Source organism: Salvia hispanica, chromosome 4, assembly GCF_029641045.1.
Source record: "Salvia hispanica isolate PSC_SH4W2 chromosome 4, Shi_PSC_v1, whole genome shotgun sequence".
Classification (NCBI taxonomy): Eukaryota; Viridiplantae; Streptophyta; class Magnoliopsida; order Lamiales; family Lamiaceae; genus Salvia; species Salvia hispanica.
Window position 1 is genome coordinate 38507336 of NC_142695.1, and position 139644 is coordinate 38646979.

General features: G+C 36.0%; 16 protein-coding genes and 2 pseudogenes across 34 annotated transcripts; 10 read left to right on the top strand and 8 right to left on the bottom strand.

Moving 5' to 3' along the window:
- The first annotated feature begins 7971 nt into the window (after positions 1-7971).
- LOC125193001 (uncharacterized) lies at positions 7972-12495 on the top strand. Of its 2 annotated transcripts, XM_048090699.2 has the most exons (8): positions 7972-8079; positions 8168-8470; positions 9261-9392; positions 9983-10063; positions 10439-10579; positions 11185-11241; positions 11957-12052; positions 12141-12495. In XM_048090699.2, exons 2-8 carry the CDS (start codon positions 8264-8266, stop codon positions 12342-12344), a joined length of 918 nt encoding a protein of 305 aa, XP_047946656.1. In that variant the 5' UTR covers positions 7972-8079; positions 8168-8263; the 3' UTR covers positions 12345-12495. The 2 variants fall into 2 exon arrangements, with proteins under 2 accessions (XP_047946656.1, XP_047946657.1); XM_048090700.2 differs by lacking the exon at positions 9983-10063.
- Positions 12496-12632: 137 nt separating this feature from the next.
- On the bottom strand, positions 12633-17817 carry LOC125192999 (casein kinase 1-like protein 2). Of its 2 annotated transcripts, none has more exons than XM_048090698.2 (14): positions 17489-17817; positions 17370-17410; positions 16456-16525; positions 16207-16355; positions 15987-16082; positions 15831-15901; positions 14942-15003; positions 14777-14840; positions 14619-14703; positions 14416-14542; positions 14218-14300; positions 14079-14142; positions 13803-13936; positions 12633-13361 (listed from the first exon to the last, which is right to left on the bottom strand). In XM_048090698.2, exons 1-14 carry the CDS (start codon positions 17562-17564, stop codon positions 13062-13064), a joined length of 1422 nt encoding a protein of 473 aa, XP_047946655.1. In that variant the 5' UTR covers positions 17565-17817; the 3' UTR covers positions 12633-13061. The 2 variants fall into 2 exon arrangements, with proteins under 2 accessions (XP_047946655.1, XP_047946654.1); XM_048090697.2 differs by having other exon boundaries at positions 13803-13939; positions 17489-17816.
- A 1129-nt stretch (positions 17818-18946) lies between these two features.
- On the bottom strand, positions 18947-25381 carry LOC125196291 (IQ domain-containing protein IQM4-like). Of its 3 annotated transcripts, none has more exons than XM_089070008.1 (7): positions 25301-25381; positions 20879-21226; positions 20606-20786; positions 20303-20391; positions 20128-20215; positions 19634-19966; positions 18947-19381 (listed from the first exon to the last, which is right to left on the bottom strand). In XM_089070008.1, exons 2-7 carry the CDS (start codon positions 21169-21171, stop codon positions 19070-19072), a joined length of 1296 nt encoding a protein of 431 aa, XP_088926134.1. In that variant the 5' UTR covers positions 21172-21226; positions 25301-25381; the 3' UTR covers positions 18947-19069. The 3 variants fall into 3 exon arrangements, with proteins under 3 accessions (XP_088926134.1, XP_047950703.1, XP_047950702.1); XM_048094746.2 differs by lacking the exon at positions 25301-25381 and adding an exon at positions 21370-21519; XM_048094745.2 differs by lacking the exon at positions 25301-25381 and adding an exon at positions 21313-21454.
- Positions 25382-26020: 639 nt separating this feature from the next.
- LOC125196290 (G-type lectin S-receptor-like serine/threonine-protein kinase At1g11300) lies at positions 26021-28494 on the bottom strand. The gene is made up of 8 exons (XM_048094744.2): positions 28303-28494; positions 27845-28206; positions 27655-27765; positions 27397-27569; positions 27116-27326; positions 26799-27033; positions 26556-26703; positions 26021-26470 (listed from the first exon to the last, which is right to left on the bottom strand). The coding sequence occupies exons 1-8, from the start codon at positions 28404-28406 to the stop codon at positions 26153-26155; spliced, it is 1662 nt and encodes a 553-aa protein (XP_047950701.1). The 5' UTR covers positions 28407-28494; the 3' UTR covers positions 26021-26152.
- Positions 28495-28855: 361 nt separating this feature from the next.
- LOC125196289 (G-type lectin S-receptor-like serine/threonine-protein kinase At1g11330) lies at positions 28856-31962 on the top strand. 3 transcript variants are annotated; one of them, XM_048094742.2, is made up of 7 exons: positions 28856-30210; positions 30295-30396; positions 30465-30634; positions 30711-30921; positions 31000-31243; positions 31310-31460; positions 31533-31962. In XM_048094742.2, the coding sequence occupies exons 1-7, from the start codon at positions 28962-28964 to the stop codon at positions 31842-31844; spliced, it is 2439 nt and encodes an 812-aa protein (XP_047950699.1). In that variant the 5' UTR covers positions 28856-28961; the 3' UTR covers positions 31845-31962. The 3 variants fall into 3 exon arrangements, with proteins under 3 accessions (XP_047950699.1, XP_047950700.1, XP_088926135.1); XM_048094743.2 differs by having other exon boundaries at positions 28857-30210; positions 30468-30634; XM_089070009.1 differs by having other exon boundaries at positions 30162-30210; positions 30305-30396; positions 30468-30634.
- A 1540-nt stretch (positions 31963-33502) lies between these two features.
- LOC125196546 (BTB/POZ domain and ankyrin repeat-containing protein NPR1-like) lies at positions 33503-37736 on the top strand. Its single transcript, XM_048095109.2, has 4 exons — positions 33503-34273; positions 35004-35751; positions 36686-36886; positions 37204-37736. Exons 1-4 carry the CDS (start codon positions 33737-33739, stop codon positions 37476-37478), a joined length of 1761 nt encoding a protein of 586 aa, XP_047951066.1. The 5' UTR covers positions 33503-33736; the 3' UTR covers positions 37479-37736.
- A 263-nt stretch (positions 37737-37999) lies between these two features.
- LOC125197169 (ABC transporter E family member 2-like) lies at positions 38000-40781 on the bottom strand (annotated as a pseudogene). Its single transcript, XR_016128925.1, has 8 exons — positions 40653-40781; positions 40487-40576; positions 40064-40417; positions 39794-39989; positions 39522-39707; positions 39167-39436; positions 38837-39082; positions 38000-38755 (listed from the first exon to the last, which is right to left on the bottom strand). The product of XR_016128925.1 is annotated as an ABC transporter E family member 2-like (transcript).
- Positions 40782-45645: 4864 nt separating this feature from the next.
- LOC125195103 (putative transcription factor bHLH041) lies at positions 45646-49730 on the bottom strand. Its single transcript, XM_089056722.1, has 8 exons — positions 49612-49730; positions 49410-49517; positions 49206-49323; positions 48941-48955; positions 47453-47515; positions 46719-47087; positions 46263-46634; positions 45646-45864 (listed from the first exon to the last, which is right to left on the bottom strand). Exons 1-8 carry the CDS (start codon positions 49728-49730, stop codon positions 45754-45756), a joined length of 1275 nt encoding a protein of 424 aa, XP_088912848.1. The 3' UTR covers positions 45646-45753.
- Positions 49731-56697: 6967 nt separating this feature from the next.
- LOC148928599 (uncharacterized) lies at positions 56698-57524 on the bottom strand. Its single transcript, XM_089056252.1, has 2 exons — positions 57236-57524; positions 56698-56735 (listed from the first exon to the last, which is right to left on the bottom strand). Exons 1-2 carry the CDS (start codon positions 57522-57524, stop codon positions 56698-56700), a joined length of 327 nt encoding a protein of 108 aa, XP_088912378.1.
- Positions 57525-61445: 3921 nt separating this feature from the next.
- LOC125193103 (putative uncharacterized protein YDL057W) lies at positions 61446-64202 on the top strand. 4 transcript variants are annotated; one of them, XM_089069930.1, is made up of 7 exons: positions 61450-61631; positions 62329-62504; positions 62605-62687; positions 62766-62887; positions 63327-63491; positions 63556-63649; positions 63738-64202. In XM_089069930.1, the coding sequence occupies exons 2-7, from the start codon at positions 62499-62501 to the stop codon at positions 63931-63933; spliced, it is 666 nt and encodes a 221-aa protein (XP_088926056.1). In that variant the 5' UTR covers positions 61450-61631; positions 62329-62498; the 3' UTR covers positions 63934-64202. The 4 variants fall into 4 exon arrangements, with proteins under 4 accessions (XP_088926057.1, XP_088926054.1, XP_088926056.1 ...); XM_089069931.1 differs by having other exon boundaries at positions 61446-62444; positions 63438-63491; XM_089069928.1 differs by having other exon boundaries at positions 61449-62444.
- Positions 64203-69828: 5626 nt separating this feature from the next.
- LOC125197440 (cytokinin dehydrogenase 3-like) lies at positions 69829-72163 on the bottom strand. Its single transcript, XM_048096179.2, has 4 exons — positions 71464-72163; positions 71137-71264; positions 70352-70908; positions 69829-70279 (listed from the first exon to the last, which is right to left on the bottom strand). The coding sequence occupies exons 1-4, from the start codon at positions 72053-72055 to the stop codon at positions 69967-69969; spliced, it is 1590 nt and encodes a 529-aa protein (XP_047952136.1). The 5' UTR covers positions 72056-72163; the 3' UTR covers positions 69829-69966.
- Positions 72164-85896: 13733 nt separating this feature from the next.
- On the bottom strand, positions 85897-89128 carry LOC125193843 (translation machinery-associated protein 22-like). 2 transcript variants are annotated; one of them, XM_048091759.2, is made up of 7 exons: positions 88839-89128; positions 88665-88721; positions 88475-88533; positions 87916-87997; positions 87743-87810; positions 87575-87658; positions 85897-86237 (listed from the first exon to the last, which is right to left on the bottom strand). In XM_048091759.2, the coding sequence occupies exons 1-7, from the start codon at positions 88984-88986 to the stop codon at positions 86181-86183; spliced, it is 555 nt and encodes a 184-aa protein (XP_047947716.1). In that variant the 5' UTR covers positions 88987-89128; the 3' UTR covers positions 85897-86180. The 2 variants fall into 2 exon arrangements, with proteins under 2 accessions (XP_047947716.1, XP_047947715.1); XM_048091758.2 differs by having other exon boundaries at positions 88475-88536.
- A 5-nt stretch (positions 89129-89133) lies between these two features.
- On the top strand, positions 89134-96751 carry LOC125193841 (CwfJ-like family protein / zinc finger (CCCH-type) family protein). Of its 2 annotated transcripts, none has more exons than XM_089056217.1 (11): positions 89134-89349; positions 89435-89708; positions 91921-92048; positions 92182-92300; positions 92862-92979; positions 93156-93604; positions 93735-94020; positions 94325-94418; positions 95499-95644; positions 96165-96298; positions 96385-96751. In XM_089056217.1, the coding sequence occupies exons 1-10, from the start codon at positions 89272-89274 to the stop codon at positions 96291-96293; spliced, it is 1821 nt and encodes a 606-aa protein (XP_088912343.1). In that variant the 5' UTR covers positions 89134-89271; the 3' UTR covers positions 96294-96298; positions 96385-96751. The 2 variants fall into 2 exon arrangements, with proteins under 2 accessions (XP_088912343.1, XP_088912342.1); XM_089056216.1 differs by having other exon boundaries at positions 96392-96751.
- Positions 96752-99122: 2371 nt separating this feature from the next.
- Positions 99123-105873, top strand: LOC125193916 (Protein kinase superfamily protein). Of its 5 annotated transcripts, none has more exons than XM_089056316.1 (14): positions 99123-99752; positions 100250-100981; positions 101065-101199; positions 101291-101380; positions 101491-101520; positions 101669-101773; positions 101863-102006; positions 102228-102323; positions 102404-102511; positions 102587-102958; positions 103434-103730; positions 103836-104216; positions 104388-104631; positions 104799-105873. In XM_089056316.1, the coding sequence occupies exons 1-14, from the start codon at positions 99662-99664 to the stop codon at positions 105490-105492; spliced, it is 3519 nt and encodes a 1172-aa protein (XP_088912442.1). In that variant the 5' UTR covers positions 99123-99661; the 3' UTR covers positions 105493-105873. The 5 variants fall into 5 exon arrangements, with proteins under 5 accessions (XP_088912442.1, XP_047947813.1, XP_088912443.1 ...); XM_048091856.2 differs by having other exon boundaries at positions 101306-101380; positions 103827-104216; XM_048091855.2 differs by having other exon boundaries at positions 99124-99752; positions 103827-104216.
- Positions 105874-112777: 6904 nt separating this feature from the next.
- Positions 112778-114987, top strand: LOC125191706 (F-box/kelch-repeat protein At5g15710 pseudogene; annotated as a pseudogene). 2 transcript variants are annotated; one of them, XR_016137707.1, is made up of 2 exons: positions 112778-112912; positions 113353-114987. The product of XR_016137707.1 is annotated as an F-box/kelch-repeat protein At5g15710 pseudogene, transcript variant X1 (transcript). The 2 variants fall into 2 exon arrangements; XR_016137708.1 differs by having other exon boundaries at positions 112780-112912; positions 113024-114987.
- A 2839-nt stretch (positions 114988-117826) lies between these two features.
- LOC125193506 (uncharacterized) lies at positions 117827-119803 on the top strand. Its single transcript, XM_048091315.2, has 4 exons — positions 117827-117977; positions 118096-118202; positions 119424-119502; positions 119588-119803. Exons 1-4 carry the CDS (start codon positions 117975-117977, stop codon positions 119633-119635), a joined length of 237 nt encoding a protein of 78 aa, XP_047947272.1. The 5' UTR covers positions 117827-117974; the 3' UTR covers positions 119636-119803.
- A 1355-nt stretch (positions 119804-121158) lies between these two features.
- Positions 121159-129053, top strand: LOC125193505 (WD-40 repeat-containing protein MSI4-like). Its single transcript, XM_048091314.2, has 15 exons — positions 121159-121466; positions 121808-121871; positions 122659-122745; positions 122847-122909; positions 123569-123634; positions 123717-123791; positions 124085-124160; positions 124229-124415; positions 124673-124754; positions 125989-126062; positions 126169-126280; positions 126367-126441; positions 126626-126702; positions 127714-127813; positions 128699-129053. Exons 1-15 carry the CDS (start codon positions 121219-121221, stop codon positions 128798-128800), a joined length of 1488 nt encoding a protein of 495 aa, XP_047947271.1. The 5' UTR covers positions 121159-121218; the 3' UTR covers positions 128801-129053.
- A 6248-nt stretch (positions 129054-135301) lies between these two features.
- On the top strand, positions 135302-135946 carry LOC125195106 (alpha-1,3-arabinosyltransferase XAT3-like). The gene has a single exon (XM_048093303.1). It carries the CDS (start codon positions 135302-135304, stop codon positions 135944-135946), a length of 645 nt encoding a protein of 214 aa, XP_047949260.1.
- Positions 135947-139644: the final 3698 nt, after the last annotated feature.

A 139644-nucleotide genomic window follows, 5' to 3' on the forward strand; every position in this document is an offset into this window, starting at 1 on the left:
AAAATGGAACATCTTCATGCTATATGGCTTTTTAAAGTCTTGATCATTTTTTGAAGCAATATGTAATCGTGTTGTTATCGTGCTTAGGTTGTTGTCGTGTTGTTATCGTGTCGGGTCAACCCAAAGTGGTTCGTGTTGGTATCGTGTTCAGGTTGATATCGTGTTCTTATCGTGTCCAGGTCGATATCGTGTTCTTATTGTGTCGGGTCAACCCAAAGTGGTTCGTGTCGTTATCGTGTTCGGGTCGTGTCTAGGTCGTGTCCGGGTTTGAAGGTGGCGGGTTGGGTTCGTGTTCGGGTTTGGGGTTTCCTTAACAGGTTGGGTTCGCGTTTGGCCTTATTGGGTTGGATCGTTATCGGGTTGACCCGATAACGACCCAATCCGCACGATTTGCCAGCCCTAGTTCAAACCACTGTTAGCTTTAGTGTCAACATTGGATGCAACAATCCCAACTTGAACAATATAGAGCTGATTATGAGAAATAAATAATTTGAGATTGAGCAATATAAATTAAAGATACATATAACAACTATATCAACGTCGAAATAATTAAAAAAATATTTTTTTAATAAAAACATAACTTTAAAACTAAATTTACTAATGATACGTACTAGTACATATTTTTATGGGCTAAATAATTATATTCTTAAATTATAAAAAATTCGTAAATGAGAAAATAACAAAAGTTATATTGAGTTATGAAGCCACGTTAAGGCTAGGGGGCCATGATCACCCCACCAATTTTAGTATTTAGTATATATTATATATAGATACTAAAATTACATAATAATAATAATAGTAAAGAGATAGCACAACTAGTCCTTGTGTGCATATAATGCCCTCTTTTCTTGGACAACCCGAGATCGAATCCACATGATTGGAGAATTGTCATTTTCGACTTGTTACTTTAAGTTTTTGTTTCTTCCATGAAATTACCGTATTCAATGCAATTTAATTGCAAAAAATAATTTTCAGATTTGTAAATGAGTAATATAGCATATAACTAAATTGTACTATTGAATTCTGCTCCTTATTTTTTTTTAAAATAAATTATTTAATTTATTTTGTTATCATATCACTAGTTTCTATTAATCATGCTTTAGTTATTTCACTTATATACTCATGCAACTTCTATCGACAACGCCATTAAAAATACCAATTATCGCTAATATTAATTTAGACCCTCCATATTAATTTTCTGGCTTCGCCACTAGTTATATTATTATAAAGTTGCTGATGTTAAAGAAAATAAACTAAATTTACAAAAAAACTACTAGTATGAGAAAATAAAAAGCATAAAAAAGTCCATATAATGCATAAATGTAAACGTATATCAATTAGAAAAAACTAATTTTGGAGTGGGAAAATTAAAAATCATAGCTGAAAATCCACAAACTAAAAATTGAAAAAGGAAATAAGAAAGAACCTGGAGTCACAGGGATACATGCCTGACTTGGAAACCAACTGCGCTGGACACTAATATGATAAATGGAGTATAAATATATATAGTCAAATCTTATTAGAAATGTTGGTATAAAATTCCCGAGCCGTGTAAATACGATATTCTAATTATTACAACTGAAGGAAAAATGCAACAATAAGTAGAATGAAAATTACAACAAAAATAACAAACCGAACTATAAGTTAAGTCGAGGAAAGTTCACTTTCCGCAAAACAAATTACGCCCCGGTTAGTGCTCACGGAATGACGTATTGTCTCCAAAGATAAGACGACTTCCTCCTAGCATGTAGAAGCACCTCAAACCTGCTAAGCACCGGCGAATTTGATGGAGAGAGCTTAAGAGAAGAGAAAATGTTTTTATTGTGGTGTGTCCTTCCACTCCAAGGTCAAGTCTATTTATAGGCTAGAGAAAGCACTTGAAAGGCCTTGCAATCAATTATCTCTTTTATGTATTTGGGGGTTACCTAAGATGAAGGCCATAGGTTTTGGCCACATAAAAGGTCTCCCACAATTTGCACATGTTATAACAATCCCCCACATTGGTTAGAGCTCTACAAGCTCAAACCAACACACGCTATGTATGCATGCATGCAGACTCTTTGCTCAATTCTCGAGAAATAAAATTGTATTTGGAACAACAGCTTGGGGCTTTGAACCTTCCATAGTCAACACCATCGGGCATACTGGCGGCCTGGTGGACGTGATGCCTTGAACTATTCCTCTTTGGTGTATGCCGAGATAATAATATTGACACAATATTATTTACAAACTCATCATTTCTCACGTTTTTGTCCTTTACTAGCCGTGGAACATCACTTTGGATTCATAAGTGATTCACATGTTGAAGTGGCCCACACTTTTCACTTACATATGTGATTCTTTTTCAAGTATCCTGTCATACCCACCTCCTCGAGGTTTTTGAGAATCATTAAAAGTCAAAACTTACCTCTTACCACATGCAGGTTACAACACTCAATACTTTTTACAGAATGGGCGAAGATTAAAAATCTTCGAGTGTTACTGCTAGATTCATATAGCTTTGTTTTCCCATTGAGCCAAGCCAATGGGATCTCCAATCGTATGGTTGGGTTACCACTATAATCATCTTTTAAGATATGGTGTTCAGTCTCATTCCTTTTAGCAATTTATGCATTTGATCACGATTTAAACCTTTTGTTAACGGATCTGCTAGGTCATCCACTAACCTTACATTGTCAACTGTGATAACACCACTTGTGATCAACTGCCTTACGGTATTATGTTGTCGACGAATATGTCGAGACTTACCATTGTATAAATCGTTATATGCTCTCCCTATAGCCGTTTGGTTATCACAATGTATCACTAGTGTCGGCACTGGCTTCTTCCAACATGAAATATCTTTTAGGAAGTTTCTGAGTCACTTGGCTTCTTCCCCTTCTTTGTCTAAAGCGATAAACTCGGATTTCATGGTGGATCGAGCAATACACGTCTGTTTCGTTGACTTCCACGAAACAACTCCACCCCCACACTGAACACTTACCCACTCGTCGAAAACGAGTCTTTTGAATTATAGATCCAATTTGCATCACAGTACCCTTCAAGTACTTGGTGATAATTCGTGTACTGCAACTCAAAGTTAAGAGTATACATCAAGTATCTCAAAATCCTATTCAGAGTTTTCCAATGTTCCTTGCTTGGGTTGCTCGTAAATCGGCTCAGCTTATTCACCGCACACGCAAGATCTAGTCGAGAGCAGTTTGCGGTTTGTGATAAACATCAAACTTCCTATGATATTTGCATATTCTTCTTGAGCTATGGGCTCGACCGTGTGCTTACTTAAATGCACGTTGGGTTCCAGTGTAGTCTTAGCTAGCTCACAATCAAACAAGTGAAACTTCTTAAGCACTTTCTCAGTGTAATGACACTGTATCAAAGTAATCCCCTCATGATTCATTTTAATCTTGATTCCGAGAATCTCATCAGTCAGATCCATATCTTTCATATCGAAATTTTTCTTCAACATATTTTTGGTCTCGTTGATAATGTGGCTATTTATACCCATTATCAACATATCATCTACATAAAGACACAAAATAATAAAACCGTTATATGAGACCTTAATGTAAACACATTTATCACACTCATTGATAGTGAACCCATTTGACAACATCACATTGTCAAACTATAAGTGACATTGCAAAGGTGCTTGTTTTAATCCATATAGAGACCTCACTAGTTTGCATACCTTCCTTTATTAGCCAGGTACTAAAAACCCTTCATGTTGCTCCATATAAATTTCTTCCTCCAATTCACCATTCAGAAAGGCTGTTTTCACATCAATTTGGTGAATCTCAAAATTTCTTCATCCAATTCACATCCAATTGCAAAGTAGCAATTGCAAGAAGTATCCGAATAAAAGTGATTCTAGTAACTGGTAAATATGTGTCGAAGAAGTCATATCCTTCTTGCTGCTTAAAGCCTTTTACAACTAGACGAGCTTTATACTTTTCAATAGTACCATCAGTTTTATATTTCCTTCTCAGGATCCACTTGCACCCCAAGGTCGTACAATATTCTGGCAAGTCTACTAACACAACCATTTGTTATTTCTCATAATTGATTCAATTTCACTAGTGATCGATTCTTGTCAGAATGACGCATCTGGGCCAGACAGTGCTTCCTCTAGCGACTTTGGTTCATTATCCAACATAAAAGTTAGGAAGTCGAGAACAAATGTCTTAGCAACTTTAACTCTTTTTCACGTCTTGGTTCTACATCTTCGGGACTTGACCTTGTCCTTTTTGGAGGATCAGAGCTAGTGGATTCATCAATTATTCTTTCACTAGAACGATCCTCATGTCTCTTTGCAAGGGTATACATTCTCAAATAATCTAACAGTCATTGACTCAATTGTTATTCCTTCAGCCAAGCCAGATACAAATGACCTATGGACTAGTAAACGATAGACACTACTATTAAGCGTATGACCAATAAAGATGCAATCGACTGTTTTAGGGCCTATTGCAATTTGTTTCGGATGTGGCACTTCTACCTTAGCTAAGCACCCCCATACATTGAGGTATGAATACAAAGGTCTCTTCCCCTTCCACAACTCATAAGGAGTCACATCCCTATTTTTAGTGAAATTTTATTCAAGATATAATTTGCGTTAACACAACATTCCCTCCACATGTTCTGGGGTAAACCCGAATTGATCAACAAAGCATTCATCTTCTCTTTTAGTGTTCGATTTTTGCATTCAACGACACCATTTGACTGGGGAGAATATTGAGTTGTGGTTTGGTGAATTATACCACTTGCATGACATAATTCTGCAAACGGCGCTACATACTCACCACCTCTATCACTTTGAACACACTTAATTCGACAATTAAGTTGATTTTCGCATTCATTTTTGAAGTCTTTAAACGCTTCAATTGCCTCATATTTACTTCTAAACAAATAGAATGAACTACGTAAATGGTCCACTAACTATGCGTTTTGCACGTAAACGGTCCCTGAACTTTAAAAATATCATAGGTAGTTCTGAACTTTAAAAAATATAAAAAGCACAGAGATTAAACAAGAACGAGTGCACAGAGGCTCCAATTGATTGATTAAACAAGTCAACAGTTACTTCCTAAGAGTTCATAAGTTGTCTTTAGCTACTATAAAGTCAAGACTAAAAAACCAACAGATCAGTCAGTTATGTTCTCAAAATGTTACTATCTATCTACATATTCATCTCTATCTACATATTCATCTTCATCTCCTCTCTACATCTTCTACATCACATGCCACTACCACTCTTCTCTTTTCCCTTTCCCCTTCCCATACGACCCCAGACTAGAGCAACCATCCCCAGCGCCACAGCTGCCATCATTCTCAACCCCCCACCGCACGACGACACAAAATTCTCCGAGCAACCTCATTCTCCTCCCCACCAAGAAAGAGATTGTCGATATCGATGTCAAACAAATCATCCTCATCTAAGTCTTCTTCATTGCAACCGCATCCACATCCGCAACCCCTATATCATCAGCAACAACCCCCATATCTTCATAAATGTACACACTCTTCCACTCGTTCGAGGACGAACCATTTATCAGAGGAGGGGGTGGAGTGGAGGAGGAGGACGACGAATAAGGTTCCGACGACGATGTGGACCAATTCATCGGTGGAGTGGGGTAGAGTGGAGTGGAGAAGCAGATTAAGAGTAGAGGTTAGGGCATAGAATAGCGGTGCTTTTGTGTATTAAAAGACCCTACCTCCTTTGTGTATAAAAAGCTCATCAAGGCCTACCTCTTTTTATTTCACTCTTAGTTGACTTTGTTAGAATTATAGGATCCATTTATTTCTTTTTCCACAGACTTTACACTTGTTGTACTTCATTGAGTAACTAATAATAATATTTATGAGGACGACAAGAGTTTTAATGTAAAATTGGAAGTGGGAGGGATGTAGAAAGAAAAAGAGATTGAACTATTGTCAGTGGAGCATAGAACACACTAAGCGATCAACATACGAAACAACGTACGCTTTTCACAACATTGTTGAATGTGTCAGCTTGTTTTTAAATCTCTCCCAAATTTCCTTGAAATTCCAAATGGGGGAAAATTAACTGCATTGCTGATGCAAATCAAATATTCAATTTTTATATCCTCAACTTTGTGTGGTTTTACAACAAATAATCCTTTTTGAAGCATTTCCTCAAACACATTCATGGCTAAAATTACTCCGATCAAATATTCGACGTTTTGGGATTGTGGCTGTCTTTGTGTTGGTTCTGGTGATAGGAACGCCAAGAGATTCATCTCTATCGAAGCTCATATCCAACAACGCATGTCCTCCACATTAAGAGAAGTCGGCTCAGCACCTAATCATCTAATTGGAGTTGATAAACTGCAGGGAAATACCTTTGTCTAAGAGCTCGTGAATCTGGTCTAGCAAACGGAGTCAGCGACCAGCTTATTTGGAGGCTAAGCGATGTCGTCGACCCGTCAACTTAGTATGCAAATTTCCCGAACTCGAGCAACGAGTCGCCAGATTGGGCAACCCTAACTCGACGACCCGCCAAGAATGTAAAGTTCTGCCAGTTTGCGGCAGTTATAGGAGTGTAAGTTTTTGGTGGTTTTGGGCAGTTATTGGTGTAGTCGTGGGGAGTATTTAATGTACAAATTTGGAGAGAAGAAGGTAGGACGGTTTTGAGAGAGAGAAACAAAGATAAGAAATTGGAAAGAGTAGAAAGAAAAGAGAAGAGGAAGGAACGATCCAAACTCCATCACTCCGGAGATCATCCATCATCTAGAGTTGGAGAACACCACAGTTCACGGTTCTTTTGGTGTAATTCATTTTAGTACGTTTGGCTAGATCTCCATCATTGCTCCAAATATGTTGTAGGGTGAATTGTTGGATACTTTGATGACTTTTATGGTTTAATTTATGTATGGTTTTTGTTTATGAATTGTTTAATTTTTCTACTAATCTTGAGACGTCATGATAGGTAGAAATTTGTTGTCATTTTTCTATTGCCTCTTTAGCATAAATTTTGGTCATTACTCATATGCAAGGAACTCGAGATTTGATACTTGTTCAGAGAGAAAGTCTCGAGTGAATCGATAGTTTTTATCTGTTAAAAATAGTTTTTATCTTTGTGTGTTTTAACATCTCTTTATCAAATTTTATTTATCAAGCTCAAATTAAATAACCTACGCCTCTCTGTGGTTCGACACTCTTTTACTACAACTGCATCTGTACTCTTGCAGAAAGGTTGTAATTTTGGAGCTATTTTATATACTTGTGTTATTAATTCATCAATACAAAAGCTCGAAAAACACACATCAACTGCATAAATTAACTACACTATACAAACTAGTTTTATGGCAAACCAATTCAGAAATAACCACATGCCCACAGTGTTCTAATGTGTTTATAAATTACTCCCTCCGTTCGTGATTAAGAGTCCCGTTTTTCCATTTTAGTCCGTCCGCGAACAGGAGTCCCGGTTCACTTTTACCATAAATGGTAATAGGGTCCCACCTTCCACTAACTCATTCCACTCACATTTCATTTAAAACTAATATATACAAAGTGGAACTCCTATTCCACTAACTTTTTTTTTCACCCACCTTTTCTTAACATTTCTTAAAATCCGTGCTGCCAAGGAATGAGACTCCTAATGGCGGACGGAGGGAGTATCATTGAAGATTGAACGATCACTAATTTAAGCTTATTTAAGCTTATTCGAGAGATCGTACCGTGCGTCATGTAGTTTCCAAAGAGCTATTCTCCCAAAAGAGCAGCCGTGGAATTAGACCTGCTCAATGTTAACCGAACCGAAGGTTAAAACTGAAACCGTGACCGCTGGCTACAATTCCGAACCGAAACCGTGAGAAATTACCCGAATTGAAACCGTCGATTTTTTAACCTTGGTTCGGTTTAGGTTAAAAAAAATTAATCCAGAACACGCCCTTTAATCCCGAGGATACAGAGCCTCCTCTGTGGAATCTGCATCATCAAAAATTAACAGTGCTATGCCTCAACCTCAAGAAAGAATGCAATGTGATTGTGATTAAAGAATTGTAGCAATAGAATGAAACAATTCATCACCAAAATCACGCAACAATGGCGGGAAAGGTACAATCCTACGCTTTATTTTCACCCGAAACTCCAAAATGATTACAGTTTCACCTTCATTTTTCCCATTTGATTCCATTTATTTTAGCCACAGGGAAAAGGATGAGTGGCTGAAACGATGTCGTTTGGGGCCGCTATATGAACCTCCACCTCCACCGCTCTGTAGTTTTTATCCACGTAATCGATGGAGGTGCATATTTTGACGGTGAAAGTGGTTTCAATTTCATCAACCAAGGAAGGACAGGCGACTATACGTCGTCGCAGAGCGTTGGTGAGGTTGGACAGAGAATTGGACAAGGGGAATTGCAAGGCCGCGTTATCTCTCATGAAGCACTTCAAGGCTCATCCTGCCGGCTTTATCCGGGGCTTCGGTGCCGCCGCTGCCCCAAAGGTGCGATTCGCGTTATTTCTTCCTCATTGCCTTCTGTTAAATTCATCTTGTTATCATGAATGATTCACGCTTAGATAAGGATTGATCATAATTTTCTCCTTGAGTTGGCTGTCTGTATCTATGTTAGATTTTCATTCTGCAAATTAGAGCCTAGAATACAATAAACCAACATTTTTCGTCTGCAATTACAGGCATACAACTCCATAAATTAATTCTGGGAAAAAAAATCCTTGGTTGCTGCTGAATACAACTGAAGAATTTACTAGTAGCATTTTGCATGAAGAGGTGATCACACACCTCCTTAGATTGCATGTTAATAGATATGGCTAGTCTTCTGCATTTTCATTTGTTGATATCCTGTGTTTGATCAAAGTTGCCTAGCAAGATGAACATCTTTTGACTTGCTAGTTTTTTATATCTAATAAAGTTGATCTTTCCTTGCAAAGAGTGTCTCTCGCAACTGGCAAGATATTCAATAGTTATGTTGTGATACTTTCTTAAAAAGAAACAAGAACGGCCTTACAATCGTGATAAATTGATTGTAAGTGTGTGTGATTTCCCTTGACTGCCATTCCATCAAAATCTAGTCACACCTAGAAAATCGATCTTTAACTTCCTGGTTTTGGCAGACTACATTGTGTTATTAATTTACTTGCTAGGATGAAAATGACAAGACAAAATGAAGTCTGGTACATTTATAACAGCTAATCAATGGAAAACTGAGACTACATTTACAAGCAATATTACATTTTTTAAAACTCTGATTTGTTTGCAGATTTCAATATTTTAGGTCTCTGGAAGAGTATCTTCTTCTGGGTTAGCTGGGAGGAGTGGAAAATCATCTCTGCAGTTAGTAATTGATGCAATCCTTCAATCCCTGAAGCGTAGTCTAGAATTTCAATTGGAGGAGCAAGAAGCAGAAGTATGCCGTTATCTTATTTTTTTTCTAGTGCTGCATATTCTTGGTAGTGCTTACAAATCATATGCAACATTGGTAGGAATTTTTAAAACTAGAAAGTTTACTATCACGAAAATGGAAAACAAATTCTACCAATGGTACTTGCCTGCTTTTATACATGCTATATGGATTATTTTCTTGAGAGTTCAAGTAACTTGGGAGGTGGTATCGATGAAAGTATTGAGCCACATCTGAAGTATCTTCCTGGTCCTAAACTTAAATAATGTTTATACGAGTTTTTCAGTTACAAATTGAAGTTTAATTTTCAGTGTTGTAAAGCAAGTACTGGATTTTTGTTACTTTAGTAGTAGATCGTAGAACTTGAGTTGTTATTTTATGCCAATATCTTCACACACAAGCTAAACATACATATTCCCTTTATCCATGCAACTTTAACTTGCTACAATGTTTATCATGATTATCATCCCTGATTTCTACATGCATACTGGTATTGAAGCTAAAATTGACGAAAAAAAGGTTGTTTTAAGATTCTTTATGTCACATTCAATTGCCTTATTTTTTTGCTAAGTTGTGCTTTAAATGAACTTGTGTAGATCTTGCCAAACGATATTAGAAAAATTACTGATGCAGAAAGTTGTGAATCTGTATATGAAGATCGTCTGATGTGCTTGCAAGTAAGTACAAAATCAATTATGTTCTATCCATCACCAATGCCATAAGTACAATATAATCGACTTTACACTGAGTTTTACATTGCTGAATGTAGATGTTTTCTTGTCTTGTTTTTTGGGTTATCTGCAGTTATTTACTGCAGTGAGTGATTCATACTGGCATAGCAATATAGTCATTAAGTCTGTTTGTTGCTTAAAGTTTTCAGTTCAAGACTGTGACTTATATTATGCACCAAGATCATTAACTTTCTTGATATAAGTTGTATATTAAGCTTTTTATATTAAGGTTAGCATACTTATCAACAATCTTAATTAAACCAGTGATTTGTAATAAGGATCTTCTTCGATATTCTTCAGCACTAGTATAATGTTTTTCAGCATGAAGCTGGTCACTTTCTAGTTGGATATATGCTTGGGGTCTTGCCTAGAAGATACAAGGTACCGAGCATGGAGGATCTATTGCAGGACAAGTTTGCTTGTGGGAAGGTGGAATTTATTGGCTTTGAATTTCTTAGGGAAGTAAGTGCAATCATCATTCATTACTTTTATTATGATAAATTTGCAGAGAATTTGTGGAAATAGTATTATGTGGTTTTATGTTTTACATGTAAAACATCTTATTTATTTGGAAGAATGTCTGAACTATGAATGATTTGCTTGTGTTATTCATAGAGATTAAATCTCAGCTGTTCACTACTATAACACATCTATCTGATACGTCCTCTCAAAAGTCATATCATATAATGTTTTAATTTATTAGAAGCTTTCCATCCTCACAATGGTTTCCCAAATATATTGGAAACTGAAAATAAGAAACAAATATTTCTCCTTGAAGCGCTAATTTGCCATTATTTTTCAGTCATCACAAATACATCTATCTAGCTTTTAAAATATGTTTTGGCATATTACTGTGACATGATATACCTTTGCCATTATAGCCTCTTAACAACTGAATTCCAGCATCCATCAGGAGCTAGTATTGATCTGTATGAATGGTCTTAAACATCTAAATTGAAACTTTAACATGCATAGATGGGAGTTGGAGGATGCACTCTTCTGGATTAAGTTCTATTTTTCAGACAGTTAAAAATCCTTGCTAACCAACTGTCTGTTAAATTTTGCAGGTTGGTATTGATCCCATGTCAAATAGAACCTTCTCCAAAGGGAAGCTTAATAAAGAGGTTGGACATTAACTTTTCTCCTTTCCTTGAGCAACATCACCAGACACTTTTGTTTTGGCACTGGGGTGGGATGGTTCATTATAAAACAAATGAAGTAGTACAATTTTTGCTTTATGTGGTGTAGAATATAGATATACGTCAAACACACATATTTTGGTGGGCTGGTCCAAATCCTTGAGATAAGCTCTATCATCTGCTAAGGTCTCATTCTTCCAATAATTCCGAGCCTAATCTTTTTTAAAAAGCACGTACAATACTTTTGTGTTTTTGCGCCAAAGTTCTAGCACAAGAGAGTCGAAGTATATACTTTATTCATGTAATGAACCTCTTTAGTTAACCCCAAAAGCGGAGTAGATCTGCGAGAAATCTATGTTTACCAGATGTACTATGGATACAAGATATTTAACGCCTGCGAGAGTTTTTTCTTTCAATCTCTATTGCCAATGATTTTAGTAGTAATGTATCGAGAACTTCCCTGTATTAGTGTTGCAGAGGGTATCAAATGAATAAATACTCTACAAATTTGACCCAGGACCATTAAAGTTTCATGTTCATCTAATCCTTTCTGAATAAGTTTGTGTTGTCGCTGATTAATGTTATTGGAGTTTTATTTGTTCTCTTCGATAACTTTTCCGAAATATTTTTCTGGGTCATAATGCTTGTTGCATCAGTCACTTGGCAGATTCCAACTTTCTAATGTTAAAATTTCAAACAGGCTCTCAAAGTATTTTCATGTGTGATACTTGGTGGCATGGCAGCAGAACACCTGCTATTTGGATACTCGGAGTTACTGCACTCGGATGTTGAGAAGGTCAGTTCAGTTGGCGCATCTGTTTATACAATGCTTGCGTTGTATTTGTATGTACAACTATAACATTAGATTGTCAACTGCAAGCCAGTTTGCTAGAGTGCATAGGTGGCTGGGTTTCACAGCGGATGAGGTTGATTTTGCACAAAGGCAGGCTGCAGAAGCTACGGTCATAATATTGTCTTCTCAAATGGAAGCTCTATCTAGGCTGGCTGAGGCCATGGCTTTGGGTGGATCAGTTGGTTTTTGCATCGAGACAATTGAGCATACATTAAGCTTGAACAATAACCTGTGAAACTTGGGATATTTTCAGTTAGCATCCCTTCCACATCGAGACTTCACGTAAATTATCTGTTCATTTTTTAGTTTTTGTCATTGGATTTTATGTGCAGAATTGTAGTGGTAAAATCTTCACTCCATATCAATTCACTAATGTTCATCATCAACCCCATACTATGCTCATTCAATCACATTCCTTTTCACCGCTGTGCTTCTCTTGCAGGACGACAGTAATACCCTTCTTCAAATAAAACAATTCAATAATTTGAAGCCCTCAAATTCGATAGATACATACAAACAGCAATAGCAGTCAAACTTGCAGTTATTTAAATATGTCAACATCAAGCATGATACAGAGATGCATAAGCAGCCAATATATTTTTTTTAAAAGGGTTACAATGAAAACTGCAATATTTGAAATTGGTAGTAATAACTTTGCGAAGACCACTGGTCAATTTTACACTCAGGACCAGGCAGACCTGAAGGAGAGAAGGGCACATGGAAAAAATAGACCCACACCACAACTCCCAACTCGCAACTCGAACGCACGCACCTACAACCCACTCAAGTTTTATCTATCCTGGTCACCAACAACTCATTTCTTGAGTTCGAATTCACATCTCCACCAGTGACAGTGAGTAGTTGAGTTTACCAACAAAGTTAAATCCCCTCAGGTGGTCGGTCAAATCACACAATTTTTTATGATTTACAGGCATGTGCTTACCGTTGTTTTTCAGTGAAACCTCTCTTCATCATCAAAATGCAAACTCTCGATACCCTTTATTGTAGAATCATAATTCTTAATGCCAGAATTATTCATCCCAGAAGAAGTATGCTTTGCATTGGAGGATCCACCAAGCGGAAAGCTTCTTTGTCCACTCGATGTTTTATTTGCAGTAGCTGGACTAGCCTCAGGGGTCCGAGAGCGACTAGGATCAGAATCATTTCCCAAAGTAAATGTTTCGCGGCTTCCAGAAACAGTCCCACGTCTCAGTGTTCCACTAGACCTTCCGAAGAAGGTGGAGTTTGAGAGCTGCAAAATTCAATTAGCTAAGCAATGCTATATAACAAAATAAATAAGACAAACAGTGAGCAGTAATCAGAAAGGGTAAGGCAAAAAAAGATCATAGCAGTAAATGCTTGAACCAAGTCTGGACTCCAAACTCGATAGCCTAATTTATACTCACTCCATCCCATTAAAAGTGACATGTTTTCCTTTTTGGGTTGACCCATAAAAAGTGACACATTTTTCTAAAACAGAAACATCATATCTATTTTATTCTCTCCACTTAATTCACAAAACAATACTACTAAATCCCGTGCCAAAAAGCAAATGCTTCCAATTTAGTGGGACGGAAACCGGTATGATTTTTAAGTTATCATGATGTATCCTTGTAATTTCATCAGTTCATCCACTATATATTCAAAGCCCCTTATTAAATATGGAACCAACAACAACAAATTAATATGTTACCAAAGCATCCTTGCTTGCTGAATCAGTTGCAGCTGGACTCTTCTCTCTGGATATTCTAGCATTTGTAATCTGTCCAGATCTTCTCCCTGAAGGATCTCCTGAAGATGTGCCAACTACCCTTCCTTCTTCATCACCTGCTGTGAAGTCAAACAGGGAAAGATCTCAAAATGGCAGATCAATATAAGTCACACCATGAGAGATAAAAAGCACAGATATGATATTTTTCAGTCAAGATGGGAAAAAAGGAAAACATTAGCAATAAAGTGCATAACATACCAGGCAGCCGTTCACCACTGGGAATCGCAGGGGGTAATGCTGAGCTGGTCCCAGCTCCTGGGCCCTGAAAGAAGCAAACAAATCCATAATTTTCAGCATTATTATGCTTTAAAAGCTTAAAAGGTTTTTAGCTAATTACCAGAGGACGTGAAGGAGGAGCAGCCATCTGGGACTGCTGATACTTCAAGATGGTCCAGTCAAAAACATAATCAAACTGGAAACCTGCAGGGAAAACATTTAAGGAATCACTTAGGCTTTTTATCATCCTTCTAAGTTCAATATATTGTGCCATAGATCGGTGTTTGCTAAATGGAAAAACTGGAAGAAATATCCAGACCTTCACGAATGAAGAGGTCACGGAATATCCTCTTAAGATAAGCATAATCTGGTTTATCTTCAAAGCGCAGTGAACGGCAATAATGAAAATATGATGCTACCTCGGTTGGATAACCCCTGCACAAAGCCTGGAAGGAATGCAAGACGGCTGTTATACTTACACCTAAAGCAAGCATGTCCAACCACAATAGTCCAGGTACTTACCTCAATAGAGGTTGAGACCTTTTTCTCACTTATTTTCTCATATTTTTGTTTCTTAGTTCCTGCTTTTAGTCCCTGCCAAGGAAGGCTATACAGAGAATATGTTAACTGGCAATTCAAAGTACATCAACAGAAACTGCATTATATGATGAATTAACTACCTTCCTCTTAAGAAATACATCAGCACAAATCCGAGAGATTCCAAATCATCTCTCCTGCTTTGTTCTATTGACAATATCAATAGCATCTCAGTAAAATAGTAAATTTTCCTGATATCAATGTAGTAATCAAGTATTAATAATGCATGGAAGGATAATGAAATATACCTATACCCAGGTGAGTATTCATACTGGCATATCGTGCGGTCCCAGTCAAGTTTTTGTTCTCCCTGCGGTGGTTGCAAATTTTAATAATGTATATCAAAATTAACCTTTTCTGATAGAGAAACTCTGATCCACGACTTAAAAGTTCAATGAAAAAAAGGGTTTCAAGAATTGGAGTTCGAAGACACAAGGAAAGAATTTACTCCAGAAGATCCCTCAATGTTTGCTTCGAGTGAGAATAGTCTAGTCTACATGTGTAAGTGATATGGAGCATACACTCAACACTTCACAACTTAAAAATTCAGTCTACAACTCTACAAGTGAAAACAAGATGGGACATAAATTTATATTCAATTTGGACATGCTAATGTACTTATATCTGTGAACTGGATTATCATACAAATAAAAACAGACATTAGGTAGATCAGAATTTTAGAAAAATAAATATTGCTACAGAGCTAATGTTTATAAAGACAATAATATCAACAAGGCTGAGTCATTTTCCTAATTCTTACAATAATGGTAACAGGCTTACTCAATAGAAATTAAAACAGTTTAAAATTATGGCCTCCCAATTTAACCAGGGCTTATAGTTGAAAAATAAAAAAAATGAAAGGCACACAAAAGTTTCTCACAACAAGTTGAAACTTACAAACCGGTTTTGGCAGCTTTTGTTTATAACTTTATATGAACATAAAATTCATTCAAGACAATAGGAAGTCTACATGGCCAAGGCTCTATACAGTATACATGACATGTGGCTGCAACCCTAATTCCTATACAACTTGAAACCATGCAATAAAACTCGATGCCCAGTGTAACTATACGAGAAATTGAGATTGAATAATGTCCCACATTTTGAATTATGTTGCAATACTGATGCTCATCTTACCTGTAAGGAATATGTTGATGATTAGAACTGTCTCTGTATTTCTTTGCCAGACCAAAATCAATGACGTAGACCTAATAAAATTGCCAGCCAAAACAAACTATATTCAGCAAACAAATTCCACTATTACAGAAAAAGTACAAATTGCAATAGAAGGACCTGATTGGCACGTCGTCCCAAGCCCATAAGGAAATTATCTGGTTTGATATCTCGATGTAAAAATGATTTTGAATGAACAAACTCAACACGATTAATCTGAAAGAACAATTAGGCAAACCTTATGAGTAAAGATATCAATGTAACTAACGCTATAAAAACAATTTTCTTTAGAAGTAATATCATTAGAAAAGAGATAAAGCTAAAATATAAAAACAATGACCATTTGATCAGCGAGCATGAGAACTGTCTTCAGAGAGAGTTTCCTACTGCAAAAATTGAAAAGATCTTCAAGACTGGGCCCGAGCAAGTCCATAACCAGAACATTGTAGTCTCCTTCCACGCCAAACCATCTTACATTTGGTACCCCAGCTGCAGAGTTGTTGCGAAAGTTAAGAGTTTGTGACATAATTGATATAAAAATTTGCTCAATGAGTAAACAACAAAGTGATTGTTCTGCTTGAAGAATTACTTCCGCCTTGTAAAATTCTGTACAATTTTGACTCATAGAGCAATTGAGGATGTTTTGTCTTCACATTTTCCTGAAAACAACAAATGTGGCATGAAAAACTATAGGGAAGAAAAAATTATCAACAATACTGCTGAATTTGCAAGCACAACATCCTCAGCACACATAAGTTTTCTTAAATATGAGGCCGCTTGTTAGTAGTGCGGCAAAATGATATGCAAAACAATTATTTGAACCATTGCAGTGCACAATTGAACAACAGGCAACTATGTGAAGGTTTGAAGACACAATGGTTTCCGTTTCTCTGAAACCACAAGGTAGGTTTCAATCAAGGTTAGACGTGGTCTAACTAAAAGTAGAGAGATATCGTATAATTTTGCAAATTTAAATAACACTATGGCAGAAATGTAGTTTCACATTATTAGTTTTACAAGCACCACCAAGTTCCATACAAGGTGAATAAGAAACATCTTTACAAGCAAGTAAAGCTGGGGTGAATAAAATATATTGAGTGAAGCTACAAAGTAGGGAAAGCTAGACACAACAAGACACCCAATCATGAAAAGCAATTAAAAACCCTTAATTCTGAGATGAAAGGAATAAGAACATTAGAGCTAAATGATACTGTAGCTACATTCCATCCAAATTGACGTCAAGTCTTTGTGTTACATGTTTCTAAACTAAACCACAGTCATAGCAACCAAAACTCATAATTTGCAACTGAATTAATCACATAGGAGCATACAAGTCAAACAAGTTGATTTCAAGCTAACACGACAAGAACACAAGTATAAGCAGATAAGTGAAAAACCTAAGTGAAGCAATATTCATAACTTCGAAAAGGAAGACACCTCACCATTCAACAAAGAAGATGCTATAAGAAACACATTTAAAAACAGAGAAACAGCAGAACTTACTAGCTTAATTGCCACTTCATCATTAGTCTGAATATTTGTCCCTGCATACACAAACAAACACTAAATCAATAAACCAGAAAGCAAAGACCAGAAATTCAACCAAAAAATCAAAAACCTACCAAGATAGATCTCTCCAAAAGATCCACTGCCAATCTTCCGACCCAATCGATACTTGTTTCCAACTCGCGGCTCCATCAACAAATACCCTCGGATTTCTAGATGAAAATTACCCACTCAGAACGCTAAATTAAGCGGCTAGCAAACCCTACATATGGATCTCGGCGGCTGCACAGTTACGGCTGGATCTAACAAGTGAAATGATTTGATCGAGATTAATTTCCAGCTCTAGCAGCAGCACTAGGGTTAGGAGTTAGAGAGAAGAAAGGGGATAAAATCCTTCTTCAGCAACTGTGTTGACAGATTAGTGTATGCGTGTGTTTCAGTGTTGAAGGTTTTTTCCCTTTGATTCGGTTCAGAAAAAAAACGTAGGGCGAGTGTAAGCACGCGCCTGGCTGGAGCGTGTAATTCTGATTCTCGATAAGAGTAGATATGAGTTCGGTCACGTGACTCACGTGATGCCTTTTCCATCCAACCTGGCATTGGCGTGTGTTTTGTATGTGTCGCGCGATTTTCTTTTTTTTGCAAAGCCAACTTCAACTTGGGTGGTGGTTGTCATTTACCAATTATTAATAACAATTTAAAGTTAGTTAGTAAGTCGTTTTTATTAATCAAGGATTGTTAATTTGTTATCTTATTAGGTCTTTTAGTTTAATTGTTTTTCTAATTTAAAATTAAGTTTATTGGTTGGAATTTCAATCACTCTAAAAAAAGAAAATGTTAGTCCAATTGAAAATGGTGTGATGGAGTAGTATTTTTTAAAATACATATAAAAATACTTCAACCAATAATATTACTACTCGATCCAATGTGTATATGTTTAAAATTGCTTCAAATATTGGTCTTTATTCGTCAAAACATATTCTCTCGATAGGGACTCAAATTCATTTTAGTTTCTTTCTTATTCATAAACTATAGTAGCTCCACACTAAAAAAAAAGTGCCTTTAAATTGAATAAATAGGACCTTTGATAGTACATTCTACAGTATTTGTTTGTTTCCAAGACTTTTAAATCATTTGAAATGAGAGTTATTAATTCCGAATCCATCTATTATCAATCAAGTGTACATGTGTTGGCCTAGTGATAAAATGATTAATACTCAATATTGAAAAGGTCATGTTTAAGTTCTGAGGTAACTGGAGATATTCGAAAATCTCCCTTGCTTGCCCCTCTTCAACTTCTAGTGCAATTGGAAGTACATCTAAGCCTATTTTTGTTCATGTGAGAAATCTTGTACTCCATTGCACTATGATTTAGGTTTGGACACCTTTCACTTGGAGCTCAGCTATTATTACATTATTATTATTATTGCAATTGTTTTTAGCACCCTTGTCGTAAATTTGAATTTTAGGTTCAAGTTATATGTCCTTTACTAGGCACAACTACGAGATTTGCACAATTAATTATAGCATCTGAACATTTGGTTAAAGCTCAACAAAGAGAAGAACAAAGATAATGATGATGAGAAACATATAGAACCCAAAAACAGCCCAAATGAATCAAAGAATGAATACTTGGATCGTTGTTAGTTTGTGATCCTTATAAGCTTAAGAGTGTTATTAATACAACGTGGAGTTGGAGCTCAGCTAGCTTTGGCTGCGGGCGTCCTCGGGCTAGGCATTCCCATATGCGAGACGCGAGGGGATAATCGAATCCTTGGACTGGGGCGTGGCGATGGGATTGGTCCGTAGTTGGTGATGAGGCCGAATGGCACCCTAGGCGATAGCCTTACATGCTCCATCGCCTGGGATTGTAGCTCCGTTGGGTACTCCCGTACGCAGCCAATACGCGGTCCGGCCCCAGTGCTCCATTTGCGCGACAAACGCTTAGCAAGGTTGGGAATGGGATTTTGTTTATTTATAGTAGGAGGAGCATCATCATCAGTCGCACACCTCTACAAAAAAAAACAATGAATTGTGAGAATAGATACTCGGCGAAGAAACTGCAATCGTGTGTGGAATGCATAATACTCCATCGATCCGTCCCCTAAAAATAGAGACTTAAACAAAAAGGGAAAAGTAATTGAAGTAGCGTTAGTAGTGTAACGTGTAGTGAAAAGTTCTAAAAAATAGAAAATGGACTAATTTTATGAGACGTATTAAAATAGCAAAAATGGACTATTTTTAGGGGACGAAGGGGGTAGTACCTTAACATTTGAAAGATCGACAGAATGGTCTTGAAGAAAGGTTATGAATTCTTGGAAGTTCTCTTCTGTTGGGAGATAGTGACCACTATAAGGCCAGATGGCCTCAAGAAGACCGTTTTGAGCGACCAATCTTCCTGCGGCCGTGATGGCCCCGCCTGCCAAGAAGCTCGAGTGCTGGAAGCGCCCTTTCTGCTTCCGGCCGATGTACAGAGTCCTCATGGTGCTCAGCACGAATATCCATTTTGACCCCTCCACGGTGCTAACCAAATCGCCACTCTCTTTGTACACTAGCTTCCCATCTACGATCACAACTTCGAACGATTCCCTCTCTTTCTGTTTGTTCACGAGTTGCATGTTGGCAAATCAAACAAAAATAAATATCGGGATAGAACGAAAACTGAAACTACTATAAAGTCTAATGACCCATTTCTCCCGTCAACAATTGGTTTTAGGATGGAACCCTTCAAAGAAGAAGAGACGGAAACAAGACTTACGGGTCCGAGATATTTGATGCATTGGCGTTGCAAGTTGATCCTGGGGCATTTATCCAAATTTAATTCTTTGCCATCTCCCACATCCAACCTTAAATAAACCAGCATGTGCATGTGAGTGAAAAACACAGCCACATGACTATAATTTCACATTTTTGAATCAACCAATTATATATACCAGTAAAAGAAGGGTTGTGTGCTTTCACTTATAAACCAGACATCGTAGTAGATGTGTAAATTGTGGCCATACCGATGCCGTGGATCAATCTGCACAAAATGTATATCACACATCATTTAAAATGAGAATCATATCAATTTGCAGATACATTAATATCAATTCCCGACTTAATATCAGTTTGCTGATTTATTAGTAGTATCAGTTTCTGACTCAATATCAAGAAATGACCTGTTTTGTGGATGTCAACTGATACTAATATATGAATTGATATGATTTTTATATGTAGAAGTATATTTGACTTACTGCTTCAAGCCAGTGTTGCAGAGCCAGTTTTTGAGCCTTTTCATCTTTGGACAAACCCTTCCCAACCTTGGCCGCTCTGGTTCTGGCTCGAGCCCACCGTGAAACTGCAGTTTCAGGCTTGGCATCGTTGAAGAATGAGACAGAGCTCCTCTTCAGAGCTGCAAAGTCCAAAGCCTTCCACCTGAAAACAAATTCATAATCACAAGGAGAAAGGGCTAATTAGTAATTAACATGCATGATTTGATTTGATTTGATGAGTGATGAGAAACAAACCACAGCTCCTCCACAACTACTGCACAATCTGCAAGGTTTCTTCGAGTTCGGTAACTCTTGTAGACCTTCTGCAGCTTCACTGCAGCCGCATCGAGCTCAGTAACAGGCCGCGGAGAGAAGAACGTAAAGTCGGGTTGAGTGGAAGAGGAAGGGTTTCCATTCGCATCATCATCCAATCCTGATTTTCTCAACTCTTCAACTACATTCTTGAATGAAAGCTGAGGTTCAAGAACTATGTTCATCGCATCGATATTTCGCACGTGCAACAAGTTCTTCTTGCACCCTTTTGCCATTGATCTGCAACTACTTTTCAAGGATTTTGATTTTTCTTCAATCAATCCTCAACACCTGCATGATGTTTTTGTCAGATTATTTCACTCTCAAAACAAATTACTTTCCAAAGTGTTAGCACAAATAACTAAAAAATGGCTAACCAGAACACAAAATCCCTTATTAGGAGGAACAATTATGTTTGTGAATATGATCATTACCTCCACTTTATATAATTCTTGAAAATAGAGGTGAAATTTTGGACCCCACGTGTTGTGGAGACCAGAGAATTTGAATTCTTTTGGTTGTCTTAGATTGCAGACACAGAGAAATTTCTTTACGAATGGGAATGCTTAAAAAATGGTGGATAGATTCAAACAGGTGGCTGTTGAGTGTTGATATAACTGCTACAATTGTTTTTTCAAAGCTCAATATTTCAAAAAGAATGATTATTCAAGCATCGTTTTTGTTGGACTTGGTATAAGTTCTTTTTTATACTATATAATATGGAGTAGTAATTTTTCCATCAGCACTCATTAAAAACACATGAAAAATATACACAGAGAGCAAGTCAGCAATGGGACTCTATGATACATTGAAATTTTTTTTTGTTCAGATTGTCAGATTTTTTATTTTGGTCCCCACTCACAAATGAGGTATGTATTGATATAAATATATAAGGTTATTTATTGGATGTAGAGAAAATAAAATATGTTCAATCAATGGTTGCATTATTGGCAGTTTTTAGTTTTGTAAAAGTCAGCTTCAAACATTTGTCTGCTTTTAGAACTCTGTAACGATCAGTCAGCACAAGAGATATTTGCGCTGAATATTTTTGTGTGAGGTAGTTGGATCATATTCAATGAATTGTTCATCAAATATGTTAACTGTTTTTTTTCTCTACAAAATCAAATACTTAAATGGTGTAATAGGTGAAGATAGGTGAAGATAAAAGTGGATTGGCGGGTTCGGGTAGTCGCCTTATAAGGACCGGAAAACGTCATTAAATTTGCCCTTCGGAGCTCTGTCGACCACATGGTGTGACAGTTCCATTCCATCTTTTTTGGTTGATGTTAACTTTCGTTCTCCGTCTTACTCTGTCTTCTAACTTCGAGGACAACATTCTTCACTACGAATTATATTTACTATATCCACCATAATTTAAGTCCAAATTTTGGGATAACATGTCTATATTTTGTTATGCATACTTATTTATTAACTTCTTCATAATATATTTTTTTTTTATACTGTATCCTCATTTTGCACGCTCATGTATAAAAGCATCTATCATTATTTACATTAATTAACACAAAAGAGCAATAAAATAAGATTATTTATTAAGTCACACACTACCTAATTTTTATTAAATCATATCATATGTCACACCAAATGAGCAGCACAATTGGTTCCGTAGGGGCATATTTGTATGATTGACCAAGGATCAAGTGTAATTGCAATACCTCGCGGACATAAATGTGAGACCTTGGGAGGTGGGTTTCTGACAGGCAGTGAGTTAGACCATCTCCATTAGTGGGTCACTGCGTACCCTGATTTAACACCCCTCACAATACTGTCGAAACGGAAAGTGTGGGGCCCTTAGGATGGGGTGTCAACCTTTTTTGTATGATGGGTTGGGTCAAGATATGAGTAGCGTATAGTTGATATTGGACCATCAAATATTCTAACAATGAGGGCTTAACAAATGTCCATATATTTTTTTAACGCGGTTTCATATTTAAATGGAACGACATAGAGTATGTCATTGCCACATTTAATTTTGTTTTAGCAAAGGGAACTATACTAATTGGGTTTAGGGTTTAGGTGAGAATTCACATTTTTCTTCTCTTCTAAACTATATACATATTCCAATAATATGAATATATATTGATCACTGATAATTTTTAAAGATTTTTCTAAACAATATTTCATCTTGCAGTATTCCAACAATATTTAATATATATTGATCACTGATTCACTGATAATTTTTTAAAGTTGTTGATCATTTCAAATTATTTTATGTAGGTGGCGTGTGCAAATGTCACATATGTGAAAAAAATGAATTACAACTCGTAATTATCCGGTACCATTTGTCCTAATCAAATCGTAATTACATGTTCCAAATGCTAATATTTATCGAATAAAAATCCTATACCGCTGCCCTCATAGATGTGACAGTTGATCTACTTTCTTATAGTATTGAAATCCCACCGGCTTTCATGCAAATGAATACTAATCCAACAAGTAATTGACCCTTAAGAAGCTCATGTGGGCATGACATAACGCTTGAATTATTTTAATTTTACAGCGTCAGTTTGCACCACCTGTTAATTCGTGTACTCTAGATCATGCGATTAGTTATGATAATCATTAGGTGAGTTATTTATTTATTTATTTTTAACTCTCAAATATACAATGTACTTACAAGAAGAGTGGGGTTAGGTGTGGCATGGGGGTTTAGGTATTTTATTAAACATAAGTAAATCACAATGAAAATCCATTGGCCTCAGGAAACAAATTTTTTTCATTATGCGCGTTAACGTTTTGTGTGGCCACGAATTACTTTTCATGACTCATGTAGTACATACCTATTAGCACGTTTTACTTCATTAATTTTAAGTTCTAGTGTCTAGATAAATTTGTTTATAAAATTAATGTTTTTTATTACAATATTTACTTATTCATATATTACTTTATTCGTACCTTAAAAATATGAACATACTTTACTATTTTCACTTATTATGAATTTTCTATTGATAATTATTTTTTCTAATAACCCATTTTCTACTTATAACATTTCAATCATTTTTATTATCTTTCTTTTACTTTATCAAGTGTGCATTATGAGACGGTGGAAGTATTATTTGAATTAACAATAAGAATAGTACTAAATTAGAAATTTCCATGAATCTTTTAAAAGTATATTTACATTTAAAAAGTAAGAAAAAATTTAGTTGGTCTATTTAGAGATTACATAATTATTGCCGAAAATAGACCATTGACTGATGTTTGGAACCATTGACCACGACTCCAGGCCGATTAAGTTTAAAGAAATTAATTTGGAACAAAAATGATTGATCCGTCGTCAGTTTAAGAGTATTAGAGTAGTATTATATAATTGAGCACTAGGGGTGTAAATTCGGGTACCCATGGGTACCCAAACCCGAAAATTCAGGTACCCGAACCCGAAATCTCAAAAATATCATACCCAATACCCGACCCGTATGTGAATTCGGGTATCCTAATACCCGATGCGGGTACCCGAACCCAACTAATCAGGTACCCATAAACCCGGAATTATTATATTTGGAATTTATTCTTTTATATAAATTAAATTGTGATGAGAATAGAGATTATTAAAATAACACAATACGGAGTACTATTTATTGACTATAATTCTACTCTTATATTATATAAAATAGACATTAGACAAATAGACAATTAATTTTAAAATAATTTTTTTTTTGGTATAAATTGAAACATAAAAGAGATTATTTTTTTAAGATATTAACTGAACATGTAAATAAAATGGAAAAAACATAACTAATAAACTATATATTTTCAAAAGATAACAAGTAAGAAAATAAATAATGCAACATGAACCGAACACGAATGTAAAGAAGTATTAAAGTCGAGATAATAGAACAATGAAATGTCAAAGCAACCAAACATATAATCTAAATAATGTCAAAGCAACCAAACATAATCCAAATAGTAAACTAAGAACTTTATAACCCAAAATATTTATCACAAATACATAATTAATCGGGTTTAATCGGGTATTAGTCGGGTATTCTAATACAGGTTTCGGGTACCCTAAACCCGAAGAATCCTAACATTAACTACCCAAACCCGTACCCGAACCCATAATTTCGGGTTTCGGGTACCCAAAACCCGTCGGGTATTGGGACTGGGTCGGAAATACCCGAATCCCGCGGATTAAATTTTCAGCCCTATTGAGCACCCATCCCTTCTCCAAATCAAATTGATAGAATATCTGAATCAATAATAATGTTTGGTGCAAGTTAAGTTGTATGATTTCTTTACAAATTGTCACAATGCACATACATCAAAACACGATAATTTAAGGAACACAATTAAATGACAAGTAGGAGTATAAATTTATAAGTAACTAGTCAGTTACATAGTATGTACCTTAGAAAATAGTGGTGCACATTGCCATTATTGACATGCATGTGCGCGACCTTTTCCTGGTAGCTGCAGAAGTGAAGATCCTACAAAAAGCAAGAGGGAATTCATTAGATAAATGTGATTTGGATTAACTGATTATATTCAGCAATGATAGATAAGTATTTAGTCACTCATTTAAGTAATTTACACCTGTATATGTTATGTCTTATTTAAACAATGCATCATGCATTTGTGAAATGAGAGATGAGATCATAAAATAGAACTTCATGGAATTGAATGTTGAGATTGCCTTATCATTTAATTTGGGTCTGGTAACTAATTGATTATCTTTGACAGGTCTCTAGTTAACACACATTCACATAGACCGTATCCAAAAGTTGATGTTCCGAATGATTTTGCATATGACCATTTACGAAAAATATAAAAGCTATGCTTGAAAATATAGAGAAACGAAGAATTCTACCACGAATATCCTCTTCCCTTTGGGTTTGTTCCTCTACATGGTGGTGGGGGCGTCAACCGCCTCAACTTTCTCCAATTTCCTTCTTATTCTGTTTTCATCAATTTTCTGTTACTTTCCGTCAACCCCCCGCAACCCACGCTCATTATTGCCTCTATTTTAAATTACTTTTTTGACCCCCACAAATCTCTTCCTTTTTTTTTCTTTTCAATACTATATTAAAATCAACCTTCAGTAGTAATAAGGTTATTTGAATAGCTCAGTGATAAAAGGCCCTTAATAAAACAAGAGAGACAACAGTTTTACAAATGTGTTGTGATCTGCTGCTGCAATAAATCATAAATAATGTGTATATGTGCTAAATCGTTGTAATATACAGTAAATAATGTATAGAATCAACGTCCGACAACTACGGTTAGAGAGACAGTATTGCGAGACAAATCAGGGTGACGGTTGTGCTGGGAAGAAGCCGTTCCCGTCTCAGAAAAGCTCGACTTGACAACAAATGCGGGTTGCTTTGGCTCGGGAAGCTTTACAATCTCAGTGCTTAGCATCGACTCCACAGCCGAAGTAGATGGCCTATCTTCAGGAAGCTCTTGAACGCACAACAAACCGATATGGATGCACCTCATCGCCTCCACCTTCTCTCTCACACCCCACACTCTCCTATCTACCAAACTCTCAATGCTGCCCACTTTCCACAACTTCCACACCTGATCAATTGTCAATATCATGGTTACAAATGGTGCAACTCTCAAATCCATTTAATTGACTGTTTTCAGTTATAGTTCGACTAACATGTCCCAGGAGGCTGAGGGAGCCTTCTTCTTCGAAGCTTATGTTCCGTGCACCTGTAGCAATCTCCAACAGCACCACTCCAAAGCTGAAAACATCTGATTTCTCTGAGAATCGTCCCTCTAATGCGTACTCAGGAGCCATGTATCCGCTGCAAGCAAACCAAGATGGATTTTTAATCACCAAGCTATATAAATATATAATTCAGACAAAATGTTGTGCCAAGATAAATAACACACCACTTACTATGTTCCTACCACTCTTACAGTCTGGACATGATCTTGTGTGCTTCCTAATATTCTTGCCATGCCAAAGTCTGATATCTTGGGGTTCCAATCATCATCCAACAATATGTTGCTGGGCTTGAGGTCTCGATGGATTATCTTCAGTCTCGAATCTCTGTGAAGATAGAGCATGCCTCGAGATACACCACATATGATGTTGAAACGCTTACTCCAATCAAGGATCTCTTGGGATGAATCTGGACATAAATCCACACTATTATTATTGTAGTGTCAGCAGCTAATGAATACACCATAGTATATATAAAAAGAAGAACTGACCAAATAGGAAAAAGTCCAAACTCTTATTAGGCATGTATTCATACACCAACATTGTATGATTGCTCTCCACACAGCACCCAAGTAGCCTAACAAGATTTCTGTGCTGAAGTTTGGAGATGAGCACCACTTCATTCACAAACTCTTTCATCCCCTGTCGAGATGCCTGTGACAGCATCTTCACCGCGATTTTTGTACCATCCGCCATCTCACCCTAGAGCATGTCATCATCAACGAGACAAGAATATATGGAGAACAAATAAGGCGTCAGTATGTGAGGCTACCTTATAAACCGGCCCAAAACCACCCCTCCCTAGCTTGTTAGCTTCGGAAAAACTGCTGGTGGCATTTGCTAGCATCTCCATCTTAAACAAAGATAACTCTTCAAGATTACCCTCACTTAATTCATCTTCAACACTCCTATTAATTGCTCCAAGTTGAATGCTTTCCCTTTTTCCTATGAACTCACACTCAACCAAGTTTTAATATAACAAAATAAACAATATATACAAAATCAAGATGCTAATTACATAACAAATTACCTCTTCCCTTGTTCATCCATTTCCAACAAAAATATGTGCAAATGCATATGACAACAAATCCAACAACAACAACGATTATTGCTATGATCTTCTTGGAGTCCTGTTTGCTCTCTAAAATTAAGGAAAACAATCAGAAAGTAAACAGGATATATAAAGTTAGTCCAGTAATCAACCAGCTTCTGCACATTACCTAGCACAGATTTAGAAACGCGAATATTGACATTGGAGCCGCTTGAGAATTTGACAAGGTCGATCAACGGGTGTGTATAGAACCTGCAGCCAGCCAGGCCGTAGAAGCCATAGGCGAGGCATGAGCAGTTGGTGAGGCAACGGAGCTCGCAGTCGGCCTGCGAGCCCAGCCACAGGTCTGATTGGCTCGACAAAGTCAATATCTGAAGAGTCAAAAATCCATCAGCCTTCCCCCCTTCACAATCCAAGGCGGCCCTCCTCGTGCAGCCACTGCTCTCGTTTCCAGCATCACGGGGCTGGAATCCTCTCGGACAAGTACACACTGGTGAGCCTCGTGAGTCGCAGACACCAAACTCCCCGCATCTGATCCATAACACACACACACACACAGACAAGTAGGATATTAAATTATGTTGTAAGTAACTTGTAACGCTATGCAATGTGACTAAGAAATTGAACCTGCCAGAAGTCTGGCATGGATCGGATTGCCCCTTGCAATATATCGGGTGTAGGAGGATGGCAACAACACTGAAGAAGATGACATGATAGTTCATCATCCTCATTCTTTCAAATTCATCAATGGTGCAAAAGATCAACTAAATGTTTTTCAATGTCTGATGGAGACGGAATTGACTGACTTCATTTTATTCAAGCAAGTGTTCCACTCACCAATTTTCTATTGACATTAGATGTCAGGCCAATCAAGTTTTATTTTGTATTTTAGTACGAGACTTAGCAAAAGCAAATTTGAATGGCATCTGAAGACTTGTCAATACAGTTAGTGTTGTTATTGTACATCAAAATCAGAGCATTCATTTATTTGACAAGGCTCTAATAGACAAATAAATATGAGGTCACAGAAGGAAAGAAGAAAATGTTTACAATATTAGCAGAAAGAAGTAAGAAGAAACCTATATGATGTGACAGCATGGAGAAGTAAACGCCGTGCTCATTAATAGTATTCCAAATTTTTGATTAATTAACAACTAAGAAGTGTCTGTTAGACTGTTACTCATGGCTTAATTACACGTATATACTAATTCATATTCAGATTACATTTGACATGTAATTTATGGTGTGAGATTAAATAAGACGTAATTCAAGACAACACAAAAGAAATGGCTGAATATTTCATGTATCACTTGATTTTGATCATCACTTACCTGTATTCTTGTCCATCATTGAGCTTAGAAACAGACAGAATCACATCCAACATCCTCCTCAAACACCCGGACACCATAACCTCTCCACGGAACGTCTTCAAATTCGGATTCTTCAGCCCAGCCGGCACCACCAACCGCTATGCCGCGGTCTTCTACACCGTCTCCCCTACAACCATCGCATGGATTGCCAACCGAGACCACCCCCTCCCTGACTCCTCCGGCGCCGCCACCATCTCCAAAGACGGCAACCTTATACTCATCGACGCCAACAACCAAACCATCTGGTCCACCAACGCCACCACATCCTCTCCCGCCAACACCACTCTCCGGATCGTGGACACCGGCAACCTGATCATAACAGACACTGCAACCGGTGCCACGATATGGGAGTCGTTCTCGCGGCCCTCGAACGTCCTGCTCCCAACCATGAAGATTATAGACAGCGTCAATGCAGAAAACAGAGTTACAGTGACGTCGTGGAGGAGCGCCTCCGACCCTGGAGTCGGAAACTTTTCATTCGGGATCAACAGGTGGAGAATCCTTCAGCAGTTCGTGTGGGAGGGAAGGCGGCCGGTGTGGCGGAGCGGGCCATGGAACGGACTGATATATCTAGGGATACAAGACATGTTCCGCTACTATGTGCCCGGATTCAGCACTTTGAGCAACGACAGCGCTGGAAACTTGGTTTATGTGATTCCTCAGCAGAAGGCGTTGATGATGTCAACGTTGAATGCTAATGGAAGCATTGCGCGGATGATTTGGGATGATCAGAGCAAGAGCTGGGGGAAGGTGTGGTCGGCTCCGGAGAAGGCGTGTGATGTGTATGGCAAGTGTGGGCCGTTTGGGAGCTGCGACGCCACTGGCTCTCCGGTTTGCTCTTGTATGAGAGGGTTCGAGCCAGCGAGTAGAGAAGAATGGAGTAGAGGGAACTGGAGCAGCGGCTGCTCCAGGAAGAATCAGTTGCATTGTGATGGAAATGGATTCTGGAAGATGCGGTTTATGAAGGTTCCGGATTTTGCTGAGCCGTTTCCAGCTGCAGGGGAGGGCGAGTGTCGAAGGAGATGCTTGGCGAATTGTTCGTGTCTGGCTTATGCTCATGAGTCCAACATTGGTTGTATGATCTGGACTGATGTTCTGATCGATGTTGAAAAATTCAATGGTGTTGGCGTCGATCTCTTTATTCGTCTCTCCGCTTCAGACTTGGGTACTTTTACCTTTCTCCCTTCAGTTTCTAAAATATAAAGCCTTACATAAAGATGTGACTTGTGAGTAATGTTGTTTTATTTAGACCACAACAGAGATAAGAAGCTTTACATCATCATTCCAGTAGTTGCAGCTTTAATTTTCATCTTGGTTGCTTGGTGGTGGATTGTGAAGAGCAAGAGAAAAGGTAAGAAGATTATATTATGAGACACTAGTATGTGTATGAGCATCAGTCTTATGTTGTTTTGTGAGAAGCAGGGCAGATATCTTCATCAGTTTGGAGTGCCATGGTGTTTGAATCAGAGTCCGATAAGGTTAACACCGGGGAGCTGCCACAGTTCACTTTTGAGATGCTGGCAACTGCAACCGATCAGTTCCGTGAGAGCAATCTTCTCGGGAGGGGCGGTTTTGGTCCTGTTTACAAGGTACTACTACAATCTAGGCATTTTCAGATTCTTGTAGTACTCAAATTGCAAGAGATGAGAGTGAGAGTGGTCTCAGGGAATTCTGCCAGATGGAAAAGAAATCGCTGTCAAGAGACTGTCAACGGAATCTGGACAAGGATATCAAGAATTCATCAACGAAGTCAAGCTGATGTTGAAGCTCCAGCATAGGAATCTAGTCAGATTGCTGGGAGCATGTATGGAGAAACAAGAGAAGATTCTGATTTATGAATACATGCCAAATAGAAGCTTGGACTTTTGTCTCTTGGGTTGGTTTCCTGTTCTTCTTATTAACAGTTAGTATATGAAGCAATGATCAATATTGTGTTATTTGTGTTGTATGGCAGATTCTAAACATCCTTTGCGAAAGGCCCTAGATTGGAAGAAGCGTTTCAGTATTATTGAGGGCGTTGCGCGAGGCCTTGTGTATCTTCACAGGGATTCTCGACTCAGGATAATTCATCGCGACCTCAAGCCGAGCAACGTGCTTCTTGATGCAGACTGGAACCCAAAAATCTCAGATTTTGGTATGGCACGAATATTCGGAGGCAACCAAAACCACCACGACACAGAAAAAGTCGTAGGAACATTGTGAGTAATTAGAAATTTAGAATCAAACCTCTAGGAAAATATGGTAGTCTAATGATGATTGTGCAGGAGATATATGGCACCAGAATATGCAATGGAAGGCAGATTCTCCGAAAAATCGGATGTCTACAGCCTGGGAGTCCTTATGTTAGAGATAGTAAAAGGGAAACGGAACTCGGACTATTACAATCATGAATGGTCTTTGAGCCTCTTAGGATGTGTAAGCAATCAATCACCATCATAAATCTCCATTTTTTGTCCATAAGGATGAATATTTGATAAAATATTTCAGGCATGGAAAATGTGGAGTGAAAACAATGGCTATAGTTTTGGTGATGAAAGCATAGCAAGTCCAGAGTTGGAAGAAGATATGGTGAGATGCATTCAGATTGGGTTATTGTGTGTCCAAGATTCTCCCAAAGATAGGCCTATTGCTCAAACAGTTGTGTCGATGCTCAGCCGAGAAATCGTGCATCTTCCAGCTCCGAAGCAGCCAATCTTGGCAGAGAAGTGGCATGCCTCCGCCACTGGTTTGACAGAACTAGCAAACCAAGTTAGATATTCAATGAATGACCTTACTCTCACTACTCTTCAAGGTCGATGATGTTTGCAAAGTATTCCCAACTTTGATCATGTGCCAGTATTTTACCTATCTTGTTCCTGTAATAATTCTTGCCAATCTTTTGGCCAGCTTAAACTGAAAAGTAAACAAAGTTTGTTGAGATCTCGAGTAAGAACCAGTGCAATTTCAAAAGGTCCAAGAAACTAGCCATAGATCCACAGTAGTTTTAGTTTTCATAGAACTAATTTAATTACTCTAATGATTTTTTAAACATAATAACGTAAAATATGATAGTTATATTTGTGTTAAAAATCACTAACAAAATAATTTATATATTTAAGTAATAAAACACACAACAAATTGTGTATCGCACTCGAATGCACTATTTTTTGGACTCATGCATACGAAGAAGTAATTCAAATTTAATTTTTCATTGTGTATTGGAATTTTTGGACATTTCTACTGTTTGCATATGAAGAAGTGATTCAAATGTTTGGACTCATTGTGTATTGGAAATTTTGGACACTCCTACTGTTTGCATATGACGAAGCGATTGAAATTTGAATTATTCAACCCATACAAAATTTTTGGACTCATTGTGTATTGGAATTGTTGGACACTACATAATTTACATATACAAAAATTGTGTATCGCACACGGATAGAGAAAGCATGGATGGTGGATTCTATTACTCCATAGTCCATATAATGTTTTACTCCCACTAGTTTATGGCCTCAATTTCAACTTATTTCCAGAACATCATAACTTTAAATTGTAATTTAATTTGGGCTCATATTATTAATTTGATGCTGAAAATTGGCCTATGGTACGAAACTACGTACAACATGTGACGCTTTTTTTGATAGATGTGTTGTGGTCACATATTTTGATACCAGAAATATTTTATGTGAATTTTTTTTAAAAATGCATAAATGTTAACTTTTTTCAACTATTTGATCTATTTTCAACCGAAAAATGCTTCCAAAGGCATAGATAATATTTTTGGACTTTCATAATATTGGGGTATCTGAGTATTGGCTATGATACTATCTCCAATCTTTATCACTTTTGTTTTACATTCTTTATTATTTATATATGATTATTTTTTATAATTAGTCTAGTATATATTTTACTTTTAACTATCTCACTTAGTAACAAATTATTTAAATAATTAATTTTATAATTTTTAATATTAAATAAATAACTGAACCACAATCAAAGTTAAATTTAGCTAATTTGTTTTAATAATTAAATTTATAATTTAAATTTTTATAACTAATACATTTAAGAATTTCATATAGTATTTTTTATTTTAATGTTTTACTTTCTAGAATTTTAAATAAAAAAGAGAGAAAGGAGATTTGACATAAATTAATTGAAAAAAGTGAAGTGAAAGATATCATTTCGGGTACCCAAATTATAAAAAAATATTATATCTAATATTATAAAGAGATAAAGGAAATTTTGTCCAAGTACTCACATAATTTAATTTTATGAAGTGTACAAATATTTTTTATGTCTTAAGGACATTTTCAATAAAAAAATAAAAAATACCATACACCAATTTATTTATAAATTTAGGGACTATCCATACTATTTTTAAAGGTTCACACTTAAATAAAAGATGTTAACTGGAAAAGTCAGCAAAACTGATGTAATCTCTTAACGTCAGAAGCTTACTTACCACATTTCATTGCAAAATATTATCACGTCACCTTCAGAAATTATGGTCATGCCACTCTCTCTCTTCTGACCAAACGTTTTCTCTCTCTACCCAAAACCCCCGTCTCTGGATCAAAGGTTTTATACATTTGCGTGCAATCCAATTGGTGCAATCGGTTGCTCAATATTGAGTTCCCGGCGAAATTATCCCTGAAGATCAGCGCCGCAATTTTGCGGATATACATGTTTTTTTGTGCAGCGACTCGGTCAAGATGGACGGCCGAACCGTTTTCTCCGACTCCAATGACTTCAGCGGAGGCAGCATCAGCATGTGCTGCGCCGGCGTCTCCAATGCATCGCCGCCGCTCTACCAATTTCCGCCGGACGTCGCCGCGCTCAAGCTCCTATCCGACACGCTCGAATCGATGCTATTCGACGCGTCGGCGCCGGACTTCGATTTCTTCGCCGACGCGCGGCTAGTTTCCGCCTCCGGTAGGGAGATTCCCATCCACCGGTGCTTATTGTCGGCGAGGAGCTCTTTTTTTAAGAATTTGTTTGTGAATCTGAAAAGAGATGCGAAATTGGAGATGAAGGATGTGTTGAAGGATTGCGATGTTGGCTACGAGGCGCTGGTGACGGTCCTTGCTTACATCTATAGTGGAAAAGTTAGGGTTTCACCCAAGGATGTTTGTGTTTGTGTTGACGATGAGTGCTCGCATTTGGCGTGTAGGCCTGCGGTTGCGTTCATGGTGGAAGTTATGTATGCCTCATTTGTCTTCCAGATCAATGAATTGGTTACCAGATTTCAGGTATTTTATCTTTTTTTTTTTAATTGTTAATTCATTGTTAAATTGGTTGTATTGCATAAAGCTTGCAATTGATCTATCAGGATGTTATGTACTGGATAAGAACAGTTTTGTCTAGAAATAATTGACCAAATCAAGTTAGCATTAATGAGCCTCGTACAAGTGTTTTCATTTTGTTTAAAACTAGAAGTGGTTGATACTCCACTAGCTGCAGGTTGTTCTTGTGTTCCTCTTGTTGATTGACTGAATATTGATGTAATCAATGCTCTCTCGTATCAGTAAGCAGCTTCATTCCATATTGAGCACGGATCTATTTACTTCATTCATGTTTATTTTTGCAAATAAAACATTTTCATTTGGCGGTGAGATGAGGGAGTATTTTGATTTCAGGAAGTCAGGTTAATATCAAATAAGGTGGCAAAGTACGAGTGCAATCTCAGTTTGAGCACGCATAACGGCTTCTAGTTTAAACCAGTAGTGTCTGATAAAGAACATTTTTGGCAGTTGGAAGTTGGAACTGCCCTAATAAATTGATTTAAAAACAGAATAAGTATTAAAAGTTGAAGGCAAAAAACAATTTTACATTATACTAAACTTGTTTAGGCATTGTTACATAAGTATGTACAACAAGAAAGCAAGGCTAGCTATTCTAAAGTTCAATGCAGGATGAATATCTAGAATTTCTTTTCCCTCTCTTGGTATCATATCTATTTAATCTTAAACTTCCTTACAGAGTAACCTGATGGACATTATTGACAAGGCTACAGCAGATGATGTATCGATGGTTTTATCAGTTGCAAATGTGTGTGGTCCATTGTGTGAAAGTTTGCTTAGGAGGTCCATTGAGATTATTGTCAAGTCAGATCTTGATATCATAACTCTTGATAAAACATTACCTCAGCACCTTGTGAAACGAATTAATGACTCTCGGACAGAACTTGGATTACAGTCACGTGTAAGCAACATTGTCCCAGATAAACATGTTAAGAGAATACACCGAGCTTTAGATTCTGATGATGTTGAGTTAGTCCGGATGCTACTTAAAGAAGAGCGCACTGATCTAGATGATGCATTTGCGTTGCATTATGCAGTTGCTTACTGCGACTCAAAAACCACAGCAGAGCTCCTTGACCTAGCAATTGCTGACATAAATCTCCGAAATCCGAGGGGATACACCGTGCTTCATGTTGCTGCAATGAGAAAAGACCCAAAAATAATTGTATCTCTGTTGACTAAGGGTGCTAGACCATCTGATCTCACTTCAGATGGCAGAAAAGCCCTTCAGATCTCTAAGAGGCTTACAAAGGCTATTGATTATTATGTAACTACGGAAGAGGGAAAAGCTACTCCAAAGGATCGGTTGTGCATAGAGATCTTGGACCAAGCTGAGAGACGAGATTCATTACTGGGAGAAGCTTCAATGTCTCTTGCTATGGCTGGTGATGATTTACGCAACAAGTTACTTTATCTTGAAAACAGAGGTAACTCTATTAGTTCGGATACATCCTTTTGAGTTAGAGTTCCTACTTTTGTTTGGGGGTTGAGTGGTTGGCAGTGGTTGAGTTGTACTGGTAGGGTTTGGAGAAGTAGAAGGTGATGAGAAAGTGAAGGGACGAAATAGAAAGAGAGGAAAGACGAAGAGAGGTAAACCGATAAGATAAACTAAAAAGAATAATAGATAAAATTACTAATAAGAATTTTGATACATGAACAGACTGAGTTTGACAGTCCTGTTTTTAATGATAGTAGGGAAGTAAACTTCTAAGTATAGGGATGATCGTTTTTGTAGCATCCATCTACTGCTCATGGAGTTAAATTGGAATTGTATATTTATAATTGTGATACATAGTTGCCTGAAGATTGTGTGAATTTTCTCTTTCTAACTAAATTGGTATATGGTGTTTCATTAAACTAGTTAATCAAACCAACTGATTCTTTATTTAACTTAATTCAGGTAAATATGTGAAAATATTCTGCAATGAAGAATAATATTGCTTTTGACTGCACTGTAATTGCTTACATTTCTAACCTAATATCTGAGTATACCCGAAGCACATTTCGGACCATGCTGTGTTATAATACTGCAGACTGAATGTAATGTAAGTAAGTAGCATCCACTTATTTTCTCCCCAATGTAAAGCAAGATTTATAACCATTGAAATCTAAATTTACATGGTTAGTACCTGCATTGCATTATTTTAAGAACAAAGAGACTATTGCTTATATCTTGGTATGTAGACAATATTGGCTGATAGGGTTTGTGTTGTCATTAGACTCATTAGTCAAAGAGATGCTTTGTGTTTTTCAGAAGTCTTGTAAATTCGAAGTTGTACATTGCGTGTTTATAGTTTGTGCATCTCTCATTAGCTTGTCGACTATGATGGTGGTAGTTAAAACTGATGGTTGATCTTTCAGTTGCATTGGCCAGCCTCCTTTTTCCCATGGAAGCTAAAGTTGCCATGGATATTGCTCAAGTTGATGAAACATCTGAATTCCATTTAAATGGAATAAAAACGAATACTGCTGGTTCTCCAAGGACGGAGGTTGACTTGAATGAAGCACCTTTTAAGATCAAAGAGGAACATTTGGATAGGCTGAGAGCCCTGTCCAAAACTGGTATATTGCTGCTTACTTATTTTCTTTTGGTAGACTTTAGGTTGACTAATCATGTTAACTGGAAAACAATTCAAATTTAGATAATGCAGAGACCTATATCTGTACTGCAATAATCTTTAGCATACAATTACATTTGGCATGTAAATAAGTCGTGAGCAAAGTTTCTTCAAGTAGAGGGAGTTTGATGTTGTAAATATAATTATGCATTGATAGAATAAATAGCAAATGTGTTTCTGTTTGCATTTTGAGCTAGGATACACTGGATTTTATGTGTTGACTAGCAAACTTGTGTATTTTATCATTCTGTATGTATGCAGTGGAACTCGGGAAACGATTCTTCCCCCGTTGTTCAGCTGTGCTAAATAAGATCATGGACAGAGATGATTACCCTGAGATAGCTAAGTTGGGGAATGGTGTCCCTGATGATTGCCCTTTGAAGAAGAAACGGCGAATGGAAATAGAAGAGGTTTTAAACAAGGCATATTCAGAAGACAAAGAAGAGTTCAACAGAACAATGAACATATCCTCGTCATCGTCTTCCCCATCTGCTGTAATTTTGGGACCAAATGGTACGCTCCCGTCCAAAAGCTAAAACTTATACGGGCCGTTTTTAAAAAGTATTCTTGGTCTTCCCCCGATTGTGCATCATATTTTTTGAAACCCTTATTAATTTACATGATAAGATTTAGATGATTTAGATAAGAGCGTTTTCTCTAGATTATTAGTGACCGCCTCTTAAATAGTGAGCATAGAAGAATGTCCATATCCTATAAATACTTTGTAACTGTTTACATTGTGTACAATAACACATTAATACTGTGTGACTAATGGGACACTGAATTACTACGAATTATTGTGCTTGTCTTGTTAAACGGTGATTATCACTTATCAGAATGCCTGTCGTTGTGGTTCTGTGATCGTTAGGAAACAAATGTTGGGTATGTCATATACTAGTAATTTGGATTTTTCTGTGACCGTAGCTCCTTTTATTTATTCATTTTAATTTTGGGTAACTCTATCTTGTTTATGCCATGTCACGTTTAGTTCACCATCTGCCAAGTCAAAATGAAATATTGAAAAAAAAACGATAATAGCGTAATAAACATGAGCTGCCATATAATAGTACTCCCTCCGTCCCACAAAAGATGTCACATTTGTGGAACGACACGGTATTTTAGGAGGTTTGGTTGGAGAGAGAAATATAATTTTTATATTCATGTGAGAGAGAACTTTTTCCAAAAAGGAAAATGTGACATTTTTTGTGGGACAAACTAAAAAGGAAAGTGTGACATCTTTTGTGGGACGGAGAGAGTAATAAGTTGAAAAAAAATAAATGGATCCTAACAAAAGTAAACGAAAACGTATCACGCAATTCAAGAGTGAAAAAAAGAGGTAGGGCCTGGATGGGGTTTTTAAGATCCTCTGGGCCTGAGTGTGTGCAATAAACGTTTATAGACAAAAGCACCGCCAACACATCGATCCTTCTAAACCCAAACCCCTCTAATCTGACTCTGCCACTCCACTCCACTCCAATGAGTTGGTCCACGTGGTCGGGCCTTTTTTCCTCGTCGTCTTCCTCTCTGCTCCCTCCTCCGATAAATGGTTCTTCCTCAGACGAGTGGGAGATGGTGTACTTTTATGAAGATATGACAGCTGTTGTTGACGATGTAGTGGATGTGGATGTGGATGTGAATGTGGTCCACGAAGAAGGTGGATGTATAGAGCCAAGAGGGAGCATATTGCCGCAAGTTAGTCATCCATATAATAGTGATATCCAGTGGACTGCTGCTCCAGATCCTCAGCCGACTCATGTTTGTTCATTCTAGGCCGGAAATTTGTGGGGTCCCTTCGGCATGTGATATCCAGGTGCTACATATCGGAAAAATGGGTTACTGGTTAACCATGCCATCATGGAAGAACGTCAGTAAAAATGGATGTGATATGGCTTACAGATAAGAAGAGGTTCATTCCAGTCAAAAGGGATTGAGGTGAAGTTGCAACACAATCAATCGATGGCTCTCCCTCGTACACAATCACTCTATCAGCAAGGTATGTTGCCATGATGAAATCATGCTCCACAACAAATGCAGGCTTCTTCGCTTGACGTATGAATCTCTTTATGACTTTTGAAGCAACAATACGCTGCTCTGAGTCAAGAAATGCACTTGGCTCGTCTATCAAGTATAAATCAGCTGGCTGCAGCCATGCCAAAAGAAAATAAGTGTAAAATGACAAGCAAAACACCAAAAAAACACACAAATTATTCACTAGGGACCTCACCTTTCCAAGACAAAGAGTAAGGCCAACCCTCTGTAATTCCCCACAAGAAAGATTCACCATCTTTTTATCCATCAATTTTTCAATCAATAGTGGTTTCATCACATTGGATACAAACTGAGGATCCATATATGAATCAGGAATGTTTGTATGCAACACACTTCTCTCGTTACACTCAAATTTAGTACGCATTTTTGGTGGCTTGTAAGAGAATTTGAAGTCTGGAATTTCCGAATCTGAGCCTTCTACTGAATCAGGCTTCATCAAGCCAGCCTAACATTTGAAAGGACTACATTTTCAGCATAATAAACAAAATTAACATGTTCATTACAAGTGAACAAACGACGCAACAATGTACCAGCATCTGTAGGAAGGTTGACTTTCCCGTCCCATTTTCTCCAAGCAGTACAATAATTTGAGAATCAGTGAATTCACCCTCTTCAACCTTGAGCCTGAAGTTTCCATTAGTCTTAGTCATGCTTGGATACTTATGTCTTGCACATGTTTCACTTTCCTCGGCACTTTCTTGTGGAGTTTCAGCAACCTGAGAGAAGTAGATTATACGGTTATTGACATCTCAGTTGCCCAAATACTAGTACGACATGTTAGCAGAAATAAAATAGGACTTACATCAAATGTTAGAGATTCACCTCTAAATGTAAAATTTTCATTTGGCACAAATCCAGCAAGGAAAATATTAATTCCTTGTCTGACAGAGAATGGAAGAGTAACAGCCCCATATTTACCAGGTCTCCCATATAGGCAGCATATGAAGTCCGACAAATAATCAAGCACACAAGGATCATGCTCTACCACAATCACATAGCTGAAAACAAAGATGACAAGTAAGATTCTCATACTTGGACAGTTAACAGGAAAAAATGAACATCGATCACCAACATATTAGGTTGACGCAAGGATCGGATGACTCGGGCAGCTTTTAATCTTTGTTTAACATCAAGATAGCCCGATGGTTCATCAAACAAATAGATATCTGCATTACGTAGAGTATTGCAAACTTCTGAAGCTCTCCACCCGATAAATTTCCCACATTACGGTCCATAACATGAATCAAGTCAAGGTCAGCTGCAAGTTCCTGTTCATATTTCTCTCATCTGCCTGAGTAAGAAATTGGCCAACGTTGCGGTAAAGTAGAATAACTTTAGCGCCAATTTTGCCTTGGATTACTTTAGGCTTGCGATTGCCTTGAAGAAGGTTAGGGATGCGATTGATGTGCTGGGGCTTGATGGATGCCTGAGAATAAATGCGATGAATGAGTATTAACAAGGGCAAAACATTGTAGCAACATGAGCTAGCTAAAACCTTCAATTTATCTTTAACAAAACTATTGAAGTAATTGTGCAGCTCAGATTCTTGAAAGAAATTTATAATTTCTTGCCATCCAGGAGGATCCTATAAAGAAGAAAAAAACTTTTTAAAAAAAGAACAAGAAGGAAGGGAAGGTGAATGAATAGGTGAAGAAAGTTACATCAAAGCGTCCCAAGTTAGGTTTGATCCTCCCAGATAAAAGTTGGATGGCAGTGGATTTCCCAATGCCATTTCGTCCCACGATGCCCAGAACTTGGCCAGGTCTCGGTATAGGTAATCTGTGAAAATGTTGGAGAAATTAGAAAGCAAGCAAGTTGCGTATGAAAGTGCAGTTGAACAGAAGAAACCTGAGCAATGACGATGGGTTGTATCCTTATGGGAGGCGATGGGGATGCGCGTATCTCTCTCTGTTCATCAATATTTAAACTTGAAATCAAAATCAAGAGAAATCGTAATTCAAAATCAAGAGAATTTCAATGGCCAGCCTCTGTGAATAACCGTTCAAAATATACTTAATCACCATTAATGAAATTTCCTTAACTATAGAAATATGATACGTTATAAAATAGACATGTAATAATAAAATACAAATTCTAATATTGTAATAGAGTCATTTTGCCAAAAACATTCCATATATAATAATAGAGTCATTTCCGTTTTTAGTAAAAGTCAACACATTTTGCCACACCTACTTTACACTCTCTTACTTTTTTTCTCTCTTCATCTCTCTACTTTTTTCATATTCCACTTTATTCTCTCTTTACTTAACTCACCTAATACAATTTTTCTTAATCTCCGTGTTCAAAAGAAACGCCCTCATTACTATGTAACGGAGGGAGTACAAACTTTAAATATTTTAACACAGTATCAACACAATGTAAAATTTCAAGATTTTGATCTCATCACAATGTCAACATGGTGTAAGATTCCAAAAAAAATTCCAAAATAAATTTATACTTTCTGCCTAGAGATATCTAAGATTTACTAGCTTATGAATCGCTTATTCACTGCTTTTATGCTTTTATGTAGTTGGTGTTTCTGTGCGTGCATTGCTGGTTCTAATGAGCTTAAAGCTTGCGTTTATTGACTGCCAACCGATGTTAATAGAGTGTACTTTTTGTTGGATATTTGACACAAAATATAGGACACTCAAGGATATAATATGGAGGATTAAGTGCAATTAAACTTCTCACAAAGGATGTATACAAAATACACACAAATGAGGTACTTCAGCACTACAAAGTTTATTTCTCTTTATCAATGAGCCGTAGCTCATTTCTTACTCACTCTTGATTCTAATATTTGATCAGTTACAAAGAGCACCAACTAAGCTACTTATAGGTAAATGAAGTTAAAAACAAAGTTAATATTTGCTAGCTAGATTACACACTTACATTACGTGTCCCACTCTTGATTTACATAGATGATGACATCCAATATTATCCCCAAAATTCACCGCCTAATGATGTAGATGGAGCGTGGCTTTCATTTAGTCACGAAGAGATAAACTTTCATCCACACAATAACATCAACAGAATATTTGGTTGATGCAGCTTCAACGTGACCTCCACCAAGCTACTTCTTAATTTTGAAGTAATTGAGTTTAACGTCCTTCCTTAGACTCAATTCTTCAAGTCTTCATTTCAAGCATAATCATAGATCTTTTAAACACGTCGTGATTTAGTAGTTCCGTAAATATATCCGTAACTTGATCTTGTGACTTGCAATACACCAACTCCATGTCATGTTTGTACACATGCTCCTGAATAAAATGATAGCGTGTATCAATATGCTTACTTCTTACATGGAACACTGGATTCTTCGCAAAGTGCTATGGCGGACTTGTTATCAACATATATCTCCGTCGAGCTGAAAGAAAAAGCACTATCAGCTACTGTTTTTATATTTTTATATTGGAGATGTTGTCTTACTCGATCTTTAAAGAAAAAAGCTATAGTGACACCCTCAACATGTGAAGCTGAGCATGTTGCAGCAAGTTCAACGGTGTGTCATTCCATTTGGTTGAGAAACTTACCCAATTTTTGGGATTTGCACAAAAAGGCCTGACGGAGATATATGTTGATAACAAGTCCGTCATAGCACTTTGCGAAGAATCCAGTGTTCCATAAAAGAAGAAAGCATATTGATACCCGCTATCATTTTATTCGGGAGTACGTGAACAAATATGATGTGAAGTTGGTGTATTGCAAGTCACAATATCAAATTGCAAATATATTGAGGCACGATATTTTTAGAAGATTGAAGATCGTATTTGAAATCACGATATTTTTAGAAGATTGAAGATCGTACATGAAATGAAGACCTTGGAGAATTGAGTTTAAGAGAGGATGTTGAGTTTATTAGACTCAATTACTTCAAAACTAAGAAATAGAAATAGCTGTTGGAGATTATATAGCAGCTGCATCATCCAAAGAAATTTGTGATGCTATTTTGTGGATGAAACTTTATCTTAAGCCACGGTCCATCTGCACATATTAGGTAATTAAGTAAATGATGGCGTCATCTATGTATGATCGAGAGTAGGACAAGTAGTGTAAGTGTGTAATCTAGCTAGCAAATATTGACTTTATTTTCAACTTTATTTACCTATAAATAGCTTAGTTGATGTTCTATTACCAGATTTGTTGAATATTTGACACAAAATATAAAACACTCAAGGATATAATAGGGAAGATAAGAGAAATTAAACTTCTCACAAAGAATGTATTCAAAATACACACAAAAGGAGATGCTTCAGCGCTACAAAGTTTCTTTCTCTTTATTTATGAGCTATGGCTCTCTTTTTACTCACTCTTGATTCTAATATTTGATGTGTTACAATGAGCACCAACTAAGCTATTTATAGGTAAATAAAGTTGAAAACAAAGTCAATATTTGCTAACTAGATGACACACTTACACTAAGTGTCCTACTTTTGATCATACATAGATAATGCCATCATTTACTTCATTAGATAGACATCCAATATTATCCTCAAAACTCACCGCCTAATGATGTAGATGGATCGTGGCTTCCATTTAGCCACGAAGAGATAAAGTTTCATCCACGAAATAGCACCACAAATTCTTTGGATGATGCTGCTGCTACATAACCTTCACCAAGCCATTTCTTAATTTTGAAAGTAATTGAGTTTAATGAACTCAACACTTTTAACATTTGAATATGATGGACTGAGATCAACGTTGTTGACACTGCTGTATTTTACTGAATCTTCACCATGAATGTTGTAACGCTGATTGCAATAGAAAGGATGCTTAGGACTATATATTTATGACTTTGACTTATAAATCTCCTAATATTTTTTCAAACAACACTTGTAATCTCCTGAATTTTGCAGAGGCATGCACCATGTGTATTACTATTCACATATATCTTCAATAAAGTTGAAATTCGGTGTTTGTTAAATCTTCTAAAGCACATTTAGTAATTAGTATTACTCGTCATTGTGATAGCTGCTTAGTTTAATTCATGCAAGAAATTTTGGCGATTAACAAACCTCAACGTTACAATCAATACATCACAGCACATTCTGCGTGTCTATCTTATTACAGTTAAACCTCCTCAAATTGTGGCCTTGCAATTAAAATACCTTGCGTCAGACTACCATATTTTACCCTTTTTTCTTCTTTTAAAAAGAAAAGCCATTCCTTCGTAATTTTAGTTGCTCAGCTGCATGTTGTACGTAAGATTTCTTTCGACTAGTTAGCCTACTGAAGTTCGAAATCTAAACTTAAATTGTACATCATCTCAACTTATACGTTAAGATCGTCATATATACAGGTTTATCACTTACATATAGCTAGGTTATAAAGATTCCAACACAAAGTGCGTTTCTTTCTCAAATAATATAAAATTGAAAGGGTTATATTCTAATGCTTATAGCATCCTAATCCAAAATCAATACCAAATCTCCACTTTTAGATTTTAAAATGAGTGGATGAGATTAAATCTTACGAATCTCAATAAATAGTAGACAAAATATCAACAAAAGGGTAATATCGTCATTATGTTATCATATGATAATTTTCGTGAATGTTTTTTTATATCAACATAGTGTATTACAACTATCAACAATATGACATAAGAATATCAACACTAGTACAAAAAAATATCAACACATATTTATTGAGATTTTTACATGATTTTATTGACATTTTTTGATGTATTTGTTGATAAAAATTTGGTTATCAACATTTACGAAAACTAAAATAAAAAATATCAAATTTCATCATCCGAACGTCGTCGGAACATATGCAATTGAGATCTCGTTGGAATCCTTATAAAATTATCTTTAATTTAATATATTTTTTGCGAAAAAATAATTTCAATCGAGAGAGTTACGTAAATTTAAAGTTTTAAGATGATTTTAATGAGAGGGAATTGCCATTAATACTCTCTAATTTTATTTATTAATTTTCTTAATTAAAAATATAATCCATGTGGCATTATTTCAACCACTAGATCTTCTAATCTAATGACTAAGATTTAATCTTAATTTGAGATTGCTAATTAGTTACCAATTCATCACTCATATATAAATTTACTTTTTAACATTCCCTGTCCATAAATAATTGTTTCACTCTGACTCGGTACAATATTTTAAAAATATATAAATTTTTTTCAAAAGAATATGGAAATAACGTCTATTTAGGCTTTAGGAATGACTTACGTACGTAATTTCATGAAATGGCATCGTGCCATGGGGAAGATTTACAGGGTGGAAATGATTTGCGGTCCAAAGTGAAACAACTAAACAATGAGAGAATAAAAAGAACAATAAATATATGTGACCAAATTTTGTACAATAAAAAATTGATTTATATGAAAAAAATCGATTTATTTATGCATTTAATTAAAATATATGGACGCATATGTAGTATATTGAATATGCATAATATTGTGGTCATATATTAATGATTTGTGTGTAAATTTTTTACTTTTTAACCATAAAATATTATTAATGCATACTTTAATTTAAATTTGAAAAGTAATATAGAGGCAATTCAAATATAAAAAAATAAAAAATAAAAATTGAAAATGAGGCTGAAGACTAATCAAGTCTTTTTATCTTGTCCACTAACTATATTTATTATTTTAATATATAATTAACACATCAAATTATTAATAGTATAATCTTTTTTGGTTGTTTATCGTTATTCTAAAGAATATCTTTTTTTACTTTAATAAATAAGGGACAACTAACTATAGTGGATCATGAGGGAAAATTAGGCTTTGCTGCCCTAAAAATCCATGATTGCATCGATGTGGTTGGAACTGCAGATGTGGGAATGGGTGTCATCAACAACTCTTCTCACTGCTTCTTGGAAACCAGACTCGTCAAATTCATCACCCTACACATAATCCAAATTCAAATTACAAATGATATAGTACTCCCTCCGTCCCTTGTTACTCGCACTTTTCATTTTAGGCAGTAAATTTGCGATTGATTTTTTCATGTAATAAAATTAGAATTTTAAGTATAATGAAACATCACTTAATAAAGGACCTCTTAACTTAAACTAACATATTAATTAAATGCATTAATTCTAACTTAACTATAAATAGTGTAAGGAGTTTGTTACGAGCCGAAAAGCAACAGTGCAAGTAACATGGGACAGAGAGAGTATTTATGTAGACTAACTCAATGTTAATGTTGATATCAGATAAATCAAACCAGAATTTGACTAAACTTCGTGATTTAATTGACTATTACCCCATTAAAAAATTATAGAAATGGGAAATACATTACCTCAACCTTGTATCTGAGGACTAGGCCATGAACCGGAAGTGATTCAACAAACCTGGTATTGGATTTTAGAGATACCAAGCTCACTTTTCTTCCCTGCTGTTTCAATAGTCCCAAAACCCGAGCAACCAAATCCGACAAGCTGCATTCTCTTGATCTCAAACTAATTCTCAAATCCAATAATCGCGCTCGTGACGTTGATGATGGAGCCATCATCTCCACACTCACCCTTTGACTACTTGACCCTAATTCTTCTCTTGGAGCTGAGGAGAGTTGCATTTCCAATATAGCATTTCTCGTTTCGAGCTCTCCCAATTGTGATCTCATTGACCTTAAATACTCAGCTGTTTCGCTAAGAAGCGACGCATTGTCCTTCTGTATTTGGAAAAAAAAAGTTGGATCCACAATTTAAAAATGAAGAAGAAAAAATTTAGGTCAAAGTTTCCAATATATATATACCTTAGAAACTTGAGGGACTAAATGTCTTAGAATATGGAAGCTATGGCTTTGCTTCTGTCGTCGTCTTCTTTCTGTGATTGCATGGTGCATCTGCAAGCTGTTCCTGGCATTTAGGTTTCTGAAGAAGGAAAGAGATCTGGCGAATAGGCTGTTGGAGTTGCGATGAGTAGAAGCAACTATAAGTGGTTCAGGTTGATAATATCTTGTAAAGGCAGAGGGAGGAGTAGTCATCACTTGCTGCTCTTCTTCTGTTTGGATTAAGGAGTGATGAGTGCTAATAAATGGAATGTCTACTGATGATGATGAAGAAGCTATTTGCTCCGGGGAATGAAGATGAAACCGGCTTTGAATCTCCGATTGCAGATTCACCTTAAAAATGGGATCATAATTATTGACTAAGAGAGAGAGAGAGAGAGGGAGAGGAAGTAAAGGGAAGGAAAAACTAAAAAAAAAAATACTCCCTCCGTTTCTTCGTAGTTGAGTCATTTTTTCATTTCTGAAAGTTTCTTCATATTTGAATCATTTCTATATATGGTAGTTTTTTTCTCTTTCTTACTTACTCTCTCTACTTTATTCACGTTATACTTTATTCTCTTTATCTTTCCCTCTCTCTTACTTTTTTATCTATTTATTTAACACACCTAACATTCTTTTCTAACACTTCGTGCCGAAAAGTTTCGCCTCAACTATGAAGAAACGGAGGGAGTAGTAGAAGTACATGTACATCACATTACCGGAGGCTTAGTTGAGAAGCCTAGTTCAATCTCTCCGGCGGCGCAGCCCATAAACACGACGGTCTGTAATAATTAAACATATGACCATGTTTATTGGAGACTCTCTACCCTCAATCTCAATGAAAAAAAGAAAAAGAAAAAATGCTCAATGATTACTCTCTCCGTACCCCTAGTCCTAGAGCGTGGTCGGCCGGCTGGCCAAATAAGACCAAATGGTCTTTCAATTCACTTTTTTATTAACTAATGAGGTCTTGTCATTTGTCATAATTTTATTGGTTAATATATATTTTATTTACTATTATTTAAATATCTTTTACTTATTATATCAAATTCATATAAAAAATATCTCTTATTCGTCCACCAAAAATATTCCTATACATGAACAATACGAATTTTTAATGAAAAATTAATAAAGTAAAAGAAAAAGGCAAAAAAGTACGTAAAATAAAAGAAAGAGTGAAAAAAAAAATTAATTAGAAGAGAGAAAAAAAAAGTTGATAAATTTTAAGTTTGAAACAAGTAGGAATATAAATAAGGATAATCACTTGAGAAAAAAGTTTTTGTTTTTTGATGAGACTAATTTTTGGATAAATCAAAATGGAAACATTTGATGATATTTTTTTGGATGGATGGAGTATCAAAATTCATAATTTTTCATCCCCTATATAAATAGAGACCTAATTTAATATAGTATTACACAAAAAAAAAACGCTTTTTTTTTTCTCCATATGTATTTACTTCTTCTATTCTACAATTTCTTACTCTAGTTCATTAGCATAAGTTGTTTACTCAACATCATGTGTCTGTCTTTAAAGATGTTGAACGAGCTTGTAAGCTCTTTTTGTTTTGATGAAATGTCCATGTTAAAATTTATAATTGCTCGCAAATCATGCATAATATGATAGTGAAAAATGAAAAAAATATGTATCTGAACTATTGTGATCTAACTGAATTTATACAAGATCGACGTGGACAAAATAATTGTCAAAGTGAAAATGGAGAAGAGAATGAAGATTTGGTATATATTCTACTAACAGAATTGCTAACTTTTTATATGAAAAATAATGTCCAGCAACTTCCTAGTAGAAAAGCTCTCAAACCATATGTTTTGAGCACTAATTCAGAAATCGCAATTGAATATTTAATTTTCAGCATATGCTTTTAGCATTAATTGCATATAATTAATTTTGTATTTCAACAGTTGTAATTTATAATTTTTTGTTTATTTATTTAGTTTTGTTTAGTTTATTATTTTTTTGTTATTTTATAACTTTTGCAATAATATCATGTTTTAATTAATTAATTATTAAAAATAAAATAAAAAGTATGGAATATAATGAAATGATTGGGAGTGATAAACTATCAAATAAATAATGTATAATGAATATTGATAATGTAGAAAAAATAAAAATTAATTAAATATTAAAAAAATGATTGGTTAGATTAGGTTGAGTGATTATAAATAAACATGATTTGAAGAAAGCTAACCTTAATCCCAGCTACCTGTTTGATCAACAACACAAACAAAACACATGATTATAAGCAGTACCAAAAAATAGATAAAAATCAGTGTGCGTGAGTTGGCCAAGCGGTAGATGCCTAGATGGATAATGCTTGAGGCCAAAGGTCTCAGGTTTGAGTCTTTTGTGGCGCGACCTTTAAGTTTATGTTAATTTAACCATTCCAAAAAAAAGAAGATAAAAATCGTAGTAGGAATATTTTAAAGCACGAGTAATGTAGTGTATATACATACCTGGTAGAATTGCAGCTGGGCTGCGTTTTCACTTGTAATTAGCATCGTCGTTAGGAGGTAATCAACGTCCACCTCCATGTAAGGGACGTTGTTTATGGAAGTTAATCCAGGCAACCACCTGATAAATTAATATGTATGCAAAACAATAATCTAAGAAAGGGATATATTTCTACTATAACTTTAATAATTTAGTTGCAAATATACTTGTTATCGACGTACTTAACTGATCCGCAATATGCACTGAAAAGCCTTGTAGAAGCAACGTTCCCAATTTTCTCTTCATCATAAAATCCATCAAGAAATAGCAAACAACTGCATGCATGTCCATACAATTTTGTCAATTATATATAAAATCAGCACATATATATGAAGGATGACGACGAAGATGAAGATATATTTATGCGACCTGGATGGGAGGAGTGAATAAGACCAGAGGCAAATGTAAGTAGTAGATGGAAAGGACTGCATTGTATGGCGGAGAAAGGCGGCGCGCTGAGCTTCACCGAGGAGAAAGATGGATTCCATAATGAAGCTTTTCACAAACCCTTCTCTTCCTATGAATAGTTTGTGTATTTAAATCACATTTTTTATGTGTATATATAGCTCTGAAAGATTTGAAAAGTATTCTTGTGCAGTTATACAATTAAGTAGGGTGTCATCAATTTGATTTTAGCCAGTGTGGGCCATTGAATGCAATAGGAAAGAAGGTATGAGCTGGAAACTGAAAAGTATAGCACGTGGGAAAAGTATGTATATGGAATTTTGGATGGTCAAAATTCCAATATTTTGAAAGATGGGGGTCCTTGATAGTACTAAATATATGAGTCATTAATAACGTGGATACTAGTACTACGATATACTAATAGCAATAATATTTTTCTGCGTGTTGTGATTTAGTGATTAAGGGCGTCCGCATCGCATACGCGATGCCGTCTCGGTCTCATCTCAACAAGACGAGACAACATCGAGACAGCGTTGCGACGCTCGTCTCGTCTCGTCGAGACGAGACGAGGCATCTCGTCGCGCGACGCGTGCCGACGAGGCCGGCCTCGAGCTGGCGAGACGACGCGCGCGCCGGAGTATGGCGTTACGCCCACTCGCCGGCCCGCGAGTGGGCGTCGGAATTATGACGTAATATATTTTTTTTTATATAAATTCAAAAAATTCGAATTTAATAAAAAAAAAATTTAAACGGTCAAATGACCGTTGTATTCAAACGGTCGATTTTTGTAATTTTTTTTTCTTTTATTATTCTATAAATATACTTCATACTGCATTCACCATTTACACACAAACACTACTCTCATTCCTCTTCCATTCACAACACTCATCTATTCATTTCTCTCAAATTGTTGAAAAAATGTCCGGCGATGGAAACTCCAGCGGCGGCTCCGGCTCCGGCAGGCGGCGCTCCGGCGGGTTCGACTTGAACTCGTTCGACGATTGGGCGAGCATGTACAACTTTTTGGGTACTCCCGGTTCGTTGCCGGGCACCCAAGCCTCGACCACTCCGCCGGCGTACCAAACACCACATTTTGATGTGGATGCATACATTGTCCCTACCCCCCAGAGGTAATCGCCGGGATTATCCCAAATTCCGGAGAATTTTTTGGCGCCTGAACGCACTTTGCCCGACTGGCCAATAGGTGGAGGCTCCGGCTTCGGCTCCGGCAGGATCGGCCTCAAGATCGGCGTCAATGCCGAGGAGGAAGAGGGCGACCACGAGGTTGTGGGGGACGGCACCCGTCATCCATACAGCCAAAAAGAGACGTTGGGTCTGTACGACGCTTGGATCAACGTCTCGTACGATCCTGTTGTTGGGAATCAACAAACCAACAAGTGTTTTTGAAAAAAAGTCACTGAAGTTTACAACGCACGAAGGCCGAAGAACACCTTTGCCCGCAACTTGAAGATGCTCCGCAGTCATTGGAACCGATGCGACAAAGATGTCAAAAAAATTTGCGTGATATATAGGGCAGAGGCGGCGAATTATCAAAGCGGAGCCAGTGGAGCCGACATTCTGAGAGCGGCGTTGCGGGTCTTCAAAGACGACGTCGGTAAAGATTTCAAGTTTGTCGATGTTTGGTCGCAAGTCCACCACCTTGAAAGGTGGGCTGACGGTGTCGAGTCGGGCTCGAAACGCACGAAGCACACGGCGCGTGGCCACTACTCGTCTAGTGATGGCAGGGAAGGCAACTCCTCACGTGAGGGCACGCCAACCGATGATGCAGGGGGGTCTTCTTCCGGTTCACGGCGTCGGCCGCAAGGGACCAAGGCGGCGAAGGCGGCGAGAGCGAGAGGGAGAGGGAGGGGCCGCGGCGAATCAAGCCAGGCGGGCTCGGGCTCGGGCTCCGGCACGGGCACGGGCTCGAACACCCTAATATCCATGTACCTGGTCGCCACGATGGCTGACCTTTCAAAAATGATTCCTGCCCAAGTTTCAGCCCATATGGACGGAATTGAGTGTATGAAAGCTCAACTTGGTATAGGGAATCGATCTAACTTGGGTGCACCGCCGACTTCGGGGGACGATGATTCGCCGGCGGAGTAGTTTTTATAGTTTAATTTAGAGTATTTTAATTATGTATTTTTTTTTTATTTTTTAGGATTTTAAATTATGTATTTTTTTTATTTTTTAGGCTTTTAAATTGTAATTTTTATTTTATTTAATGAAGTGTGTTTTATTAAATGAATTTGTTGGAATTAAAAATAAAAAATGAAATTGAATGAATAGTTAAGAGATGGTTAAGAGATGGAGGGATGCATATGCTGTCTTTTAGTTAAGAGATGAGCTGAAAAGTACAGTGGGGCCCATGAATAGTTAAGAGATGAGCCGGTTAAGAGACGGATAAGAGAGAGGGATGCGGATGGCCTAAGTATTAATTTGATGATGTACCAAAATAATGGATCACATAGATTTAGATGACATGCCCATCTTCCATTGCATATATAGAGTATCTAGAATATTGTGAAGTGTTAAGCCATTTAAATACTTCTTTCCAGAATTCAACATAATTACAAATCAATGTTTCCTTCGAAAAGCAACAATCTACAAGTAATTTAATTATAACTAATTAATTTAATACTACTGCAAGTTATCAGATTATAACTTGTCTATCTCGGAGTTATATGACCAAAAATAATCTAATATATATGTTCTTATCATGTTTTGTTTATTTATTTTCCATACCAAATTGCTCCAATATTAATTATCTTTTGTAATTTCTATCAAGTAAAATAATATTTATTTTGAAATTGTATTTCAAGTTGTTTATTAAGAATTCTTTATTAATTTTCTCTTAATAATGAGTTGTATTTAGAATGTTATATGCGTATTATAATGATTTATGAATGAGAAGATTTGCAATTCTCGGAACTGTACTATTATTTGATGAGAGAGAAAAAGTTGTTGAATATTTTCAATAGAAAAATTAATAAAGTAAAAAAGAAAAAAAATTGCTTAGTGTTTTAAAGTACTCTTCTGTTCGTTTCTTCATAGTTGAGTTATGTTTCATTTTGAGAAGTTCTCTCATAGTTAAGTCATTTCTATATGCAGTGGAATAATAATTAACACTTTTTTTGCTCTTTTACTTTATTCTCTCCACTTTATTCATTTTTTACTCTATTTTCTCTATTTAACTTTTTTATCTATCTACTTAACACACTAAACATCCTTTTCTTAACCTCCGTGCTGAAAAGTTCTGCCTCAATTATGATGGAACGGAGGGAGTAGGAAAGAAGAATAAAATAAAAGAGGGAAAATTGTTGAGTGATAGGAAAGAATAATAATAAAGTAAAATTTAGAAAAAATAAGTAAATTTTTTAATTATTTTCTAAATAAGTAAAGATTCTTATTTGTGACAAACAAAAAAAGAAAAATAGATCATGACGGAGAGAGTACTATTTAATACTCCCTTCGTCCCATAGAAATTGACTAATTTAGGATAACACGGGTTTTAATGTCTAATTACTAATTGGTAAGTAAAAGACAATAAGAAAAAATAATTGAAATAATATAGTGAATGGTGGGGTGCATGAATGATAAAGTAAAAGAGAGGAAAACAATGTTTATATAAATGTACGTACTATTTTTACGGAATGGACTGAAAAGGAAATTCAACCTATTTTTATGGGACGGAAGGAGTATGGGTTTTTATTAGTATTCAATGTGGAGAGATTGTTACTCCCTCCATCTCATAAAAATAAGGACTTTAGGGATAATACATGTTTAACCCAAAATTAATAAAATATGAGATAAATAAAAGAAAAAGATAATTAAAGTACTACAGGTGGAGAATGGTGCTTATCTGAGTAAAACTTACTAAATATGAAAAAGGAGTTAATTTTGTGGGACTAACTATTGGAATGAATAACTAAATTCATTAGATTGATTTGTTTGATACATCGTACATGAGTATATATAGGACTTTAGACATAAATGTTTTTAGGAACTATACTACACAATAAATGTTATTCTATTTTCCAACACTTCTAGGAACTCATGTATCCTCTTTCCGATACTCTTGGGACTCATGTTCACTCTTTTCAACACTCCCCCTCAAGTTGGTTAACGGGATTCCCGATATCCAACTTGCTAAGGACTTCTGCAAAATTCCTTGCTCCTACTGCTTTTGTCAGAATGTCTGCGAGTTGGTCTCCAGATCGAACAAATGAGAACTCAATAATTCCCTCTTCAATTTTCTCTTTGATGAAATGTCTGCCTATTTCAACATGCTTTGTCCGATCATGTTGGACTGGATTTTCTGCGATACTGATTGCAGCTTTATTATCACAGTAAATTTGACATGTCTTATGTGACAAAAAACCCAGTTCACCCATCAATCTCCTAAGCCATAGTACTTCAGTTAATCCATGTCTAATCCCTCTAAATTCTGCCTTTGCACTTGATAATGTCACGACCTTCTGCTTCTTGCTTTTCCATGTAACAAGGTTTCCTCCAACAAATGTGAAGTATCCTGAAGTGGATCTTCTGTCGACTGGGTTTCCAGCCCGATCGGCGTCTGTATACCCATGGATATCCAGATGTTCACTCCGTCTGAAAATTATTCCATGATCAAAGGTACATTTGAGATACCGAACAACTCGCAGTGCTGCTTCAAGATGGTTGCTTTGGGGTCGGTGCATGAATTGACTTATCACACTTACTGCATATGCTATATCTGGTCTGGTGTGTGAAAGATAAATCAATTTTCCGACTAAGCTTTGATACCTTTCTCTATCAACAAATTGAGCTCCTTCAGTGATTTGAAGTCCATGATTAACTACAATCGGTGTGTCTGCAGGTTTACAATCCATCATGCCAGTTTCTGCCAGAAGATCCAACGTGTATTTTTTCTGATGTATAAAGATTCCTTCCTTTGATCTCAAGACCTCAACTCCCAAAAAGTACTTAAGTGCCCCCAGATCTTTCATTTCGAATTCTGTAGTCAAATTCTTTTTGAGCGCTTCTATTTCTTCAGAGTCATCTCCTGTAATAATCATGTCATCAACATAGATTATCAGACATGTAAGCTTACCCCCCTTTTTCTTCATGAAGAGTGTGTGATCTGCATTGCTTTGTTGATAATCATACTTCTTCATTTGCTTCTGTGAATCTTCCAAACCATGCTCTAGGAGACTGTTTTAAGCCATACAGGGTTTTCTTCAAATGACATACTTCCCCATCTTTAAAGTCTTCTTCGAAACCTGGAGGGGCCTCCATTGTAAACTTCTTTCTTCAGTTCACCATGTAAGAAAGCATTAGTTACATCAAACTGGTGAAAAGGCTAATCTTTACTTGCTGCAATAGAAAGTAATACTCTGACAGTATTCATTTTTGCCACGGGCGAGAATGTTTCAGAATAATCCACTCCATATGTTTGGGTGTACCCTTTAGCCACAAGGCGAGCCTTATATCTCTCGATGGACCTGTCTGGTCTTGATTTAATAGTAAAAACCCATCTGCAACCTACAGTCCGTTTCCCATTTGGAAGTTGACACTTTTTCCATGTTTTATTCTTCTCCAGGGCTTTTAGCTCTACCATCATTGCGTCCCTCCAATGCTTGATTTTTAATACTTCCTTTACTGTCTGTGGAATTTTCTCTTCTCCATAGAGGGCTGCTTCAAATGCCCTAGCCAGTTTGGTTAAGTTTGCTCTTGCCACACTTCCTACAGGATATTTTGACCTTCTGCTCGTTCTTTTAGGTGAGTACCGTCTGGGTGGAATTCCACGAGTACTTCGGATAGGTCGAATGTACTGTCCGGTGTCTTCATCTATAATCTCTTTCTCTCTTCTCCTTCTGTAGCAACATTGTCAGTACCAATATTAATAGAGTTCTCAAGATTGGTTACCTTAGATATCGGAACAGATACTGTCGGGGTGTCACCTAGTTCCATAGGTTGGGTCGTGTTCGTGGCATGCTCGGCGACAGATGTAGTTGGCTCTGGTAGTCCTTCGGTAGAGGAGTGATTATTCGGCATAGGCAGCCAACTTATCAAGTCAATTGTATTTATTTCCTTCTCCTCCTGACTCGGAAGTTGGGTGGCGTAAAAGAATTCGGTTTCTAAGAAAGTGCAATTCATTGTGGTGATAACTTGGCGGGTTTTTGGATTATAGCACCTATAGCCTTTCTGATGAGCCCCATACCCAATGAAAACACACTTATCTGCACAAGGTGAGAATTTGGTACGCTCATGTTTGGGGATATGGACAAAGACCGAACAACTGAAGATGCGAGGTTCGAGGGACAGGGTAGGAGGTATTTTAGACATGGTGGATAATTTTTGGAGAGGGTTTTTAAGGTCAAGAATTTTGGTGGGAAAACGATTGGGGAGATATACAGATGTGGCTATGGCTTCGGGCCAGAAAAAATTTGGGACTTTGGAATCAAGGATAAGGGCTCGGGTTATGTTTAGGATTGCACGATTTTTTCTCTCAGCTACCCCGTTTTATTCCGGAGTGTAGGCACAGGATGTTTGATGGATAAGACCTTTTTCAACACAAAAATCTTTCATTTTAGTGTTGACATACTCTCCCCCATTATCGGATCTAAGGACCTTGATTTTGGTTTGAAATTGGTAAGCATCATAGTATAGAAATCAGAGAATTTTGAAAAAACATTTGATTTATTTTTAAGAAAATATACCCAAGACATGCGAGTGCAATCATCAATAAAAAGAATGAAATATCGAAATCCATTTCCCCCAACTACTGGCGAAGGGCCCCAAACATTAGAGTGTATTAAGGAAAAAACAGAATCAACTCTAGCATTACTAGATTTGAAAGATTGTCTGTGGCTTTCTGCCAAAAGGTATGTCTGACATTCAAAAGCAAAGTTTTTAGGAGAATTCGGAAATAAAATATTTACATAACTCAAGGACGGATGTCCTAACCACCTATGCCATAACCACATTTCTCGTTCTGTAGGTCTGTGAGCCAACATCCCTCTGCCAGTTTGAGCTACGTCGTCCACATAATATAACCCATGGTATTCAATGCCACGTCCAATCATCATCCTCGTCCGAATATCCTATAGAAAACAACATTCAGGCTGCATTAGGAGTCTGCAGTTGAGTTCTCGTGTTACATGAGAGACATACATCAATTTTTGTGACAATGTGGGAACATAGAGACAATTAGAAATTTTCAATGTTGGAGATATTTGAATAGTTCCTGTCCCTTCAACCGGAACAAGATCCCCTCCCGCTGTCTCAATATAAATTCTTTTTGACTTCGTTAATTCCCCAAAATCAGCCCTATCATATGACATAGTGTCCGTTGCTCCACAATCAAATATCCATCCCCTATCATCTCTAACTCCTGATTTATTGACTTGATAAGCCACATAAAAATCAGAATCATTATTTAGGACTGAAAAATGATTCCTACATTCTATTTGGGGTGTTTTTGGAATATAAGTACTAGTCATAGGCCTGTTTTGCAAATTTGGGACTTCATAGGGTTATTTTTCTAAAAAACTCATTTTTGGGGGTGATTTTTGAGAGAGGGAAGAAATAAAAGGGTTTGGACCTTCAATTGATCGAGTAAACGAAGCCCTCGCCGCATCTGCACCCTTCTCGCCTCCTTCACCATTTCCCCACCAGCTGCCTGCCGCCGAGCTCTCGATTGGTCGGCTGCTGTCTTTCCCAGCGCCGGCGGGCACCGGGCTGCCTGCAGGGATGGCGTTCCCCTCTACTCCTTCTCGCCCAACCGCGACTCTTCCTTTCCCAGTGTTGTTCTTGTTTGCTTTGTGACCATCTTCCCACCATTCCGAGAAGCCGACAAGTTTGAAGCACGTCTCCTTGGTGTGCTTGGTCATTCCACACTCTGTGCAATAAAGGTTTGATTTGTCTAACTCCCTTTCGATTGTTGTAATTCCCTCACGGTGGTAGTGCCGATGAGCTTTGGTGAGGCGGCTGGATTCCTCGGAATTGGAGTTGTGGTGGTGGTTGGGCTACTGTACGGTTTTTCTGAGATTGGATAGGGATGGTTTGTTGCCTGATCTTGGCTGATTAGTTTGGGAAGGATATGGAATAGTGATGAGGAAAATCTGAGTTCCAAAGAACTAATTTAGGATCAATTTTTTCCTGCTCTTCATACCATATTAGATTGAATAACTAAATACATTAGATTGATTTGTTTGATACATTGTACATGAGTATATATAGGACTCTAGACATAAATGTTTCTAGGAACTATACTACACAATAAATGTTATTCTATTTTTCAACCCTTCTAGGAACTCATGTATCCTCTTTCCAATACTCTTGGGACTCATATTCACTCTTTTCAACACTAACCAGGTGGAAAAATAAAACTATTTATAGGACGGAGTAAAAAATAAATTTGTTATTCAAGGATTTCATTTCATATATTGATTGACAAAGGGTTATTGTGTAAAAGTACATAAGTAGAGCTATTAGTTTATTTCTGTGCATTAAATACGGCAGCGTTTCTTTCCCAGTTCTCCTTCAATTTTATTTTTAGAGTGAACTGCACCAAATATTCCTAATTTTTTTACTTCTTGTACCAGTAATCCCTAAAAAAAAAAATTAGCACCAAATGACTCTAACATTAAATATAATCACGAATGAAGCTTTTTTTAGCCACTTTTTGGACGAAAATGCCCAAATAACTTGAAGGGCATTTTTGGCAATCCCTAAATTCGCTGACAGATGAATTCTGTCATATTTCTGTCAGCAGCTTCTTAAGTGATTTCCTAATAAGTTTTGGTACTTCATACGTGATTAAAATTTTGTCAATATTTGTACAAAAAAATTTCTTATGTCCCTCTATTTCTAGTCAGTGGTAACAATATAGTAGTACTAGGTCATGTAGGAAATTCATTGATAAACAGAAATATGAAAAAGTGAAGTTATTTATGCAATAAAATCCAAATCAATAATACATAAAATAAAAAATATTTCACATTTAATTAAATGATACAATAATTATTTTATTGAAAACATTGATATTTAAAATATTATTTCATTATATATCATCGAACTAAATTCTTACTCTAAGCTTAACTTTAAGACGATTTTTATGATTGATATTTTATTGAGAATTTTAATTTAGCTCAAACTGAATTTTTTAACATCATATGAACATTCAATTTTTAGATATAAATTTGCATATATAGTTTCTTGCCATTCATGATAAAATTGAAACATGAGTAATATTTTGAAAAAATTAAAGCATGTGATATTAGCTATTTAATCCTTCAAGATTTTTTTTATTAATAATAGTATTTGAAATAAGAAATTTAAACTTATAAATTAATACTGCAAAATTAGGATATTTTCTTTACAAATAAAATTGATCTATAAATGAAAAATAAATTAGGGAAAATAAACACGTAAAAATACTAAAAAATGAGTTTTATAAGGAAGAAATGGTCTTATTTTATTATGTTCATATTAATTAATGCAGACAATATGATAAATATGTATATTGTAAAAAAATTAGAAAGTGTAAATAATGGAAAATTTTTAATTACGTATGAAGTACAAAAACTTATTAGAAAATTACATAAGAAGTTGTTGACAGAAATGTGGCAGAAATCACATGTCAGTAATACAATAGAGTGATAAAAATACCCTTTTAGGGCCTAGTACAAAAAAACATGATCCGTGATTATATTTGAAGTTAGGTCATCTGGTGCTAATTTTTTTATTAGGAGTCACCGGTGCAAGAAGTAAAAAAGTTAGGGATATTTGGTGCAGTTCACTCTTATTTTTATTATATATACCTTTTCTCATTTGGATTCATTTTTTATTTTTAGTGTAAATTTCCTTTCATCACCTTTTCCCCATTATTATCATATTTATTTTTATTGTATAACATTTGCTTCTCAAATATACCTCAACTAACTTAAATAAGCTCTTATAACAATTTTTTCCATTAATTTCATTTTATTGCGCTTAGACTAAATTAATAAAGCTCAGATAGGTAACAAAATGCGCTTTCTTATTTTGTTTCTTTACTTATTTGCTCCCTCCTACAAGGTTATCATGTTGTGGGAATAAATTAGTTGTCACGCATAAAAATTAATCAAAGGTTCAAAATTCAAAATATTACAAGTTAATGAAATTAAAAAATAATTAAAAAATTAAATTATATAACTTATACACTAACTATTAAGTATTCCCTCCGTCCGATTAGAAGTTTCACTTATGGGCGGCACGAGTTTTAAGAAATGTTAAGAAAATTGGGTGGAAAAAAGTTAATGGAATAAGGTTTCCACTTGTAAATATTGGTTTTAAATGAAATGTGAGTTAGTGGAAGGTGAGACCATATTACCATTTATGGTAAAGGTGAACCGGGACTTCTATTCGCGGACAGACTAAAATGGAAAAACGGGACTTCTATTCAAGGACGGAGGGAGTATTAATTAAAATGTAGTTAAGAAATTAAATTACATTTAATTATAATAAAATATAATTTATTAAATTTAGAAAACAAATCGGATAATTCGGGTATACCCGATCGGATATCGGATCATCCGATACCCGATAATCTAAAATTCTCACTACCCGGTCCGATATCCGAAAAATCAGGTTTCAGGTAACCAATTATCCGACTTTTTCGGGTTTGGATACCCACCCCGATACCCGATAATCTAAAATTCTTACTACCCGATCCGATATCCGAAAAATCGGGTTTCGGGTATCCAATTATCCGCCTTTTTTGGGTTTGGATATCGGGTATCCAATACCCGACATCCATTTTGACAGACCGACCCATGGATACTCAAACCCGATTTTGCAAGTATTCGAGTCCGAAAAGTTCAATATTATACTCACATCCCAAGGAACACCCCTTCCTTGGGCGGTACGAGGGTTTTTCAACTTTGTTTTATGTGTTAAGTGGAAAGAATAAATAAAGAGAAGGAGAATAAAGTAGTAGTACTAGGGGTGGGTTGGTACGGTATACCTTACCGAAACCACCACACCGTATACCTTACCATAAATACGGTATGCGAAAAAGTCATACCTTTGCCTTACCAAAGATTTCGGTATATCGAACTTCGGTATACCTTATTTTCGGTATGACGAATTTCAATACCAATATCGTACCTCATTTTCGGTATACCATACCGAAGTTCGGTATATCTTACTTTTGCGGTATACCTGACTTTCAACATCAATTAAAATAGAAAATTAGAGTTTTTAGAATATTATTTATATTTTATAATTTTAAAAATAAATTAAATATAATTTATTCATAATTATATTTATATTTCACGATAGATTTTATAATTTAAAAATATATAAAATATATTTTATATATAATTGTGTTTGTATTTTTGTGGTATATACCTTAGTTTACGATATATATCTTAATTTACGGTATATACCGAATTTCGGTATGCAGCGGTATACCGTGGTATTTGAAAATTCATACCGTTACCTTACCGGAATCTTTCGGTAAGGATCATACCGTACCGAAAGTCATGATATACCGAAAATTCGGTATTTTTTGGTATTTTTTCGGTACGATAAGGCCGATATTTCGGTATTTCGGTATTTTTTTCTAGCCCTAAGTAGTACTAGTAATAAATATGATTTTATTTTTAATAATAGATCATTTTGAGACAAATCAAAGAAAAAAGTGTGTCATTTTCAATGGAACGAAAGGAGTGCCATCCAATCCCGACAAAAAGCAATTCATACACACAATAATAAACTAAAGTAAGGAAAATGGTAAATAGTTGACCAGCAGTATTTTTTATAAAACTGAAATTGAAGGAGAATTGGCAATGAAACGCTTCATATTGGTGCATGTCAACCTCTGCTGTGGTTGAGAGCTCTGCGGAGGATCCTTGCCCACTTGGTTGGATTCGCAACTGACAAGTCTTTGGTTGCAGCACCTCCTCTTCTGGCCACGAAATTCCTATAGAATTTCGTCGCAGCTCAATCCTCTGGTAAGAAATACTTAATCCGTACTTGTTTGGTTGATTGATTGCTGTTGACTTTGAACGAGTAAGATAGGGGATTTTCTTATCTATGCTTCTTTCTTATTAAGCCCTTGACATGTCTCAAAATTAAGCAGCAGTTCATCTCACCATCCCTTTTATTGGATGCTTTCCCTTTTCATGTCGTGGAGAATGAGGCCCACGAGAAAGAAGTTATCAAAAGTAGGAGGAGATATTCTTATAAGACATCCCAAAATGGAAAATGTCCTTATTTTTGTAGAACGGAGGGAGTATATGTTTATAAAGTAATGCAATTATGCAATAATCACAATTCTCTGTTGTCTAATCCATATCAATTGTGTTAGAAATGGGTCACTCACCTCCTTAAATTGTCTTGTAAGTGGAAGGCTATCCACTCATTTATAAAGGAGTCCGAGATCACCATTTTGTCGATGTGAGACAAGAAGAGGTTTGAAACATTTTATGTGTTATGATTTTAATGTTTTTTTATCCATATCTAACTTCTCCAGTGAAAATTTAATAATTTCAATTAAATTCTTTTTTGGAGCCTCTTTTCCGAATCTCATTACATTTCGATCTACTTGTGAAAAAGTTGCTTTTGATGATTCTTTGATAGTCCTATCTTGATTATGGTCAATTAGCTTGCTCGACAAAAGGTCCATTGTAAATTGCAATCTGTCAGCAGATATGCAGCAGAAAGTAACGATACCAAACAAGCATGGCAATAATCTTGTTGGTATATTGCATGACACGGGTTCACCACAGCTTGTAGTTCTGTGCCATGGTTTCCGGTCCACAAAGGTAGACCACCACCTCTTTCAGCTTTTTTCAAGACACGAATAACGACTGCTTATAATGCTCGTATGTGAAATACAACCCCATCCTGTTTTTGGATTTTTCATACTACCAAATTTGTGTATTAGAAACCTCAGTGTGGTCTATGTCATGCTTCCTTCTGCAGGAGTACAGAATCATGGTTAATCTTGCTGGAGCTTTAGAAAAAGAAGGAATCAGTGCTTTTCGCTTTGATTTCTGTGGAAATGGGTATGGCTTTACAACATGATATATTTATCACTTATTTTCTTTGTTATTAATTTTCGGTTTCATCTTGATCATTTGCAGTGAAAGTGAAGGTACATTTCAGATTTGTAACTACTCTGATGATGTTGATGACTTGAGATCTGTGGTTGACTACTTTGTTGGGTTAAAACGCTCAACGATTGCAGTTCTTGGTCATAGTAAAGGTATACCCAGTATTTTGTTCTAAATGTCTTTGCTTAAATCTTGTCCCACACTTACTTGGTGACGTGTCATGTTTTACACACTGTGTTGTGTCTCTGGATACACAAGAACAAATATTCTACAATGGATGTGTGAATTTCTGCCAGTAGAATTACTTTTCTTGTCCTGTATTTGTAATTGTTTTCTTTATCAAACAAATAATGTTAAAATCTTACTCTACTCTGCATTCAAAGATACTAAAGCTGATAATATCTTAAATGCGTTTAAACTTTATAATAATACTCCTTAATTTGCCTTGAGAATAGACTCTTGTGGATAGCACTCAGTGATAATTCTTTCTACTTAAAGTTTTGCCATTTTCAGAAGTTTATTCTGTGTGTTGTTCTTTCTGATATTCTACTTTGGACAATCTGGAACTAGATAGCGTTTTCCACTTTGCAGGAGGTGATGTTGCCCTTCTGTATGCATCGAAATATCACGATATACCTGCTGTGATAAATATTTCTGGCCGTTATGATCTTAAACAAGGAATTGACGAATGGTTTGGCATAGATATCTGGGAAAGGCTCAAGAAGGATGGATACATAGATGTCAAAACCAAGACAGGTAATTGTTTCGTTTTACAAATTGTGCATTTTTCCAGTAAATAAAGCATAATCTTTTTTAATAGGAGAAGTCGAATACCGAGTCACTGAAGAAAGCATGATGGAGCGGCGGAATACAGACATGCACCAAGCCTGCCTTTTAATTGATGCTAACTGCAGGTCAGTTTGATCTTAATTTCTGCTAATAATACATTTATTTCTTACTATTTCTTCATCAAAACAAATGTTCATCCAAGTGTATATAAAGGTCATTGACAGTGTATGGATCAGCTGATGATCTTGTCCCTATAGAAGATGCAACAGAGTTTGCCAAAATCTTACCAAACCACCAATTGAAAATCATACAAGGAGCTAATCATGGATACACTTTACATCAACATGAATTAGTCTCAGCTGTCTTGCCTTTCCTAAAGGAAATCTCTACAACACGATCAACAGGCTGAATCTACTCAACATGAAAACCTGTTACTGGTTCATCTGCCAACTACTCTTACCATTTGTGCTTAATATTTGCTTATCTTTCATTTGAAAGGCATTTTTATCAACGAATGATATATATGTATATATAGCTAATAAGTACACCAATATTGGGTGATTTGAGATTTCCAGAAAATCAAGTGCAACTTGGAATTTTTAATGTAATAAATGGGTGATAGCAACATTCAAGGTTGGCAAAGGAAGTGTTGCCGATATCTTAATCTCTATTTTGTATTGTGGCGTGGAATTGCTTAATTGTGATGAGTCATATTGTTCTCATTGTGGAAATATATTCCATTCACAAAAGCAGCACTCTTGCTCGATAATAGATTGATGAGAGTTATATATGTAGTAGGGGATAAATTTTAGGGTAAACTGTCTCTAAAATCATCAACTTTCACAAAAGGCTGGAATTTCCCGTGAACTTTAAAAGTTGCACGAAAAATCACAAACTTTGCTCCCGTGTGCAAATTTCCCGAGTCGGGTATTCCGGCTAAGTAGAGTGCTGACATGTGCAAGTGTCACTTGGATGCTGTTGTGGACGCTGATGTGTGCAATGACTCGGACAACGACTGTGACGGCGACGGCGACGGCGACGGCAACCGCAAGTTCCGCACTCCGTAACCTCCGCTGCTCATTTTTTTGTTGATTTTGTGTAGGATGAAGTTTGGTTTCATTAATTTATGTTATTTGTCATAGTTCTTAAAAGATAGTGGAGAGTTTAAATTCGAGGGTGTTTTATTATGAATTTTGGTAAATTTACGTTTATGAAATTGAAAAAAAGTAATCTTTGGTAAAAAAACTAAAAATGTGTGTAACTGAGATTCGGCTTCTGTAGTACTGTTCCTTCTTTTTTAGTTTTTTTTTCCTCCGGCGCGAGCGGGATGGAGCTTTTTGATGAAATCTGATTTCATGCAAAAGCGTGATTGACTATTTTTGATGAAATCTGTTTTCTTTTAATAATTTTTTTTTGGCAAAACACAAAACGACGTAGTTTTTGTGTTTCGGTTGCCTAGTTACGCTTCCAGCAGTCACATAAGATAAGTTTACGCCGAAAAACTACCGGGTCGGGTCGTTCGGGAAATTTGCACAACTCGGCAAAGTTTGTGATTTTTCGTGCAACTTTTAAAGTTCACGGGAAATTCCAGCCTTTTGTGAAAGTTGACGATTTTAGATGCAGTTTACCCTAAATTTTAAGGGATCACTTTCTCTTAATTGTTTGAAGAGATTAATGGATACTTGTTAGCTAGAGTAGGCAAGAGCATGGAAGTGGGTCCGGACCCACTTTTATTCATTTTTTACTCCATGCTCTTCCCCAAGAGCACAACATCCACATCCATGTTCTTCCATAAGGATATGCTCAAGGGTCCCACCATTCTATTATTCAATTTAAATAAATACATTTCCATAATATTAAAATGTATTAAAAATACTCGAAATAATATTACAAATTACTAAAAAATTAAAAAGTACATAATTAAAATCCTAAAAATTAAAAATTACATAATTAAAGTCCTAAAAATTAAAAATTATATAATTAAAATCCTAAAAAATAAAAACTACATAATTAAAATCTTACAAATTAAAAATTACATAATTAAAAATACCCCGTGGAAGACTAGTCCTCTGGCCTTATCCCCAATGTTTTTCGAAGACCCCGTATCATTGCCAAATGTGAATCAAGTTGCTTGGGAGTCATCCGAAACCTATCGGCCAAATTGAGTTGAGCCAAAAGGGTCCACAGCTAGTTGGTAGGGGGTTGAGGTGGCACAAAGGGAGCGGGATCGGGGGCGGGGGCGGATAGAGTCGCGGCCCGTCGGCGGTTGGTCCTCACCTTCTTCCTTGCTTGTGGCCGGCGTTGGGAACTGTTATGGCCGGCGTCAGGGCTACCCAAGTTAGTTCCGGAAAGCTGGCTAGCCACCTCGTCGGAGCCGCCATCGGATAGGAATAACGACCTCGACCGTTTGTCGGAGGAGCTGTAGGAGGATGATACGCCTCCCCTATACTTTGGATTTCTACGCACCTGCTGCCAAGCGCCGAGGTGCTTGAATGGTTTGCCATGCATGGAATGGTAGGTCGACATGGTGATCGTGATGATGTCGGCCTCGCTCATGCCGCTCCTCGCTGACCTCTATTCCTGGAGGTAATACCCCGGGAACTTTTGGATTTCTTCGTTAGCTCTGAAGATGGCATTGCGCACCATACTCTCGTTGCGCTCGATGGTTTCCCTCGGTCGGTTGTCATTGTACCGACGAGAGACGCGCCACCAAAATCTCTCCCCGGTTTGGTTCATGCTGGTTTCCGGATCTTCGGATATTTCCAAATAGGCATTGAACATCTTCTCCATCTCTGGCGATTGTGTGTGGTGCGGACGTGAACTTCACCGACATGACTATGAGTAGGAACACTACGAGGAAGAGGATGAGGAGGAGGAGGAGCGTTGGGTTGTCCTCCGGAGTTTGGAAGCCGTCGATCCCTCCCGATCCCGATCCTTGTTCGGGTGTCCACCCGTATTGCCCATCAGGTGCATCTTGCTCGTCCACCGGATAAGACCGGTAGCCACCCGAAATTTGAGAACCTTGGGTTTGAGGAGGGGGCGAGAATTCCGTATCCGGATGAGGGAATGGTGTTGGGTTTAACCATTGGTGGTTCCATCCGCGAGAGTCGGAGGGGTGATCGCCGGAGCTGGATATTTTTTTTGCAAGAGTGAAAGATTGAGAATTGATGAGAGAATTTATATGAGAATTGTATAGTGTGGTGTGAAACTTTTTGTGTGGAAATTGAGGTATTTATAGATGAAAAATGTGAATTTTGAGGAGAAAAATGAAAAATAAAGTAAAAGTGGAGAAAAAACAAATATAATTTATTGGGAAGAGGGAAAATATATATTTTTATTTAAAAACGATTTTTAAATTTCATTCGAATTTTAAAGAAAATATAGAAAAGCCAACAGCATTACCGTTGGCCAATAGAAGGCTGCCACGTCGACCTGCTCAGTGGCACGGACATGCTCGGTATATTCAGCAGCGCCGTACTGTTGACGCGAGCACAACAGCGAACAGGGGTGTATCGCCCCGCTGGCATGGACGTCGTCCGCCCCAAAGGGAAGCGATGGGGATGCTCTTAGTATCCAAGAACAAACCACACATGCCTAAATATTTATGGGCAAAATTGAAATTTCGGATGACTTTAGAATTAAAGTTCAGTGGACCTTTTTCTGCACAAATGGAAGACCTGGGTTTGGGTTTGAGTCTCGATGCCAACATTTATTGTTTTATTGTATTTTCTTTAACTATTCACTTTTAATAAGTAGAATAGTATATTAATTATTTATTTGCTTATATATTTTTAATTACTTATTTTGTTACAGCCCATATATTAACACTTTAATATTGACTACCCATTCAGTCTTTAATAGGTGTCTCATATTTCACTGGAGTAAATTTTTAAAAATTATTTGACTTTGTAAAAGGATATGAGTAGAAAACATTAGTGGAGTGCAAAACACTACTTTTATATTACTGTCTTCATCCATAGTAAGTGTTCCATTTTATTATTTTTGTTTGTCCACTAATAAATGTCCCATTTGTTTTTTCACTATTTTTGTTAATGGATTTCACATTCCACTAACTTTATTTCACTTGCATTTCATTATAAAACTAATTCATCTTTCACTAATATTTTCCACTCACTTTCCACTACATTTTTTAAAACCTATGCCGGTCAAAATTAGCCTTATATTGGTGGATGGAGGAAGTAGTTTTATCCTCCCTCCGTTCTATAGTAGTGGAGGCATTTTTTTTCGGCACGAATATTAAGAAAAATTGTGTTAAGTAGGTTAAGTAAAAGAAGAATAAAGTAGGAAATGAAAAAGATAGAGGGATTACGAGAGAAAAAAGTAAGTGAGAAGAAATGTATTGAGTTTTACTAAAAAGGGAAATGACTCCACTGCTATAGAACGTATCAAAATGACAAAATGATTTCACTACTATGGAACAGAGGGAGTAGTTATTATGAGTAGTATGAAAGTTAGTAAAATATAGGATCCATTTATTTAAAATAGTGAAAATAAAATGAAATATTTACTAGATTCTGGAAAGAGTTAAAAACAAAGAGGATCAAATATCAGGATGAAAGTCGGAAATGGATCAAATATCAGATTTTGGCTTGACAAGTAGACTGAAGATGACAGCCTCAAGAACTATTTCTCAAGATTATTCATGATCTCTACACAACAGAGTGACTTTATTGAGGACATGGGTTCATGGGATGATGGTAGATGGAGTTGGAAGTTTACTTGGAGAAGAAATCTTTTTGTTTGGGAGAAGGAATTTGTGGAGAGTCTTCACCTAGCCGTGGATCAAACTTCCTTGAGTGAGAGTGGGAGGGATGTGAGAGTTTGGACTTTTGACATTTCAAATGCTTTCTCTATTTCTGGTTTTCTTGCGCAGGTTAATCACTTCATGTGAGAAGATGATAGCCATTCTCGGAATGGAAGACTAGCATGGAATAAGGTTGCCCCACCTCGTGCCCAACTTTTGGTGTGGTTTGTCCTTCAAGGAAAACTCAACACCAGGGACAGACTTTTCAGATTTGGAGTTCCCGTAATTGCAGATGATCTATGCGTTTTTTGTAAGGTAGAGCGAGAGACTATCAACCACATCATGTTTGGATGTAAGTACTCTAGCAGCCTGTGGTACTTCTGCTGCAACCAATAAAATCTCGCCTTCAGCTTGCCCGAAGACCCGATCTTGTGTTTTCTCACTTGGATGGATGCACCTTTCTACAAGTTCGATAAGAAAATATGGACATCCCTTTTCTACGTGATTACATGGTCCATATGGTGGATTAGAAATAAAGTTGTTTTCCAAAACTTTGAACCAAATTGGGAGGTTGAAAGAAAACTAACTTTGTGGAGGCTCGGCTCATGGATAAAAGGGTGGTGCCCGAACTTCCCTTTCCTACCAGGAGAAATGTATGATGAGCTGGTCAAAGCTAGAAGATGGTCTGGAAGGTATCAAAGAACCATTTCCACTTACCAATTGATACAAAGGTGAACTTCATCTCGCCTCTTTTGCCTTTTGTTTGCTGCTGGGATTGTCTTGGTTTTTGGCAGTGGTACTGCTTATTCTTTGTTGCTTTCTTTGTTGGCGGGAGGTGTGTTGGTCGTGGCTTTGTTGCTCGTTTCTTTTGTGTCTTTGTTTTTGGCTTGTTGCTTGTTCTTGTTTGGCGCTCTTATTGTCCGTTTTTTGTTGGGGCGAAACATTTCTGCTCACTGCCGTTGGTGGTTTGAGCCTTTTATTCAATAAAAAAAAAGAGATTTAAAAAAACAACAAAAATATAAAATTGGGATTGGGATTCAAACTCTACTCTCCCCTCGTTAAAAACACGCTAAGCCAACTTAACTACATAGAATATTGATTCTCAGGGCAACATAGATAGTTATATATACATTTTTAAAATTTGCTAATTAACAGCATTTGCTTGTTCAAACACACCACATAATTAACATTTTTAAATACTCCAATGCCATTGGCACTCTCACCCTAAATTTGAAATTTTACAAATGTACTCAAAATAGTTTTATTGGTGGACAACACGTATTAATATAAAATTGATAAATTATGAAAAAGAAAGAGATAAAGTAGGTATAGTAGGAAAGAAAAAGGAAAAAATTGATAAAGTAGAACCAAGAGAGATAAAAAATTACGCAAGTAGAAGTAATAAATTGAAACTAACTTTCCACTTTTAGAGTGATTAATTTTCATCGACAAACGAAAATGAAATGGTGAGACTATATTTTATGGACACATGATTATTAAAAATACCTTCATCGAATTATATAAATCACGAATTAGACCTTTTAAAACGTAGAATTGAATAAGCATTAGTAAAAGTACCTACAAGGCAAGGCCGTTGTTCCATGATAAAAAAGTACTAGTACAAAATTCACATGTAGGAAAACTAAACTAATCTTAGATATATAGGCAATTAATAACTCAAAAATCAGATTCCATAACAGGAGTAAAGATTCTTTGGCCAGGAGACAAAATCATTCTAGGATCATACTTTTGTTTCCTTTCTTGAATAGTATTCCATTTTGACCCATAATGCTGAACCCAATCTTCCTTGGATTCATAATGAGGTAGATACTGCTTGATTCTTATTCCCTCCCTTTGACAAACTTCCAGAATCTGTTTGTTCACTTTCTCAAAAACATGCGACTCACTGAACTTGGTTGAGTGCAGCAGCCCTAGTGTGTAGAATATGTCTTCATCTTCCGGCACCACCGCCGACGTCCGATCATCCCATCTGCACACACCAAATACACGTTCAAAATTTAAAATTAATTCTCATTAATGGAGAGAGGGAGAGAGAGAATACTTTTGTCTATTGAGAGGGTAGAAAAGAATGGGGCCGGAAGTCTGGTTTTGTGTGTGAATGAGGTTGAGGATGACAGCAGCATGGAAGTCCATGATTTGGGACTTTGGCAAGAAGAGATTGAGCCATGGATGAGCTGCTTCTTCTTCTTCTTCTTCTTCTTCTTCTTTTTCTTCTTCATTATCTCCTTCCAATTCCAAGCTTCCAACCCTATTGAGGAAATCAAAGAGGGGTACATCTTTTTTGAAGGAAAATCCAGGAACAAACCTCAGATCTTTTAGCATCATTAATTCAACCTCCTCCTCATGAATATTGGTGTAGTATTTGACAAACTCGAGGGAGTAGAGTATGCCTCCGTTGGCCTTCAACAAAGATTGAATCTTGGTTTGGTGACAAGGTGAGTAGAAGGAAGTGGATCTCCAATTGTTTGGAGGGCTCTTGTCTGTGATAATCGAACCTTCCAGATAATTAGGTCCATTCCCAAACCCATTCATGATCAGATGCTCTTGGTCGCTCGTAAACTTGCTGAAGTCGTCGTAAATCAATCTCACCCATTTCGCCTACAAATTAAGCATCATTGTAGATCATAATTAATTAAGATTTAAGAACATATACATACTCCCCGTGCCAATTTATAGTACTAACATTTTACTATACTATTTTGGGTTGTCCAATATAAAAGTAGGTCCGCTAACTCGATTTCCCATTTTTCTTGATAAAGTTAAAGAATTTCTTAAAACTCGTGCAAGTTAAAACGACGGACAGAAAGAATATATAGCTACACTCACTGTGGTTGGTGCTTTGTGAAGGACGATTCTTGCTCTGGTTATGATGCCGAACTGCCCAAGCCCACCAAGAACTGCGAAAAATAGCTCCGAATTCATTTCCTCCGAACAACTCACCAGATCCCCTTTACCTGCATATGAAATAAACAAATAAATATTTAACTTGATGATTCGAGGAGTATTGTGTGGGGCCAGGCCAGCATCCAGAATTCTGAACAAAACTGTCATAGATTCTGTCCGGTATACCTAGTACCTTCACAAAATCTTCAATTTTATGTCAAAACACCAAAAAACAATATAGAAAAAGAAATAGAGATATTAAAACAAAACCTGTGATAACATCGAGTTGAAGAACATTGGAGATTTGGGGGCCATAGAAAGAAGACTGCCCACTAATCCCAGCATTAGAGAGCGTCCCTCCCACGGTGAGGTACAAATAATCGGTCCAAGAAACAGGCGCCAGCCCGTGCTCCAGCCCGGCCCGCAACACATCGATCCACAGCTGCTCTCCGCCCACGTCAGCATAATACCCTAACCCTTCCTCCCAAGAAACCCTAATCCGGCCCCCGTCTCTCCCCAGCGAAGCCATGTCCACCACCACGCCGCCGTGCGCCGCCGCCTGCCCCCTCACGGAGTGGCCGTGGCCTCTGGCCGCAATGCCGAACGGGGTGGGGCACTCGTTGGACAGCCTCACGAGCTCGACGACGTCGTTTTCGGAGGAAGGGTACAGGACTGCGCGAGGGCTTCGCTTCACCAGGTTTCCGTAGTCGGTCGAAGCTGCTGCGATCGCGTCGGGATCGGTTCGGAGGTCGAGATCGGGAGTGAGGAGGCAATTGGAGAGGGCGTTTGAAATTGGTGAGATGGAGAAGATGGTGATTGTTGTGAGGAAGAGGATGATCAGCTTTGGTGAAGAGTTTGCCATTTTTGTAATGATGCAGGGAATTTGAATTCAGGTGAGGGTGATGAGAATTGAGAAAGGAGGGCTATTATTTATAGCCAGAGGCTTGCATGCAGCTTGTTTCAACTTTAAATTTTTTTTTTATTGTTCAGAGACATTTCAAAGATTACTACGTTACGATTATGCTTGCTCATGTGAGATTTCAAGATATTGTAAACATTCACACTTGTTTTCAATGGATCATATCTAGTTATTAGTAAAGTGAGCATTTTAGTCTAAAATCACATATTTGAATTCCATTAATACATTTATTAGCTTTAAATTTGCCGGGTTGAATTTAAATACTCCCTCTTTTCCTCATTATATGTCACAATTTTTCCAATTTGGTCTCTCACTTATTAATGGTCTCACTTCACTTTCACTACTTCTGACAATATATCTCACATTCCACTATATCAATTTCGCTCACATTTTATTACTATAAAACTAGGATTCACATACTATTAAAGTGTCGGATTAAAGTGGGACACATTGGAGGACGGAGGGATTTAGACCAAAGTCCTAAACTGATCGCGTACATTTGTTAAAAAAAACTTTAGTCCTACGTATTAAGTGTGTTAACTCTGGTCTTAGACAATATGTTTTGGTCCATATTTAATAGTTCTATCAAAATTCTAAAGTAGTAACTAATAAGTTAAAATTAATTGATCAAAACATATTATATGAGATTAGAAGCTAACACATACTTAAAAAAAAATCATCAATTGTACTTGACATGATTAATATGGACCAAATAGGTTTTGGTGCAAATGTACAGAACTAATTTTAAATTTTAAACGTGATTGATTGTTAGTATTTTTTCACGTTGCCATTCAATATAGACGGAAACATATTATTTGAACCAAAAGCTGACACACCTAAATTATCCAAAAAATTATTTTAAGCAACTTCACAGTATAAAGTCTTTACAGCTTTACTCATCCTATGAATTGAAATTATGTTATACTCCCTTCGCCCCGCTTTAGCTGTCCCATTGACTTTTCTGTTCTCTTTTTATAAAAATGATAAAAAAAATAGTTAAAAGGAGAAATGGTAAATTAAGAGAGAGAATAATATAGAGAAGAGTCTTATCTACATTATTGTCTCTCTTACTTTCCCATTTCTCCACTTTAACTATTTTTTATCATTTTTACAAAAAGAGGGCAGAAAAGTTAATGGGACTGCTAAAGCGGGATGGAGGGAGTAACTTATACTCCCTCCGTCCACGAATAGGAGTCTTATTTCTATCTGGCACGGGTTTTAAGAAATGTTAAGAAAAATGGGTGCAAGAAAGTTAGTGGAATAGGGGTCTCACTTATATATATTAGTTTTAAATGATGTGTGAGTGGAATGTGGGGTCTCTTTACCATTTAAGGTAATTATGAACCGGGATTCCTATTCGTGGACGAACCAAAATAGAAAAATGGGACTCTTATTCGTGGACGGAGGGAGTACATGCGCTGTCCTAAATGGTTTGCGACATGACAACATCAAAGATCTGGAGTCTGGACTGCATATGGCCAAGAACTCAAAAAGAAAAAGGAAAAACCTTTACTAGTGGTTTAGTGGAGTAGTTTTTTTTTTAAAATATTACAGTGTAATGTTAATGGTTTTAGTAACATTCGTGGTGTTAGGCCGTCAACGCTGACTTGTCATGTCATCTCGTAATAATTATCTTTCGTGCTCTTTTATTTGGGTGAATCATCGTATCAATTTTTTTTACAACTCAGCTCACATATCATCGTGTCCAAATTACCATCTTTCATTGTATGTGCTAAGGAATTGAGACAAGCACATGTTCAACAATTAATCAATGTACAAATATTTATACAAAGTTATTTCAGTGGGTAGACAAATTAAATGGTGATCGGAGCTCTACAATCACATGCAAAATAATGATGTTGATATGTACAAAATTACAAATTAAAGAGTAAAATTGTAAATTTGCGATCACGCAGACTTGTATTGTTTGTGGGCCTTTGTGATCACATATTTCAATGGCTATTGTTTCAATTGATTCGATACGATTTGGGGTTTGATGAAAGATAATAGTCATAATTAGGTAGGTTTTCAAGAATCTTTGAATTAGAAGTAGTCTAGATTTGATTTATGAAAGGTGGTGCGTAAATGGGTAAAGAGATTCTCTGCAAAATGGTAGAAATGAGATGGAAACATCACACAAGATTTTGTGATGGATTGTGAGATCGCGTTTGTAGGTATATAGGAGACCAAGACATGCCAAAGTCAATTTCTAACTATAATTATTTTTGAACCGTTCGACACACCAATTAATGAATATGTTTGCATGTGTGTTGTGTGTGTGTTTTAATGTTCCTTGGAATTAAGCTGTGAGACAACATTTGAGAACTATTGAATAATCATTTATTTTCAGTTAGATATACGGTCTTAAAGATCAATACAATGCAATTTTAATTAAATAATGAGTCTAATCTTATTAGAGAGAAAGAAAAAGTAATTTAAATATTATTAGTGGAGAATAAGTCTCACCTTATTAAAGATAAATGAATTTTCAAAATTAGAAATTGCATATTCTCGTGGGATGAACTAATTAAGAAAAGAGTGCATATTCTTGTGAGAAGGAGAGATTATAATATAAGAGCATGTATATACACAGTATGTAACGATGAGTAATCCATTCAATGTGTGCTTCTTATACTGAAATTGGTATTTGAATCCAAACGCAAATAAAAAAAAATGAAATACTACTAGTTTGACAGTTTAGTTGAAGTTTATTTTAGCATATTCTTAAATCTTGATTCTTGATCATTTTCTTATATAAAAATTTTCCATCGTGCATAATAAGTAGTATTACTTTTCTTCATGAAAAGTAACCGCAGCCCTAAGATTTTAACTATTTTTTACTCCTTTCGTCTCACTCAAGATGTCCATATTCTTGAGTAACACGAAATTTTAGGAGTTATTAGATAGAGTAAATAGAGAGAAAGGTGTAGTTGAATATTTTAATAAGAAAGGAGAGAAGAATTTATTTCCGAATATCAAAAGTGGATATCTTAAATGAGAGAATTGAGTATTTTTGTGCATATTAATATGTTCCTAATTAAATTCATATTCAAATAATCAAAATATAAACTTCAACTATGAAATACTAAAAAATTATAGTCAACAATTTTTAAAAACCTGCATCGGTTTAGTATGGGATATCTAATATGGACTCATACTATGTTAATTTATTAGATTTTTTAAAAACCTGCATCGGTTTAGTATGGGATATCTAATATGGACTCATACTATGTTGATTTATTAGATTTTTAATAAAAATATGAGTAAAATGAGTTAGTAAAACATGTATTACATTACAAAAAGTAGTACTCCCTTCACTTCTCCATAGTAAAGACATTTCTTTTGAGTATAAAATTTAAGAAAATGTTTTAAATGGATTAAATGGAGAAAGAATAAAATAGGAAAGAGATAAAATAGAGAGATGAAAAGAGGATAAAACAAAAGCGAATAAAATAAGTGATATCATATATGTTTTTTTTTACAAAATAAACAATGACTCAACTATAATGAGATGATCCAAAGGAAGTAAAAGGTCAATGGACATGTAATGACGAACGAAACAAAAAGAAAATATGGGACAAATATTCATGAATTGGGAGTAATAACGACTTTATTTCAATTCAAATTTTTTAATATTCAAATATTAGAAGATTAAATTATCGTCATTCTTGCACCCAAAGCGTACGCCGCATGCGTCATGTTATTGTTCTAGCAATAAAATCATGGTATGGTTAATGTTTGTCCGATGTTCAAGTAAATCATGTTAAAGTTGCATGTAAAATCGTAGTGAATTATATGATCTAAATCACCATGTAGTTGAAGGATTGATAATTAATAATTTAATAAATAAAATGCTACTAAAAGTTTAATTACGTTAAATTGAGTTGAATCTGTATTTATTCCGGAAAAAAATTATTGTCGTTACCATGTCATCCTTTGTATATAGCCTATAACTGTGAATGCAAGAACAAGAAATGTTGCTAAAAAAGTCACCGTCAATAATCGGTATTCGGACTAGTAAAATTGGATCAGATATTGCTATAATAAAACCAAAAAGGAGAAGAAAATTAGTTTAGTTTTTCTAGAAATAGTTAGTTGAGAATCCACATATTCCCAAATCCCAAATGCTGGATTCGTTAAATCGGAATGTAAAATGCGATCAGATATTGATAGTGACATTTTTGAACATTTCTTGTTCATGCATTCACATTTGTATGCTATACAATGGATGACATGGTAACGACAACAAATTCTTCATTCAACTCATCATATTAAGTATACAATGGTATACCAAAATAAACATAAATAACATATACTCAGATATTTGGGGTGTTGAATTGTGCATCATGAGCTGCGGTCATGTCTGCTATGGGGAGTCAACTTAAAATATTTTACGAGATCATTGTGCCAATTGGGTCGATAGCATTAGTTCACATTATAACCATATAAAGTGAATTTGTATACGGTCCAATATATTGTACCATCAAATAAGAGTCTAATTACATAGTTGAATCAAATTAATTAACACAGGTTTTAGTAATTTTTATGTAACAAAGTACTATGCGTTTCATTTCCTTTGCGCTCGAAAACGATTGTTGACGTATTGCACAAATGAGTTTTACTTGAAAAATTTACGATTCTTTTTCACACCGCACGTATATTTAATTGATCGATCTTCTAGTCTAGGAAAAGGAAAGGTGTTAGTATATAATATATGATAAGACCAATTTCATGCATTGGTTATGGGGTTAGATTTATTGAATTTTTTAGTCTAACAAAACTTTTAAGCCAGATGTGTAGAGGAAATCGCCATATCCGGGAAGAAATGAAGGAAGTCACTGGGCGAAGGAGTTTGGCAAGAAAATGAGCAGAAAAGGAAGAAATTCCCAGACGGAGGAGATTACTAGATGGAGGGCAAAGAGGGGAATTCAAGAAGATTCTAGAAGATCACCTCCACGCCTATAAATAAGAGCACGCAACATACATGGATCATCATCTCACTCACTTTTAGCTCTTAGCTCATTTTCACACACTTCTACACACACTTGGGGGATATCAGAAATTCATGGGGTCGGGGTTCGTGTTTTGAGTTACCGTTGTGTACCACCGTCTCTACGGGAGGCGAAGAAACAATTTACTGCTTTAGTTTTAATTTCTGCTTTGGAATTCCCTGAGTCTTCGTTGTTCGAAGCTCGGCGTTGTTTTTATTGAATCGTTGTTGAATTCTTAATAGTTAGACTATGGAAGTTTATTCTCTGTTTTCGTTTTATGTTTGCTTCGATTGGCGCTTTACCTTGGATGCTTTTCGCACTTGATTTTGCTTTGTTGAAGTTGGATCCTGTTGGAATTGTAGTAGATCGGTTGAATTTGGTTAGATCGGAGTGATCGGAGATGGAAATTGTCGTGGTTTGTTGTGGATGGCTTGGATCCGAAACGGATGAAGCATTCGGTGTTAGATCTGTTGAATTCTGCATGGTTATGAGTTTTTAGTTACTGTTTTTTAGTTTACCTCGTCTAGCTACTGTAGATAGTATTTTCCGGTGATCTGTGTTTTTTCGACGATCAAATCGTCATGTTCTGTTTTAATCTGGGTTGTTGCTTTGTTCTCTTTGTGTCTATGCTTGAATCGTGTGAAGATATGAAGATGGATGTTAGTTAAATGCATTGTTAGTTATTTGCAGCTTTTCATTCGTGCCTTGCTGTTTTAGGAAATGGTCCCCACGGTCTGTTCTTCATCTGCCTAGGCATTTTAGGAAAGTTATTCTCTAGGTCGGGTAAATTTCGTTGCTGAAGTGTGTTCGGGTTTGTATACTAAAAGATGCTTCGAGCGTACATGCCTTTGTACAGTCAGCTTGTGCATGTATACGAGAAACGCCACGTCCACTTGTTTACCTATTTATGAGAATAAATAATATAATATAATGGTTTATTATTGAAATATAATAAACAAGTCTAAGGCTTTTTACTAAGAAGGTCAAGTAGGGAAATTCGATGAATCTCCTCATGAGTTTTCCAGTAGGGGACTTGGCCAGATCTAGTAAGAAGAAAAACGTATTCACAACCTAGATAGGCTTTGGCTACCTATTGGAACGGTTGCGGTGTTTGTGATAATTCTCTCTTACCTAAGAAGAGATTAGTAACACCGGTGTGGTAAAGCACTGAAAGGATCTAATCCGAAATGTATTCTTTATTGCTATCTACTGAAAGAATATATTTCAGAAAGTTTTGTATTTTCTAGTCTATGATATTACTATCAATATTGTTTATTCAATCAAACGCCACTTTGACTTATCAATATGTGAGAGTTTGTACGTAACTCAAGTTCATGATATCTTGGGTGGTAGTAATTGAATAACATGAAGGTATTGGAATATTATTTCATAGAATTCGCGTGCCCAGTGTGGTATGATTAAATCCCTAAGGGGTGATCCCCAAGAGGTGTTTGAAAAAGGAATTTATTATTCAGAAATCTGCGCAGTTGGAATTTATTCCACGAATAATAAATAAAGTTTCAAACTAGAAAAACTCTTTGGAGAATTAATTTAATTCTAGTCACATAGCAGACAAAAGAATTAAATTGACGGATCAAGATAATCTTAAACGCGGGAAATATTATAAAATAAAATGGACCCAAGTTATTTGTAATTTGGTGATTTAAGTGGGAGTGCAATATTATTCTTTAGTGGAATAAAATAATATTCCATCGATAATATATTAAATCATGGGTCATTTGATTTAATTAGTAATTTATCTAATGGGTGAGCCCAACACTTAAGTCATTCCATGGATCCCCATCCTAGCCCAACAAGTCCATTATAAATAGTGATGAGATGTGGAAACCCTAGCACACCACAAGTCACACCTCTCAACCCTAACCCTAGCCGCCACTAGCGTGGCTTCTCTCTCCCTCATTTTGGCTCGATTTTCGAGCCTCCAAGTAATAGGGAGCTAGGGTTTTTGGTTTGATCTTGTCTTGTTCATTCTAATCCATAGAATTGAATCGAGATAGATAGATTGGTGTAGTGTTCCTCCTAGATCTCATCAAGACTATTTTGGTTGTTCAAGATCCGCCCACACGGATGAATAGCCAAGGACTAGGGAATAGGTTGGAAGATTCACGGTCGATAAACCAAGGATCTCCGGGTGGTGCAGCTAGCAACTTCGATCCTATGATGGATCAAAATGAGGTAACAATCGAAACTACATCAAATTGCATGATTATGTGTTTATTTGATGTTATATCTATAGATCTATGTAAATTGCATGAAATTAGAGTCGAATGCATAATCACCTAAATAGATCCGTCTAGGACCTGTTTGTTTTCCGTGTCTTCCGCTGCGGTAGTCCCAACAAAGTGTTGATCTGTTTAAATCTCTGTCTTTGTCATGCATGTTTTCGTTATGTTTTCCTTTTCCTAGATCTAGCTGTTATAATAGATCATTTACATTTCCCGGGTCTAGTAGTTAAGTTCTCAACCCAAAGTTGCGTGGCAGCAGCCAAAACCAGTCCAAAGTCCTCTTAATTCTCACTCGCTCCTATCCGTCTCTGTGGGTTCGACCATTACCTCTCTATGCTAGTTACAGTGTAGTGGGTTGAGGTATTATTTTCTTTGACAGCGGGCTGAAGGTGAGTCCAACGACCGCGATCTTCCTGGTTATCGAGTTCCTAGACCTTGCAGTCTAGTTAATTTCCTTGACCTGAGGATTATGAATTAATTGATACGAACTGTGCTCTCAGCTCGAAACCTATCAATATACTTCCTTCATTCCATAGAATTAGGTCATTTGTGGTACACGCGGGTTTTAATGTGTAATTGGTAAAGTAACAGATAAAGAGAAAAAGTTGTTGAAATTATGTAGTGGATGGTGAGACACATAAATAATAAAGTAAAGAGAAGGAGAAAAAAACTGCTATAAATATATATGAACTATTTGTATGGGACGAACGTAAAAGGAAATATGCCTATTTTTATGGGACGGATGGAGTATAAATATGGAAGCTATAGTATTTTTTCAAATAGACGATAAAGATATGCATTTTGTGTGGCCTAATAAGAGCATCCACAATGGCTCCTGGACTAGAAACTGGACACCTCCTGCCACATATCAGGACTAGAAAATGTCTGTCACATCACTAGGACACCCAACTGCACAACAGTGGACTAGAAACTGGACTAGCCACAATAAACAAAATGAACAAATTCATATTAAAATTTACGACACAAATACGGAATTAAATTTATGACACAAATATGAAAAAAATGCAATCATTTTATGTAAATTAAAAAAAAGTACATCCTAAAAAAAATTACATGATTAAAAAAAATACATAAAAAAATTCTATCGCCGTGCAATCCTCCGCGCCTACAACTCTTCAATTAAATCCTTCTGGAGTTGAATATGAGCATCCACTTGGCGCATGTCGGCCTGTGCCCTGAGGCGCTGGGCTTCATCGTGAAGTACCCCCATTCGTACGTTGGAGGTGGCCACGCCGTGGCGTGGACCGGCTTCATTAGCATCGTCATTGGCCCAATTAGTCAGTTCTACACCTTCATCTTCGACTATCATGTTGTGCATGATAATACATGCGTACATTATAGCACCAATGCAGTCGACATGCCACAAACGCGTTGGACACTTAACTATCGCCCATCGAGCCTGGAGCACACCAAATGTTTGTTCCACGTCCTTGCGCGCCGACTCCTACCGTTCCGCAAAGTAGGCATTCCTTAGATTTGATGTGCATCTGACCGTCTTCACAAGACGGGCCACCTAGGGTATATCCCATCCGCCAAGTAGTAGCCCATATAGTGTTGTTGGCCGTTGGCGACGAAACTGATGGTCGGACCAACGCCCATGCACTACTCGTTGAAAAGGGGCGACGACTAGAGGACGTTGCGGTCGTTGTTCGACCCGGCTACCCCAAAATACGCATATCAAATCCACAGCCGGTAATCAGCTACGGCTTCGAGGATCATCGTGGGATTCTTTCTCTTGTAACCGGTCGTGTAGAACCCTTTCCAAGTGGTGGGACAATTCTTCCACTCCCAATGCATACAGTCTATGCTGCCCAACATCCCGTTGAACCCATGCACATCCTCGTGCATCTGCATCAGGTCCTCGCAGTCTTGGGGGGTAGGCTTCCGAAGATACTGCTCACCGAATATTTCAATGACGCCCTGACAGAAATGCTGCAAACAATCGCGGGCAGTCGTCTCGCCGATGTGGAGGTACTCATCCCACATGTCTGTCGCGCCTCCTTAGGCCAACTGCATGATTGTCTCAGTGCACTTTTGTATAGGAGTGTGGCCGGATCTGCCAGCCACATCGTGCCTGAACCGGAAGTACAAATATCGACGCTCTAAAGCATTAACGATACGCATAAACAGATCCCTACGCATCCTAAAACGCCGTCTGAAAAGGTTAGCCCCAAACCGCGGCTCCGGAGCGAAGTTGTCTTCATATAGCCGCTCGTGTGCACCGACGTGATCCCGATCAGCCAAACCTCGGTGAAAAATGGGTCGAGGTACCGCCGGCTGCTGCGGCTGCAAGGCCCTTTGTATCAGCCGATTTATCTCGGCGGACGTATAGGCCGCCAACCCTTCGTTAAATCGCCGGCTGAAATCATCAGCATCCCCACCACTACCAGCGACACCACTGCCACGTGCATCACCCATTTTGCGATATTGATCTTGTACAGAAATTAAGAGAGAGAGAAACTCGTAAGTGGTGCAAATGAAAACGAAGTGCAACTATCATTATATATAGAGCTTCGGAATTTAAAAAAAAAAAAAAAACAGTCGCTCGCCGAAATGTCGCCTGCAATGGCGGCTCGCGGATCAGCTAGCGCTCGCCGGAAGCAAGGTCGGCTAGCCGACCGGCTAGCCGCCATTGCGGATGCTCTAAACCGATGTTGCTAGCATGGATCATCGAGATAACTTATCTCGGAGACCAAACACAAGGTAGAGTTAGGATTATCTTAAGCTTACTACAAATTGGCCCTACGCAATACTTTCTCTGTTCACAAATTAATAACCCATTTTATCATTTTAAGATATTCACAATAAGATTATTTAAGTACAGTATTTAATATTTCTATAAAGTGGACTATACACAAATTATTAAAGTCATTTAAAATATTAGTTTAGTCAAATTTTGGATAGTTCCATAAAATTTAAAATTAGAATATTAAATCACGAAATTTTAATTTTTCTCAATTGTCAAATCTATATAAAAAAAATGTTCTCTTTTGACGATATTTAAAATGACGCATTTAATTAAAATATTTTTTCTTTTAATTTTTTTTCTTTTCTTAATTTAGTGAAAGAATTAAAAGACGACATTTTGTACTTATGTGGATTAGACAATTGAGAAAAATTGAAACTTCTTAATTTAACATTCTGATTTTACAAATTTATGATTTGAGTAGTTATTAACCCTAAAAGTAACTCCCTATGCCTCAAATTACTTGAACCGAATTACATTTTGGGTTTTAGCAAGTTACTTGAGTCATTTTTCTTTATGACTAGTAGTATTATATTATCTCACTTACTTTATTCTCTTTTTTAGAAGTGGTTCGGTACGGTATATACCTTTCCGAAAGCACCATATTGTATATCTTACCAAAAATTCGATATGAGAAAAAAAATCCCATAATTGTACTTTATCAAAATTTTGGTATAACATATTTTCGATATGGTGAATTCCAATACCGATATTGTACCGCATTTCGGTATACCGTACTTTTGTTGTATACTAGACTTTTATGGCATATCAGTTTACGGTACGACATACTGAAATCTCATTATTTTGAAATTAATGTTTCAAAATACTTAGCGAGCATCCAAATTAATAAATTAAATATATTTTATATATAATTATATTTTACGGTATATATATACTGCAAGTTTGATATATATCGTGTGTGGTATATACGTATTTCGGTATAACGCAGTATATGAAAATTTATGCTGCCACCTTAACAAATTCTTCTGGTTAGGTTTTATGCCGTATCGAAAATTAAGGTATACCAAAAATTTGATATTTTCGATATTTTTCCCCACGTCTATTTTTTCCTACTTTACTCTCTCTTACTTTAATCTATTGTCTATTTTATTTTATTATATTTAGCATACTAAATGCAATTTTTTAAAATTTTGCATCGAAGAGAAATATTTTAAATAACTTAAAACTGAGATGGTATATCAAACGGAGTAACTTTTTTCTTCATTGGTCAAATGATTTTAAAGTATTATCTGGTAATTAGATTCTATGGGGAGTGATCAATTGTTAACTTATCATTTAATTGCTAATTACAACTGAAGACCATGAGATTTTAGAATTCTTGTGGTCTACAATTTGTCATTTGTAATTTCGTTTTTCATTTTTAATATTAAAAAGATAATAACAACTGTCAAATTTAGGATTTAGAAACACAATGTCAATACAGTGTACGAAATACATCTACACAAAGACATGGCAATGTCAATACAATTTTGTGTCTTGTATTGATATAAAACTGTTAACGAAATTTATGAAAATTTTTGAATATTTTTTTCAAAATTTGAAATCGGAACATATGCAAGTGATATATCGTTAAAATCCTTATGAAATTATCTTTAATTTGATATATGTTGTGCGGAAAAATAATTTAAATCGAGAAAATTATATGCGTTTTAAAATTATGGGATATTTTTTAAAAGTTAGTTACAACTAATTTGTTGTTGTAAATTGACCTTAATACTCTTATTCACTTTTTGTTGATCGTATTGATATTTCAGAGCGGATAATCTTGGCCCTTGATTCGAATATCTAATGACTATTATTTAATTATAATTAGTAATTAAATATTGAGTTAATAATATAACACTCCCCTATTTTATACTAGGTAATTTGTACCGGACTGCGTAAGGAAAAAGGCGAAAAGTGCGTACTAATCTTCATTCCACATTGTACCAAGAAAATCTGGGCGACATCAAAAATAAATCATCCTACTAATTAAAGAGATCTTCGAAATTTCCCACAGATACGTTTCTCAATAAAAGATAATTTCTTTTTACCCTTTTAACACTTTTTGCTTGGAAATTTAAAGGATGTCAATTCAATTAATCATCATTACAACACCGTATCTTTTGTTTCTCTTTTCAGCTAATTGCTGTACCTGTACAGAACAATATACCTACCTACGCAAGTATACATACTCCCTCCGTCCTTGCAATATGGGTTGTATTTGTTTATGGCATGAATTTTAAAAATTATAAAAAAGAGTGAATTAATAAATTAATGGAATATGAGTTCTATTTATATATATATTAGTTTTATAATAAAATATAAGTGGAATAAGTTCGAAATGTGTGGCTTGCTTACCATTTATGATAAAAGTGAAATAAGACTCTTATTGTGGGACGAACTGAAATGACAAAATATGACTCTTATTATAGGACGAAGAGAGTAATTTTTTCTTTTTTCTGATTTTATAGATTTTTACATATTTAGATATTTAAGAATTATAATTTTATTACTATATAATTGACTATAATAGAATTATGTTATTACAGTAATAATTATAATTGTTACTGTTATTGTACCAATGATGAGTACTAATTTATTCAAAAAATATAATAGAATCATTTAAATTATGAATTGTATAATGATACTCAGTAAATAATAATTCGTCTATTGAAAATTAACTCATTGTTGGACAACACAATTACACAAATTTTAACATTCTCTTCGTCCATAAAAAAAGTTCCATAAAAAAAGGTGAATAAAGTATGAGAGAAATGAGAAAGAGGGTGATGAAAAAGTATGTAAAATATAATACTAATAGAAAGATTCATTCTCACAACTCAATCCTAAATGGATAATAATGAGATAATTATTCACAGCTAACCCCATCCAACTAAAATAATTTCACAACTCAATCCTAGATTATATTTTGATACTTCCTCCGTCCCATAAAAATATGTGCATTTTCCATTTTCGTCCGTCCCACAAAAATATGTGCATTCCATTTTTGGAAAGTTATACTCCATCCGTTTTTTAAAAATAGTAATTATTTCCATTTTGGGTCGTTCCTTAAAAATAGAAACTTTAAAATCTTTATATTTTAGGACATAGACCTCACAATTCACTAACTCTACTTTTACTACTTTTTCTTTTCATCTTTCTTACTTTACTCATTTTTCTTTTCCTCTCTCTTACTTTACCAATTATTCTCACTTACTTTATCATTTTTGTATTAAAACTCGTGTCGTTTCAAATATTTTCTATTTTTTTGAATACAAATTTAGTATCAATTAATAATGTAGGTCTCACTATCAATTAACACTACTTTAACTATCATTCTTATCATCTCTCTTACTTTACCATACCATTCTTCTCCTCTCTCTCTTACTTTACCAATTTTGTCTTAATTCTCTTGCCATGCATATTGCTCATATTTTTATGGGACGGAGGAAACCAAATACCGCCTAAATCTTTATCTAAAGTTAATATTATTTGCATGTCTATTTCTGTGCAGTAACACTCGCAGGTAAATAAAGGGAACACTGAAATTCGTGGAAAGGAAAAGATGAAAAATATTGGGAAAAGGATCTCAACTAACGAATCAACATGGTTTAAAAATATCTGTTAGGTAATGAGATTTTAGACAAATCAAAGATTTGAACTGTTGTTCAACGAAAAAAGATTTGATCCGATTTAGTGGTGTAATTAAGTATGACTAATGACTACAATAAGCTCGGAAATTGAATGAAAATTTGAAATAATATACTACTATTACAGTTTCAGAAACTCCATGTCTACTGCATATGAGAGTTATCTTAAATAATCAAGTACGATTGGACATACATTATCCATAAGTGTACGTATAATAAAAACGCATAGGTTCAAAGTTTCTTCTACCTCTATAGTCTATACAAAGCAAGGAAAATTGTCCAATGCAAATCCTCAACTACAAAACCAACTACTTATTTCACTAATACACAGTGCCAGAATTACAGTTTGCCACATCTCTTCAATAATTTTAAAGAGAAGCCATTCATCTCCTTCCTTTAGCCATTCCACATCTACGCAGCAGGAACCTTTTTCCCATCCTCAATAAAGAAAATTGCAGTCTCTGGGACCTAAAATTCCCCAAAAATTAGGAAGAGGCCTTATAAATTTAAAGATACGCACCACCAAAAATTAGGAAGAGGCCTTGTTCATGTGTTAATAACCAACTATACGATCACCATCACTAATTTTAAGAAAATCAGTATCAACGCAACAAGTGCACTACTCCCCTTGGAGGAAGGTTTAGGGATCTGAACCAACCGCCAAGGTTCAAGCAGACAATGAAGTAAATAATAACAAAACATATGCTGCACAACAAGCATATGACTCCAGGAGGACATGTCAACCAATTCACAGCAATTAGAAATTTCTTTCCACTCAAAATTCAACTTAAATTCATACTATAACACAAAAAACAGTGGACACAGGTAATGGTATTAGATTGTGCATTGAGATTATTTTATTTGTATTTTGAGTTTTTTAACTTACTCGCTAAGTGCATGTATGGTAGACATGTTAAATTAGCACAAGATAATTAATTAAGATGGGCTTTAAGATAAGGATATGCTATCTCACTCTTTTGGGCTGTTAAATAATTCACCTTTTTGAACTAATTCGCTCCAGGCCTCAGCGGGCCGAGATGGGCTTTGATGGCCTAACATGACCTTATTTTATCTACCAAACAGCCAAATAATCCATATCACTCATATATCTTGGTCTTTTCAGGCTACCAAACAAGCACTAAATATATGTTGTGTCTACATGAAGTGGCTATTAGCCTATTAGACAGAGGCATTTGCTTTCATTCGGATGATTTTTGAAAACCTCAACTGATAATTTTAGAACTTTGAGTGCTAAGTTGAATTCATGGTCTCTTAATATACCAATACCATTAAAAAGATAAGCCTTAAATTGACAAGTTTAGATCTTTTGGGTCCTCTCTCCTAAAATGATAGAATAATCCTTCAGGTTCTGAACCTATAGTGAACCTATCTTTCGGTTCTTATACTGATAAAGCTCTTATAAAATTCATATACCTCAAGAAACATATGTGACGTTCTACGGTTTTAGCAAATTTGGCTGAAGTTGACAAACATAAGACAGAGCCATATTTTTCAAATCATTGATTATGTACCCTAGATATGCAACATAAAGGCAGACAAAACTATTCAAAGATAAATCTTAGGCCATGCTTGGTATGATGGAATGGAATGGAGGGTGGAATGGAATGGAGGTTGGAATGAAATATCAATTTCCTTGGATTTCCTTTGCATTTTCATCCATTCACTCATTCATTCCATCACACCAAGCAAATGAATAGAATGGAAGTAGGAATCACATTCCATTCCATCAAACCAAGTAGCCCCTTAGAGCACACAAAATTATGATCAAGAAGAAATGAGATTACATCCGGCCAGGTGTCTGTTATGAATTCCACTATGTCGTAGGCTATATCTCCTTGAACGTCAATTTGCTCCTTTTCAGTAGGGCCCTGGTGGGAAATACGGAATGAAACGGAGCAAATTATTTCACAGTTGCTCAGTGTCAAAAGGATTTCAATTCCAAAAAAACCAACCTTAACTACAGAAGCTCCAGTAGCAAATTTTTTGCCAAGCTTCTTTGATGCATCATTTAGTTTAACACCTGAAAAGTGGCATCACAGAAGTGAGTAAAAATTCAAAAAGATGAGAGAGATATGATAGAAGCATGATAGCATGAAACATATAAATACAAGGAACATGTCCTTACCAAAAAGCTCTAGGCCTTTTACTGTAGTTATACATTTCCGCTTGTTACGAGTCATCTTTTCAATAATAACTTCTTGTTTCTCCTGTGAAATACAAATCAGTTATTTCACTCATTCAGTGGATACATGATGCTCTAAATCCTAATTTACCAACACAATACAAATAAGCTACTAGAAACAACTTTATGGTAATGAAACACATTCATTAGTCAAAATATGTATAAGAATCTGAGTAAAACAAAGTTTACAATTTTAACCAGTACTTTTATTGTAACTAGCACTAGCATTCACTAGATACAAAATGCAAAATCTTAAGCATCCACCAACAGGCATGCAATTATTGTTCCACGGATGCGTAAGATGCTATTTTCGATGGATCATATATGAACCTGTTATATTGATGTGAGTTCCAATCCAATGACATTTTTCAAGGTCTTTAGTTCTAGCTTTCAGAAGTGGAAAACGATTCTTTAATTGTATGGTTTTCAAAAGGAGCTGGCTTTTGCAAACCAATGACATTTTTCAAGGTCTGAGAAGGATGAATATTACTAAAAGGCATACCTTCTTTTTAATCTTCCCACCAGGGAGACGTTTGACTTCTTCCTTAGGTTTTGAAGAACCTGCTGCAACCAAGGCAAGAATTTTAACATACAATATAGTGCAGAACTTAATTTTTATCAATAAAGACAGCAAATACAGCTAACTTGCAGGAAATTGATAAAACGCACAAAAAGAGATAAGTATATTGTACCATCGGAAATTGAAGTCGACTGAAGCTGATCAGATAATCCGTCCTTCGCATCAGCATCTAAAAATTGGGGGGGGAAATTAACAGAAGAAAAAGGCATAATAAAGCCGCGAGATTAGAAGAAGCACATCCCTAAAACTAGGATTGCTAAATACGAAATAGGATTAGGGCGGAGACCTTTGACGAGATCCGGATAGAGTTGGGGCGCGTTCTGGATCAACCAGGGCTTGCATTTCTCGAAATCGGGTCCGAATTCGCAGAACTCAGCGGGCAACCCGCATACGCCGCAGTAGAGCACCTGAACTGGTTGGGGCTTCTCCGCCATTGCTGCTCGATTATGCTTTTACTGTGTGCGTGGGGGCGGTAAAATCACTTTTGAGATTGCAATTCTTATATGTAGATTGTAGGAGTTTTGGCGAAGAATAAAGGGGTACTTCCATAGCTTTGGCATAAATTCCTTTTGAGGGTGTTTCTGTAACTTTCTCTGCAATCCCTAAAAACCCAAATCTCGGTCTGTCTGTCCTAATTAAACTTTTATTTTTGATTAATAAATTGGGAGAAAATTCAAAATGTGAAATCAATTGAGCTCAACAGCAACAGCCCCCCTCTCATGGCAGCAGCTCCCCGCATTCTTCTCTGCGGCGATGCCCGCGGCCGCCTCGCCCAGCTCTTCAAACGCGTTTCCTCCGTAAACTTTGCACTCTCCTACTCTGATCCTCACTTCCGCCAACTCGATCACACGATTTACGCTTCTGTTTTCTGCAAATTTTCAGGTGAACAAATCGGCGGGGCCGTTCGACGCGCTTCTGTGTGTTGGCCAGTTCTTCCCCGACGCTCCGGAGCAGCTGGAGAAGTTTAATGACTACGTCGAAGGCCGCTCCAAAATCCCTATTCCCACTTACTTCATCGGCGATTACGGCATTGCCGCCCCCAAAACTCTGGGAGCTGCGGCCAAGGATTCCGCTAATCTAGGGTTTAAGATGGATGGGTTAAAAGTCTGCGAGAATTTGTACTGGTTGAGAGGCAGCGGGAAGTTTCTTCTCAACGGTACTTGTTTAATATCTCCCTATATTTTGCTTTTTCATATTGGGTAGAACTGTGTTAATTTCACTTTGATAACCGTGATATGTTTTCCTGTTTATTTGTTGTTTGAGACTTCGAGTTTTCAGCGTTATATATAGTTTTTCTCTTGAATGAATATTTATCTAGTCGTCCATTGATCACTGAATACTTGAGAAAGAGTAGTTGTGGTGGTGTTAGTTGGTTCGGACATCAGAACAGGTGCATCTTTCTTATTTTACCCGTAGTTAGTTGACAAATACTAATGAACTTCGATTATAAAGGGTATGAACAATGTATCTATTAGATTCAAGGACAACATGGAATCGATGAGCTTAAGGTATGAATCCAGTTTTAACTTGTCTCCTTGAGGAGTGTCACAGTAGTTGCAAAAGGAAGTTCTGAGAGAAAATCATTTTCAAGCTCTTTATTGTCTATTTTTTAATACTCCCTCCGTCCTAAGATAAGTGACCACAAACTTTTCGGCACGGGATTTAAAGAAATGGGGTTTTGTTAGATAAGTGGAAAGTGAATAAAGTAAGAGAGTTAATAAAGTAGAGAGAAAAAGTAAGAGAGAGAGTACCAAAAAAGGAAATGAGTCACTTACCTTGGGACGTCCCAAAAAGGAATATGAGTCACTTATCTTGGGACGGAGGGAGTACCAAATTTAGATATCTAACATCACAGTCTAATTAGTGAAGGTTGATTTTGCGCTTGTCTGACTTATATAACTGCTCTTCATTGGTTATTTCAGAACAAGACAAAACAATACTCTTGAAATCTTGTCAGTTTACTGAGGTTGAGTTTTTTAAAGCTCTTAGAATAGACATTTTCAAGAAAAAGGCTTAAGTATCTTATCTGTAGGTCCCCAATGTTCTGATTTGGGATATTGGTCTTAAAAACCATGAACTTTGGGCGGATTTTGGTATTTCTCATGAGTAGTCTAAAAATTACCATCTTCTAAAAGTGTATAGTTCTCCCAACCCGCCCAAATAGAAATTCTCAGGGAAAAACGCATCTTGCGTAGCACGCCGTGATATCTATGTAGCAATGACCGATTGTAAGCCTGAATGACGTTTCACGGGTCATTTAACTCAATATGAATCCCAATTGTGTAATTGATTCATTTTCTTGAAATAATTCTAAAGTTTTTTCATCTCTCTCAACTGCACAAGGACTCTCTCCAGTCTCTCCAGCTGGACTCTTCCTCTCCAGTCTGCACTGCCGCTCAAGCTACTACACCGCCTCATCTCTCTTCGCTTTTTTTCCAAATCTAAATTTTGATTGCCGCCAATGGTTAGATGCATCAATTCGTAGATTCTTGTTTTCCTCTAAATTGGTTGCAAGAACTGATTTTGCTTAAGAGGCTATTGCACTTCGTAGAGCTCCTCCCTCATTTCGGCGATTCAATGAAAATTGCAGACAATCGCGTTTGCGGTTGCTCATTTTGGTGTTCCTTTCATTTTCCGCAAATTGAGGAGCAATTATTACAGAACTTCATTTACAGAAGATGTACGCACGGGGATAGTGTTGAGGGCGTGGATTTGGTGGGAGTATGCAATGTTGTACGTAGGAGAGAGGATGCAGTTTCCCTATCTGATGTTAGTGGTTTAGCAATTGTTGATGGTCGAAGAATGTAGAGTAGGTAAAGGCCTTTAGAGTTATTGAGTGATTATGTGAGGGAGGTTTGTGGGAATTCGTCTCAGAGTGGGAGAGAAGCAGACCTCCTGGAGCGCATGCAGGTACCGAGAATATTTGATGGCCAACTATATCGTCAATTCAGAGTTCCGGTGGGGCCGGAGATATTTGAGGAAGATGGTTGAGAATTTATTGGTCGCAGAATTTAGACTTCAAATCCACGCCATATACATCACGTTGGCAGCGTATCGCCCCATAGGAATAAGTATCGTCGTGGGAAACTGGCACCGTTGAAAAGATGGTGATTTTTTAGAACAATTTGAAAGTTCATAGGAAATACTAGAATCCACTCAAAGATCATGGTTTTTAAGACCAATATCCCTTCTAATTTTATGGGTTCTTGATATTTATGTACCCATAGCATATGTGACCACTTGATTTTTTTTAAAGTTTTTTAACGGTTCAAGCATTTAGTTTGTGGGATTTTAAACTTAGCTGATATTCTGCATATCTGTTTACACGTATTTAAGTGCTGAACTGCTGATGAACTACTCTTCTTTAGGTTTATCTGTGGCATACTTATCTGGTAGGCAATCTGCAAACAGTCAACAATTTGGAACATACAGCCAAGACGACATTGATTCATTAAGGGCATTAATTGAGGAGCCAGGAATTGTTGATGTATTTTTGACATATCCTTTTCAGTTTTATCAGTTTAATATAGACCATGAGTAATGCCTTAATCTTTCTTGTCCTCCTTCTGACTCCATCTTTCTTGCTGTTTTTACAATTTACATTTTGTTCATTTCCTTTACTGGATTTTACTAATGAATGGCCAATTGGGGTCACAAATGGAGCTGCTTCATCTGGTATTCCTTCTGGGATGGATCTATCTATTGGTGATTCAAACATTTCAGAATTGGTAGCTGAAATTAAACCTCGGTAAGGATTTCTGATTTCTCTATGCAAACATAATATTGATGCCTTGTATGGTAAAAGATATCATAGTGAAACATATCGAGCCTTATTCCACACGTCCAGGCAAAACCGGCCCTAGGTATATGTAGATGAACTTGGAAATTGATAGTAATCGAGTGATTTCATAGGCTCTATAAAAGATAAGTGTGCAGTTGGTCTTCATTGGTATACTCTGAAATGATCAAGAATATCAAGAGTCAAAAGTGAACCTATTCAAAAATTTCTTAATTAAGACTGAAAAATGAACAAGACATGATGCTACATGAATTCTACTATTTTCTCAATTTTAAGAGTATCGAAAGTATTATAATTGATGCTTATTGGTAAAGACTCTATATTGAAGGCTATTTTATTGTAGCTGCAATATCTCAATTCTCAAAAGGTTCTTACATGATCTGGAAATACGGTTAAATGCCTTTCCTACTGAGTGATAAGCATCGCTTTCTTATGACTGCATCTCTTTTTTCAACAATTCTCAGTAGTTCATTGATAGATTTTCTCCTAATGAGATTCCTTCTGTCATAGCTACCATATTGCAGGAAGTGCTGGTGTCTACTATGATCGTGAACCTTATGCTAACATTGGTGCTGTTCATGTGACTCGTTTTATAGCCCTTGCTCCAGTTGGGAATAAAGATAAACAGGTTTAACTTTTTCTTCTATAAAGTGTACTCTGGTTGAGTTGGTTTTGTATGCCATGTAATTTCTGGACATTGGAGTTGAAGAAAATGTTATTTTGGTCACTGAAGTAAAACCTTCTGTTTCTCCGCGATCCTCTTTTCTATGCCATAGCTCATTTGTTATACTTTTTTTTCTACAGAAGTTCATCCATGCGCTTTCACCTACCCCAGCTTCCAAAATGTCTGCTTCTGAGCTTTGCACTAAACCACCAAATACTACTTTGTCTCCATATTCATTAGAAAAAGAAATTGGATCTGGCAACGGAGCCACAAAAAGATCTGGGGAAAGTGTTTCTGATTCCCAGTATTGGCGGTATGATGTCTCTAAAAGGCAAAAACATGGAGATGGTGCTGGTGATAGGTTATGCTTTAAATTTGTATCCTCAGGGTCTTGCCAAAGAGGCGATAAGTGCCATTTCAGGCATGATGAAGATGCGCGGGGACAATCTCTTAGGGGTGTTTGCTTTGAATTTTTAAATAAAGGAAAGTGTGAAAGAGGTCCAGATTGTACATATAAGCATGAATTACAGGAAGAAGGCAAAGCATTGTCTGGCAAGCGATCTGGTTCAGGAACTGGAGGCTCGAACAGGTTAAAGATAAATCCCTGTTTTGGTGTACCATTTAATGTTTGTTGTGGTGTTAGATCTAAAATTCATCTGACTGCATAAGTTTAAGAACATTGTTTATATGCTGAATTATATATGAAATTTGAATTTCAGGTCCAAGGAATGCTGGTTTTGTTTGTCAAGCCCCAATTTGGAGTCACATCTAATCACTAGCGTAGGAGAACACTGCTATTGTGCACTAGCTAAAGGACCACTAGTGCAAGATCATGTGCTGATAATACCCATTGAGCATTTGCCAAACACCCTATCTCTACCTCCAGAATGTGAAAAAGACTTATCTAAACTTCGGGGCAGCCTCCAAGCTTGCTTCAAGAAACAAGGAAAGGAAGTTGTTTTCTTTGAATGGATTTCAAAGCGTGGAACTCATGCTAATCTTCAGGTCCGAAAATTTTTACTCTGTTTATGAGCAAGCATGCTTTACGGGCATGCTATCTTACATTGGCTTTTTGTTCGTATGATGATAGACACTGCTTTCTTTCTGTTAGAAATTTCCTTATCTGGTTCCCTTATTTTATTGCATTCCATTTTCAAGTTTGCATGTTATCATCATCGTTCCACCTACATCTGACAAGTGTTTGATGGATGTGCAACAATCAGAATTCCTTTGTTTTCTTTTGTCTATTTTCTAATTTTCTGTATCTTTATGATTGTGAATGTTTTATTAACCTTTATCTCTTTTGCAGGTTGTTCCAATTCCAACATCGAAAGCATCTTCTGTTGAACAAATTTTCAATTTAGCAGCCAAGAAGTTGGGCTTTACATTTGCAACTCTTAAAAGTAAGTATCATTCCATTGCTCTTAAAGAGCTAGTATTTGCAACCTTAAACAAAAATGTCCAGACCTTGAATTATTTACATCTTAAGACCTGACCTCTATGAACATTTAAGGAAAATGTCATCAGGGTCATTTTCGGGTACTAACACACGTGGAACTCCATATGTATCTTTAGTCCAAATTTCTAAATATGACGACCTATTTCTTTGACAAACTATATATCAAAATCCACATCAGCTCAATCACATTTTCAATTAAATCACTAGTGTAAAAGAAAGAGGCATCTCAGTTATGCCATGTGATTTCATTTTTCGATAATTTGAATCATTATTAACTTCAACTATTCCATTATATTTAATTCAAGAAGATCCTCAGTTATATATAGATGATCTTTGGTGTCTGGATATTAAGCTTATGTACTACTATATGCTACCACGGGAGAAAGTAACATTATGAAAATCCTAAAACAAGTAGATGTAATTTATGCGTAATACAGGGTAAATATTAAGTGGACGTTCAATATATGTGTGCTGTGGATGTGCATTTGGATTTAATGATAGAAACAATTGTATGATTAATGTCGATTCTGAAATCGTCTAATGTAAAGAATAAAGCTACTCTTTTAGTCATCATGCCATTGCGTTTGTAATGATTTCCCTCTGCTTATGATGTGGCTCCATTTTGTAAGTAAGTTGATAGCCTTTTATAAATACATCTTTACTTGGTGGCTAGAAATGTTCCATTTCATGTAACTGCCAAGTGCCAACACGCCAAGTCCTTTGCTTTAGTAGTACAATTTTCTGGAATCGCACATCTTTGACATATGAATCTCTACTCATTGCAAACCTATTTTTTTAGTGGATACATTTCAGTTTCTACTAATTTAGACTTGTCCAATGTTGGCTTTCGATCTCAGTAAATTTAATAGATGTTTGGCATCAGCTGTGTGCCTGGCCTTAATAAGGGTGTTCATTTGCTTGTCCAATGCTGGTTTACTTGTTTTTTGATCAATTTTCTTTGCCTCTTTGACATAGCTTAAAGTGTTATTTTTCTCTTATGATTGTCATTGTCTGATGATTTCAGATGACAACTATATGGAAGCGCGGAAATCTCTGGGGATGCATCTAAATAGAAATCAGAGTTTATTTTATGTGGAAGTTCCTGGAGGAACAATTTTGTCACATGCTGTTGAGGAGAATGAAAACTTCCCTTTTCAATTTGGGCGTGAGGTAATACATGAAACTGAAATAGACCGCTAAAGTGGAACATATATGGGTAAATAATCATTCTTCAAATTACACTAATGTGTAAAAAACTTAACCAAGAACCTATGACTATGTTGTGCTACATAGAACTATAGATGCACCATCTAATATACGTGCTGATGCATGTTAAGATACCTATATTGGGACTCCGAAACCACTCTCTTCAAATGTTAAGTCATCATAAAGTTCAAGAATCTATTTTGAATCCAAATTTGTTACACCTAATGTATGATTGAATCCAATAGTTATGTTGAAATAAGTCTTGTTCTTTTCGGTTTAGGGTGCGATTGACAGGTTGATTTCCTGGACTAATCAGCATTCTATAGATAGTACTCCTAGTCAATACATTATACGCTACTTGACTTTAAAATATAAAAAAACTAGGTCTTTAGTGCTTTCTTTTCACCACTTGTTATTAGTTTTAAATTCTTCATGTGAACTCTATTAGTCGAAGTTGGTTAGCAGTGTGGCCTGTCTTGTATAGGTTCTTGCTGGATTGTTGAATATGGCTGACAAGGCTGACTGGAGGAATTGCCAGCTTAGTAAAGATGAGGAAGCTGAAATGGCGGAGAAGTTTAAGAGACAATTTAAGGAGTATGATCCAAACACCTGATTAAGGTATACCAGAACTTTGATTTCTCTTCTTGTTTTACTTGTAAGATTGTAGCTTGTCCAACAAGTGCATATGAATTTGACGAACATAGATTGCAGGAATGCAGCAGTTTATCACATACAAAAGGCCTTATAAATCGAAATCGCTTGGCTATCCAATGCCGAGTGTTTCTACAAGCGCGTGTTCCATACTCAATTCGGTGGTCGGTGGTCCTACGTCCAAAATAGATATGTGGAACACCCCTCAAAATCATTGATCTCAAACTTGTATGTATTCGAAACTATTTTTCTTCTTTTCGTTTTTGTAGACTTTTAGGTAGGCATGTACCAGAACACTTTGGCTTGAAGCTGTTGTTCCTATTCACAAACTTTATTTCAAAAATGATAGGGAATGAACAGCAAATGCCAGCCTTGAATTTCTTTTATCATCACTGATTAATCTCTACATTTTTTGAACTATATGCTTTGTTTTTGTTTGACATGCTTAAATTTCTTGGTGAATCAAATGTTGCCCCCTATAAATTTGTTTTTATGTGGTCCGTTGGTGATAGATATTCTAGTTATTTTAGTGCTGTAATTGGTATTCCTAAAGAGAGAATCTTTGTGCACATGCATAGGAGAGAAACAGGCCGACAACAATGGACTATGCGTTGGTTCAAGGCTCCTTATTTCCAAGTATATTAATTTGAATTTTGAAGGTTTATTATTATTATTACATAATAAGTTGATGCAATGTTAGCACATTGTATTTTCATACTGGAAGACACGAATGAGAGATCTGGGGAGCAAGGGACAGAGGGGGACTGACATTTGTTAGTTTTTTTTTCTGTGAATTGGATTAAGCCTGATGTGTTTCAAGCCACATGAAACGGGTACCAATTTTTTTCTGAAAAGTGGAAAGAATGCGAAATCACAATAATTTAGGGAAGAAGATTTTTTCGAGCAATAGGGGCCCAGAAAACTACGTGTGGCAATATACATAATTTGGCATATCTAAAAAATTTGAGAATAAATCTACGTTGAATAGGACGGGGTTAGATTGAAATCACACCCTAAATATGGTCTATTAGATTAAAAATATATGGTATAAAAATGTCGGAATGAGAGTTACTCCTATATTATAAACATATACTCACAATTTGAAAACAAATTAATCATTCCTCAAACTACACCACCGTGTAAAAAATTGTACCTCAACGTAACTTTGTAATCTAGTGGCATAATGCGTGTTTGTCTCAGTTATCGACCCGAGTTCAATCCCGTAAATTGTCATTACTTAAATCAGTATAATCATACCCAAATTACGACTAATGATTTTTTATTAAATCATTCATAAGATTGCAAAATTAGTAATTGGTGGTTAAATAAAGAAAAATTTATCATTTAAATTGTAATTTTTTATTTTTAAAAATAATAAATTAAATCATAGTACTACTAACTTTTACTACTATATATTCAATTATTACAAACAATTAAAATTTTAATGATATTTGTTATGATATTCAATCTTTTCAACTCGTATTTAAACACAAACTCAAAGATTTCTAATAAAATAACACTATAAATTTTATTTATGCCATATTGCTATGTTAGATTATCTGAACTCTTGGCCGAAATGAAAATATATTTAAAATGCAAATTTATTGATTTCATTTTTCAATTGAAAATGACCGGAGCTCTAACTCCTTGACTCACTTGGGACTATAAATTGAATTCTGCGCATCTATGAATAATATAACTCCGTATTAATATACGATGAAATGAGAACTTCTACAGTTCTACTAATGGAAAAGAATTACTACTACTAATAAACAATTACTACTACTATCGCTTGCATGGTAGGGGCCCAATATGTAGCTCGAATATTTGATGTTATTAAATAATTTAAAGTAGAAATTTGGTGGGTTGTCAAACTCCAGTGGACACGTGCGCAAGAGAGAGAAATAAGGAGAACTTCTCTGGTCAAGTAAGTAGTACTCCTATATTAATTAAGTACCATTATGCGTCAACACCAATATTTAATATAGTTCAATTATTTAAACAAGAGCCATCAATGCCATAATTGCCATTTTACCATTTACATCTAAAAGTAGTTCAATCCACTAATCAAACCACTTTTTCATTCTGGAATTGTAAGGGAAAATATATACTCCACTAACTCTGATTTTTTTTTTTCATTTTTACATTAAGAACTCAACTTAACGATTATAGTAAAAAATTTACATTGTGCCATCTTTAATAAATGGGCCTCATATGATCTTGATGATGAATTCTTGATTAATCGCTTGTCAACTTAAAAACTGATAAATATATTGAAATAACTCATTTTTTTATGATTGAAGAGACATGTGTGTATAGGGTATAATTGGCCATTCTAACATACTTATCCAAGGGAAATCGTGTAACAATTACATTATGATAATTCCATTTTTTATTTAATACGTATTATCTAAAGTGTGTACAACATTCTTTAAAAATGCATTGTTCATAAGATATTTTATTGTAAATAAAATATGAAGATGTGATTTGGACGGTCTGTGTTATTGAGAGTATGTATTTTAGTGCTACACTTTTTCTTGTGCTATTAAAAAGTACAAAGAGTACATGTCACGTTTCCAATGGGGTGCAATTTTAAGTGCGTAGCAAGTAGCAACATTGCTTTTCAAAGGTAGAACATTTGTTCAAATTAACAATTTTCGATAATTTGTATTGTTAAATTTGTCCCATTTAATAATTGCAAGTTAATTTGCACCAAAAATTTATGGACAGTATTCATTAATTAGAGAAAGTAGAGAAAAAGTAGTAATTAGAGTTGTCTGATTGTTTTTGGTTTTAGATTGAAATTGGGCAGAAGAAGTTGGGTTCTTAGCTTTGAATACACACAACAAGCCAATACTTAATTACTCACATGTTGTTAGAAACGGCTGTTTGTTGCAGCGAGAACATGCCAATCTCTTCCCTCACACCTCCAATTTTTCACACTAGCTGTTTTTTGGATTCCTCTCCCCTTCTCTCCTCAATCCCCTTTAATTTTATTCACAAGAAAAAGATTGAGTTTTTTCCTGCTTTGCACATGCTTCTTTTCAAGGACAGTTTTTGGGCTTTTGAAGAAACCAATGCTTCTTCTTCTTCTCTCTTGTTTCTTGCTTGCCTCTCACTCTTCCTGCTTGTGGGTCTCCAGCTTTAGCCTAACCCCTTTTCTTGTTTATTGCTTCAAGTCTCATGCCACCCATTTCTCTTGAATTAGAGAGGGAGTTTGGGATCTCTCTCTCTCTCCTCTTTCTCACTCTGCAATCTATGCAAACTCAACTTTGAGCTGAGGATTTGATTGGGGTTGTTGTATAGTACAATTGTTTGTGTGTGTATGGGATGGACATGGAGTTGGTGATGCTGCGAGATTTGGGTATGTTGCTTCAAGTTTGGGCCCTTGCTTGTTTGTTGGTGATTCAAGGATCTACTGGTAATTTCTTCTACTTTTTGTTGTTGTTTTCTGTGTATGATATTTATGTCCATTTAATGAGGAATGCTGTCAATTCTTATTTTGAAATTAATGTTTTGGTAGCTCTGGTAATGTAAGGCTGATTCATATTTCTCAATGAGGTTCATTCTCAAATTTTATCATGTGTGAATCATGAATTTAGTGGATTTCTTGAATCAATCTGCACTGCATGCAATATTATTTGAGGAAATTGGTTTCTTTTTGGTTTTCTGACATCCAACTCCAATTCCTAGGCTGGGAAATATCATGTTTAAATGTAAAACGTGAATGGATTTAAACTATAGATTGCAGTTCCTCGTGTTGAACAAGGAAAACCAGGCTTTCTGTATTATGTGAATGTGTTAATAAGCAAAGCAGCAACTCGGGTAGCTCAACCGATTGGGTAGTCTTCTGTGATCAGTCGAATCCGGTTGAGCATAATTCTCATGTTTCTAATCTCTCAATGATGATAATTTCAGGGATAGGTTTGCAACCTGCATTTGCAGTGCCTTCTTTCCAGTCTGCACCGTCACCTCAAACCACGCCCAGTCCATCAACACCAACTCCAATTCCGATTCCTTTTGTTCCCCCACCAGCTGCTACTCCGGACCCTGTCCTATCCACACCACCTATTCCTCCTTCTGCGAACCCCCCCACTCCAAATCCTTTGGTTCCACCACCAACGTTGTCTCCTGACCCTGTCCTATCCACGCCACCTATTCCTCCTTCCGAGAACCCCCCCACCCCAAATCCTTTCGTTCCACCACCAGCGTTGTCTCCTGACCCTGTCCCACTCACACCACCTATTCCTCCTGCAGACACTCCTTCAAAACCAACTCCAAATCCTTTCGTTCCACCACCATCATCGAGTCCAGACCTGGCCCCACTCGCCCCGCCTATTCCTCCTTCGTTACCAGTCCCAGATCCTTCCGTTCCACCACCATCTTCGAGCCCGGACCCTATCCCACTATCACCACCTTTTCCCCCTTCTGCAAGCCCTCCTTCAAAACCAACTCCAAGTCCTTTCATTCCGCCACCATCTTCGAGTCCAAACCCTGTCCCATTCACACCACCTATTCCTCCTTCAAAATCAACTCCAGCTCCTTTTGTTCCACCACCATCTTCGAGTCCACACCCCGTCCCATTCATAACACCTATTCCGCCTTCCCCTCAACACGCGGAACACCCTCCACTTATAGTGCACACTCCAGGTAGTTCTGATAGCTCCTTTTTATATAATGTCACCCTGTTGGCACATAAATGGTTTGGATTGATTTAAAATTGCTATATGCAGCACCCGTGATTTCACCTTCAAGCAGTTCACCACCAGACAAACAACCTCATCCATCAGTTTCAAAATCTGCACCTCCGACTTCTGACAAATCTCTAGCACCTGTTAGTGATAATCCTCCGTCTGCAATTGCTCCAGGTACTTGACAGCTCAGAACGTTTGGATGGTCTTGCTGGACTCTTCCCATTTATGTGATGTATATCTCTAGAATAAAATAATTTGAATGCAGTTTCAAACGTGCCAGCTCCTAGGGGAATGCCGGAATCCCCACCATCCTCACACTCTGTTTTGCCAAATGAACCACCTTCCCTTCCCCCAGGTTTGCCATTCGTTTGCTTTTCTGGTTTGAATTTAATACCAGATCATGAGCTGACTTCTTCTGTACCGTGCCATATGTCTCTCCACGAAATTCTCCACCTACCAAAACAGTTGTACACAGATCCCCATCTAGCCCCCCAGGTATAATGATAGTGCCTGGATAGAATATGACGATAGATCTTCATTGTGTATGGATGTTATTAATATTATCATTGAGTATATGTTTTTGGATAATGAGTCTCATGAGTACATGCCAAAATTTATGTTGGTTCATCCATTTTATTCTTAGCACCTCCTCCAATGATGAGCAAGAAATCAGCCTCTAGGCCAGTTGTAGCACCCAGAGATAAAATCGCCCCTATTCATGCACCATTAAGTCGCTCCCCGGCAGAAGGTTAGTTGTCAATTTTGTGCTAGTTTCCTGTAATTTCCATATAAAGAATAGGAGGCATGAGTAATAGTGTGGCGCTTCTTGTGGTTCAGCTCCTACTGCAAGAAACACTCAAGGACGATCTAGTAGTGCTTCGCCTCCGCATTTTTCCAAGTCTCATTCCCCAAGGCCACATCATTCGAACGCTTTAAATACTTCCAGTTCTCCACCTCCAAATGCCATGCCTCCATCTTCAGGTCATATCTCTTGAAAGTTCATTTATTTAATCTTGACATGATTCTTTGCTAGAAATATTCATTCCTTTAGTTACTTCGTTATTTGGAAGAAAAAGCTAAACCAAGATACAATTCAGAGCAATTTCATGAGTGTGTCTCTGTATCACTCGCATCTCTAGCTTGCTATTATGTCTCTTAGTTTTTGGTTCAAATGTCTACTAATTCATCGATCAACTTCACAGACTCTTCGGTGCCTTCATCCCCTCACCCTGAAGTAAATAGTAGCCATTCTCCTATTCCAGCTAGATCTCCAGCATCTCCATCTAACCGGCCTAAAAGTATGAGTAATTCTCAACTTCAAATGCTATACTTTCATTCGACATCTTATTCTGAAAGCTTTATATTCTCTGGTTCGTAGTTCCCTCTCTTCAGCCTAGTATGCCCCCCTCTGCTTCATCACGGCAAAGCCCAAATCTGCCTCTGCTGCCTCCTATGCGAGCGCTACCTCCTCCGCCTCCTAATACAGGTAAATGTACCTTTTGCCTTACTAAGTCATTTATAATGTGGTTCTTAAACTCAATTTTACTTGGTAATTGTATAGATTGTGCGCCACTAACATGCACCGAGCCATTAGCATATGGACCTCCTGAAGCTCCATGTGTCTGTGTGTTGCCAATACAAGTGGGGCTCCGTCTGTCTATAGCATTGTATACCTTCTTTCCTTTAGTCTCGGAATTAGCAGCTGAAGTTGCAGCTGGTGTTTTCATTGGGAAAAGCCAAGTTCGCATCATGGGAGCAAATGCAGCTGGAGACGATACAGAAAAAACCGTTGTCCTTATTGATTTGTTACCACTTGGAGAAAAGTTTGATGATACCACAGCATATATCACATTTGGAAGATTTTGGCACAAACAAGTTGTCATAAAAACATCGATTTTTGGTGAATACGATGTACTATATGTTAGATACCCAGGTAACCAAGCCAACCTTCTGTAGTTAAACCATACTTTAAAATTAGAGATGATTGTTAATTAAATCCCAAATTTTGGTCATTATTTCAAAATCGGCCTAAGCTTCAAACTGTTGCAATTAAACCCTACTAGCCTGCTTTACAATTTATTGATGATTAGACCTCTCCCAAATATTCAGATCACTGATTATAACTGATGTGGCACTACTCATTTACATGTGTATTATAGTGTCTCGGTTGGTGAAAAATGACATTGTGTATTACGGGCATTTAATAAATCGTGCCACGTCAATAATCAGTTACTGAAAATTTCAGAGAGAGTCTGATTTGCCACAAATTGTTAAGTTAGGTTTTAATTGCAACAGTTCAAATTTGGATCGAACTTGTAACAATGCCCAAAATTTGGGTTCTGATTAGCAATTATCTCCTTTTATTATAGCTTGGCCTATGTACTCAAGTTTGCATATTGAATTGATAGGACTCCCACCTTCTCCACCTCTGCCTCCTTCCACCATTAACATCATACCAAGGAAACCTTACCCCGGTCAGGGCAATAATGGAAGGACTATACAGCCTCTTGGAGTTGACGTTAGTCGAAATCAGCATAAGCGTGGGCTCAACAGAAGCATACTTGCAATAATAATCTTATCTTGCTTTGTAGCTTTAGTCTTAGTGTGTGCTGCTGCATGGGTTTTTCTCTTCAGAGATCGACAGTCTGCTTTTCGACTGGACCCCACTCCACCAACAACCATCTGTTCCCTCGCAAAGTCATCGGGTATTGAATTCCTTCAAGTATTGTTAGGTGCTACAAGTCAATTTTTTCTGGAATGTGAAACTTTCACTGACAAGAAAAGTATAAACTATGATGTAGGTGTCGCAGTGTCTAGAACTGGAAGTGCGCTGAGTTCTCCTTCGTTCTCGCTGGGTTCAAGCATGGCGGCTTATACTGGATCTGCGAAAACTTACAGTTCTAGTGAAATAGACAAGGCAACCGATTTTTTCAACGAGGCAAATGTACTGGGTGAAGGTGGCTTCGGACGTGTTTACAGTGGTGTGTTTGAGGATGGTGCAAAAGTTGCAATTAAAGTACTCAAAAGATATGATCAACATAGCGGCCGTGAATTCTTGGCTGAAGTCGAGATGCTGAGCCGGCTTCATCATAGGAACTTGGTCAAGCTGATTGGCATATGTGTCGAGGATCGCACCCGCTGTTTAGTTTACGAGTTAGTACCAAATGGCAGTGTGGAATCTCATTTACATGGTATGAATCATCTATTCAATCATTTACTTATTCTGTTTTTTGACAAAAACATATGTGCCTCCAGATGTACAGTGTGTCCACCTCAATTAGGGTACCAATTCCTAATTAGGGTGGACACCATTGAGTGCCTCTTTTCTTATGTGATTTCTAAAGATGATACTTTTCTCTTAGGCACTGACAAAGAAAGGTCTCCACTTGACTGGGGTGCTCGGCTAAAAATCGCCCTTGGAGCTGCCCGAGCTCTAGCTTATTTGCACGAAGATTCGAGCCCTCGTGTCATTCACAGGGATTTCAAGGCCAGCAACATCTTGTTGGAAGATGATTTCACACCAAAGGTATCCGATTTCGGTTTAGCACGTGCTGCGTTGGACGAGGACAACAAACACATTTCTACACGTGTCATGGGGACTTTTGGGTATGCCACTCTCATTTCTTTTAGATAACACATTTGATTTCATCATAAGCTTAAGAGGCACATGCCGATGCATCCGTTGTAATTAATTAACTCTAATTAATAAATCCTGGTCGAGGGTTGATGAATCATAAGCTTAAAATGATTTTCATTTCCTCGTATCGTGCAAGGTATGTGGCTCCAGAGTATGCTATGACAGGACATCTGCTGGTGAAGAGCGACGTCTACAGCTACGGTGTTGTCCTGCTAGAACTCCTAACCGGAAAGAAGCCGGTGGACATGTCTCAGCTACCCGGTCAGGAGAACTTAGTCGCTTGGGCACGGCCACTGCTAACAAGTAGAGAAGGTTTGGAGTTGATGATTGACCAATCCATGGCTCCTGATGTTCCTTTCGACAGTATTGCAAAAGTAGCTGCAATTGCTTCGATGTGCGTGGAACCAGAGGTGTCACACCGGCCTTTCATGGGCGAAGTCGTGCAGGCTCTGAAACTCATATGCAGCGAGTGTGACAGTATGAAAGAGATGCCTTCTAGAACCTCCAGCCAGGAGGATTTGTCCATGCTAATGGAAGCTAGAAACAGTACCAACTCGAACATGCTGCCGGCTCCTTTACTTTCACCTCACTCCACCGTCTCAGATTATGATTATCTGCTCGACCTTGAGAGAGATCTCTCGATGTCTGAGCTACTGAGTTCCTCTGCCATGCCCGGGAGAGAAGACTCTGAGTCGTTCAGGAGGCACTCAAGCTCGGGACCTTTACGAACAAGCAAGATGAAGCCACTGTGGAAGACGATGAGGCAGTTGTCTCGGGGCAGCGTGAGCGAGCATGGGGTGATGTTCAAGTTGTGGCATGGATCTCAATAAATAATCTTGCACTCTTGTCACCTTTGTAAAGCTCAGCTACTTCTGTTCTCCGATTGATATCAGGCGATATATCGAATGCGACGCAGGGGGAAGATCGGCAGTTATCGAAGATCGGAGCAACCGGCTTCTGCAAGCATGATTGAAGAAGCTGTGACTAGTGATGTTCATGGTGCATTTTTGTACATAAAATGTTGTACTATCAATTTTAATTAGTAGAGATCAGGAGCAGTTTTCTTTAGGGGGAGTATGATGAGTTTTTATAGATATGTTATCTTAGATTTTATTTGTGTCGATATTAGAATAATGAAAAATTTTAGAATAATGAAAAGAAAACATTTTGTTTGGTGAAATAAAAATGTCCACCGACATTTTTTGACAATATATCCATCACTTTATTACTCTATCCGTCACGAATAAGTGCACTGTCTTATTATATGCATGTGTATTTTATAAATGTGCATGTGTAATATTCTGTGAATGGAGAAATGACTTTATTTTGTCAGGTTGCATGTCAATGTGATGCGAATCTGAATAAATGCTGGACATAATATGTTGTAGTAAATGGTACTTATATGATTTTATCATGTTAGGTAGAGGTGTCGTGGCGAGTGAAAAATGGAATCTCTGTGAAAAATTTGTAAATGAGGTGAGGTGGGGAGAGGAGACAAGAGATAGAAGTACAATAATAAGGTTTTATTCTTTTATTAGATTCTATTAGACGGCTAATTACATCTTGAATTGATAATTACTAAGTACTCTACTTGCTATGTTATATAAAAGTAGAAATTCTTTTTATTTTTATCCCTCATAAAAGTACCAAACTTCCATTGGTTTACTCATTTCTCTACGCACATTTCATTCTCCACTAACAATACTTCAATCACTTTTTCTTTCTATCATGCTCTACCTTATCAATTATGCATTAAACTCACGCTGCCCCAAAAGTTTTTATTTTTATGGGACGAAGGGTGTATCGAATTTAGTCCATTTGATCCGAAAACAAACGGCCCATATCAATTTCTATGCAATATCGACCAGTTGTTCTAACAATGTCAATCACGATATATTGATGTCAACTTCGTGTGTAAATAATGTCAATCAAGGGTATTAATGGATATTGAATTTTATTAGTTATAACTAACTTTTAAAAATTATCTCAACACTTTGAACTTCGCGTGTAAATAATGTCAATCTAGATTTGAAACTATTTTTCACAAAACATATATATTAAATAAAAGGTAATTTCATAAGATTTATAACGATCCTAATATATGTTCGGATGATAAAATTTGATAATTTTATTTGAATTTTCAATATTTTCGACAATGATGTTAATATCAACACATACTACATATAATGTTAATCTAATGCAGGTACAATGTCAATAATATTTTTTGACATATTCAAGTCATTGAGTTGACATTTTTACAATATCGTGCTTCAAATTAATTAATACTAAATGAATTTTCACGTGGTACGGATCTTACTTTTATATACTGGTATTAGTTTTATAATATAATAATGTGAGAGGAAAATGAGTTAGTAGAATGTGGAGTTCATTGTCAAAAACAATAAAGTGAAGTGGAACAATTAATAAGAGACAGAACAAAATAGAAACTGAGACGCATAATGGAGAACGGAGGGAGTTCCTGGTTTACCATTTTAATCCATCCACCATTTGAAGTCCCAATTCACTTTTATTATAATGGTAGGCACACCTCACTTTTCACTAACTCATTTCACTTACTTTCTATTATAAAACTAATAAATATAAAAATGAATTTTATATTCCATTAATTTTTTCACCATTTTCCTTCATATTTCTTAAATTTCGTGTCGAATTCAAATAAGACTCTTAACGGCGAAATTTCAGGAGTCCAACTATTATAAGCAAATTTTGGATTTTCTCATGCAATATGACGTTGGTTGTGAACTAATGTGGACCAGGTTTGCGGTAAGGATCTCCTCATCCACTTTTCCTACTCCACTCCTCATCCATCCCTCACAATGCAATAAAATAATACATCTATCACTTATTAAAATTGGTTATAATTATAATATTATTTTATTGCATTGTGAGGGGTGGATGAGGAGTGGAGTAGAAAAAGTGGATGAGGAGATGCTTACCGCCGTGCTTGTGTGGCTTATGTAAAGCCCTACGCCTCTAAGGGCTAATCAGCGGCGAATACAGAAACAAAAAAAATATTAATAGAATTTGTGATTTTTAAATTTCATTTCAAAGTAATTTTTAGATAACTTAGAACATTTATAGGAGTGTTTATATGATAATTTACATTAAATTTAGTTTAATTTCAAAATTTTACTACTCCTTCCGTTCCATAGTAATGGAGGCGTTTCTTTTTGGCATGAAGATTAAGAAAAATTGTGTTAGGTAAGTTAAGTAAATGGAGGATAAAGTGGAAAATGAAAAAGACAGAGAAATGAAGAGAGAGAAAAATAAGAGAGAGTAAAGTAGGTGTGGAAAAATGTATTGACTTTTACTAAGAAGGGAAATGACTATTACTATGGAACGTACCAAAATGGAAAAATGACTCCATTACTATAGAACGGAGGGAGTATAAAATAAAAATGTCAAAAAATTGCACACGTGTCCTCCCTTGGACCAAACCCTTACTACCCCGGTTAATCTGTTCCAACATGAATTTGACCCGAGCCCCTCTTCTCACATTTTTGTCGAGCGTTCTGATTTTTAGTATATATATGCAACATAAATTAATACAAACAAGCAATAAATATCTAAAACTACTCCTGAACAACAAGATAGCCACATAAAAAATACTACTCACTCCTTTTTCAAATAGTATGAATAATAGGCTCAGCACGAGTTTTAATAAATAAAGAGAAAAGTAAGAAAGAGAGAGAAAGGATAGTGGAAATAATGTTACTGGATAGTGAGGTCCACACTATTATAATGATATAAGTTGTTAATGATAATAGTATAAGTTGTAAATAAAATGATGTGTAGACGTTATATGTTGTTTGAATATTCTAAAACTAGAAAATTCATATTTTTCAAGAACGGACGAAAAAGAAAATAGTTTATACTCATTAAAGACGGAGGGAGTACTAGTAATTAGGGGGCCAAACTCTCAAAGAAGTGGTTTGGATGAAAAACTCCTAAAAGTGACTAAAAAAAGATAGTCTAAAAAATTTAATAAAATAAAATAAAAGCAAGAAGAATACGACCTGGAATAAGCTGAACACGTCGCTTAGACTATACTCATTAACATATTGTCCCTACAAACACATAGTGGACTCTAGATTAACTATTATAGCAGTTAAATTCAATGATATATCCCTAAACTATCTTCTCAAAAATTTTAGCCCTATAATTTTTTTTTTCTCTATGTTAGGTCCTAATACCGAGGTAAAGAGATAACAATAATGAGGGTGTCCACTATAGTTGGCCGGGCCAAGCCACAAAGTGTGGTCAGGCCACAAAATCGTGGCCGGGCCACCAATGCCCATGTTTCCCACTATAGTGGACATGGCCAAGCCACCAAAAATTTTATTTTTTCCATTTTGTTTATATTTTAATTCTACTACGATAAAAGTTATTGGACTATAATAATAGAAAAAATGCATACGAACTAAAATTAAAACAAAATCTTCGTTGTATTATACAAAGGGGTAAAATTATACAACGAAAATTTTCGACTTCTAATAAACTACTTTCCCAACGCATATCACGCTCTACGCCCTCCTCCCCTACGATTCCAAACCTCTTCTACCATATCAGCCTGCAGTGTCGTATGTGATGTTTCCCTCCGCATATCGGCGAACCGTTGGATCAAGTATGCAACACCGTGACTCGTACTTGCACCCTCTTCCGGTGCCCAGTTCTCTGCAGAATATCCTTCGTCCTTTATTATCATATTGTGCAATATGATACATGCATACATGATGGAGGCGACATCATTTTTGTGCCATTGTCGAACCGGGCACCGAAGAATGGCCCATCGCGATTGGAGGACATCAAAAGCACGCTCAACGTCCTTCCTAGCACTCTCTTGTTTGGCCACAAAATAGGATTGTTTCGGCCCAACCGGCTGTCGGATCGTCTTGACAAACACGGGCCAACGAGGGTATATCCCATCGGCTAAGTAGTATGTCTTGTTGTACTGCGTCCCGTTGGCCATGAATCTGACCGTCGGACCCTCACCCTGGCACTCATCATTGAAGAGATGGGACGAATCCAGTACGTTGATGTCGTTGTTCGACCTTGCGACACCAAAATAGGCATGCCAGATTCGCATTCGGTAGTCAGCAACAGCTTCCAGTATCATTGTTGGGTGTCTTCCTTTGAATCCAGATGTGAACTGCCCCTTCCAAGCAACCGAGCAGTTCCTCCACTCCCAGCGCATGCAATCGATGCTGCCCAACATCCCCGGAAAATTATGCACTCGCCCGTGCATATCTATCAATCTCTGGCACTCATCGGCATTTGGCTTCCGTAGATACTCCGGACCGAAGATGGCCTGGATACAATTACAAAACTGCCTCAGCGTCGTCAGAGCAGTTGTTTCACCCAACTGTAGGTATTCGTCGAACATATCAGCGGGTCCGGCATAGGCAAGCTGCCTAATTGCAGTGGTACACTTCTGATATGTCGACAACCCGGGTCGGCCGCTAGCATCATTGCGCAATGTGAAGCACCTGTACTGCTGCGCCAATGTAGTCGCTATATGGATGAATAGCCGTTGCGACATTTTGAAGCGGCGACGGAAAATCTCTGCTGGGTAACGGGGGTTATCGCCAAAGTAGTCTTCTATCAACCGCTGGTGTGCCCCGACATGGTCACGCCAGATGGTCCGCCGATGATAGAACGGACGAACGAACGCCGCCGCCGCCGCCTCCTCTTCTGCTTCCCGTTGCACCTCTTGAACGAGTTCATCGAACTCCCTATCCACCAATTGTTGGAACTCATCGTCGGAACTCATTTTTCAAAAGTAGAATTGGTGATAAAATGAAAAGAGTGCAGATTGGTATGGTGTAAAAAATTGGAAAAAAATGGGTATATTTGTAGAAGTAATTAAAAAAAAAATCGGAAATAGGGGAGCCGCGGCCAGGCCACGATCGTGGGCGCCCCCCCTCACTATAGGGAGCCGCGGCTCGCGGCTCTCCCGTGGCCCGGCCGCGGCTCGCCTTTAGTGGACACTCTTAGCAAATCCTCCCTCTGTCTATTGAATATGACTGACTTTCCTTTTTAGCTTGTATTAATTAAAATGATCCATTACTAAAATTGAGAATACTTTTTATCTCTACTTTATTTCCTCTCTCTTACTTTATTCTCTCCATTTAACACATAAAATAAAGTTGCATAAAATCTCAGGAATCATCTTCTTTGAGACGGAGGGAATACTATATTATAAAGTTGCGGATTAAATAAAACATATATAAAAATTAGGCATATATAAGAATTAAATTGAAGGAAATGTTGGAAAAATAAAATTCTAGAGGGAAGAACCAAAACTTTTATATCCCAAAATGTACATAATCTTTATACTCCACAAGATAAATTTGAAGATCGTCACAGTAGTTAACTTTCCCTATTTGCTACTCTCTTAGTTTCATCACGTCGAGCTTGACATTTTTTTGGGGAATGAGATTAAGGATGTGTTGTTTATCGTAAGAGAAGTTGCAAATAAAGTAAATTCAATGATGTGATGTATTTTTTATTTTTGAATTAAAAATAAATAGAATAATTTTTTTTTATCTGATTGGCCCGCTGTTTATAAATAAATCTATGACAGCATATATTTATTAAATATTTAATATGCGACTGGTTAGATCTAATCAAATAAATAGACCTTCGACCATCTGAGTACTTAACGTTTGAGATTGAGGCATTTTTTTTTATCACCACAACAAAAAGAACACTTTTTATTCATGTTTAGTTACTCCTATCCAAATAATTAATAAAAATATGTTCCTGATCAATAGTTGGCCGCATCACGTTTACCAGTTGAGCCCATTATGCCAAAATTTAATGATTGCATGAAATTACAAAGCCTATGTGAGATCCATGACTATTAATTTTTATTTATCCATATCTTCCTAAATTTAATGAAAAAAAAGGAAAGATCAACTCATGGATTGTCAGAGAATATTCGACGATAAAATTTCATTTGGTAGGTGGACTTTTTAGTCAATTAATGTATTCAAAAAATATCTGAATTTATATATCAACACACATACTACTACCCCAATCTTGAGAGTATTAAGTTAATCATAATCGAATTCTTCCTTTTTTTTCTTCAAATCATATGCTAAATATTTTAAATTTATTTTTTAGATTATGATATTATAGTAATCATAATCGAATTCATTCTTCTTTTTTTTCTTAAAATCATATACCAAATCTTTTATACTATCTACGTTCCTCAAAATTTGTCCTATTTTGATCCGGCACAGGTTTTAAGAAATGTAATGAAAAGTGAGTTGAAAAAGTTAGTGGATTGTGGGTCTTACTTTTATATATTAATTTTATAATAAAATGTGAGTAGAAATGAGTTAGTGGAATATGAGGTCCACTATAAAAAATGGTAAAAGTAAAATGGGACAAGGGGGACGGACGGAAATGGAAAAATGAGACAAAGTTTCAGGGACGGAGGTAGTATTTTTAACTGAGTGTAGCTTATTTGAAGTGCACGTATTGTTCTCCTTATTATTAGCTACGAATATAAAATACTCCCTCCGTCCATAAAAAATAGATCATTTTTGCCATTTTGGAACGTCCAAAAAAATAGATCACTTTCTAAAAATGAAAAATTTATCTTTCATACTTTTCCCACTTTTTCTTCCATCTCTCATACTTTTTCCACTTTTTCTTCCATCTCTCATACTTTACTCACTTTTTCTCCCTATCTCTCTTACTTTGCCTACTTTTTCTCCTCCTCTCTCTTACTTTACCAATTCTACATTAAAACTCGTGCCGAACAACAATAGATCTATTGTTTGTGGATGGAGGGAGTATTGTAATTTTCATATATTGCTTAAACCATTTAAATATAATAAAAAATTGATTATAAAGCTACTATAAGTCTATAATGCTTCGTTTGGTCATGTTAATATTATAAACCTGAGGGCAACAAAGAAAAAATCAATAAGAATAAAATTGTTTTGTTAAGCAAGATTACCGAATTTAATTTAATTATAGATAATTAAACATTACAAAGTAGAATGGACAGACAATTTTTTTATTGAAGGTATTTTCCTGAAAAATTAAAAACCAAGCTTCGTGCATTAAAAACAAGAGACAAGTCAGACAGAAAGCGGTGGGAATGAAAAGACTGATTTCGTTTATAAATTAATACTAATGGGGTATTTCGAATTTTACAATTTGGGAAGAAATCTGCAAACCTTCAGTCGGAATCAGAGTTTTCAACTACCGCAAAAGGTAATTCATCATCCTCGACGCATTGGCATTTCCATTTCTAGTTTCTCGGTTCGGATTGCGTCGAAATTCAATCTACCTGCTGAACTGATTTCATTTTCCATTTCGCTTTAGATGATTCAATCTTTCTGCTCAGCTGATTTGATTTTCCACTTCAACGACTTGGGCTTGGATCTGATTGATTGATTAAGCATTTCCTTTGATTACTTGGGCTGTTTATATTCTGCGCATATCCCAATTTGTGTTAGGGATTTTCACATCGTTAGGTTAATGGGGCATGTTCATCGGATTGCCTACGTCTTCAGCAACTTTAGCTTTCTAAGCTGATTGCCTTTTTGTTTGATTCCGGTTATTGGACATGTTTGTTGAGAGGGCATTGTGATTATAATGAAATTCTTGGTTTTTTAATGTTTGAATAACTTGGTAATGTTTGATTATCTCAGCTGAATGGGAGCTAGTTAGGGTTCCAAGCTCTAGGAACAAGATTTTGGGCGTTGGGTTCAGTGGGAGGAGTAGTGTTTGAATGTTTATGCAATGATTGAATTGGGGGAGGCATCTGAGCCCGGGTCCAGAATGTTGACTTGCAGATTGGTGAGAAGTGGTTCGTTTGGTGAGGATGAGCGCTTTCTCCGGCAGGTGAGCTACGGGGCAACTGGAGCTAGGAATACTAGTCCTCTTGGCCGATTGGGGTCAAGGAATACAAGCCCTTCTAGGCAGAAAGTCGTTAAGACGAAACCTCGGGGTTTGGATGAAGAAACTGTGACAACGTTTTGTAAATCTGCTCAGCCAGATGTTCACATGGAGGATAACATATGGGCTATGCTGCCAGAGGATTTGTTGAATGAGATTTTGGCTAGAATTCCGCCCTTTATGATATTTAGGCTCCGCTCTGTTTGCAAAAGATGGAACTCGATTTTGCAGGATAATAGCTTTCTGATGTTTCACTCACAGGTGCCATCTCACGGGCCTTGCCTTCTGACTTATTGGAGGAATCCACAGACTCCTCAGTGCTCCGTGTTTAGCTTGCCGTTGAAGCAGTGGTTCAGGATTCCATTTAATTTTCTACCACCATGGGCGTTCTGGTTGGTTGGCTCTTCTGGGGGTTTGGTGTGTTTCTCGGGATTGGATGGTACGACTTTCAAGACGTTAGTTTGCAATCCATTAACTCAAACTTGGAGGACTTTGCCAAGTTTGCATTATAATCAGCAGAGACAGTTAATTATGGTTGTTGATAGGAAGAATCGATTGTTTAAAGTCATAGCCACTAGTGATATTTATGGGGACAAGTCATTGCCCACTGAAGTATACGACTCAAAGGTAGACAAATGGTCGCTTCACCAAACCATGCCTGCTGTAAACCTATGCTCCTCGAAGATGGCTTTCTGCGACTCAAGATTGTATCTGGAGACCCTTTCACCACTCGGTCTAATGATGTACAGGCTTGATACGGGGCACTGGGAGCACATACCTGCAAAGTTTCCGCGGTCTTTGTTGGATGGATATTTGGTGGCTGGGACTCAGAAACGCCTGTTTCTAGTTGGAAGAATCGGTTTGTATAGTACTCTACAGAGTATGAGGATTTGGGAGCTCGATCATACAAAATTTGTATGGGTTGAGGTCAGTAGGATGCCACCAAGGTTCTTTCGGGCTCTTTTGAGACTCTCAGCAGAGAGATTTGAATGCTTCGGACAGGATAACTTGATATGCTTCACATCTTGGAACCAAGGGAAAGGTCTTCTATATGACGTGGATAAGAAGGTGTGGTCTTGGATTGCTGGATGTGATCTTCAATCCTACAACAGCCAGGTCTGCTTCTACGAGCCCAGATTTGATTCAACGATTCACTGATGAGCAGATCCACATTCTATACATCCCCTTTTGATCTGCATCCCATGACCAAAAAAGACTTACTCTCATCAATTCTGACATGTTCATGATTGCTGAAACCAGCCGTCGATCATGTTCTTCAAGGAACCAGTTTTGGATTGAGTAGCTCCCTTGCACACAGATCGAAGTCAATTGTAAACTACTCATTCTCATATCTTTGTTGTATATCTATGCAATGAGCCATTTTTATAGTTGTGGAACTGTCTTCTTGTCGATATACTGCTTTGCTTTCCCTTTTTGGTATTGTGATAAATCTACACAGTTCACAAATAGTTTGTGTAACAGTCCGCTTTCCTAGGGTACAATAAATGCGGCGACTGCTACCAAAACGGACTTAAAGAATTCGATATAGGCTCGGGTTTTCATTTAAAGAGTTTTGACCAAAAATTTAATGGAACTATCAGAGCATTTAAAACAACAATTTAACCTAGAAGTTTAAATAAGAAAAATGAAGGTATCATAAATTACGATCAAAAATCTAAAGAGTAGGACATAATTTCCAAGATAAAAACCACACGATAGTCTAAGGCTTTTAAACCGAAAGGAGAGTGCAAAATATCCAAAATAATCATAAGTGTTTCAAAGTAATTTCAGCGGAAAACGACCAAGAGAAAAAGCAGCTATGTATGAAGACACAACTACGCTTGAAGTTCAAAACATCCATCTTAATTAGTTATCATGCTCAACACCCGCCACCGCTCGTCATCGTTCAACCTGCACATAAGGAAAAACATATGCAGGGCTGAGTATTTTGAAATACTCAGTGAACTCGTTGCCAAAACATTTTATAAGTTATGCCACCCTTACCATGTGAACTCGAGTTTTAAGCAGTTATAAGAGAATATCACGAGTATCACAAAATACATTTTCCAATAGACTGGCCAGTCAAATAACTCCCCACTTCTCTCATCAAATTCCACAATCACAATCTTTTCATGGTGCGACGAAAGTGTGGCCACACTTTTCGCCCATGAGACCGGCCGACTAGCAGGGACGGCTCCCGATCCCCTCGTGTACACAGCCTGGTAAGGTTTGCGGCCCATACTCAGATCCGAATTCGTCTAACATATCCATAGCCCTATAGCCCAATGGAGCGAACTCTCAAACTGGGCATCAGGCGCACAATATCACAACAAAACAGACATAGGCATGGCATAACAGTTAAACCACCCTTATTTCTCCACATTCATATATTTGCACATAAAAGAGTTTAAGAGTAAAGCCCACCTCGACTGCTTAGGCTTCAAGTATGTTCTTTCCTTTGTTATCCGGCTTCGCTACTGAGGTTTCACCTTTTTATTCACATAGGCACATATCACAAATCAGATTCAATACAAACTCTTAACTCATGCATGTCTCAACGTTTTTCCCTTTTCCCACCGATCTATTAATCAATCAAGGTCACGTTCATCGCATAAGTTCCATTCTCATCTCAAATCTAGATCTAACATCAACATATGTGATACAAGAGTATTTAGCCATCTAACACACACCACTCAAACACAACACACACACACACACACACACGACACGCACACACACACACACACACGCCACACACACACACACACCACACACATGTATACATATTTCCATATCCCCTTTATCCCACTTTCACTCAAACAAGATGCATGAGGGTCCAAGAATACCGATTAATCGGTCAGAAAGAAGAGGAATTGAGTAGAAACGAAGAAGATGAATATAAAATTTTTACCTTATGAGAAAAACGAACGGTAGGAATTAAGTATTAGACTTGGTTCTTCAAAATTCTTGGATCAAACTTCAATTCTTCTCAAAGGTTGAAGGATTATTGAAGAAAAGTAGAAGAAAATTGAGAGAGTGTGGAGAAGAGGGAGGGGGCGTGAGTATGGGTGGGGGCGAAAATTATGGGGCTTAGGGTTAGGGGTTTCTCTTATTTATAGTGCTCAAAAAGATCTTTAGAATATTTGGTAAGATTTTATTTCTGCGCAATTAAATAAATAAATATTGTGAAGTAGGGAAGAAGAATTAACAAAAATAGACTAGGGTATCAAGCATGGAAATTTCGAAATATATGGCTCTTCATTAGCCAAGATTTTATTTTGGTATATTTTACGGAGTAGAATAAAATATCGCGGAGCAAAATAAAAATAAAAATTCTCCCATTGGTGAAGTGATAATAGGCGTGTATTTTGCCTTTTAAATAAGGAAGGGATTTTGAATATTGACTAAAATAAGATAAGGCAAGATCTCTTGAGGTATGGAAAGATTTGGTAGAATATTAAATTATAGGTATGGAAGGAAATCAAATAAGGAATCAATTAAACAAGCAAAATAATATTTCCTTCCCTACATGGGTGATTTTCGAAAATCACCTAGGAAAATAAGGGGCTCGATTTTCTCAAATAAAAATAAGGAATAATTGGGGTTTGGATTTAATTTGGATAAATATCCCAAGAATTAAATTAAATCCGGAAAATAGAATTCCTCCTTCAAAAGTCCAAGGGTTCGAAAATCTCAATATTTAGGTGGCTAGTATTTATGGAAATTTTCTCTAATATTCTCACTCACCCTTAAAACAAATAATTCACCTCATAAATTAATAAATCACATGCCACATCATATAATCAACAAGTTTGAGTTTTCAAACTTCCAACGCAAACCCTAGACTCGACTCGGCCATAGCATCTCATGCAATAAATGCATTCATAAGTTAATTCACGTCTCCACGTCATCAATAATAAATTTTAGGGCTCTAAAATTAGGGTTCGGGAATTCGGGATGTTACAGTTTGTGACAGATTGTCCGGTGATAAAATTGCATTGCTTCATACAACAAGACATTATATATACAACAAGACATTGATATAATGGGTTTATTTCTTAAACTTGCGATATTGACCAAAAACACTGATTTTTTCCATAATTTGCCCTATTTTTTATTTAGATGCATCAATAATCTATTGTGTTTACAAAATGATTATTTTTGTACATAGTTTTAAATATCATTAGGCAACAAAAAAATGTGCATATAATTTAAATGAATATAGATCAATTTAGACCGAGAAAACGTAGTTGGGTGTAGAGCGTTTCTTCGTTTCAAAACGATAAAAAAGTCGTCCCCTATACTCAGTAAACCTAGAGCAACCCAGCAGGAGAAGCTGAAGATCTGCTCTCCAAATTCCAACTCACACAAGAAAATGGTATCGACAAATCACATTCCTCCTTACGTTATCTTTTTTTCCCGGTCGTATCGTGATCTAGTTGTGCTGGGATCGCCTTTTCGCTCACTTAATTTATTCATTTCAATTTGTTTATAAGGCGCCGTCAGGGAAACCGATCTCAAGCCCAGTTCCAGATGCCTGGTACCCCACTCTCGCCGTACTTCTGCTCGCCGTCGGCCTTGCCATCACCGCCTTTTTCTTCATGTAAGAACTGATTTCAGGATTTTTTGGGGGTTTTTATTTGATACTACTAATTTATAACCGCTATCGTTCCGAATTTTATGTATGTGCTAATTTTACACTGATTCTGGTACTATGGTTTTGTCGAGATTGGTTTTCCTCACCTGGCTTATTTGACACGAGCTTGATCTTGCTGAAATGCGAAGTATTTGTGTCCTGTACCTTTGGATATTTTAGATTTTTTTTCTGAATTTTGAAATGCTAAATCTAGTAATGTGTCCGTGAGAGAATTTCAATGGTGAAAGTTTCTGGATCAGTGGTTTATGGTGTGTGTGTGTGTGTGTTTATTTTTTCATTCAAAATTGTACTTTGATGATTGCATTGCTTTATTCATCGGTCATTAGTGAATTTTCGTCCTGTTTAATCAGCTAAATTTTTGCAATGACTTAGAAAAAAAGCCTTCTTTCTGCGTGGTGATACACACAATCATTTTCCAGATTATCCAGCTTCACGAGCCTTATGTGTCGGTGGTTTAATGTTTCTTCAATAATTTAGCACCTATAGAAAGAGCATAATTAAAAACCACAAAATATAGTGTACTATAAAGAAAATAAAGAGAACTTCCTGCAATAATATAATTTTGAAGATGTGCTTTCTTGAATCTCCCATTTTGTTGTTCTTCCTTAAATTATGACTGACATTTGACAATTATTAACTACCATCCCCCAATGCAGTTTGTTTTCATTCCCAGCCTTTCCTCTGATTTAGCAATATTTGTGTGCGGATGAAGAAAATTGGTATTTCAATTTCTACCATGTGGAATTGCGTCCATAACTAATTTTCCAAGCATGGTGGCATTCAAATGCTTCCTTCTGATGCTTCGGTCATTTTGCAAGTGTCCAGTTATTTGACTTCATCTTCTTATTTGGGTGAAATGGTTTCATGTTGCATGGGGGGGGGGGGGTTGGATATACTAAAGCTCAGGAAATGTTCAGCCAAATTGAAATGATATCATAAAGTATAACTTCATAGTTTTGATGACAAATGAGACAGTGTGATTACAATCAGCATTTTGACCAGGCCTAGTGGTGCTGCACTAAAAGAGAACCTATCTTTTACACTTGTTACTGTAAATTGTTTCCTCTTCATTAAATCTAAACAACAAAAAACCACCCAAAACCATTTCTTGGTGCCCTTTCATTTCTGAGCAGCATATGGTACTTATTTGTTCCTTTTATCTTGCAGTTATGAAGCTACTTCCTCTAGGAAAAATCGCAATCTTGCAAAGGAATTGACTACTGGTGCGTTTGCATCAGTTTTCCTGGTATGTTAACATAATTTTTGTAAAGATTTTGCTTTTACTTACTCTCTGTGATTGGTGTTGGTAACACTTCTGTGTAATTTTACAGGGTTTTGGATCTCTGTTCTTGCTGCTCTCTTCTGGTGTCTATGTTTGAGTCTTTAACATAAAAAGTAGACAACACATGAGGTTTCACATGCCTATGGCTTTTTCTCACATTCTGAACCTAAACTAAGCTTGGCTTCAAGTTTTGATGTCTAGCGATCGTTTATCATTTGTGGTACTCAATTCAGATGGTATTAAAACGTAGATCATTTGGTTCACAGTCATGCGTTTAAGTGTTGTGTGTTCTTGAAACATGAGTTCTCTTTTTTTGAAGAGGAATCACACAACGAGGAGTTTCAGACTTTTAAGGGATTCACTTTCATTCCCCCTCAAAATACCAAATTAATTGGGATATGAAACCACTTTTTCTTTTAACATGTTAGTCGCACCGCTTATGTGGAATAACCTGTAATCATAGGCCACTTTTGATAATTGAAGAAAGATTTTCTGTGTGCAAAGTCAGCTGTGCTAGTGGGACGTTGGAGGGTCGTCTCTGGCCTCTCGGTGCAACCCAGTTGGGTTGCCATGCCTGCAGCTCCAGCTCTAACTTTTGCACCTTGCACTCTTGACCTATTTTAAATCCATTTTTTCTATGCAAACTCAACCGAATAGTCAAATAACCCATTTATAGGAATATAGATAGATTATGATGAGCTAAAATCAAGCAATAACAATCAAATCATGCAAAGTCTAAATCTTAGAAACATGTAAAATTCATGTGGATGAGACCTCACCTTCTTTGTTGCTTGAACATTTTCTCATTCAGAAATCTATCCTAGGGTTTCCAGGGTCTCCAAGAATATCAACCTAACTAGCATCATAATGTATTTTATCCCTATCTTTTAGTCATCTATTTCATTAAACAACTTTATAAGTTAATGTTAAGAACATGGATTGTGAGCTTTGTAATCACAATTGAACTGAACTCATACGTAAAGGGATAGTTATAGTACTCCGTTTATAACCTAAACTCTTAATATTTGGAAGTTTGTAGCTTCTTACTTGATTTATTTTGGATATAATCCGAACTTCAACGTTTTCAGTCTATAAACTTTACTTTGGTCATTTATCATGAACATTTGATTTTGTTTTAGCTTTTATGCTCATCCTTGATTTATTTTTGTATGGCTGAACTTTCAAGAATTTTTTAAATCAAATCAAATTTTATAAAATCGCCGCAAAAAGTGTGATGAAGATGACAACTAACATATGCGTGTGAATGTTTGTGTGGAGTCATCCGATTTGACAGAAGAGGGCTAAGCCCAAAGCGAACAATAAGACATATGCCATGAATAGTGAATCATGTGCACTTAATGATTTCAAGGGTATTCATGAAAAACTTGAAATACACTATGTTTAGTTAAATTGAGATACTCCTATTTAAATATCTACGAAAAGAGAAAATAAGCAATGTTAATTAAGTAAATTTATTCTAAAAAAAAATTTGCAAATCTTTCACTTTTATTATCTTTGGTAGTAAAACCCGCACCGGATCATGGTAAAGCTGGCAACGGTAAAAACAAAGTAGTGGGAGTGGGCGTTGATGAAGATGCTTTAAATAGCAGTGACCAACTCCAAAAATCAAATAAGGGGGGAAACCCAAACACCAAACACACACAAAGCTCTCAACCAAAAATGGAAAGCACTCCGCCTCCAACCGAGCCCAGGAAGCGCGGCAGGCCGAAGGGATCCACCAAGGCCAAGGCCGAGAAGGACAAAGACGCCGCCTCCGCGGGCACTACTCCCTCTCGAATGAGAGGCTCTGCCGGTGACAAGAGGAACACCGCCGTTGACGAGGGTTACGCCCACTGGAAGCAACTCGTCCCCGTGCTTTATGACTGGCTCGCCTCTCACAATCTAGTCTGGCCCTCTCTCTCCTGCCGGTACGCCTCAAACATTCCCATTTTCTCCCCCTTTTTCTCTTTAGGGTTTTGGTTTTACTGGACCTGACGCTTAAATAATTCAACTTTTGGTGGCTTGTGTTTTCTCTGAGTGGATATGTCAAACAATGGTTAAAGATTTTTGGTGACCTTGTTTTTTTTTACCTTCCTCATGTTTCTGGGTTCAGTCAGTCTTACTTCAAATCCCTTTTTATTTTATGTTCTAGTGTTAATGCTTACAGTTTTCCAAAGGAGTTTTATGTAATCATGGTCGATCTCTGATTAAAGCATTTACTATTTTTTCTTTATTATTATAATAAAAATATGAACTTTCATGCTTGCAGCTGGGGTCCTGTTCTAGAGCGAGGAACTTACAAGACCAAACAACGTCTTTACCTGTCTGAACAGGTGAACTTTCTATCTTACACATTTTTGCTATTATTTATTGGATATATTCAGCTGTAGTTAATTCTATTAATGGGGTCAAAAGTGTACAAGCAGCACAGGAAGGTCTAAAAGTGTTGCTTGGGCTGAGCCTATGTTTTTTCTCTCCCCCACCCTTTTATTGTCTTCTCCATGTTACAGATGATTCTTTCAGTATATCTTTCTTCCTGGTGGTTATTGCTTGCTTTTTTTCTCCAGTAGTTTCTTATCAAATGTTTCTCTTTTAAGTTTGATGCAATTGCAATGAAATGGAAAATCAGTGAATATAGACGTTATAACGCTTTAAATATATTATTGCATTATCCTGTTTTTTTTTTTATTTTAAAACTACAACAACAAATTTACAAGTAATGTTTTTGTATAATTTCATGCTTAGTGTCAGTCAAGCACTCATTTCTTTGTGCCTTGTGCCTCTGGAATATGAGACCTCTTGCATCTTTCAGTTGTGATTTTAAAAACTTGGTTTAACATTAAGTCTATATCATATTTTTATATCTGTATTTCATGCTTCTGAATCTTTAGTATTGAACTTGCTTCTGTTGCTCTCTGTATTTGTATCTAGGCCTCTGCTCCAACCCTTAGCATATTGTTTCAGTGTGTTTGGGGGTTTGGTATTACCTTCTTGAAATATTTTTTGTGTCCTCTGTTGTTTAATATAACTGCAATAACCCTTCAATGTTTTTCCTCAATAGTAGTTTCTATCATATTCAGTGTACTGGATCTAATGCATGTCCTTCATGTTGTTAAACAGACCGACCATACGCAGCCGAACACCTTGATCATAGCAAATTGTGAGGTTGTCAGGCCACGTGTTGCTGCAGAAAGTCATATAGCCAATGTATATATATATACTCTACACACTTTCTGAATCTCAAATAATTATGGATTGCACTTAACTTTTTTCTATTGATCTTATTTCTTGTATTCTCTGGTTACTAGTTCAATGAAGATGCACGCTCGCCATATGTAAAGAAGTACAAAACTATATTGCATCCAGGAGAGGTATGCCTTAAGCTCAAAATACTGACATACTTGCTCATTTTTACTTTTCCATTCCCCTTTGTCGCTAAGCTAACTTTTTCTTACAATTAATATGTGAACATTAAAAGTTTCCCTTTTTCTTTTTGGCACATGTTTTCAGAAAGTGGATAAGTAACGAGAGAATAATTTTTTTAGTAGAGAAAATAGAGGGAGAGAGGGATTAAAAGAGTTGATTTTTGCTAAAAAAATGAAATGACTTTTTTTACTTGGGACGACCAAAAAAATGAATACAAATTGATTAATTTTGGACAGAGAGGGTATTTGATTTCCTATAGTTATAAGAAATTTTCTTATTCTCAAAGTAACTTGATAGAAGATGCATACAAAGAATTGCAGACTATATTTGGTGTTTTTTCAATTATATATACTGATCACTAGAGTTAGTATATGCGTTTTATTCCAATTTTTGTGTTAGCTGCAACTTCAGTATTTTGGTACAGTATGTCTTTTAGAATAAATTTCATCACTGTCTTTTGTTAATTGTAATTATCCTCATCTATTTTCATTGCTTTAGTTATTTGCATACAACATTGTTGTTAATACTGGTATTTTTGTTGGCTTCATTCATTGCTTTGCTGCTTGCTATAGCACTTGTATTCATTTTGTTGCTAATTTTGTAGGTGAACAGAATCAGGGAGCTGCCCCAGAACAAAAATATAATAGCTACACACACTGATTGTCCTGAAGTAAGTGTCATTTAAGGTTTAGCCTCTCTTTGGATGCACATTACATAGAAATTTATTTACCACTTGAATTTTTTTTTATTAGGTTCTCATTTGGGATGTTGAGGCGCAACCTAATCGGCATGCTGTTCTTGGGGCTGCAGATTCTCGTCCAGATCTGGTGCTTAATAAATTCTTTTACTAGTTTTCTCTTAATTTACTGTCATCATTTCTTTCTTGATTTACTTGTGCTTTATGATGTTTCCCAGTGAAATAGTTACTCTTGGCTTTGTAATGTGATGCTAGAATCTCTGTTAATAATTGGAACCATGTTACTTTTCCATGCTAGAACACAGAATTTCTATGTATTTTGTTTTAATTACTGGGGGAAACTATTCTCTCTTTACGAGAATCCTTTTATATTCTCTACATTTCATGATTTTGAGGTCATTGAAAATTTAACTTTATTATCAGGTCTTATCTGGACACCAAGACAATGCAGAATTTGCTCTTGCAATGTGCCCAGCCGAACCCTTTGTGCTCTCTGGAGGTACAAAGTGTTTCACTTATTTCCCGGGATTTTCTTTGTAGAGACTATAATTATGAGTTCTGTTACAGGGAAGGATAAATCTGTTGTGCTGTGGAGTATCCAGGATCATGTTTCGACACTTGCCAGCGATGGAACTCAGTCTGCTGAATCTGCTAGTTCAATTGTAAAGGCTGCTGATAATTCTACAGTTGGTCCACGTGGAATCTTCCAAGGACACACTGATACAGTTGAGGATGTCCAGTTTTGTCCCTCAAGGTAATACTCCTGATGTTGAAGAATATGATGTATATTGTATGTATACAAGTATTTATGTTTCTCTTTCCTTAGCAAATTTATTCATATAATTATATCTCATCTTTCTATTTTGTGCATATGTTTTAATAATTAATTTGAGATTCCTTTCCCTCAATTGCATTTGTTCCTGTTGTGTTACTGATTCTCCATATTATACTACAACAGTAATTTTATCTGATTTCTCATTACTGATGTGGTATATTCATTGCATTTTGTAGCTCTCAGCAATTTTGTAGTGTTGGAGATGATTCTTGTTTGATACTTTGGGACGCAAGGATTGGAAGCGATCCGGTCGTTAAGGTTGGGTGGTCATTTTCTCAATTTCCTTTAATCTGCGTACTTGTGTTTTCTTTTGCATAAGTAATATTTTTTGGGCAGCATTTAGTTAGATCGCGCGAGTCAGTGTCTTGATTGCATAATTAGTCTTTCAACACATAACCCATAAAGAGATTTGATTGATCTGAAGTAGATCAAATTTAAGTGGTGTAGATTGACTTGAGTGTAACTGGTTAGACTTACTTTCCATCAAAACCAGTTTTCTAGACTCTAGATGAGTTGTAAACATTTTTAACTAGGATGATCTGAGTAGATATTTCATGAACTTTCAGCATTTGTCATTTTTGTTTGACCTTTTGCAGTTTTTCAGCATATGCTGTGTATTCCGAAAGAACGCAATCATCCAAAAAAAGAAAAAGAAAAGAAACGAGTGAACTTCCACTAATCCAAGCAACATTGCGCTTTACTGGTGCTACTAGTATAATCTTTAAATAGCTATCAAGCTGGACCTTGATATATGTCTTCTTTCAATAACTTATAACAGAATGGTGACTTTATTTGGGTCATATGCCACACAAGTCTCATTTTACTGTGTGAACTTTTATTTCTGTTTACTTTTCTTGGTGGGATTTGAAAGGACTTATTAGAAATGCGATAAATTGTGCGATCAATGAATATTAAACTTACTTTGAAATGCTTGTAGAAAATTGATGTTCCGTTACATTTCAATCACATATATGCTTCTCAGAAACCCATAGTATTTTACAAAAAATTATCTTTTGAATTCTCTTTCCTATTTAATAATGTGGTCCGCTGCTTCTACACTGTATAGTCTCTACAACATTATTCTCACATGTATAACCATTTACATTTGGAACTTTTGGCTCATGCAATCTCCCAATGCTGCACCTAACCATAATATTGACCAGAGATGCTGAAACTCTAGCACAATCATGACTGCCTCCCAATCTTCCATAGTCTGAACTTAAAATTGGGTCAGGTATGAAATTTAAGGGTGGGTGATCATGCATTTGGTGGAACTCAGGAAGAAATAGTTTGAGTTGGATTATTATTAAGTAAAACCCAGTTAAACTTATCACTTAATGAGTTCTAGAAGATACAGTGGTGAAAGAATCCGGAGATTAGACTTTTGTGTTTCTATTTAAGTTTTCCTTTCTTTGGTAGTTGTCTCCAAGTAAAGATAATTCTATTAGTTCATTGTCTTCTTCTGTACCCTGAGATGTTGCTCAAATTATAGGTTGAGAAGGCACACAATGCTGATCTTCATTGCGTAGATTGGAACTCTCACGATGAGAATTATATTCTAACTGGGTATGTAAGCATTTTGAATAAGCTTATGTTGGTTGCTGAGTTCTATGCTACATTCTTCTGCTAACTGAACTCATCATGATTCTACTGGTTCCACTATGTATTTCAGGTCTGCTGATAATACAGTTTGCATGTTTGACCGCCGTAATATAACAGCCAACGGAATAGGATCTCCTGTTCATAAATTTGCAGGTCACAAAGCAGCTGTTCTTTGTGTCCAGGTAATAAATTTTTGTATGATTGTACCATATGATGAATCTTGGTATGCTTCCATCTCCTAATATAACTAAATATTTGCAAATCCCAGTGGTCACCTGACAAATGCTCTGTATTTGGGAGCTCGGCAGAAGATGGCTTGCTAAATATCTGGGACTATGAGAAGGTATGTTTTTTAGGTGATATTTTTCAATATAAATAATAAGTATAAAAATATAATGCTATAACATGTGGACTGTTTCATTGAAGTAAAAACTTGGAGATAACTTTATTCTTATTTCAAATCATAAGAATGCTTGTTGTTTTTACTTTGCTCTTTGGTTATTACTATGCTATACACTATTGTGCAGGTTGGTCAGAAGGAGGACACAGGGTCGAAAACCCCTGGTACTCCAGCAGGGTTGTTTTTCCAACATGCTGGGCACAGGTAAATGCCCTTATGTTATGATAATGAATTGATACCCAAACCTAGTATGCATTTCTATTTCTTTTGAGTTTTGTGATACTGTCTCTTATACTCCCTCCGTCCACAAAAAATAGGGCAAATTGGTGTATGACATGGGTTCTAATGTAGAATTGGTAAAGTAAGAGAGAAGGAGAAAAAAGTAAGAGAGAAGGAGAAAAAGTAAGAGAGAAGGAGTGTTAGTGTAAGAAAGAAGTTTTAATTCTAATGGCATAAGTGGTAAATAAAATGATGTGTAGGGTTATTATTTTGTTGAAAACTTTCCGTAAATGAATGTGCTCTATTTTTTGTGGACGACCAAAAATGGTAAATGCCCTATTTTTTGTGGACGGAGGGAGTATATGGTTGATATATTATGAGCACGATTATCAACACATTCGCATGCGTGCACTTTTGTTAATCCTCTTCCTAACTCTAGACAAGTATCTGTTTTCTCCTATTTGATGATTATTGTATGCAGGATAGGAAAATAATCATATATTAGTCTTAAAATTAGTTTCTCAATGTTAATGAAGTTTCCCCTCAATAACTTAAATATGACTAGTAATTGACCACTAGAAACATCAACTGTGTTTGATGGATAAAATCTTATATGAAAGAAAAAATGAATTGTTGTTTCTTTGAACTTAAAAGATGGCATATACTTTCTAAGAAGTTCTTGTTGGGAGGTGAATACGAATCAGGTTCAACACAGTGGTCTAACCTCTCTTCTATGATACTCAAGAAATTATAGGCTGTTCTCTGAATTAATAAATGTACAATTTTGAAGCACTCAGCGAGATGTATCAGAGTCAGAAAGCAACATGAAACTCATAAAATTTGAAAATTTTCACTCACAATGTTAGATCCTTTATCATGGTTCACTCTTTCGAAGGTTTATTTCGTTAAATAAAGAAGTTCACTCTCCTTCCCTCTTGTTCCTGGAAAGTACCAATAAGTTATTTCATCTTTATGGATGGTAATTTTGGCCTACAGGGATAAGGTTGTTGACTTCCACTGGAATGCTCATGATCCATGGACGATTGTTAGCGTATCTGATGATGGGGAATTCTCCGGTGGGGGTGGTACTCTGCAGGTATCATACTGTTTCACAGTTACCATATCTTCTAACTGTCTTGCTAGGTGGTAGTTAAAATTTGTTGTTAATAAATCTCAACTACCAAAGAAAATTTGCTTTCCCACCAGTGTTGTTAAAAAGCGCCTGAGGCGCGGGGTGCCAGCTGAATCGCCTTGAGGTGGCTGGAATTAGCCATATTCACTGGCGAGCCTGGGACGGCTTGGGGCGAAAATCACAAGTGTTTCTCTTCGAATAGTATCAACTGAAATATAAGCTAAATTCTAATTAGGATTGTTAGGAAGAAACAGAAGAGAAAAATGCAGGAGTGAATTCCCGTTACACTTGTGGAGCTTCCTTGTTGTGAACCTGCGGCTGAACATGACTTCTTTGTTTCTTTAAGGTGGAATGAGAACGGAGAGTGTAGAGAGTGAATGACATGAGCTGATAGTGTTGGAGTTGTGAATGGTGTTTTTTTTCTTTTTCTTTTTCTTTTTATTTTATAGAGTTGGAAATTAGTTCTATGCCTCTCCCATCACCCCTTCCTTAAATGTGGAGGCTGTCAGCAGATTAATTTCTGCAGAATGGCCATTTTACCCCTTGGCTGATCACAGTCGGTTACGAACATGCTAGACGTTCTCACAGGGCAGTTTGTCATCGCTTAGTCAATTCAGCCCAATTCCTCGAGATTTTGGCCTTCATTTGCAATCTCATGGTTCCATGCCTTGCTTGAGCTTCCACTTCTTCCAAATTCCTACACCAAAACACTGATAGTGTAGATTGCATCTAGATTACTCCAAAATTCTTTAAATTTTAGGCTCAAAATTCTCTAAAAAAAGTGCAACAAATACATGCTCTCACTAGGCTTAAGATCTGATCTGTCCTGCATTATATTACGTTTTACAGATGTGGCGTATGACTGATCTTCTGTACCGTCCCAAAGATGAAGTTCTGTCCGAGCTTCAGAAATTCAAAGACCATGTGATAGAGTGCTCCAAGACTTCTTGATGTGGTTGTGGTTCAGGTTATGATGATGTAGTTTTTTTTCATGAATGTTGTGTTGTATTTTTCAGAACTTGATTGGATGGGCGTAGGAACAAATCTCACCCTAAATGTTGGTTGGTTTAGGTACTACTGTGGATGTTAAAAGTAGGGTTTAATTGAATTAATCTACTTATCAGACATTTTATCGTATGCTGCACTTTTGAGACATCATTCTGTTGAATATTTATAAGTGAAGTGGATCAGTGGATTTGTGTTATTATCTGGGATTCTGGCCTTATGTGGGTAAAGTATTTCTATGGCCATTTGTTCATTTGATTTTGTGGCACTATATTCCTAGCTCTACTTTGCTACTGGTACGCAATTTAAATTATCCAGATGGATTAATTAATTTATATTTCAAATCCAATCATAACAACTGACTCAAATGCCCTTTATGCCCTTTAAACTTTTCATTCCTCATTTTGTTTAAGATTACTAGAGGATTTTTGTAATTTAAATATAATCTAATATACTGAATATGGACGTGAAATGCCTATTTTATTTATGTAAATAGTAGTACTTCTTCTGTTCCATAATAGATGTAATACTTTTCTTAGCTTGTCATACAAAAGATGTTACATTTCATTTTTTAGAAAAAATATTCTTTTACATTAATATAAATATATACTCCTTCTGTCCCATTAAAAATGCAACGTTTTCCTTTTTTGGTTGTCCCATTAAAAATGAAACGTTTCCTTAAATGGAAACAACTCTATCTCTACTTTTTCATCTCTCTTACTTTACTCTCTCTTCATTAACTCACAAAACAACACTACATAAAATCCCGTGCCGATTCTCAAATGTTGCATTTTAAGTGGGACGGAGGGAGTACTATTTTCTCTCTCCACTTAACACACAAAACAGTACTCCCTCCGTCTTAGTTTAAGATTCCTGTTTTACCATTTCCGTCCCTCCCAATTTAAGAGTCTCATTTAGAATTTACCATATTTGGACACAAAATTTAACCTCATTGTTGATGAAATTAAAACAAAACAAAATTCTAAACATACAAAAAGTCAAAAGGGTTCCACTTTCCACTACCCCACTTCAATTATTACACACTCCAACAGTCCAACAACCACTCACTTCAATTAATACACACTCCAACAATTTCTTAAAATTTATGCCCTAACTAAATTGCACTCCTGAACTGAAATGGAGGAAATTTTCTAAAATTTCATGCCATTTTTCAAGTGTGCCATCTATTATGAGAAGGATAGAATACCAAATACTAATCGGTGTCAACTTATTACCACAACTAAATAATTTACTGTAACATAACATATCCCACTCGGGCATCAAGCATAGGTGCTTGAAAGTTGAAACAAAAAAGGTTATAAGTACTTGAAATTTAATGTTTTGAAGTATTTTCCCATGCCTTCCTAAAGAATCAAATGCATGCCTGCTGTCATGGTTCGGTGCTATGTTCAAGCATATGTGTATATCTATGTTTCATGTCACTGCATGGTCGATTTGAGATATTAGAAGTAAAATGGTTATCCAAAACTTCAAACCCAACTGGGAGTTAAGGAAGAGACGATTCTCTTACGGAGAATGAGAATACGAATTAAAGGATGGCGCCCAAACTTCCCTTACGCACCATGTCTCTTGATGGATAACTTGAAAGATGTTAGGACCTGGAGGGTGGCATGGAACACGATAAGATATGTCTGTATGATTGCGGTGGCAAGTAGATCTTAACTCTGGTTTGATGTTTGTTTTTGTTACTTAGAGCCCTAGGGTCGCTGTTTATGGTCATACTTTTTTTCTTATTGTTAGCTTATTAGATTAAACTTGTTCTTGTGGTTGAGGATTGTGTCCCACGGTTCGCCTCCTTTGACGATAGTCTGAACATTTTTTCCTTTTACCAAAAAAAATAAAAACAAAACAACCCATTAGTTGAAGCTTAAATCCCTTGAAGTGAAAGCCATAGATCCTATTATTAGACACCCGTCAAATCCTCCCATATATGTTTATTTATTTTGTGCAAAAGATGTTCTCTTTATTATTCTTTTCATACTTTATTTGAGTTTTTTTTAAAGTAAAGAAACATGATAACATACTTTTATGAATTATATTATAATCTTGAAATTCTCCAATTCGCTAGTAACAATAGAGATGTCGTTGTTGTGTTTGGTATCAATAAAGCTACCTATCCTTTTTAATCAGTTTATTATGTTTATTTTTCTGGGCAAAGTAGTTTTCATTGCATATGATGGAGGTGAAGCCAATTTAGATTTTGCAAATCACAACATGGGCCAAACTATATTTATTTAATAACTAATTGGTCGTTTAAAGACAAGCCATAAAAGTATAAGCGATAAATGTCATTCTACATTTCGATTACTGAAATAATATAAATGGATTCAAAGTACAAAATTGTATTTATAACAGATCCAAGCAAATAAATTTGGATGGACACGTTTCGACCAAGCATTGATAGATAATTTAATCTTCGACTTAGGGGTATTATAGTACTATGATTTTTATTTCTCTCTATTAATGAGATGATTAATTATGGTACTGCAAATGTCATTAAGTACTAGATTAAATTAAATAATACTCTCTATGTTTCATTAAATATTAAATGATTGTTTTTCACGCACGCTTTAGAAAAATGATAATAAATAGTTAAAATGGAAAAAAATAAATTAAAAAAGAGAATAATGTAAAGGAGACTCTCGATGCGGTTCAGTTCGGATAAAAAAAATCTAAAAATTGAATTTTTTTTTCCAAAATCGGATGCGTTTGAAATGTGTGAAATGTGTGTAGTATGTAATGTGTGTGAGATGTGTGAAGTGTGTGTAGTATGTGTAGTATGTGAAATGTGTGAAGTGTGTGTAGTATGTGAAATGCTTGAAATTTGTGTAGTGTGTGAAATGCGTGAAATTTGTGTAGTGTGTTATAGTGTGTGAAATGCGTGTAGTGTATCAAACGTGTGAAATTTGTTTAGTGTGTGAAATGCATGTAGTGTGTGTAAAGTGTGTGAAATATGTGTAGTGTGTAGTGTTAGGATTGATATACTAAAAAACATATTTCGAGCACGTTGCACGAATAGAATTGCTTGTATACAATAAGCTCTGCAATCCATTTCTAGCCCAAGGTGAGACGAAGTAATTTTATTGCATTGGTGTTTGCTTATGCATTTATAAAATGTTTCTCAAACATTTAAATGATTAACAAGCAAACAAGTCTAATTCTTCTGCATAGCAGACATGTCGTGAACGACGTTCACAGAAGGTGACGCGGTCGGTCCTTTGTAGAAGAGAAATAGAATTTCACAACCTAGATAGACTTTGGCTACCTATCGTGAATGGTTGCAGTGTCAGTATGCATTTTTCCTTACCTTAGGAAATAAACGAAACTGGTGTGGTATAGCACTGAATGATCTAACAGTTGAGATAAGTCTTTCTTGTTATTTACTGTAAGATGAGGTCTCGGTGATTGTTATTTCTTAATCATTGTTGACATAACATTGAGCATACTATATTGATTATGCACTACTTTGATTTATCAAATGAGGCGGAATTTCGCAATCCAAGAATCTTGATATCTTGAGTAGTAATGATCAATGTCTACATGTGCTAGTATTGTTATTGCAATGAATTGTGTGCTTGGTGAGTCCAGTTTGATAATATCCTCAAGGGGTATTCGAAAAAGGTTTTATTATTCAAAAACTCGGCCGGTTGAAATTTATTCTAGAATAATAAATAAAGATTTTGAACTAGACAACTCCTGGAAAAAAGATACTCCCCCCGTCCCATAAAAATATGTGCACTTTCCATTTTCGTCTGTCCCAGAAAAATATGTGCATTCCATTTTTGGAAAGTTATATTAATTTAATAATGTATGTCCCACTATCTACTAACATTACTTTAACTATCATTCTCCTCCCCTCTCTATTACTTAACCAATTTTGTCTTAATTCCCATGCCATACCCATTGCCCATATTTTTATGGGACGGAGAGAGTATTAATTAATTAAAGTCAAATAGCAGATTTAAATTAATTCATGGATATATTTATATCTTAAACATGAGAAATAATAAATTAAAGAGGTAAAGCCCGGATTACTCGTTAGTATTATTATACTATAGTGGACGATACTAATATTCTGTTTGGATTTGAATTAAATGGTGGCTCAATTTAATTAGTAAAAAAGTCTAACAGGTTTGGCCCAAGTCCCAACCTCCACGGATCCCTAATTTGACCCATCATAACTCTATATAAAAAGAGATTAGAAAGGAGATTAAAAGTGAATTAATCATAAATTTTCGTGCCCCCCCTCTGGGAGTGGACTGAAAATCAGTTTTTCACAGATCTAAAGTTATGTCTTCTTTCTAATCAAGCCCTTTTCGATTCTGACAAGCTTTGTCCATCCAAAGGTCATTATCTGAGTTTGAGATAGAGATTAGAAGATTCGTGGTTGAGTACGAAGAACATCTCGTGGAGAAGGCGCAATCAGATCGGTAATTCTAAAACGTAGGAATTCATGTATTTGAGTTTAAATTTCCTTAAGCATGAATTTATGTGGGTTCTAGCATGCAATTGATTGTGTAACATGTGGTTAATGGATCTCATAATCGGTCAAAGAGATATATATATATGACTTATTTATTGATGTATGACTTCCGTTGTGCAAGGGGCACCAAATCCCAGCATGTAGTGTGTGTGAAATGTGTGAAGTGTGTGTGAATGTGCGTAGTGTGTGTGAAGTGTGTGAAATGTGTGTAGTGCGTGTGAAGCGTGTGTATTGGATATATAGTGAAAATGTGTTATTTTATAACTATTTGGAATTCCAATTTTCTACTTTTGATATACAATTCAAATTGAAGAATTAAAATATTTAGAATTGCAATTGAATTCCAAACACAAATTTTTTTGTTGTACTAAACATTAGATTTAGAATTGAAAGGCGAATCCATACTTCCAATTCCATGTTCCCAAACATAGCCTAAGATTATGAATAAAATAGTACATTTGTCATTATTTTATGGGTATGAAAATTTGATTGATACCTCTATATATAGAAGGGATATTGGTCCCTAAAACCATGAACTTTTGCCAAAATTTGGTATTTCCCACAAACTTTAAAATTGTTGTAAAATATCTCAAACTTTGCACTTTGTTTGGTATTTCCCATGCTGGATCAAATAAGATATTTTCATTAAAATCTTACTTTATGTGGACAATCGTGATACGTTTTATGATATTTTAAACAACTTTTTAAGTTCATAACAAGTAGAATATAAAGTCACGTAGAAAATTACATTAATTTAATTGTGTCAAGTATGATAAAAAAAAATGCCTCGTAAGTTAGTCAAATATGGTGATAGGCATGCCGTGGGAAATATCATACAAAATACAGAGTTTGTGATATTAGACTAATTTTAAAGTTCGTGGAAAATACCAAACTTTGTCCAAAGTTTATGGTTTTAGGGGGCAATATCCCTATATAGACCTATCCTTCGCTCAAATTAGGTCCGACAACTATGCACTACCGTAATCTTATTTTCAATAATGCATGAAGTAGTATGAATATATGCTCAAATCACCTAATTTAGCTAGTTTAATAGGCGATCACATGAAAAGTATTTTAATGATCACTTGTACAAAATTTAAGAAACGAGAAAGAATCAACGTTATAGCTAATGAAAATAAAACGTGTCAAATATATATCAAAATAAATATGAGTAAATGATCAAAAACGGCTTCATTGCAATCATATAATAAGGTATTATTATCGGCATTTGATTCTAGCATCAAAAAAATTAGATTTCTGCCATTGTTTCTCCTATTATATTTTATCTAATTAATCAGTTTCCTATATTGGGACGATAATTAAAACTAGTATCAGTTTCATTTTAAATCAAAATATACATTATAAATTATTACACACATAAGAGGAAGGAAATTAGCATATTCATCGTTATATATTCTCTCTTAGTTTTTGATAACTAATCTTTGGAATGCACTCTTTTGCTTGATTACATACAGGTAGGTATGTATACATTAAGTTGATTTTTAGTCATCTCTCATAACTCTTAACAAATTTTGATACTTTGTACAATAATTAACAAACATATATGATAAAAATGAGGCCTAAACAGATAAATGCAATGAGCTACAGGGGAGAGATTACATTGGCATATATATTACTCATATTTATGATGATGATGGCACTCAACTATAACACGGTTTCAAAGTCCTTCTGCTTTTTGGGTCGTCAAATTAGTAAGTATCCATAACATAATCTATATATTCTAGTCCCAATCATTATCAAATGATAATTATTTTAATGTGATAACTGTGATAATCCCATCAATTCAGTGATTTAAAAATGTCAATATTTACTACGTACTATCATTTTTAATATACTGATTGATCAGTTATTACAATTTTTAGTTATCACATTAGGCTAGTTATCATTCTAACACGACCCTTCTGGTCGTAAAATGATGGGGCATGACAGAATACAGAGGCCATAGCAGAATGAAGAACTACTCCAACTATAGATCCGAAGTGTACGAATTCACGGGCGACGTACGGTTGCAGGGAAGTCCAGCCACCATTTTCATAGGATCACCGATCAACGACAACATTCCCCACGAAATAAAACCATACGCGAGGAAATACGACCCCCTGGGCATGGTAGCCATCTCTTCTATCCAAATTAAGGCAGCACCCCCCGAAAAACTCCCGGTTTGTACGAAAACCCTGGACGTCCCGGGCATCCTCTTCTCCACAGGAGGATACACGCATAACTACTTCCACAGCATCACCGACGTGATGATCCCGCTCTTCGCCACCTCCCAACGCTTCAACCGCGACGTCATCTTCCTCGTCATCAACCACAATTCTTCTCGCTTCACCACCGAGCACAGAAAAACCCTAGAAAGTCTCTCCAGACACGAAGTGGTCGATATCGATATAGAGAATCGAACTCTTTGCTTCACAAATATGATTGTTGGACTCAAAGCTCATCCATCCGATCTATCCATCGATCCATCCCCATTTGCGAGGCTCTCCCCTCGAAACCTCACTAGGCTTCTACGCAACACCTACTCCTTGAAGAGAGACTCGGTGAGCGATCACAATGACAAGCGATAAATGTGATTCGACATTTCGATTACTGAAATAATATAGATGGATTTAAAGTACAAAATTGAATTTATAACATACGCAAGCAAATAAAGTTGGATGAACACGTTTCGACCAAGCATTGATAGATAAATTAATCTTCGACTTAGGGATATTAAAGTACTCCTATGTATTTTTATTTATATCTATTAAGGAGATGATTAATTATGTAACGGCAAACATCATAAAGTACTAGTTCAAATTAAATAATACTATTAAATTTTACTATTATATAAGAATGAACATTTCACACTCCCTTCATCCTGGATTAAGTGGGACATTTCAATTGAGAATTAAGAAAAAAATGCATTGAATGAAGAGAACAATAAAGTACGAATAAAGAAAATAAAGAAAGAAAGATAATAAAAATTAATTTAGCAAGCTATCACTATGACCCACCATTACAATTTATTAAACACTAATAACAGTGTCAGTTACATTATCCACTAACATTATTTTAACTTTACAAACAATAATTCCCATGTCATTTCAAATAAATATATTTTTATGAGATAGAAGAAGTACATTATTATATTTATGAAGGCAATTTTAAATTATTGAGGAAGATAAAAATCATATATGCTATCTAGAAAATCATAAATATTTTCTTCAAATTTATGGGTTCATAACTTTTTTGTTTGTAAGCTTGAATGGGTTGCATGTTCTTCATTTTCGTGACTTCTAATATTTCGTCAGTAATTTCAGAGGGGCTATGTCAAATTTTTATTTAATTTAGTTAAGAGTATGGATAAAATAGTACATTTGTCATTTTTTATGGGAATGAAAATTTGATTGATACCTCTATAGGGATGTATTCAGGTCAGAACGCTAAGTATAAGTAAAACTCAAAACACTTGCAGTCCATTGGATCATATGATCTAATGGTTAGATTAATGCCACGTGTCATCTAATAATGTAGAATTTTAGACTAATAATGTAGCTCGGATAATAATGTAGCATTTTAGTTTAATAATGTAGCATTTTAGTTTAGAAATGTACAGTTTTAGTCTTACAATGTACATTTCTAGTCTAATAATGTATCTCGCCTAATAATGTAGATTTTTAGTATCATAATGTAACAAATCACAGCCATCCAATCTAATGATCCAAGGGCTGTGATTTGTGCTGTGTTTTACGCTAAGATGCTGTAAGGACCCTAACACACCCCTAGCTCTATATATGGAAATAATCATTCTTTCAAATTGGGTCCGACAACTGTGCACTCGAGAAAGATAAATTAATAAAAATTGTATATACAAAATACCCTTTAATTTTGTTCTATTTTTAGGATATAATTTTATGACTAATTTGTCCTTATTTAATATTGAATATTTTTAACTTTATTAATTTAGGAAAACCGCATTGATTAAGATTATGAATTATTTATGGTAATACTAATTAACATACTACATAATTAAAGTACTATATTTAATCATAAAACTAGTACTATATAATTTAATAAAGTAACGTATATTTTTTAAACGAAAATTATGCTTGATCATTTTATACTTTAGTGGAGTATATCTAGTTATTTTTGTCATTTGTGTTACTTTTTCATAACTTGTTTGTCTTCTTTTTTTGTTAATTTTTTAATTTAAATTATCATGCGATATAAAGCATCAATGTTGTGACAAAAAATAATTTTAATATATGAAAAATAAATTAAAATAATAAAGCATTTCTTTATTTGATATGTGGAATACATGAGAAAATATTATAGCCATAATGATTTAATAGTACTATTTTTCCTTAAGCCTGTTCCTTTTTCATTATATCCAAAAGCAGATATATGAATACTTTTTATTTTAATTTACTTTTAGTGATGGGTATTTTTATATTAAGAAAATATTAATCTTATTTCTTTCTTAATTAACATAAAGGGTGTTTATAGTAGAAATTAAGTACACATACAAGCAGTTGCATTTATATTTATAATTTTTAGAATTATTCAATCATGAAATAGTTCGATGCAAATAATTTTTTTTTCTTATTATTATGTCAATTTTAATTTCATTTCATAATTTTTATTCTAGATGCAGAGAATAAAATGAAATTGAATTAATGATAATTAATTTGTTGAAGGACGATACTCATGATTTAAGTACATATTCTAATACTATCATTTTTATAGTTTACAATTTTTACTTTAGAATTTTATAATTTACAATTTTTCAATGCGAATAACTAATATCGCTTTAATGTATTTTTTTAGTAGTACCTATTGAATTTATTAATGTTTCATGGTTTTTAAATAACGTAGAGTCACGAGAAAATTGATCTAATGATTATCGATTAGTTTGGATGACAATAAAACATTAAGTATATATACATGTAGTTAATTTTTTAGAATCATTCAATAATAGTAAATTAGAATGTGAATAACTATTAATTTTGTTTCATGTTTTTTTTGTCAAGAAGAGTACATAAGTAAATCGACTTAATTATAATTAATTAGTTGGATGGTAGTAAAAAAAATTAAGTATATATATATATATATTAGTTATTTTTATAATTTACAATTAAAGAATCATTTGATTTGAATGATTTTATCATTTTGACTTTTTGTTACTATGACATATCAAAATTGTCTCTATTTCATGATATTTTAGTCAAGATGTAGAGTATGCAGAGATATCAACGTAGTGATCATTAATTTGTTGGATAATAGCACTAAAACAAACTAAATACATGTAGTCATTTTTATAATGTATATTTATTATAATTATTTAATACTAATACAGTTGAATGTGAAGAATATGACCGCTTAATCAATTTTCTAGTACACAAAAAATCGACGTAATCAACATCAATTAGTTGGATGAGAGTACTATGAAATTAAGTATATCTGTATATATATAATTTAATTTACAATTTTAAAATTGTTGAACAATAAAATAGTTGGATGTGAATGATTATTGTTATTATTATTTTTTGTTCTTTTATAACAATATCTTTTTGTTTCATGGGTTTGAATCAAGATATTGAGTATAAAAAAAATCGATTCAATGATTATCAATTACTTTGACGATAATACTAAGAAATTAAGTAATTATACACATGGTTGTTTTATAGTAATTTACAATTTTCAAACTTAATAGTAAGAGTATTAAAATAGTTGAATACAAATGACCGTTATTTGTTTTAATTTATTTTTTACTATTTTATATTCATTTCATTATTTTTGAGTTAAGATATACAATACTCAAAGAAACCGTGTTAATGATTTTTAATTAATTGAATGACAATACTATCACATAGTTATTTTTATAATTTATGTAGTAGTACTAATTTTTGTTGCACAATTAAATTGTTTGTTTTGAATAACTATTAATGTTTCTTTATTTTTTACTAATGGTTAATCGAAATAATATTAGTTGGATGGTAATATTAAAAATTAAAATAATAATTTTTTATTAGTTGAATGATAATACTAAAAATTTAAGTACATTATGTGACTTTATTCTAATGACTACTAACATTTTATATGTAAATTTATTCATTAAATTTTATTGCATAAGGTATCTGAGTGTTTAGAAAATAGAAGAAATTTAATATTCTTCAATTACGTAACCAATATTTTTGTGAGTATTGTATACTGATTGCTGAGGAAATGGAGCAGAAAGAATGAGGATGTTGTGTGCTGTTTTAGTTTTCAGCTTAAAAGCTTC

Bases quoted from the DNA above. Each gene is read 5' to 3' on its own strand.
- LOC148928599 (XM_089056252.1), bottom strand. From the start codon at position 57,524: ATGACCAAGCACACCAAGGAGACGTGCTTCAAACTTGTCGGCTTCTCG. The intron at 56,736-57,235 runs GTCCAAACCCTT...TGTTTTCTATAG, and splicing joins GTTTACTCGATCAATTGAAG to GATATTCGGACGAGGATGAT.
- LOC125193506 (XM_048091315.2), top strand. The intron at 118,203-119,423 runs GTAAGAACTGAT...TTTATCTTGCAG, and splicing joins ATCACCGCCTTTTTCTTCAT to TTATGAAGCTACTTCCTCTA. The intron at 119,503-119,587 runs GTATGTTAACAT...GTAATTTTACAG, and splicing joins CGTTTGCATCAGTTTTCCTG to GGTTTTGGATCTCTGTTCTT.
- LOC125196546 (XM_048095109.2), top strand. From the start codon at position 33,737: ATGGACGGCCGAACCGTTTTCTCCGACTCCAATGACTTCAGCGGAGGC. The intron at 34,274-35,003 runs GTATTTTATCTT...ACTTCCTTACAG, and splicing joins AATTGGTTACCAGATTTCAG to AGTAACCTGATGGACATTAT. The intron at 35,752-36,685 runs GTAACTCTATTA...TTGATCTTTCAG, and splicing joins ACTTTATCTTGAAAACAGAG to TTGCATTGGCCAGCCTCCTT.
- LOC125195103 (XM_089056722.1), bottom strand. From the start codon at position 49,730: ATGGAATCCATCTTTCTCCTCGGTGAAGCTCAGCGCGCCGCCTTTCTC. The intron at 46,635-46,718 runs GTATATATATAT...TTCCAAATACAG, and splicing joins TAGTCCCTCAAGTTTCTAAG to AAGGACAATGCGTCGCTTCT. The intron at 45,865-46,262 runs GTAATGTATTTC...GATTATGTGTAG, and splicing joins TCCTCAGATACAAGGTTGAG to GGTGATGAATTTGACGAGTC.
- LOC125193841 (XM_089056217.1), top strand. From the start codon at position 89,272: ATGGCAGCAGCTCCCCGCATTCTTCTCTGCGGCGATGCCCGCGGCCGC. The intron at 92,049-92,181 runs ACATATCCTTTT...TTACTGGATTTT, and splicing joins GAATTGTTGATGTATTTTTG to ACTAATGAATGGCCAATTGG. The intron at 92,301-92,861 runs GTAAGGATTTCT...CTTCTGTCATAG, and splicing joins GTAGCTGAAATTAAACCTCG to CTACCATATTGCAGGAAGTG.
- LOC125196289 (XM_048094742.2), top strand. From the start codon at position 28,962: ATGGCTGAATATTTCATGTATCACTTGATTTTGATCATCACTTACCTG. The intron at 30,922-30,999 runs GTTGGTTTCCTG...GTTGTATGGCAG, and splicing joins CTTGGACTTTTGTCTCTTGG to ATTCTAAACATCCTTTGCGA. The intron at 31,244-31,309 runs GTGAGTAATTAG...ATGATTGTGCAG, and splicing joins GAAAAAGTCGTAGGAACATT to GAGATATATGGCACCAGAAT.
- LOC125197440 (XM_048096179.2), bottom strand. From the start codon at position 72,055: ATGGCAAACTCTTCACCAAAGCTGATCATCCTCTTCCTCACAACAATC. The intron at 71,265-71,463 runs GTTTTGTTTTAA...TTTCATATGCAG, and splicing joins TCAACTCGATGTTATCACAG to GTAAAGGGGATCTGGTGAGT. The intron at 70,280-70,351 runs GTATTCTCTCTC...TGGTGTGTGCAG, and splicing joins TACCCTCTCAATAGACAAAA to ATGGGATGATCGGACGTCGG.
- LOC125192999 (XM_048090697.2), bottom strand. From the start codon at position 17,564: ATGGAGCCGCGAGTTGGAAACAAGTATCGATTGGGTCGGAAGATTGGC. The intron at 14,704-14,776 runs GTAGTTAATTCA...TTCTCTGTATAG, and splicing joins ATGTATTTCTTAAGAGGAAG to CCTTCCTTGGCAGGGACTAA. The intron at 13,940-14,078 runs GTATGTTATGCA...TTGACTTCACAG, and splicing joins CAGTGGTGAACGGCTGCCTG to CAGGTGATGAAGAAGGAAGG.
- LOC125196290 (XM_048094744.2), bottom strand. From the start codon at position 28,406: ATGAGGATGATGAACTATCATGTCATCTTCTTCAGTGTTGTTGCCATC. The intron at 27,570-27,654 runs GTAATTTGTTAT...GTGAGTTCATAG, and splicing joins ATGGATGAACAAGGGAAGAG to GAAAAAGGGAAAGCATTCAA. The intron at 26,704-26,798 runs GTAAGTGGTGTG...GTTTGCTTGCAG, and splicing joins GTAAGAGTGGTAGGAACATA to CGGATACATGGCTCCTGAGT.
- LOC125193843 (XM_048091758.2), bottom strand. From the start codon at position 88,986: ATGGCGGAGAAGCCCCAACCAGTTCAGGTGCTCTACTGCGGCGTATGC. The intron at 88,722-88,838 runs GTCTCCGCCCTA...CCCAATTTTTAG, and splicing joins CTATCCGGATCTCGTCAAAG to ATGCTGATGCGAAGGACGGA. The intron at 87,998-88,474 runs GTATGCCTTTTA...TGTATTTCACAG, and splicing joins GTGGGAAGATTAAAAAGAAG to GAGAAACAAGAAGTTATTAT.
- LOC125193505 (XM_048091314.2), top strand. From the start codon at position 121,219: ATGGAAAGCACTCCGCCTCCAACCGAGCCCAGGAAGCGCGGCAGGCCG. The intron at 121,467-121,807 runs GTACGCCTCAAA...TCATGCTTGCAG, and splicing joins TGGCCCTCTCTCTCCTGCCG to CTGGGGTCCTGTTCTAGAGC. The intron at 127,814-128,698 runs GTATCATACTGT...TACGTTTTACAG, and splicing joins GTGGGGGTGGTACTCTGCAG to ATGTGGCGTATGACTGATCT.
- LOC125193916 (XM_048091855.2), top strand. From the start codon at position 99,662: ATGGACATGGAGTTGGTGATGCTGCGAGATTTGGGTATGTTGCTTCAA. The intron at 100,982-101,064 runs GTAGTTCTGATA...TGCTATATGCAG, and splicing joins ACTTATAGTGCACACTCCAG to CACCCGTGATTTCACCTTCA. The intron at 101,774-101,862 runs GTTAGTTGTCAA...CTTGTGGTTCAG, and splicing joins AAGTCGCTCCCCGGCAGAAG to CTCCTACTGCAAGAAACACT.
- LOC125195106 (XM_048093303.1), top strand. From the start codon at position 135,302: ATGACAGAATACAGAGGCCATAGCAGAATGAAGAACTACTCCAACTAT.
- LOC125193001 (XM_048090699.2), top strand. From the start codon at position 8,264: ATGGAGGTGCATATTTTGACGGTGAAAGTGGTTTCAATTTCATCAACC. The intron at 9,393-9,982 runs GTATGCCGTTAT...GAACTTGTGTAG, and splicing joins TGGAGGAGCAAGAAGCAGAA to ATCTTGCCAAACGATATTAG. The intron at 12,053-12,140 runs GTCAGTTCAGTT...ACTGCAAGCCAG, and splicing joins TGCACTCGGATGTTGAGAAG to TTTGCTAGAGTGCATAGGTG.
- LOC125193103 (XM_089069928.1), top strand. From the start codon at position 62,331: ATGCAGCAGAAAGTAACGATACCAAACAAGCATGGCAATAATCTTGTT. The intron at 62,888-63,326 runs GTATACCCAGTA...TCCACTTTGCAG, and splicing joins AGTTCTTGGTCATAGTAAAG to GAGGTGATGTTGCCCTTCTG. The intron at 63,492-63,555 runs GTAATTGTTTCG...CTTTTTTAATAG, and splicing joins AGATGTCAAAACCAAGACAG to GAGAAGTCGAATACCGAGTC.
- LOC125196291 (XM_089070008.1), bottom strand. From the start codon at position 21,171: ATGGCAAAAGGGTGCAAGAAGAACTTGTTGCACGTGCGAAATATCGAT. The intron at 20,392-20,605 runs GTAAGTCAAATA...CATTTTGTGCAG, and splicing joins TGCAACACTGGCTTGAAGCA to ATTGATCCACGGCATCGGTA. The intron at 19,382-19,633 runs GTACTACCCCCT...TTTTTTTTGTAG, and splicing joins TCGATCTTTCAAATGTTAAG to AGGTGTGCGACTGATGATGA.